Source organism: Cynocephalus volans, chromosome 3 (genome assembly GCF_027409185.1).
Source record: "Cynocephalus volans isolate mCynVol1 chromosome 3, mCynVol1.pri, whole genome shotgun sequence".
Taxonomy (NCBI): domain Eukaryota; kingdom Metazoa; phylum Chordata; class Mammalia; order Dermoptera; family Cynocephalidae; genus Cynocephalus; species Cynocephalus volans.
The window spans coordinates 139256125-139400303 of record NC_084462.1 but is presented as its reverse complement, the minus strand read 5'-3'; the positions used below and the strand labels follow the sequence as shown (position 1 = coordinate 139400303).

The following is a 144179-nucleotide window of genomic DNA, read 5'->3' as shown; positions in this document are numbered from 1 at the left end:
ACATAATCTATATGAGGAAAACTAAAAATCTCTGATTTTTAGAGAGATCAAAGATCTAAATAAATGAAGAGATAATCCATGTTCATGGATAGAAAGACTCAATATCATTAAGATGTCAGTTCTTCCCAACTTGATCCACAGATTTAAAACAATCCTAATTAATATCCCAGCTACTTATTTTGTAAATATCAACAAATTGATTAGAAAGTTTATATGCAAAGGCAAAAGACCAAGAAGAGCCAAGACAATATTGAAGAAGAACAAAGTTTGAGAAATGACACTACCCAACTCAAGACTTACAGTGAAGTTGCAGTAATTGAGACAGTATGGTATTGATGAAAGAAAAGACAAATTAATGAAACAGAATAGACCCACAGAAATAGACTCATACAAGTATGTATGACTCATACAAATAATATAGTAGACTCATACAAGTAAACTGATCTTTGACAAGGGAGCAAAGACAATTCAATGAAGAAAGAATAGTCTTTTTAACAAAAGATGCTGGAACAACTGGACACCCACATGCAAAAAAAGAAAAAAAATCTATACACAAACCTTACACCTTTAACAAAAACTAACTCAAAATGGATCATAGACCTAAATGTAAGATGCAAAACTATAAAACTTCTAGAAGATAACATAGGAGAAAATCTAGGTGGCCTTGTGTTGGGTGATGACTTTTTAGATACAACACCAAAAGCATAATCCATGAAAGAAAAAAATCAATAATTGGACTTTATTAAAATTAAAAATTTTGCTCTGCAAAAGACAGTTAAGGTAATGAGGAAACAAGCCACGAAATAGACAGGGAGAAAATATTTGCAAAATACATGCCTGATAAAGCACTTGTATTCAAAATACACAAAAAACTCTTGAAACTCAACAGTAAGAAAAGAAAAAAATCCCAATTTAAAAATGGGCAAAAGATCTGAACAGATACCTCACCAAAGACACACAGATGGCAAATAAGCCTATGAAAAGATGCTGAACAATATGTCATCAGGGAATTGCAAACTAAAACAACAATGAGATTCCATCACACACCTATTAGAATGCCCAAAATCCAAAATACTGATAACAAGAAATTGTGGTGAGAATGTGGAGCAGCAACAGGAAGTCTCATTCATTGCTGGTGGGAGAGCAAAATGGAACAGCCACTTTGGAAGATAGTTTGGCAGTTTCTTACAAAGGAAAACACAGTCTTATCATATGATTCAGCAGTCACACTCCTTGGTATTTTACTCAAATGAGTTGAAGATGTATATCCACACTTAAACCTGACATTCATAATTTCCAAAAGCTTGGAAACAACCAGGTTGTCCTTCAATAGGTAAATGGATAAACAAACTAAGGTACATCCACACAACAAAATACTATTCTGCAATAAAATGAGCTCTCAAACCACAAAAAGACTTGGAGGAAACTTAAATGCATATTGCTAAATAAGTAAAAGAAGCAAGTCTGAAAAGGCTACATATGATTCCAACTACATGACATTCTGGAAAAGGCAAAAATATAGAGACAGTAAAAAGGTGAGTGATTGCCAGAGATTCCAGGGGAGGTGGGGAAGGATGAGGAAGTGGAGCATAGGGGAGTTTTAGGGCAGTGAAGCTCTTTTGTACAATCTATAATTGAGGTTACGTACATGTATTTGTCAAAACCCAAAAAACTGCACAACACAAGGAGTGAGCCTAATGTAAACTATGGGCTTTCATTAATAACAGTGTTATCAGTATTGTTTCATCAGCTGTAACAAACGTACCACACTAATGCATTATGTTAACAGGGGAAAGTGTTGGGAGGGGCAGAAAAGGTAAGGGAGGGTGTATGTAGGAACTCTCCGTACTTTCTGCCCAGTTTTTCTGTAAACCTGAAATTGCTCTAAAAAATAAAGTCTATTAATTTAAAAAAGAAATCTTTACCACGACATTAAAGACCCTTCACCGTCAGGGTGGTACCATCCCCCTAGCCTCAGCTCCTCAAATCCTCACCAAACAGCCTTCGCATTTTTGAACTTTTCAACGTTCCAGAACATGCTGTGCAATATTTTTTGCCATTGCACTCTGCTTAGAATATTACTTTCTTTATGCATTGACTGGCAAACTCCTACTCATTGAAGTTAGCATTGCTGGCATCAAAGTCCATAACTTAGAGAAGCCCACAGTCTATTGCAGTGACTACTACTCAAACAATCATTATAAATATTTTACTAAAGTATTCAGGTTCATCCAGTCTTACTATTTATAGCCCACAGTATCAGAATTACCCTCATAGTTTTAAGATGGCTTCTGGAAGCTTTCCTGTTTCTTCAGATGATAACATTGCCACTACACAATGGTGAAGGGATGAACTGGATGTTGGAATATCAACTACCAGGAATCTTACCAATGTGTGTGCAGGTAATGTGCCCATTCTACAGGGTAGCAAATAAGGCTCAGGGAAGTTCAGGAATGTGGGTAAGGTTGCTCAGCTAGAAAGCGGCACAGCTGGGATTCAAACTCAGGGCTTTGAAGAAACAGAATTCCTACTACCTGCTGGTGGCTTCACCCCAGGCAGCTCAGAGAGTAGCCCTGGCAAGGAGCTCATTCCAGATCGGAGTCTGGTCTGCCTGAAAAGCCAAGCCGAAATCTAGCTGGGCCTGTCCATGAAGAGAAAGTTTGAAAAGATCCTCCAACCCCATAAATAAATTGGGGCACTGGCCTCAGCGTCCTCAAAGCTTCAACGTGGCAGAGGAGGGGTTGTCGTCAGTTTTTACACTACTGCATCCTCTCTGCCTACCACAGTGCCTGACCCACAGCAAATACACTTTAAATATCTACTGATTAAGTGAAACAAATAAAGGTCTCTGTGTTTATCAGGTACTTACCCCTATTTAAGGCTTTCCACCTGCACTGTCTCTTTGATGTGCACATTAGCCCCAAGTACCATGGAGAAAGGAATTCACAGCCCTTGTGCTATGAAAGAGAGTCAGGACCAGAATCCAAGTTTCTTCATGCCTAGCCCAGAAGATTTTCCATGTGTCTCAGAGTCGCCCTGAAGCAAGTGAAGGCTCAGTGAGCAGGGACGGTCAAGGGAAGAAGTCTCGTGCTTATTGCACACGCTCTATTGGACTATCTAATTTAATGTTTGCAATAATCTTGTGGGCTAGATAGCAATATTTCCATTTTACAGAAGAGAAAACAGGCTCATGAAATTGTCACTCACCTAAGGTCACAAGTTAATAGGGGCAGGAGCCTGGATTCAAATCCAATTTCACTGGACTCCAAAACTCATGGATTTTCTTTCTATGATGCCAAGGTACCTTCCAGTTTTCTACTAGGAAACGTTAAAAGGGTTCTGTGAAAAAATTGGCTTCCTGCTGCTTTTTAAATAAGAATGAGTTCTGCTCCTTTGCATGAAGGAAGAAAAATAAGTAAGTAGGAAAAATGTGATGGTGATGCTTCAGAATCAGTGGGGTCAGTTGATCTGATGCTGTGGTCGGCAAAGGGAGGGACCAAACCACAGCACACTCAGCCTGTGTCCTGGTCAGCTCGCTCTGCAATGCTGGACCCCTTTCTGGAAGCTATCTTTCAAGAGGAACATTGATCTTTGACACTAGGGCCCAGGAAGGTAACAACAGTGAGAGGTGTTGAGCCTGGAAACCACTTTTTTTTTTTTTTTTAAATGAAAAGGTTGTGTCTAATTTGGAGAAGACTGAGGAAGGCCGTGGTTTTGGATAAAATACAAAAAGTACTATTAGTAGAAGAGTCGTGGACTCACCCCACACATTCCAGGGAGCAAAAGTATGACCAAGGGACAAGAAAGCAAACCAGTTCGCAGAGAAGAATGCTCAAACCCAAACTGCAAACCCACGGTGGAAAGGCCGGCTATGTTGCATGGGCTCTTTATGCTCTGTTTGTCATTGCCCTCCTGCGTCCCTGTCTCATGTTCATGCCCACCTGCCAGGTGTGCTAGGGAAAGAACGTCTGCATGTCTTGGCACAAGTTCTCTAAAAGGCAGTGCCAGAGGCAACAACGTCCATGCTAACCCTTTACTGGCACGGAGGGTGCAATCCCAGGGAAGCAGAAGCGAGGGGAAAGTGGAGTGAGACAGAGAAGCAGTGAGATGAACAGAGCATCGTGTTACCGAGCTGGTCACAGCTTTGAAACAGGTGCCGCCGATCGTGCAGCCTTGTGGGATACCTTCAGCGCTTACAGTCGTGTGAACTTTGGGTCTTAGAAGAGTCTATCTAGGTGGAGAAGGGAGAAGAATAAACCCGAGTTCCTCCCATCCCCGTCTCCCACTGGCCCAAGTCTGCCCCATGGCTGGCTGGTTACCAGTCTCTATGCTGCCACGGTGGAAGCCAGAGCCCCTGAGAGAGTAACGTGGCCTGTCGTGGTGGCCTTAGCAGCAGTGACCTGACTCCATAACCTTGAGAATGGTCAAGCTGTCACTAGAGCCACTCTGGCTAGAAAGTGAGGCCGGCACATGAGTGGCACACAAACTGAGTCCACTCTATGCTCTGAATCAGAGTTCGAGCCAGAAGGAAAACAAATCATCTAAGAATAAGGGAAGGAAGGTGCTATAGACTGAATGTTCATGTCCCCCACAAATTTATATGTTGAACTCTTAATTTCCAAGGTGATAGTATTTGGAGATTGGGCTTTTGGGAGGTAATTAGGTCATGAGGGGAGGAGCCTTATAAAAATGACCTAGAGAGCTCTCTTGTGCCTTCAGTCATATGAAGACACAGCACGAAGATGGCCATCTATAAACCAGAAAGTGAGCCCTCGCTGGACACGGAATCTGCTGGTGCCTTCATCCTGGACCAGCCCCCAGTCTATGGTATTCTGTTCTAGCAGCCTGAACAGACTCAGACAGAAGGAGTAAGAGTTAGAGGAGCACTACTGCCTAGTCCTGGGATGCGGCCTAATCACAGCAACAGGTTCTGCAGGAGCACTTAGTAAGGGCCAGCTTGCATCTATCATATATCATTTCATCCTCTCAAGCCCCTATGGAATAAATATTATTGACCACATTTTACAGATGAAGAAACAAAGGCTCAGAGAGATTAGGTGACTGGTCAAAGACCCCCCAGGGGGCAAATGCAAAGGAAGGATGAGATCACAAGTCCCCAGGTCTCAGAGCTCACTCCTAACCACACGCCACACCCAGCTCCGCGCCCAGGGCTAGTGCTCCTGGAAGAAGGTGCCTTAACATGCAAAAAGCAGGTGTTCTGCAAATCCATAAGGCTGGAGTGGACAGGCCAAGCTCCACCTTAATAACGAGGGAAATGTGCAGTCATCTCAAGAAAGCACACAGGTTATGTCAGTGAAATGCAAAGGCATGCTGGACGACAGACTTGGTGAGGAATGTCTGGAGGCTCAGTGTGGCTCACTGACCTCCCCTAGAAACATCTAAATTCACAATAAAAATTACACATTTCATCTTGAATGTGTAGGTAGAGACTATGTGGGGAGCTTTCTGCCAATCTCTGAAGGCAAAGAAATAGGACCATAGCCCAAGAGCACTACTAGTACTGAATAAAATGTTCCTAATGGGGACCTATGGAACTTTGGGATGACAGGCAGATGAGAGGGAGAAAGGCTATGTCCAATCTAGCAAACAGTGCCAGGGCACGAAGCATCCAGGAACAGTGGGGCAATGCTGTGAAGCACAGGCACCCCTGCACTGGCTCTGGGCTGCAGAGGGAAGGCAACAGCATGTGACCATTTTAGCAAAGAGATAGCATCATGGTGCTGAGGTCTCCTCCTCTTTTCCCATGTTTATCAAATGGCATCCAGAACACAGAGTGATGTGGCGAAGTGATCCTGTGATGGGGACGGCCATTACTGCCAGTCTCTGAGGGCACCATGCATCCCAAAAGAATCGTGTGGATTTCTCTGACAAGCTAACTCAGGCTCCTATGGATGGTGTATGAAGACACTCTGGAAGGATGGGGAATGATTACCCACCCACTCCCAAATTCAGGAATAAATTGAAGACCAAGTTGAAGATCAAGCCTGAGTTAGCAGGACCTAAAAGGACACTCCGTTCCTTGGCTGCCACAGGCAAGCGTGAAGAGGGCCTTGCAGGTGTTAATGCAGCCCGGTCCTGAGAGGTGGTTAGGAGAGGATCCGGGGACTGTCTGGGCAGGGGAACTGCTAAGTCATCTCAAAGGTCACCTGTTCAGGTTTGGGATGAGATATCCTAATGGAAGAGCAGGCTGTAGGACGCAGCAGGGCTCTCATTATTTGTTCAGCATTTGGCTGCCACTCAGAGGGCTAAATACCACCATGGGTAACCCTGAATACAAACATAAAGGAGAGGCCTCCCACCCCCATGTGTTTCTCCGGCCTCATCTCATCCGCACTCTCTTGTAAAGCTCCAACTCCTGGGTGTGGCGCACAAGGCCCTTCATAGACAGCCTCAACCAACCGCTCCACGCGCTTCCCTGTCACTGAGGCCTGCAGTCCTCCGCATGAGGAACACACACCGACTTGCTACTCCCCAAACACACTGCATTCCCTCAAGCCTCCGAGCCCACGTTGTTCTCTCTGCCTGGAACACCTTACCCCCTTTTTCTGGCTTAGTTAACCCCTGATCCTGCTGCAGATCTCACATTCCTTGGGAAGCCTTCCATTCATATACATTTGGGATAGTGCCCTCCGACGACTCTCACGGCATCCCGTGCCCAGCCCCAGGGCAGCATTTACCCGTCGGTATTGTGGTTGCCCTGTGATCCACTACTCACCTGGAAACTCCTCAAGTGCAGGAGTCTGCGAGGTTTCCACCCAGCATCCAGCTCCTGCTATCAGGCCAACCAAATATGTCTGTCGACAACAAAAAGTGAATGCGTTTGCTCAGTAAATACATAAACAAAATGTATTCATAATTCAAGTCACTATATTTAAGGTATGATATAATTAAATTTAAAAAGTAGTACGAACTCTACTACATGGAACTCTGCTGACCTTTAGTTATCGGAGGGTAGGACAGGGGCTGGAGGAGTTTGGATGAATTCAGGGAAGCATGAGGAAACTTCAGGTAAGTGATGAAGTGGTTAAGGAAGGAACAATGGCGGGGCCAGCAAAGAGTTCTGGCGAGGGGTGAGCAGAATTCGACTGGCCCGAGTAGACTAGCTCTTGGAGAGCAATAGGAACACACTGGACAGGTTGGGTTTGGAGGCCTTTGATACCTGGCCAAGGACTTTGGGCTTTATCTTACAGGCAGAGTTTGGAAAGAGGAGTGACATCATGATAATGGCATGTGAGGAACATGAGTTTTGTGTCATGCTGAATCAGCTGGAAGTGGGGAGGCTGGTCGCGTGTTACCTTAGAAATGGTACCATATACAGCCTAGATGATAGTAATAAAAATGATAACAGTAGTGTCCTATGGTAGGTTACATTATTGCCTCAGTTCTTCACCTACCCCTCACCCTCATAACAGAATTACACATCCACCGCCTTGCCATGGCCCCACGTGGGCAGAGAGTAATTTCCCTATCTCTTGAGTTTGAGCTTGGCCCAGTGACTTTATTTCACCAGCAAGATATTAGTATGTAAAATTTCAGCACAGGCTAGAGATGTGCTTGCATGATTGGGCTTTCTCTTTTGGCTTCTGCCATTGTGATGAGAAGACCATGCTCTGCTGGTCCCAGAAAACGAGAGACACCTTGAACAGCTTGAAGCCCAGCCCAGCTGAGCCCTGCCTAGATCAGCTACACTCCCGTCTAATCAGAGATGTGCAATGAGGAATAAATGCTTGTTGCTGTAAGCTGATGCCCCATCTTCCTTCGACCTCTCCTCCACAGAAGGGCCCCCCCGTCATTACCTATTTTACAGCCCATTCTCTCCACTATGTCAGACACCCCTGTCTCTCACCTATGTCTGTGAACTGTTTACTTGTTCCTTCTCATCAGCATTGAAGCTGGCTCCACTCCCTCCATGGTTAAATCAAAACCTCCATATTGACCCCTCATCCTCCTTCAGTAATCAATTTCTCTTTCTGGTCTTCAGTCTGATATCTTGGAGAGCTGTCCATACCCGCCGCTAACCTTCCTGTCTGCACTCTCACCTCTATCACCTCATGGACCTGCCCTCACATCCATGTTCTTAGACTGCTTCCTCACGGTCATTTTTGACGATGGATCACTCCTTCTCTGAAATGCTCTTTCCCCTTGGTCTTTTGATACCATGTAGGCTGCTTCCTAGGCTCTTTGGGACCATGCCACATTCTCTGCCCTTCTCATAAAGGTTGCTGTGTCTCAGGGCTCTCCCGGGCCCTCATTTACTCCTCCTCTAGGTCCCTCCCATAAGAGATCACACACACTCCAGAGGCATCATGTGCCACCCATCTGTCAATGGCCTCCAATCTGGACCTTCAGTCCAGAACTCACTCCTGAGCACCACACCCATTTTATTAGACCGTTTCTGTTGCTGATAACAGAATATCTGAAACTGGGTAATGAATAAAGAGATAAAATTTATTTCTTATAGTTTGGAGGATGGAAGTCCAAAGTCCAAGGAACACATCTAGTGAGGGCCCTGGTGGTGGCTTTATACAGTGATTCAGGGTATCACATGGTAAAATGGCTGAGTGAGAGAGAGCTAACTTCCTCACTGGCTCTCCTTTTAGAGCCATCAGAACCACACCCATTACTCCAGGAATGCATCAGTCCTTTCACAAGGGCACAGTCCTCACACTCTAATCACCTCTTAAAGGCCCCACTTTTCAATTACCATAACAGGATTTTCCACACCCTTAACTCTGTTACAGTAGGGATTAAGTTTCAATGAGTTTGGGGGGGACATTCAATCCACAGTATCCATGTACCCAGATTCCTAAAGGAATCTCATCCATCTATTCAGCATACATTTTACTGAGCACCTCCTATCTGCCAGACATTGTTGTAGATGCTGGGTATACAGGAGTGAACAAAACAGACAAAAATCTCATGGAGCTTGTATCTCACTAGAGTGGAGGATGCCAGACATAAACAAACAATAATAAAATGTTAGTGCCATCAGATGGTGGTGAGCAGAGGAGGGATGTCATCGGCTTATGTTTTTAAAGGCTCGTTCTAGCTGTTGCGTTGCAAATAGACTGGGGGGCAGGAGGAAGAAGGAGAGAGGGCAGGGAAAGGGAGAAACAGGGATTCCAGTTAGTTGACATTTACTTTTGAATGCCCGACAGGCACCTCTGACTCAGAACTCCAGAGGGAACTCATTACTTTTCCTCCAAACCTGCTCTTCCTCTCGTGCTCTGTAGCTCAGTGAAGGGCACCAAGATCCACCAAGGACTGGAGCCAGAACCTGGAATCCCTGACCACTCCAGGCCCTCCCCTCACATCTAACCAGTCACAAATCCTGTTCACTCCAGCTTCTGAACGCCTCAGTCATTCATTCATGCTTCCACTCATTCATCAAATATTTACTAAATACCATGTCTCAGGCCAGTATTAGGTTAACAAACAGACATGATCCCTACCCTTTTGGAGCTTAGAATTTAGTGTGTGAAATAGATAATAAAAACAAAAGTGAACCAATACATATATTATTTCCTCTGATGATAAGGGCTATAAAGGAAATGAACTGGTTTAAATGAAGGAGAAAAATATGAGAGAAATTCTTAGATAAGGTGGCCAGGGAAGGATCTCCTAAGGAAGATACAAGGCTGAGAAAGGATGGGTCATGGGAAGAATGGTGTATCAATTTCCTATGGCTGCCATAACAGATTCCTTCAAACTGGGTGGCTTAAAACAACAGAAGTTTATCTCTCATGGTTCTGGAGGCTGGAAGTCAGAAATCAAGGTACCCACAAGGCTACGCTTCTTCCAGAGGCTCTAGAGAAGAACCCTCCCTTGACTCTTCCCAGCTGCTGCTGGCTGCCAGCAATCCTTGGCATTCTTGGCTTACAGAGGAACCACTCCAATTTCTGCCTCCATCTTCACATGGCCTTATTCCCTCTTTGTCTATATATCTGTGTGTTCTCTTCTCTTAAAAGGATACTAGTCACTGGTTTGAGGGCCCATCCTAATCCAGCATGACCTCATCTTAGCTAATTGCATCTACAAAGACCCTATTTCCAAATAAGATCAGAAGTTTTTCGAGACAATATTCAACCCAGTCGAAATGGTAAGTTCTTTTTCAGGAAGATGGAGCAGTTTTTGCAGAGGCTCTGAGGTAGGAAAGGGCTTGGAGTGTTTGGGGCCAGTGTGGCTAAATGGGGGTGCAAGGACTAGCAGAAGACCCAGGTGGGCTGGGAGACAGAGGCAGAGGCAGATAAGGGAGGGTTGTAACAGGAAAGAAGTGGAGTGCTAGGGAAATTTCCTTTTCAGATGGAAGACACTAGAGCATATGATATGCAGAGAGAAAGAGAGATGATGTAGAAGAGCAGAGATCGGAAGGGATAGAGTGCTTGAGAAGGTGGCCTGCAGAGGACTTTGGAATTGGGACAGGGTGGCCTGTGATGGGAGGAGGGTTCAGGAGTGGAGAAGGGGAAGGTAGACACAGAAGCAGATGGGTCTGATGGAGGGGAAAGGGAAATCCTTCCTAGTGGCTTCCATTTTCTCACTAACTTGGAGATAGCTAAGAGGTGGAGGAAAGAGAGCTTAGAGTTGGGAGGAGAGAAGAAAGCTTGTGATGGTTGTCTTGGGGACTGAGAAACAGGCTTGCCAGATTGCCAGGCAGTGTGAAGAGCCTGTTCCAGGTTTGAAGGTCTCTAGACTATGTCTGTTTTTCCTCATCCCCTGCCATTCACCTAGCTCCAGCCACAGCTCACCTCTGAGTGACTGCAACCACCTCCAATGGGTTTCTCTTCTTCCTGTCTTGCTGCCACCCCAGTCTGTTCTCCTCATTGCTGTCAGCATGATTGCTCTAGGTGTACATGGCGTCACTCTGAAGCTGCAAACCCTTACACTAGTTTCCACTGCCCTCAAGATAAAATCCAAACTCTTTAATATGGCTCTTGAGATCCGTTATCAGCTTGCCTGTGCTTGCTTCCCCAGCCTCATTTCTTCCCACTCCCACTCAAATTCTGCATGTCAACCACCCAGAATTAATTTACATTCCTTGAATGTTGGATTAGTCCATTTGTGTTGCTATAACAGAATGCCTGAAACTGGGTGATTTATTAAAAAAACTAAATTTATTGTTTACAGTTTCTGAGGCTAAGTCCAAAGTCCATCTGGTGGTGGTGTCAGAGACTCAGGGGTCTCACATTGCAAGATGGTGGAAGCAGAGAGCAGAGAGAGAGAGACAGACCCTCCTCTTTTAAAGCTCTCAGAACCACACCCCTGACCACCATTTTTAATCCATTCACTACTGCAGGGTCCTACAATCCAATCACCTCTTCAAGGCTCCACCTTTCAATTACCATAATAGGATTTCCCACCCTGTGAACAGTCACAGTGGGGGCTAAGTTTCTAATACATAAAACTTGGGGGACACAATTCAAGCTTTAGTGACTTTTGGGGAGACATAATCCAATCCACTACAAACGTGCTATGCTCTCTCTCTCCTGCAAGGCTTCACGCTTGCTGTTCCCTGTTCCTGCCATGCCCTTCGCCTCCTGCTGTAGTGCCTCCCTCATCTGTGGGCTTATGTGCCTCCTCCTTCCTGGTCTCAGACATCTCCTCCCCTGGCTGCTTTCCCTGACATCCCCCACTTTGAGTCTGGGTGGGTTTCTCTTATTATAGCAGTTACCACCTTATAATGGAATTGCTTCTTTACTTATTTTAGGTCTTCATAAAACTATAAGCCCCCTTAAAGTACCATATCTTTGTTTTTTATATTACCTGACACATTGCAGATACTGGAAAAAAAAGAAAAGAAAAGAAAAAACCCTGTTAAATAAGTAAATAAATGAAAAGATTAAAACAGCGCATGTCTGTTTCAGCATAGGCTGAAAGGCATAAGTAACTCAAAGCCTTAGAACAGCTGGCTGTGTTTCCCATCAAGGCACAATGAGATGGAACTTCATACAGGTGATGTCAGGGAACTGGAGTCTGTACAGCCATTGTCAGGACGCAGCTCCCTTCTTCATGCTCTGGTTCTCAGTTGGTCTTCTGACTTTCCATCCTAAATTGAATGAGGTTTTGTGAGGGTTCCTTGCAGGACAATCTCTGCTGTTTGTTTCTGCTCCTATGCAACTCCTGTCTCTTCTGCAATCTGTGGTCTCTGTTATTCAGCTATAGAGCATGCTTTTCTTTACAAGTGTCATCTAGCTTCTGAAAGCCTTAGTATCTGAAGCCACTGTATGTGTTGGGTCATTTGATTTTGAGTCTCTTGGGTCATTTATTTTTTTTTCCCTAGAAATTCTTTCATTAAGCTGATCTCTTCCTGTAGCATAAGTAACTTTGTCCTAGTTCCAACACTTCCTACTCTGCCTCCCAGCAGTGTCCCAAGAGTGCTTACACTCACACCCAAGTTGTCCTAGGATGACTTCTCAAGTGACAATGGGGAAGCAGAAGATGCTCTCATTTCTGTTTTGTCTTTCTTTCCTACATGAAAGCCCTCTGATCTTTTTAGAAACATGATGTTTCCATCTGCTCATGCATGCAGACTCTATTCCTGCAGACTAGCATGATCTCTCTACATTTTTAACATCCCCTTGATGATGTAATAGTTTTCCTTCTCACTTGTAGTCTTCAGAGCAGGGAAGTCCCCACCAGCTTTTGTGTCATTAGTGGGTAAAACTGGCTGTCTTTTGCTCTTCTCCATGTTCAAATCAATATACTGATTAATGCACTCTGGATGTCACATAAACAGATACAATTGCATTGACCTTTGCTAATTCCTCTACTGCTGGGATAGAGGAAATATAGAATTCCCATCCCCTTTATTTTGTGTTGACCTCAGTACCCATAAAACCTTGTTGGAACAATTCTGCAGTACTAATTTATCCATTTCTGAATGCACATCTGTTTTTGGTTCAAAAAAAGCCATTTGCTCTTGGATTCAGTTTGCAAATATGCTTTTTCAAATAAAGCATGTTTTCATTTCTGTAATTGTTTGAAGAATAGCAGATATAGCATAGTGATGTTCAACATTTAATCCAACCACCTCCTAGAATGCCTTCTGTTCTACAGAGGCTGGGAAACTAAAACTGTATTTTGCAGATGCCTATACAGCGAGGGTTCTGGATGTGAGCATGGTTTAGCCATTCAGAAGCACTCAAGTGGGATTTGGAAGTCAGCAGTGAGATATAGCCCACGTTTCAGTTCTTTTTGCTAGCAAGCCTAGTCACAGGTAGTTTCCCTGAGTCTGATCACAAGCTTTGTGTGTGTTGAAAGGCAGCAGTGGGGCAGCCATCTTGTTGGTGCGGATTCTAGTGGGAACTGGGCTGGTTCTGGCTGCAGCAGTTGCAGTGACTTTCTGAGTGTGGTGGCTTGCCATGGATGGGTGGGTGGGTGGCAACAGTGTCATGGCTATGGAGCTGGGTGCAGGAGCAGTAGCTGCCCACTTTGTCAGAAAGCTTCCTGGTTGCAGAAGGCTGCAGCTCCATTGGTGGTCATGCTCTGAATGGCAGTGTTGATAGTCATGCTGGAAAGGGTAAACTAGAGACTATCTTTGCAGCCCTCCCAGTAATTCTGTCAGCTACTAATGCCTTATAATAAGTCTCTTTCTGCTTAAGGTAGCCAGAATGGATTCTATTCTTTGCAATGAAACCATGACCTATATACCACAGGAGTAGTTACTTGCAATATTAAATGTAGCTTCTGATTAGAAAGATTTTAAGACACTAGAAGCAGCCATCTAAGAAGAGTGGGAAGATTCAGACTTTTTCTTGGCAGCTGCAGCTGTGTAGGAGCCAAATCATGGCTCTTGCCATTTGGGTGCATATGCAACTTTCTGCGATGATAACGCCCAATAGGATTTCGAGGGGTGAATGAGAGGCAGAGGTCCAGAGGCCCTCACTTTCACACTAAACTTGAACTCATCCTAAGACCTAAACCTTCAATCCTGCAGGTTGAATTCTCCTTCCACGACCTTTCTAAGGATGAACGGCCTCTCGCCATTCCCATCCTGTTCTCCCCTCCCCTGCCATAGGAGTCCTTTAGTACCACCCTCTATTAACCCGCCCCCGCTGCTGCCATGCACGTGCACACGGGGGGGAAGTCCACTTGTAAAGAAACAATGTAATGTAAACAACAAAATCAAGCTTCAAAGGAGAAATGATAACAAGATCTGCAGTACAGCATATCCCTGGAAGAAAGGATAATTATTCCTTTATGAAAAGCAGAAGTGGGAGAAAGTAATTCAAATGGCAGGGAGAGAGGCTGACAATAAGAACAGGTCTAGGAACCGGCAAGTCACTCCTTATCCAGGTTCCATTTCTCTACAATTTTCTTTCTTAAAATAAAAAGCAAAACAACTATCTCTCTGCCTGTCTATTTATCTATTTAAGATTGAGTAATACTTGCACATGGTACAAAATTCAAAGCTAAAAAGGGCACAGAGTGAAAAGCAAGGGTCCTGTCACCCTCGGATGGGTGCTCCTGGTTCTCCGCCCAGAAGCGGGCTCTGGGGTGAGCTTCTTCCGCGGGGGTTCCTCTGATCTGGGGATCCTGTGGCAGCATCCAAAATTGTGGTCAGGGCTCCAGAGGAGGCAGAAGATCTCCAGAGGGAGGGACAGCTTAACAAAACTGGGGTGGGGGTCGTGACAACCAGGATTCCAGACCCCCCAGGCTGGTGCCTGCTGAGGGTTTGATCCCACTGCATGGACAGGACAGCCTGTGGTTGCCCACTTCTAGCTACATGATACCCTAGAAATAGCTGACCCCGGGCAGAAGGTAGGCCTAGCATTTTCTTTAGCATTACTGCCTGTTAGGTTTTATTATGTTGTGTTCCCCCCAGCTTTCCCTTCAGCTGCAAATTAGAGTGCTTATGGACGGATGTTTGTTTATACATGTCGTGTCGCTGTCCCTGTGGAACAAGTATGTGCACCTGAGGCAGGAGACTGTGTTTTTTTTTTAAACTAAGTGAAACTGCCAAACACGCTGTTGGGAAAATAGAGTAATCAGGCCCCCTCGCCTTAGGTACAGTTGGGGGTGGTGCAGTGCATTCTTTGTAAGCAAGTTGTGTGTGGGTGTAGTTAGTGTGCATGGGCGGCACCACCACTTGGCTGGTGACTGCCTTGGGCATCCACCCCACGCACGGCCATGCTCTCTAACCTATGGCTCTAAGGACCTTTTTGCCGGTTACCTCGCTCATAGACCTGCATGTGAAGGGTTTGTGACCCAGTCTGGACAACAGGCTTGAGGGGTCTGTGAGCTCTAGGCCCAGCCAGAGCTTGACAATTGGCCCAGTCGGCAGGATTACGGGCAGGTAAAAGAGCTTGACCTACACTCTGCCCAGATCATGGAAGTTTGCCCTATTAGGAGTTAGCACAAAAGAAAAATCTTTGCTAATTTTAAGAGGTAAAGAGAGAGAGAGTGGGAGGGGGTGAGACCCAGAAAGAGAGAAAGACAGAGAGAGAGAGAACCTAAATAATCCTTTGGCAATTCCGAGTGTGACACAAGATTCACTTCCTTCTTAGCAATTCTGTGCCTCGTTTCTGATAATTTTAGGGTCTGCTATGTCTATTGCTATGAGAATTAGCATCAGCAGCTTTCAAAATGACTTACCAGTTAGCCCTTCCAGAAATCTTAAGACATTATTCTTTTCTTCTCTAAATTTCCCATCTCTAAGCCTTCTAATTCTCCTTCAAATTTCCATCTGTAAAGTTAATACAATCCAATAAGAAAATAATGTGCTCTTGAGACGTTGACATGCTCAGAGCCATTTTATCCTGCCCTAAAGCCTGGAAAGTTTAAATTTTCCTTGGGATAAAAAAGTAAGAAATAATAGAATAATTCACTGTACTGTAACAATTAAATCCAGCAATTTAACATCGCGCATTGGTAAATATAGAGCTCGCAACAACCAAAAGTCTCCCATGTATTGACAGACAAAACCAAAATTATAAATCTAAGCCTCCTATTCCAAGCCACATTCCTAAATGTAAATAAGTATCCAAGCATGCTGCCACATATCTTTACAGAAGCAATTACAAACAAGCCTTATCAGTTGCTGCTAAGTCACCCATGCACACAATGCTTATCTGCTATGCCCTCTACTGGACACAGTACACAAGACAAGTCACATTATTTCCTATTAATTTTTGGCATCATCACTCTGCATCTGCTTTAGAAATGCACAGCGTGAAATTTATAGTAGCAGGTTTAATATTCCATCCAGCCAAAATCATTTTGCTATAAGGACTTACCTTTAGTGGAATATTTTCAGTTGGCTTTTTCTTTTTTAATACACAGATTGCTTCTCCCCTTCTTGCATCCCATGGTCCAAACTCTTCAAGCTGTCACCAAACTCAGTACGTGGCAGGAATAATTTCATGCCGAGTAAAATGTGTTTAATTTCACATCCTATAAGAATAATTACTTAGCATAATGCCACTTAAAATGTATTTTTATCTGCAAATGCTAATGAAGCTACAAAAACCTGAATCATCTTTTGAAAGAATTAGGGTTTTAAGGGGGCTTTGCCTCCATTCCCTCTTCTCCCATAGTGGCTGCCTGAAGAGAGAAACCCAAACCAGGGGAATAATCCAAACTAGATCCTGCTGTCTTCAAGCTGGGTGGGAACCCAGTGGCTTTGAGGGGAATTTAACCCCACAGGCCTCTCCTGAGCCTCCCAAGGTGCTAAAAACAGAGCCCTAAGTTCCCCGGGGGTGTCCAGTCCTCACACAGGTCCCACTGGACAGCCACTAGGAGGGGGATCAGGGCCAGGGCCAATGATGGCCACTTATGCTAAGGGCTGGGCTAATGGCAGGCCTGTGGCCTTTGGCCGTAAGGATCTTGTGTCTTCGATCACTGGTATATCCAAGTAATAAAGACCACTGTCCTATCTATTGTTCATCTTGACACCTAAAGCAGTCAACAAGGAATAACAATGAGTAAGGGGGAAAAGAAGTGCTTTGCCTTTAAAATTTTTTTAAAAACCTTTTACTTTGAAATAATTGTGGAATTTTGGAAAGGTTGTAGAAATCGTTCAGAAAGTTTCTATCTGCCCTACACCCAACTTCAGCTAATTTAATATCCTACATAACCATAGTATAATTATCAAAACCAAGCAACTCACATTAGTACAATACTGTTAACTACACTACAGACTTTAATTTGGCTTTCACCAGTGTTTCTTCTAACACTTTTTCTTTTCTATGATCTAACCCAGGATCCAACAACGCACTTAGCTGTCATGTCTCTTTATTCTCCTTAAATATGTGACACTCTCTGTCTTTCCTTGTCTTTCATGATCTTGACACATTGGAAGAGTACTGGTCGAGTATTTTTTAGACTGTCTCTCAATTTTGCATGAGTAAATAGAGATTATACATTTTGGGCAAGAAAACTACTGCAGAAGCAATGACTCCTTCTCATTGCTTTGTGGAAGCAGGGGCTACTTTCCGAGCTGGAAGCTAAGCACGGGCATGTGCTGAAGGCCTGAATGAAATCTGCGCCCCTCTAGGAACTTGAGTTGGTGGCTCTAAAGAGAGTTAGGCACCAACCTTAAGGGCAGGTGACATGTTTCTCTTACCTGCCCCCTCCTTTCTCTGTTACCTTGGGTGGCAGTGGGAGAAGTGGGAATATTTCTTTGCTATAGGTAGAAATCACTAGTGTGTTTTTAAAAATCCTGTGCTATTGAGATCAGCAGAAAGATAGGGTTAGCAAGGGAATGCAGAATATTATGGATGTTGGTGTGGGGAAGGGTTGGGGAGCAGATGCACCAAAACAAAAGTGTGGCAAAGTGACCATTTCGTGGTCCGGTGCCGCCGTTTGTGGATTCAGCAGGGCTCCAGATAACCCAAGAATGAGATGCAGACATCTTAGGTGGGAAACTTGTGAATTTGTCTTGAGGGTGTGGTGGTAAACACTCCTCAGGCAGCATTATTAACTATGAGGAAGTAGGTTTAATTTCCTGGGTTGGGTAAAACGCAGTGGCGGTGAAAAAAGGATCCTTGGGCAGATTTTAAGACTTGTTTTGGCTTTCTCCCTTTAGAATGGAAGCTCCAAAAGGGACAGGACCCTTGTCTGTCTCCTTGCCTTCTGAAAACCTAGTACTCAGGCTTGTCACACTGTAGAAGCTTAAAAAATATTTATTGATCAAATGAATGAAAAAATAAGTGAATGAATGGAGTATTCGCTAACAAAACATACTCACAGGCACTCATCCCCACCCCACTCAGAAATCCATGACCCCATCTCTCAGGATGGTTTTGAAAGTCTAGCACTGGCCCTATGCTCAGGACTCCAAACTTTCTACCCCATGTCAATTCTTTAAGTGCCTGGACAAGCCGCACTGGGAGGAGACTGGTTTTAGGGAGGTCCCAGGACCAGTGGAATCTACACTGTTTGGGGGAAGGTAAAATAAGAAGAAATGTATGGATGGCAAAATCTAAGCTTGGAAAGAGGAGGCAAAGAGTAATCCTCCTTCCAGATGGGCCATGGTTTGGGGAAGCCATTAGAAAGAGGTAAGGCCAGTCATGGTAATGGGTCACATGAAATGAACACATGGTTTTTACCCATGTGTGTGTGCAGATTGAGATGTACTTCCCTTACTGATAGGACTGATTTCATTTTTCATCTGCTCAGTGCTTTTTCATTACTGTTAGCATTGACAGTTATCCATATAATTTAAATAACACAATACTTATAATTATCATTGTAATTTAAATTGAATTATTTAAATTTTCCAGATGCATATTTAGTGAGGACTTTTTGAAAAATACGAGAAGCAAAGCACCAGAGGGCTTTTAAGATTTATTTTACTAAGTAGTATAAAGCAGATAAGAACTGTTTTTATTGACTTATTAATGAAAACAGCCTCCACTATGAGCAGGCACCAGGCACTGTTATAAATAGCAACCCATTTCATCCTCACAACCCCACCATGAGGTAAGTCTATTATATCTCCATTCTACAGAAAAGGTAATTAAGGCACATGGAATTTTAAAAACTTACTCCAAGTGACAAATATAGTAAAGTGACCGAGCTGGGAGTCTAGCTCTAACCACTGTACTACGGTTCTTCTAGTGTCATCTGGGAAAGGCCTGTGCTTTCTGGAACAGACTGCATCCTGGGAATGTGAATGAAAGAGTTGGTAAGGATTAGGTTTCTGCTCTTTAACCTTTTAGGGGCAAAATGAACACAGCAAGCACACATCCTTGCATGTGCTTCTTCATGCAGGCAGTATGAACCAGAGTGGTCCCCTTTCCCTGTGAGGTCATAGCAACTTCCTGCAGGAGATAGCACATGGCTGAGGGAGCATTAAATGGTAAGATGAAGGTGTTTGTTAAGGTGTTTATTTAATCCAGGTGCTCTATAATGAAAAAGGAAAAAAGAAGCTCTGTATTACCAAAACTTCAAGCAGATCTCATCTTTCATATGACAATGTTAATACAATTATGAGATCTCATGGGATTGGTTTAAAACAAAGTTCTAGTTTTTGTTTGACTTTGGTATAGGCTCACACACTTACTTGCTACAAATTAGCTCACAGTACTCAACAGGTTTAGATTCTAAATGGACAATTTGTTCACAGGGAACAAGAGGAAAAGTATTTTCCTATTAAGTGCTAACCCTGTAAAACATGTCATCTTTATCAAATGCAGAAAGTGCATGCAGGACGGCTTGCGTGCTTACGTCAGAAAGTGGCTTTGTTTCATGAGCGGCACCAAAGATGAAGGGCCAAATTACTTTCAATTCTGAGAGTAAATGAAGGGAATTTAGGTAATTTCAAATCACTGAAGCAATTCAATGGATAACAAATGTCACCAAGATTAGTTGTCATAATAGTTGTTATTATTAGTATATATTTTTACAAATCTTACATATGACTTGAGCCAAATTTGGAAGAAATAATTATCACATACACAGAGAATCGGTAAGGTTCATAATTTGGAACTAGACACTTAGGTCTTCAAAGAGGTCTCTGCCTTCTGGGCACTTAACTTTAAATAAAAGTGGTTGAACCAAACAGAACAATCATGAGCACTAGCTCTAGGTGGTATCAGTTTCTGGGAGCCAAAGTCTAATTCCCAACTCAATGAACGTTCCAGTGGAGTTGGGACATATTTCCTTCTGCAAAACATAGAAATATGGTTGAGTTTGAACTCTGCTTAGGAGGGGGAAGAAACAGTGCAACATTTTTCAAATGAAGCTTCTAGCAGCTGATTCAGCTAGAATGTAATTTATGCTAATAAGTTCCTGGATTTCAAAATAACTTTTTTCTTATGACACTAAAACCCTTTCATTTGAGTATATATTCCTAAGTCCAGAATGGGTAGGGAAATTCTCAGTCAAAAGCCAGGGATACAACTGGCCTTGTCTAAAAGGAAAAAAGAAAAACAAAAAAATACATTCCAGAGGATTGGAGGAAAGGGAGAAAGTTTAGAGTATGTCTTTTATTTTTTTTTAATTTTTTAATTTTTTTGTCTTTTTCGTGACTGGCACTCAGCCAGTGAGTGCACCGGCCATTCCTATATAGGATCCGAACCCGCGGCGGGAGCGTCGCCGCGCTCCCAGTGCCGCACTCTCCCGAGTGCGTCACGGGCTCGGCCCTAGAGTATGTCTTTTAAACAATTTCCTCCAAAACAGTACTTGATTTCACACACTATTTAGTTCTGGAAAAGTTTGTTATAATTTTAATACGGTTGCATTATTTTACAACTTTAATGTGCCAGAGAGTTGATGGTGGAATGTAGCTGTTTTCATTTAACTGTGATAAAAGTGGGGAAAATATACCAGATTGAGCCAAGAAGCTCAGTCTGGTCCCAGTTCTGCCACTACCTAGCCGTGACATTAATCAAGTCACTTAATTAGTACAGGCCTCAGTTTCTTCACTTATTAAACTAGATTAGTTGTGGCAGTTATACTAGATGATCCCTTACTAACCCTCTTGGTATTAAGTTCTCCTAAGCCAGTGCCTTTCAAATTTACTTTTTAATGTGACCCACAATAAGAATTACATTTTATATTGTGACCCAGCACATACATTTATAGATTTATATGTGTGTATAACATACTGTGTATGTGTATATGTTTTAAACACATGGGGGCATGTCTACACACATAAAAAAACAAAACTGAAGGTCTCGTGAAAAATACCCTTGTCACCTCAAATGCATTATATTTTTATTCTATTTCATTAATAAAAAAGCAGGTCAATTCCCACCACATTGAAGTCATGACCCACAGTTTGACAATCACTCTAAACAGGCACAATCCTGCACATTGAGGAACTGCCTTCAGGTGAATACCAGGTGACTGAATAGGTTAACGGTTAAAGTTCTGATCATCAAAAGAAAAACTTAACTGTGTAGAAGGTAGTCCACATATTGAATGGGTATGTTATAATTTTAGTGAAAAATTATGACATGCTAAATAAGAACAACCACTAAGTACAAGTATTCTCCATCAGTGAACTTACTTGTTTTAAGGTCTGCATAATTGAATATTTGGTGTTTCATTCTTCTAAAAGCAAGCTTTTTTTGAAACTTTACTTCATCTGCTAGACTGGATTTTAACTCTTCAATCAAAGGAACCCTCATTTTTTGATAAACAGATCATCTTCTATTCATAAACAACCCCCTTTGAAGTTTCTGTAGCTTTTGCCAAAATAATTTAAAAGAGCCCCTTGGTTTTTTATATTTACTTTTAAAAGCACCATTAATAATATAACAATTGTGTAATGTTGTCTTTTCATTTCCAAAACCTATTTTAAGGGAAGACACTATAAGAAGATTCTAGTCCTTGAATCTTTTACCGTCTCCTCAAAATCCTCCGTGGACCCACTATTGCAGTTCAAATTCAAGTTTTGGCATGCCAGGGTTTCATAGGGAATTCTTGTGTCTTAGATGATACTCAAGAATCTAGGGTACCAGGTGATTCATTTAGGTTCCATAACACCATAATCTAGGGAAGAGAAAACTGTTTTTTCTTTTTTGTTTTTTTTAATCACACACACTTTTGCATGTGAGCAATAACCACAGGTATTAAAGATATTTCCAATGGTTCAAACATTTAGCTCAGAGAAATCTCAAATATCTTGAACAGGTTACATTACAAAATCATCCCCTTTCAGATAACATGTCTAAATAGGAGATGATTATGGTTTGTTTGTTTGTTTTAAAAACACGACATAATCTCCATTTGGGAATTTCAAAAAGTTCACGGAAATATTCATTTTATCTTTCCATTCCATTTCTTCATGAACTATAAAAAATTCTAAATTAATGAAAGGGTTAAATCTTAGATTTGGCTTATTTCTACTTAGCCTTTATTATACCTTAACAGCATTATCCTCCTCTAATGGCAACCATACAAAAAGACTTGAGACTACCTGTTGCTCTGTGAAGCTGGACCACTGGGGTAGGAGTATGGCCCAACTGATTGCTTTTGTGTGCTTGACTTATCAACTTATCAACTTATCAACTCAACTTTTGTAATATCATCACAATATCTGTGTTACTGAAAATTAACCTGCACCCATAACAATTTGGATCTGCAGAAAAGAGCCAAAGAACTCCACTTACAGGTCAATAATTGTTGGCTTCACATTTACAGTTTTGAAACTTCTACCTGTCCTTCCCACCGTCACTGCCTTTTCCTCATTTTTCCAATCTGACCTGAGCTAATCTTTCCAATACATACAATTTCCATCAAATATGTTACACTGTTGAAGAGCAATCAGAATTTTTTCTTTCCTGAAAAAACCATTTTCAATGTATATTCCTGTAAGTTTACTTTCCTATATCTAGGTAAGCACCCTGTACTATTCCTGGGGCTTTTTATAAATACCATCCATGCTGATCCAAATCAAACAGACCTTTAGAGGATACTGACAATGACATCTTCATTGAATATGATCACTTCTAAAGCTTTAGCTCCTTGTTTGCTGTATAATGCTGTGCCAAGATCTTGGCCTTTAGATGTTCCCAGAATCCCTGGAAACATGACTTATTTGTTGGTGGGTATAAGCTTTAGAATGGTTTTACATCCACAACAAAATCTGAGGATGCACAAAGCAGTGTGAGTCTCTTACTGGGCTGGAATTATTTTTTTTAGTTAGAAGAACCGAATTTTAAGTAATAACCTATGTTGGTGCATTTATGAAATACACCAGAAGTAAAACACAGTAAAATAATTTGCTATAGCAGGATTCCTTTTCTTTCAACCTTAGGTATTAAAATTTTTCTTCTGAATATTAAAGTCATTAGCATTTTTAAATTCTGAGGAATACTGATGGAAAACTATGATTAAGAACTCACAATGTTTGACTTTTAAAATATAAATTTAAAAAGCTATTTTTCTTTTTTCATATCCTAGCCCAATGACTTAAAGATATCAGCAGGGTATCATAAAAATAACCCTAACACTCAAAATGAGCTTTATTTAATATCACAAAGGCTAAATAAACATCATGGTTCTATCATCAGAAAATACTAAGAGTATGAGAAGAAATAACTTTTCACAATTTACCTTCAAAGCTTTTAAAATAGTGCACTAGTAATTGATTCCCTTCTATTTTGGCTACATTTTCAGTAACAGAACAAAAGTATTTAACAATAAATATGGGTCCTTTTAAAAAACAAAGGAAAAAGAAAAGTCAAAACCAAGAACCAAGCATTCCCGCATCAGTGGGAACAGGGAGGGAGAGGGGCCGAGCAGACTTTTTTGTTAGATAGCATGGAAGCCACAATCCCTTCCCCACTTGCCCTCCAGCATATGCCAGCCTTGGTGCCAGGGTGGCAGGGCAGTGCAGCATGTGGAGAGGCAGACAGTTTTGCTGGCTCCCACTTGTTCCTCAGGCCGAAGTCCAAGCAGAAGTTGGACTTGCAGGGTTCCTGTCACCCTGCCAATCCATGGCACTCTTGGGACACTGCTAGGAGAGCCAAATCCTGCATGAGAAGTCACCTCCTCCACATTCTCTTCAATGTTAGGGGGTTAGACTAAAGGAAACCCCTTTCATCAGATTTTTTGGTGTTTGTGCACTAGCCAAAGTAAGTAAGAGAAAAAAAGAAGGCAATTTAACCTCATGTGATAGAAAGGAAAGGTTTCTTCAAAGTAGTTGACCAGGGAATAAAGCCCAGCATCCCTAAATCTCAGCTCAGTGTACTATTTATTCATTTATCAATGGGTTTTAGAAATTTAAATAATTATGATCCTATCTACTTTGGGCCATCAGATCATTACTTTCTCAGAGAGAATGGCCCAATGCCATTGGTGCACAAATCCATAATAATCTATGTGCCACTTGATGATAATCAATACACAAAGGATATACAGAGCTCCATAGTATAGACACAAATTTAAAAAGCAGATATTCTCAAAAGAGGCCTTCATTTGCCATTCTAAGGCTATTAATGAGAAATCTTACTTTTAATAGGTATCCTCAATCAGCACCTGTGTATGTAGATACTCAGATGGATACTCACATATATATGTATAGATGTTCAGGAAAAAAACATGATCATCTCATATATGCATGCAATCTCTTTTAGGAACCAGTAAAGACAATGAATTTGTAAGGAACATTTAAATTGTAGTGTACTTTTTAAAAGAAAAGTGAAAATCATAATCTTACATAATTTCCTTCAAATGGATAAACTTAGACAACTTATCAATGCTTCCTTAAATTTTTACACCACACTGAACTCCAACAGGTTTTTGTTTTAAGGTAAACCAGGTTTTTGGTTCTTCCCTGTGGAGAAGTTACTTTCAAGTCAGTAAAAGTTCTTGGCCCATGATTAAAAGTCTTTGCCAATTAGTACTCAACAACTTCAATTCATTTTTTTCTGGTTCAAGATGAGTAGGAGCCTAATAAGGCTGTGATAAAAGGGCAAAAGGCACTGAGAGCCAAAAGCGGATTAATGAGCTCCTCCATTTATTTGTCTTCCTAACAGCTGAACTGTTACAACTATTGACACTCTTCAAAAGGTTCCGCTCTGAACCCTGTCCAGGCACTGCAGGCTCCAATGGACATCTTCAAATCCAGAGAATGGAGGGGCAAGAGCTTCCCCTGTGTGATGCCAAAACCAACAAAGCCCCATGGATCAGGTAATGAAACTTCAGCTTTTCCCCCTTTGAGATTTATTTACTGGCAGCTGACAAGGGGCAAATTCAGCTCGAATTGTGCAGTCAAGGCCCTGTCAAGCTTTTAGAGGCACCCTTGTCTTGAAGCACCTTCATGACTGGCATTTCGCTCAAAAGCCCTCGGCACTGGTCCTTAACAGCTTATGACATCACAAAGGACACTCCAGACAGATGCCTACATGGCATCCTGCAGCATTTTAAAAGAGAATTAGTGGTTTTAATTATGGTCGTAGTATGAAAGGGAACCATGCAAGCTCCACAGGAGACCTTTGATCAGACCCTTTTGCTAGTACAATGCCACGGAACTGTGACTATTCCTGGTAAGGGGCCTTTTCTTGCTGAATGACTCACCAGTGATCTTTGAATGCAGACAAGCTTCTAGCCCTCCCTCTTCATTAGTGAGCATTTCTATACAGGGGCCTATACAGTGCTTGGAGTCTAGGAGCTATACAATCAGGGGGAAAAGAATCCCTACAGATTCTAGCCTCTACTTAGGAAGTGCTGAAGGACTCTGAGTGACTTTATTCATTAAAACAGGTTGCTATTAATTAGCTGTCATAATAAAATAAAGAACTATTATTTGCATTTCTTACTATGTTCTCTTTAGTAATATGTATAAAAGATGCTTGTAACAGAAATGAATTTATTGAACCACTTCCCCATCTACCCAATCCCCGCCTTTTTCTTTCCTTTTTTCTGCATTTTGGCAGCAGGAGCCTACTAATTATTGGGCCTAGATCTATGAATCCAAATAGAAGTAAAACAAATATAAAATTAAGTAAGCAAATACAAAATCCTTTTTACTTGCCAATCAGTTTCTGCAACTGAAATAAGCAATGTCAAATTAACTTTTCTTTTTAGTGATTTTGGAGAAATATACAAGACAATAAAACCCAAACTTTTTTAAAGTATCACTCGGTGTTTAGCTTGAGTGTGAGATTATGTAACAACTATAGTTACTTTTTAAAAAATGTATTCTAACTTGGAGCATAACAAGATTTATTCTTTTTAAAAACTATTTCACTTTTGGAAAAAAGAAAATGCCTTTATTATTAACATTTTAAGAATTTAACCTTTAAAATTCTGTCGGCCAGTTAGTTCAATTGGTTAGAATGTGGTGTTATAACACCAAAGCCAAGAGTTTGAATCCCCATATCACCAAGCAGCCACCAGAAAAAAAACCAAAAAAACAAAAAAAAACCTTTAAAATTTATCTCAGTAAGGATGGTCCTTAAAAGATTCATGGTTGATACATTAGGTATATGAAAATAAAGTCCGTTCTCTTCTAGAATCTAATAAACACAGTCCAGTCCATTTGGTGAAAGACTGTGGAAGTAGGAGGATTTTATGAAAACTTCTCACTGAAATGCTAATTTGTTAAAATGGGATAAACAGAATTTTGCATAAATAGCACATCTCAGTCACTAAACACCCCATTAAACAGTACTGCTGTACCATGTTACTTATGGCTGGAATGTGACTTAGTTGACAGTTTTTTATACAGTTTCTTAGAGGAAAAACTTTTGGACTTCAGAATTTTGGAAGCTGAATGACAAGCAAGTTTTTCACATTTTGCTGTCTCAGACATTTTTCATATTTCTCAGACTTTGCAGTTCTTTTCTTAGGTGCTTTAGAGCAACTAAAATATCAGCCAGCTGTGGATCATTCTGTGCTTTCTGAGTGTAGAGACGAAAATGTCTGATGGTTTCAGATAACAGGACTTCAGGGTTTGCATCTCTTTCCCGAAGACGCAGCATTCGCTCACAGGCGATGGCATAGTTCTTGTGCCAATTCACTGGGTGTTCCTTTTGTAAATAGACTATCTCCTTATAGAGCTGGAAAACAGCAAAAACATTGGTTTCAGTGTTGTCCCTTGACTTTTTTTCAAAAAGAGAAAACACAGAGGAATTAATAACACGAGAAAAAAAATCCAAGCAGCCTACAGCAAAAATCTAATCGTTGTTAGGCCATGCAGAAAATGCAAGGATGTTCCTGTAATTATTACAGTGGCAGGAGGCAAATATGCTTCATCTAAAACTGCTTCTGAGGTTTTTGGATGTAGCAGAGGTAACCTAAGACACACTGTGTCAGGACAAAATGCTCTTCCTCCAGAAAGATGCTCTGGGAAAGGGATTTAGTTCTAATTCATGGAAAGCCATTTACTCAAAAGGCAGAAAGGCTGAAACTCTAAATTTAGCTATTGGAGAAAAAAAATTGTTTTCTTTAGAAGACTGCATGGAAAAAGAACTTGAAGGAATTTAAATTTTGTTTCACATTATTTACACAAATTTCTCTCTACAAACAGTAATAACAACAAAACAATCCAAAAAAATCTATCATCTAGTAGGCTGGGTATAATAGACTTTAAGAGATCCTTAAAGTGATATATTTAAAAATCTTTACAATATCCTATAATTTACAATTTTGATAGTTAAAACTTTGCCCACAGGAATTCAGAATTTTGTTTTTCAACATTAGAGATAGGATTAATTGGATAGAGTTAAAATGTTTGATATTGAGTTTTCCAGAGGAAACATGTCAAAATTTAGCAAATAAACAAAAAAGCGGACACAAATCTGCAAATTGGAATATTATATTTGCTTATGTGGGAATTTTACAGCCTTCCTGGGGACTGTAAATTTTGAGTGGATTCCTAAGAGTTTGCCAGTAGACTCTCTGAGAGCACAGAACAAGCAGTAATGCCTTCTCCAGGGACAAGTGCTTTTTGAATTAGAACTGTATTCATGACATAGTTTCTTTGAAAGGGACCCAATTATATTATCTGTTCCCCTTCTCCTTACTCCAGAGCAGACAAATGCCCATCTATTTTAAAAAGTATACTCTTGAACAATCCATGTTTGATACATCTTTCGATACTTAGCAAAACTCAGTCTTCAAGCTGCCTTTTAAAGTGACCTTCCCCTTAGTTCTCTTCATTTTACAAAATAGGAAAGTGTCATCATGCACTTTCATATACATCAAAGCTATCAAGTCGGCCTCCTCCCCTTTTATTCTCATGGTAAAATATTCTAAGTTTCTCTACCTTTCCTTACCATCTTTTTTCCTCTCCTGGCTGCTTCTCTTCCTGGGCTCCCTCTGATGAGGGGTGCGTGTAAAGTGAGCAGCAAGCTGCCCAACACAAAATGCGTGCTCAGGATGCTGACTGTTCAAAATCCTACTAAGGTTTTCAAGTTTAAATCAGATGCCAGCACTACAAGGCGCATTTCCCCAACTGCTCGAGAGAGTGAGAGGCTCGCTCGTGACCTGCCTGCTGTCGTCCTCAGCAGGACTCTGAACAACCACACCACCCTCTTCCAGAACCCTCTGTTACTGATGTATCATCAACTTATTTTGGATGATCTATTAAGCCGTATCCTAAGAAGCCCATTATTTCTCATTATGTCGAATTACATTTCCTCTTCTACGGGTGTGTTACAGTGACATTAGTCTTGGCAGACTATTCTATTAATTTGGGACATCTTCAATGTATACAATTTATTCCTAAGGAGTTGGATATTTCCTGTCCCCCCACTACACCTGAACTTACTATTCTGTATAAGCTATTGAGTGGGATAATATAAATAATAACAAAAACATCCTTTACACCTAACAAGAATATTCTTGAAAAACCAGTACTGGCGGTGGATTTGTGTTGATCCATCAAGTAATTGGCCTCATTTGTCTTGCACACACTGTCACACATCTGAAGACATATGTGAAAGAAATACTGATAGTCTGCATTCACTGAAAGGAATAAAGCTTGCTGGTCTAAAGAGATAATAAATTCACAAATCAGCTTCAGTAGTGGCCTAACAACTGACCACAGAAGAGGTCACTGATAAGAATATGGAATACTAGTAAGTCTGATTTCTCCCAAATAAATACTGCTTGTTTTCACAGAATACAGAATATTACAGATGAACAGGATATATGACCAGTATATGAGAGAGAATCTTTAAAAGTTTAAAGCCCATATTCCTTTTTTTTTTTTTTCTTTTAAGAAAAAAAATCAACACCCAGAAAAGTTAACTGACTCACAGTCGACAATTTTGGCAGAGTGGGCCTAAACTCGACTGCCAGACATGTTTTAGACCGCCCTTGCTTTAGTGGGGCGTGTAGGAGGGCTCTCTGCTTTTGCCCCTGCGGTTTCCTCCTTATGGACTGCCTTCCCCTCCCTCTCTTGCGTCCTGCCCCACCATCTGTCTGCCTAGCTTCTTCTGATCTTTCAAGGTGACACTCCAGTGATACCTCCTCCCTCACCACTTACCCCCGGCTCACTCATGTCCAGCTCTCTGTGTTCCTGTATCACCTCTGCATGACTCTCATAGCATTTACAAGAACAAACTGTGAGTGAGGACTGGATCTTCTGTCTCCCTCTCTAGCCTGAACCCTGTTGATAACAGGGAAAAGGCTTGGTTGTTTCCAACACAATAATTTAGCAGTGCTCAATAAATGCTCTGTGAGTGAATAAATAAACAACAAACCAATGACTAAAATTTAGGAGTGGAATTAGTCATACTGATTGGACACCATGCTATTTTGACTTAGCACCATGCCCTGGCTGAGTAGAGCAGAATACCTCAGTTGCACATATAATAGGTCCTAGGCTCTGTTTTTGTTGGTCCTTGCCAGGATATTTGTTTCCTATAGCGCAGGCTACAAGACCTTCTCTGCAGGTGTCTGAAGAGTCCAATGCTATCATTCACTGAAGAGCAGAGACTTGTTAAAATAGTGCTAGAGCAAACCTCTCATCTATGTTCCCATTTCCCATCAGAGAGGACCCATTTGTGCATATGTCTTAGTGTAGCTATGTTTTCGGAAGGCTCATTTGGCCCCTGGGGCCAACAGCTGGAAGACAGAGCTTCTCTCCATGACCCTTTATCTTCACTCGTGAAATCTCAACCAGCCATGGCCCTAACATGTCAACTGTAACCAGGGACATGACTTTTGCATAGAGAGTAATCTATGAGAAATTTTTTATTAAGCCATTATATTAGTTTTTTAGCTGCTGCAACAAACTACCCCAAACATAGTGGCTTAAAACAAGATAAATTTATTATCTTTCACTTCTGGAGATGAGAATAATCAGCAGGATTGTGTTGTATAATCAGCAGGACTGTGTTCCTTCCGGAGGCTCTACAGGAGAATCTGCTTCCTTACCCTTTCCAAATTCCAGAGGCTGCCTGCACTCCTTAACTTGTGGCCCCTTCCTCCATCTTCGAGGACTGCAGTGTAGCATGTTCTAGTTTCTCTCTCCCCCGACCTCTGCTTCTGCATCACATCTCTTTCTCTGATTCTGAGCCTCCTGCCTCCCTCTTATAAAGACCCTTGTGATTACATTGGGCCCACTTGGATAATCCAGGATAATTTCCCATCGCAAGACCCTTAATCAGACCTGCAAAGTCCCCTTTCTCATAAAAGGTAACATATTCATAGGTTCTGGAAATTAGGACATAGACATCTTAGGGTAGAGGGGAGGCAGAGCCTATTCTGTTTACCACATCCATTTACTTTAGGTATTGTGACACAATTAAGTATTTTTCCATATATGCTGCCTTATAATGCTCAAATGAAGCTGGAAACAGAAGAATAAAAACTAATGTGAAACACCCTCTCTCCATCCCAAACAAACACCACCACCCTCCCACCAAATCTATCTCTCTGTTTTATAAAAAGTATAACATACGTTATATGCATGAGTGTAGAGTTGAGCTTTCACATTTGAAGGCATATTAGCAGTTTCTGCCAAGTTAAAGATGAAGAACGGAGTTTTCATCCTGGGGGTGGGGGTGGAAACCTTCATTAAAATCTCATTGTTAATTTCACATTTGGTGCTAATTCTTCTGGACTTTTCCATTGATAAGGAATGTACAAAACTCTTTATTATATTGTTTTAAATTCTCTCATATTCATGGAAGTTTACTCTGAACCAACACCAACTTCTCCTTCCCGCTACCGCCCTCCAAGACATTGCATTCACATTGATTATCAAATCTCTTAGAAAAAAAGCTTATGTTCATTATCACGATTATACATTGTTCATCCTCCAGATGTACATTACTGTTATGCAACAGCAGCCAGGAAGGGGAGACTTGCTGGTCTTGCTAGCACTTTCCTGAAAGTACCCATCGTGGTGGCTCAGGACAAGTGTGACCAGTTCTTCCAAGGTGGCTGCACTATTTGACCACGTGAACTCATCCAGTTTGTATTCAGCATACCAGTTAAATCAATACCTGCCTGAATAATGACCTGCTTTCTTCTTTCATGTGATTTCTTCCCAGCTTTCCCACATTCAATCACAGTGAAGAATGGTGTAAACATACGATATATCTTTGATCAGTTCTTCAAAGCAAGTTATTTGCCCCTATAACTAGACTGGTAAGTTGAAATATGACATTTTCTGAGTTTTTCAAAAGCACTATTGCATAAACTATAGTACATCTATTTTTGTAATCATTATTTTGGAGCTGTGTTCTTGACAATTCTTTAAAAACCTCTTTAAACTTACATAACGCCTTTTTACCATAACTCAGTTTTTAGTGCCCAGACCCTGGCACAGACTGGACATCAATACATTTTTGCTGAAGGAAGCACTCCATCTGTGTAAGGTACTCCTGTGTGTATTGCTTAGGACTTCTACATTAATATTTAGGCCAAGGTTTGCCAGCATCAGCTATTTTGATTATTTTAAAATAATGACAGGAACCAAGAGAAGCAGTAGTATCACTCTGAAACGTTTCATACAGGACAGTATGACCTCTCTTTCAGCACAGGGAAGTACAGCATCTATCACATTAATATTCAAATCTCTTTTAACATGTCTGTTCCATTAGACTGTGGGCTCCGTGAGTAGCTTCACATGTGTAGCTTCACATGTGTAGCTTCACATGTGTAGCTTCAGTGCCTAGTACAGTGCCTGGCCTCTGGTAAGCATTAAACAAGTGCTTAAATAATTAACTGGCACTTTAAAAATGGAGGCAGGGTTGTAATCATCAACTTCTACTCAATTGATTACATTCATTTTCGTTTAGTTGAGCCAGGAAAGCATAGGAGTTAAGTGTTCCATTGTCAGACAGATGTGAACTTTATACTCCATCACTAGTATCTATGTGGCTGTGGACAAGTAACCTCTCTATATCCAATTTGTTCTTTTATAAAATGGGGACAATAATAACTCCTTCATAGGTTATTGTGGGGATAAAATGAGATTATTCATGTATAATGATTAGTATAATGCCTCAAACTAATTTCTCATTGTGTTATTTTTATTATCACCATTCACCCTATTCCCAAAATGTGAACAGTGCCATAGGCTACTTCTCTGCCATAGTAAAAACACAAAATGTAGATTACTCACCTTGCTTGCCACATTTCTTCATTGGCCACAGATTCCCAAGAAGATGGATCAAACCTGTAGTTACAAGAAAACAGTAATATCTTTCCGTCAGCTACATTTATTGCTATGGACATTCAATGCCTGTTTTATAATCTTACAAAGCCATTAAAATAGGCTGGATCTTAAAATACTGACGGTGACCAAACTAATAAACTTATTCTCCTAAAAAAGTTCAATTTTAAGGAATTTTGGGTTCTGGTGAATGTGTTCTTAATCTGCATAATGAGCCCCAGTGCCTCCTAGGAGCAAACATAAGGATTAATAGGAGGAGGCTGGAGGCATTTGGGGAGTCAGCTGTTCCTACGAACTGCTGGATGGCAGTGGGGCAGAAGTGAGGCGCAGGCCACTCCATGGTCACAGCTCAAAGAGCCATGAAGCAAGGAGATACACCCAAAGAGAGGGGACTCCTGGCTTTGGTAAATCGTTGCGGAAGCTATGATGCTGCTCAAAGAACGATGGACAAACCCTTTGCTGATTTTTCTTTCTCTTAATTCAAATTTCTCTTATTATATATCTATTTTGACAGAATAGAGATAATGAGTGATGTTACGTACATGTACTGGTCATGAGCTGTCTAAACAATGTTATTTTCTAACTTTTCCTTACAATGATCACAGAGTGCTTTGATTTTGGCCTAATTATCCATCTATGGCTATTATATAACAATGTGGTCTCTTCATTCATATTGACTCAAAAAACCTGTACAGCATTTTTTCATATGATCTTGCCTGTATTTCTTGAATTATAAGCAATAGGGGGCTGGCTGGTTAGCTCGCTTGGTTAGAGCATGGTACTGATAACACCAAGGTCAAGGGTTGGGATCCCTGTACTGGCCAGCTGCCAAAAAAAAAAAAGCAGTAGGTTTTACATTCTTCAGATGGTGACTCATTTTCCATATGGGAGACAGTATATTCTGTGTAGAAATGCTTAAAAGAGGACTAATAATGCTCTCCACCCCCAAATAACCAGGTTGATGCCAGACAATATGAAAAAAACAGTAACTCAAATACCAGTTTTCCCTACAGAGAAGTTATATGTCATTCTTGAAGAAAGAAAAATATCACTAGTTCATGCATGTGGAAACTATCATGGACAACAGAGTGCCTTCTAAAGCTCTGCTGCAATTAATGACCTTCTTCCACTTTTAGGGTAATGAGATATGGGATGGTGGACAACATAACATTAGAAGACCTGGAAGCAGAAGATGCCATGCATCTGACTATTGTGGTACCCACTTGATAGTTTCCCCAAAGCTCATGTTGAAGTCTGATTCCCAGTGTGGCAGTGTTGGGAACTATTTGAATCATGGAGGGCAAATCCCTCATGAATAGTAATGCCCTCCCTGGGCGGGGGGGGGGGGGGGGGTAGTGAGTTTTTGCTCTGTTAGTTCCCATGAGAGCTGGTTGTTAAAAGGAGCCTGGCACCTCCCCCTGACCTCTCTGGTTTCCCTTACCATGTGATCTTGTACCTGCCAGATGCCTGACACTTTCCACCATGAGTAGGAGAAGCCTGAGGCCCACACCAGATGCAGCTGTCCCAGAATCATGAGCCTAATAAACCCTTTTTTATATAAATTACCCAGTCTCAGGTATTCTGTTATTAGCAACACAAAAACGGACTAACATGCCATTCAACCACAGCCTCCATTTCCCCTGTAACCCCACTGTTCTGTAAACAGGAGCACAAGAAAGACATTTTCTCTTTCTGTATGTTTTATGATACTTTGCGGGGAGCAAATAACAATATTAACAAAAAAAATCAAGCATCTCAAAATGTACTACTCTTTTTAGGCACATAAAACTGCTATCTTCTGCTGAAAAATACAACTGCTATTCATACCTTCCATATTCTTCAGTCCAGTTATAGATATTTCTTGTAAGTTTAATCCATTCCTCAGGATTAAATACAATCTCTGAAGGAACTAATTTGTCACAAGACCCCCATGGCCAAAGTGAATAGTTCTTCTTCCAGGTTGAGTCACCTTCATGAATTCCTATGCAAACAAATGTTTCTTTTCTATTGAAAACAGAAAAATATATGATCTATTTTTAACTTAAAGTTCTAAATATTAAATAAGTACAACTCATGAGAGATCATTTTTGGCTCCTTAAACCTTGGTTATCAATAAACCATTTTCGAACATTTTGGTTTATTTAAATCTTTCCCAAATAGACTGTTTAAAATTTATCTTAGTGTAAAAAAGCTGTTTTTAGAACTTGGGGGAAAGCAAACAGACAGATGAAAAAATCTGCCCATCCATAATTATGAGAAATCATTCGGAGACAAGCACTGTTATAAGGAAAACTGTTGTGGTATTGCCTCACATGTAAACATGTGTTTTCTTTGATACTTCTTTTTATTTTACAGGTAGACATATAAATCTTGTGTCCCTACTTGGAAGTAGTCTTTCCGTCCACAAATTCCCATTACACTTTATTTTTTATTTCTTGTCATTACTGTATTGCACTTATTATTTGCATTTTTAAATTTCCCTGAGTAGCCCAGAAGCCTCCTGAGGATAGGCTTTCTATCCCTGAATTAACTCTGAATCTCACACAGCACGATGAATAATTCACATATAACACATATTTGCTGCATAAAATTTTTAGATTAGAATAACTATTAGGAGCTTCAAATTCTGTAAAAAATTAGTAACAGAAATAGCTTAAACAAGCTTGATTCAGAAAAAATGATAATTGAATAATTGTTTGTTCTATTCCAATTTGTGGTTTATGCCTTAATATGCCTAAGTAGGAAAAATAAGGAGCAAATTGGTGGAAGTTACTTGAAAGTAAAAAACTTCATGAACTTTGAAACAACTTCTGGCTTAGGTTTTAGATTTTTTCCCACCACTTACTACTTCGATGATTTTGGGAAAAGTTCTTAACTACCTTTGTCTAGTCTCCTTATTTGTGAAACAGGCATAAGCTATTTAAAATTAAATGAGATATCTGATATAAAGTACAGTCTTAAAACATAACAGGGCTCTGGCTCTGGGGAAGACGGAGTGAGCACGTCTACCCTGTCTCTCCCACTGCCCACAACTATTAACTCCTGGATGGGATGACAGAGCAGCTACCTGAGGACTCCGAAAAGTAAGTGTTAGAAAGAAGTTGGGGAAGAGGCAAGATTTCAAAGTTCCACCAAATCAGCGGTGAGTTTACCATTCTTCCCCTTCCAGTATTGCCTGGCCTGGACTCAAAGGAAGCTCAGAACTCAGAAGTATGTACCAAATAAGGGCAAAAAGAGCTCTAAGAGAAGCCCTTTTTCTCCAACCCAAGGAGTGGAAAAGGAAACTCCTAAGGTTTGGAGAGAGCGGAGGAAATCCCCTGGATTTCTCTCCCTTCACTCCTTCCCCAGGCGCCAGGCAATACTGTCACAGCAGCACAGTGATGGCAGTAGCAGCTGCGCAGGTGCCCAGAACTCTGAGGAAGAGGAATCCTCCTAACCAGACGGGATGTGGTTCTAAGAGCATGGGGCAAGTCCCCATTGCTTTCTGTCTCTCTCTGTCCTCCTGAAGGTTGGCTCCAGATGCAGACACATTCAAATGAAGTACATGGCAGAAAAGAGAAATTAAAATCCCAGATTTCTGGCCAGAGAACCATGAAGGACAGTCCCAGGGATCTGAAAAGCACTGGGGTGACCACAGAAAGGAAACAGATCAAGAGAGTAATCCCATAAAGTTGTGTATGAACTCCAGGCTTATCCCTGAGCTTAAAGCATACACAAATCTGACCCTAAACAGGGTTTGTGAAATTAACCACAGGGCAGACCACCCACAGGTCCCAGACTGGGTACTACATAGGACACATGGGACTTGATCCACACAGCACTGCAAATCCTTTGAAAACAGAACTGGCAATGGAACTACAGTTCCCAGAACGCAGGCCAGAACTTGTAGCCTGAGATTAACCTGGCCAATGGTCTGCTAAACAAACAAAAATCAACATTCTCCTTAGAATTTAAATAAGACCCAAATATTCAAAATGTCCAGGATACAATCTAAAATTAATCAGCATATGAAGATTGAGAAAAATCTCAACTCACAAGGGAAAAGACAATCAATAGATGTCAATTCCAAGATGACACAGATGCTAGAATTGTCAAAGACTTTTAAACAGTTATTACACATAACCATGCACCAAGAATTAAGGGCAAATACTCTTGAATGATAATTGCAACAAAGAAATAAAAGATGTAAAGAGAAACCAAATGGAAATTACAGACCTAAAAAATACAATGATTGAAATTAAAAACTCACTAGATGGGCTTAATATAAATTTGGAGAGAGAGTATGTCAGGGAACTTGAAGATAGGCCAAGAAAAATTATACAATTTAAATAAAAAGAGAAAAAGATCGAAAAAAATATACAATGTCTCAGGCATCTGTGGGACAGTACAAAAAGGTCTAAATTTGTGTCACTGGAGTCTCAGAAGGAGGAGAGAAAGAATGTAAAACATGAAAAAATATTTTTTTAAAAAAGTCTGGAAAGCTCACAAATTTTGTGAAAGACATAATTTTACATATTCAGGAAATTCAGTGAACCCCAAACAGGTTAAACTCAAATAAATCCATGCCCAGAAACATCATAGCCATACTGCTGAAAACTAAAGACAAATAAAATGTTTGAAATCAGCCAGAGAAAAACAAAACATTTCACCTAGGGGAACAATGACTTGAATGACTGTGGGTTTCTCATCAGAAACGATGCAGTTCAAAAGGATATAAAATAACATTTTTAAAGGGCCAAGGGGGGAAAAAATTATCAAGCCAGAATCCTATATCCACAAATATCCTTCAAAAATGAAGGTGAAATATAGACATTTTCAGACAAAGAAAACTAAGAAAATTCACTGCTAACAGTCCTACTCTAAAAAAAATGCTTACGGAATATCCTCAGAAGCAAAAGAAATAATACAAAAGGGAAACTTGGAATAGCAGAATTGAAGGAAGAACAACAGATCTGGTAAATATCTGGATAAATATTGCAGACTATTTCTTTTCTCTTAAACTCTTTAATGTATGTATGACAACTGAATACAAAAATTATCACATATCTGATATATATGACAACAATCAGAAGTGTGGATATTAAAGGAACTTATATCGCAGTAAGGTTTCTATATTCCACTTAAAGTAGTAAAATATTAATCCTAAACAGACTGTGAAAATTTATGTATGTATACTTTAATCTGAAGAGCAACCACTTAAAAAACAAACTTCACCAAGAGATACAGTAAAAATCTCAATAAAAAATTTTAAATAGAATACTAAAAAAAAAAAAAAAAAAATCAAATAATCCAAAAGAAGGCAAGAAAGGGGAAACAAAATGAAAAACAGCAAACAAATAGGAAGCAAATAATAAAATGGTATACATACATCTAAGCATATCAATATTTACATTAAATGCAAATGGTCTAAATACACCAATTAAAAGACAGGTATTTGGGATAATAAAACAAGACCCAAATACATGCTGTCTATGAGACACCCATTTTAAATATAATATAGATTGTTTAAAGGCACAAGGATGAAAAAAAGATATACCAGGAAAATACTAATCAAATTAAAACCAATCAAAAACCCCAGAAGGATTTATTTTATTTATTTATTTATTTATTAGGTTTCAGGAGTGGTCTGGGCATTGGATTTTCTTTTTTCTTTTTCTTTTTTTTCAATCCCAGGAAGATTTTTTTGTAGATATAGAAATAGGTACAAATTCAATTCAGTGAAAAGAGGATAATCTTTTCAACAAATGGTATGGGACAATTTGACATCTATATGCAAAAATAAGACAAAACCAAAACCAAAACCATAACCATACAATTCTTAGAAGAAACCATGAGAGAATCTTTGTGACCTGGCATTAGGCAGAGTTGTAGATATGACTCCAAAAATATGATCCATAAAAGAAAAAACTGGATTTCATTGAGATAAAAACTTTTGCTCTGCAAAAGATACATGTTAGAGAATAAAAAGGCAAGCTACAAACAGAGAGAAAATATTTACAAATCACATATTTGACAAAGGATTTGTATCTAGATTATATAAAAAAATCTTTCAAAACTCAACAGTAAGAAAACAAGCAACCCAATTCCAACCCTAGGTATAAAAATATATTCACACACAATCCTATACATGAATTTTTATAGCAGCTCTATTTATAAGTGCCCCAAACTGGATACAACCCAAGTGTCCTTCAACAGGTGAATGAAAAATCCATGCAATGGAATACCACTCAACAACAAAAAGAATCAACTATTGATGCATACAACTTGGCTAGATCTTGAAGGCATTATGCTGAATGAAATATGACAATATCAAAAGGCTACATACTTTATGATTCCATTTCTATGATATTCTGGAAAAGGTAAAACTACAGCAATGAAGAATAGATCCGTGGTTGCCAGGGTCAGGGCTGAGGGGACAGTGTGACTACATAGGAGCAGCACAAATGAGTTTTGGGGGTCATGAACTGTTCTGTGTCCTGATTGTTGTGGTGGTTACACAAATGTACACATGTGTTAAAATTCATAGAATTGTATACCAGTTTTAAAAAAAGGTAAATTTTACTGCATATTAAAAATAAAATAATAGGTGCTCAATAAATATTAGCTTCCTTCCTTTCAAAAGTACCCATTTAGAGAGCTTTCATGTGATGATGGTCCAATACTTTGAGCAGGAAAAAATCTCTATTAGTGCCTTTAAATCACTCATGACCTTTGACTTAGAAATTTCACTTCTGATAATCTGTATTAATAATTTTTTTTTCTTTTTACGGCTCATCAGTACAGGGATCTGAACCCTTGATCTTGGTGTTATAACACCAACTCTAACCAGCTGAGTTAACTGGCCAGCCCCATATCCTAATAATTTAAAATTCTACGCTTTCCATAAAAAAAACTACATATACAAAGGCATTTATTGTCGCTCATAATTTTATCATAGTTAAAAATTAGGTATCATATTAGCACATACTACTAGTTCTATTTACCTACTATTATTAAATTATAGTACACATATCTACTAAAACTATTTACAAAGAGTTTGTAAAAACATAAGAAAGTGGTTTTATAATATTGAACAAAAAAACCCCAGGATTCTATTTTACATTATGCTTTCATTTGTGAAGTATGCATTTCTGATATATGAGGGTACTTAAAAAAGTTTGTGGTTAAAATACAATTGAAAGATAATATGAATCTCCCCAAGAACTTTTTGAAGTACTCTCCTACTGGTTTCTGACTGATAAGACCCTATTTTTTCCAGTTTTTAAAGAATAATTTCTTATTCTGTAATAAACATGTATTACTTTTTAAATTAAAAACTTTAATTTAAAAACTGACACTAATAATCAATATTTACCCTGAGACCCTCATTAGTCAAAAATACTAGCAAAACTTTATAAGCCAGAGTATTCATCACCATGTTATATTACAACAGCAAAAGTCTAGAAATGACAAAAATTTCCCAAAAATAGAATATCTGTTGAATTATTGTACATCTTATGAGAATACTATATAGCCAAAAAATGATGGCAGTAAAGACATTTTATTGGTTACATGGAGAAATGCTCATGATGTGATGTTAGGTGAAAAAAATTGGACAGAAAATGAGATATTATCCCAGCTACGTAAAATACAGTATGTGTATGTGTATGTATAAATAAATAACTTAAAAATTAATGCAATCTAAAAGTTTATCAAAATGTTAACAGAGGTTGTCCTCGAAGGACAGATGAAACTGATTATACTTTTCTGTATTGTTCAGAGTTTCCCCAAGGAGCATATGGTATTTCCATAATATTGTTTTCTGAACATTTTAGACACCCAATATTTCTTAAAGAAACGCTGAATGAATGACCCCAGGCAGAATTAATGGCTTCTTCATCCCAGAACACTTGGCTTATATTGCCTGTGAAATCATCCATTCAGTAAACACATACAGAGCATTTACTGTCTGACACTTTACAAGCATTGCTATATAGAACCTATCGTATCACGGCTAGTTGTATTCACATTTATGTATATATAAAACTAGACTGTGTAGTCTACTAGAATTTGGAAGTGAGTTTCATCCATCTTTTCATTGCTAGGGCCTAATACAAGCAATATAACACAGTAGACATTCAGTAAATGTTTGTGGGGTTAAATTTTAAAAAAAAATCACAAAAATGCCAATTTAGAGATGTTAATGGTTCTTATTTTATTCCAGAATTGAATAATTAAATGTTACTCTCACAGCAAATTTATACCCATTACCTTTATATTACTCTATGAACCACAGTAAACTTTAGGCTCTGAACACCAAAAATACATTATTATGATTTTAGCAAGGGATAATTTAACTTTGAAATTTACATAGACTTTCTGAAGTTCTCTTTATAAGAAAAAAGAAACCATGAAATGAGTTTTTCTTCTTCAAGCGCTGGACAATCCCAAGCATTTCATGGACAGGAGAAATGCTCAACACTATACCACTGAAGGAGTTATTTATTCTTGACCTTAACTACAAATGATTTTATGTTCTCAAGTACAGAAGTCACAATTCTCATATTTTGTCTTAGCATAAACTGTAGGTGTTTTTCTTATTTATAAAAATGTCTCGTCCTTTACAAAAAAATCCTTAAGTTATTTTTATATAGTGATTATTCCTGAAAATATCTTCTTTACACTTAAAAGGAGGCCGTGGTGTTGATCAGGGAGAAACTATAATTGCTTGCAATCCACCTGCAATGATTTCAAGTAGGCAGGCACATCTCCATTTTCTCTGAATTGTGCTAAGATCTTATTTGCTATTCTTGCTAATCTGTCTTTATTTTTCCTTTATCCAGAACAATAACATTTATTTCTGCCTGGCCTCATTTATGCACAGATATTCAATTTAATTACAAAGATAATCTCACTGGTAGCAGGGAAAGAGGTATAGAAAATTAGTCTTTCGGATGAGGCACTGCTGCTACAATAACAATTTTAGAAAAGCTTAAGATTTTAGAAAAGCTATTAAATGAAAAGAATGCTTACTGTTTATTTATTTCAAGAAAATGATAAAGATTAAATGTGACCACTCCACTAGGTAATATTACTTCCACAGGATTCCACCGGTTCCCAGGAAAGTTGACACCTGGCAAATGCTTTGCCATCTTGGGTAAATACCACTCATAAGTCATCATCTGCCAGAAAAATCATATATGATGTCATACTTCTAATATATTTCTTTAAAAGAATCAAGTTTATCAAGTACAATGAAAAGGTTCTAAAATGTGAATGTACTCATTAAATACATACATAATTGAAGACTACATATGAACACAACTGAGGTATGTGGCACTTGATTACACTTTTAATGACTTAAACCTTGGATTTTATGTCTTAAGACATGACTATCAATAGCAGCATCAATACCCAGTTTCATTTTACCTCCATGCATTTGACTGATCGAGCCCCATTCTTACAGTTAGAGGATGTATAATCAACTTTCAGAACCAAAGTATCTCTTCCCTACGAGGCCCTCCCCAGTCTCCACAGCCAGAATGACATGCTCCTATAGCACTTCATACCTACCTCTATTATAGCTCGAGGCCTATTCCTCACTAGACTGTGAGCTCCTAGAGGGAAGGGACTGTATCTTTTCATCTTTGTGCCTCTGCACCTAGCACATGCCTGGCATAGAACAGTTCTCAAATTACATTTGCTGAAGCTGAATTTTTTTTGATGGTCAAAGTAGACAACCGTGACAAAATATAGAAATATATCATTACTCTATTTTTTCATTCATTTTTTAAAAAACAAGTATTGCTCTCCTATAATGAATAAGATATAATCCCTGTCTTTGAGAAGCTCAATCATAATATAGGCCTCAAAGCTAAAAACTCTGGCTAAAGTTATCTGAATTTACTAGTAGCCCCTAATTAATTACATATCCTTACATGTTCTTTTGATTTAAATAATTATTAGAAAAAAACATTTTTCTTAATTCTATACGCAATGTATATTTAATTCTATATTTTCATATGTACAGATTCCCTCTTTTTAAAGAAAAGACTCCTATTTACCCTTTCAAAGTTTGTTACAGTTTGCATGTCATCATTTGAGCAACAGTGTTTATGTTTTACTTACCTTATATAAGTCATTTAACTAGCAAATGACAAATGAATTTTAATCTAAGTGTATGTACATTTGTAAATACTTAAAAAATACTTATTGAATTAGATTTTATTGCCCAGTAGTTTTAGTTCTTGGGGGACATTGGTTAAATACTCACTGTGTGCTATAATCTTAATGTTCCTCATTTAATTTTCATAACAACCTTACTATTACAGAATAATTGTATCAGATACTGTTCATTGCCCACTCAACAGCTAATCCATTCTTCTTTTTCACTAATCCTAATTTTGATCAGGTAGCTCGGGGCAGCAATGTGCTCAGGTCAAATCACTTGCCTTTGCTAGTGAGCAGTTTAAGAGTGAGCATGTGAGCCAGTATTGGTCAGTGGGGCCTGAGTAGAGGTCTGCTGGGGGATTCTAGGGCACGTATTACTCCTAAGAAATAGAGAAAGAGAGGGTGGGATGCCCTAGAAGAAGCACCTTACTTTGTTTTAGGACATGATGTTTGGAACCGGGCATTCATCTTGTGACTATAAAGAAAAAGTCAAGAGAACTGCACAAAAACTGCCCCAGAACATTGACATCATTGAAGTGCTTGTATTATCAATCCTAAAATTTCCCATTTCCAAACTATTTGTCATGTGGGATAAAAACTCAACAGTTCAAGCTACTCTTAGTCAGAAATTCTGTTTCTTGCATTCAAAAGCATCCTAACTTATATGACGATGATTTCCATTTTATAAATGAGAAAACAGAGTTGTGAGAGGAAAAATCATTAGCATCATGTCACACATACAGGAAGTGACAGAACAAGGACTTGAATTTAGGTCAAATTCACTTTGAAATCCATGCTTTTCAACATGGATTTCAAGCTGACATCCTAAACAGTATTTAAAATCATAGTGTGGAAACATGTTATTAACAAACAACCTAGCTTTTGTCAAAAACTAGACTGAAGATCAAATTAATCAATCTGTGTCCATGATATAAATGCAAGCTGCTTATAAAAATATGTGTAATTTGCAAATTTCTCTATATTTGCAAATTTGTTTATTCAGTTTTCTCCCAAAATTTATTATTCATTAATTCAACAAAATTTAAGTATTGTGCCTAATAATTTGCTTAGTGGAATTAATCAAACTATTCTTTCAAGAATAAGAATTTTTGTTTTCCTGATGATTGCTCTAAAAACACGAGAGATGATTTCTTCATTTTTAAGTATTTACAGTTTCAATAACAAATCGCAATTTAAACATAATTCTTTAATTCCAGAAAATTGCTTCAATAGCCCTCAAAATTTTCACAAGTCCTCTCCTAACATATTTTTGTCAGAGGATCAACAAAGTGTATACAATAATTCTGGCAGAATCGTGGTTAATAACTTGTTTTGAGTGACATGTTTACTTACTCATGGTATGATTTATTTTATATTCAACTTAATTTATTTTAATCCCTGGACTAGTGGGCAGTATTAATTTGAATGGTTAAGGTGGGTGAATGTAAGAAAACAATTTAAAAATAAATTTACAATACAATAAGCATTTTCATGGTTTGTCATGTGAACTAGAGACCTAGAATATTATGTGAATCTGACATGAAACACATTAACTCTTAAAACATTCAGTTTAAATGAGAAAGAAGCAATTTAATAAACAAAATAATGTGATATCTATTAATAAACAAAAGAATGTGATATATATTCTACCAAAGAGTGATCATAAAAACTGTACCTGTTCATTGTTTAAAAAAAAAAAGTAGTTTTTTTCAAAAACATATGTTTAAATGATTGCTATATTCTAAGTATATTTTTCAGATACTTACTTCCTGATCCACTAATGAAATATCTGGCCTCAACCCCTCACAGTAATGCATGTAACGGAGAGAATTTCCTGGCAAATCTCCTCTGAGTAAGATAATTGCATCATGAGGCATAGAGGCTAGAAGGTTCTTTGCAAACTTATCAATCACATAGTTGGTCCTTTGGTCACAAATGCTAAATAAAAGGATCAAAAAAATTAAAATAGCAACACTTTGTTACAGTTTTAATAAGACTGGGCTTATATTCTATGCCATTCCTTTCCCACCATACAATCAATATTTAGTGCTTCAAAGTATTCTAATTTATACGCTCTAAGGGAAATCATATATTTGAAAATTTTTTTTATCATCCAATAAAGGAGAAGGAGCTAATTACGTAATTAAAAAAATCAGTCTACTGCTTTACTTCTGGAATTTCTAATCATTTCCATAAAGAGGGAATCAAGAATAAGTCTTTCTATTCCCTCAAAGCAATTCGACTTTATTTTTAAAAAGTAAGGTTTCTGATTCCACTTGGAATTTAAGGTAATTTCATGTTAATTCCATTTACTCAAAGGAACTTTCAGAAATGCAAAAGGAAATCTGCCAAAAGTGTGACATAAATTTGTATGTCATTTGTATGACTCTCTTGCATACAGAAGTTGATCCTTTCTACTACTACCCTGAACCACTGGCTTCCTGTATTCCTCACTCCCTTGGAGGCTGAGAAATCAGTAGGGAATGAAACCAATGAGAAGGAAGGAAAGGAATAGTTTAAGTTGTTTACTTCTCTCCAGGCATTATTTTCTATTGCCAACAACAGCAGTGCAGCTCTTTTCAAGAATGAAGTGGACTTTCTAACTTCGAAGAAAAACTGGCATGAATTCTGAGAGCTTTCCATGAAGAAGGAAAAAGACAAGAGAATAAAAGCATCAAAAACTGGAACAAGGAATGTCCCTCCTGTTATTTTCAGGTCCATTACATTTGATGGATCTGAGAAACACACCTAAAGTTGAATTACTGGGTCAGTATTACAGAACAAATAAACACTTCTAGGAACAGAATATTATCCCTGCCTTCTTAATCAATGCAACATTACTGTTTCCTACTTTTATTCCCTACTTTGCAGGGTGACGACTCACATTTTGACATCCAGCAAAATTGCTATCAAATAGCATTTCCCTGGGGTAAACAAAAAAAAATCAAAACAAGATAAAACCACCTGGCCTGTGCAAGCATCCCTGGTGTTGAACCTGAACTGCCCTAATGACCCAAGCCAAAAGACTGGGATAAAAAGAGGTTGGGAAATACACTGTGCACTTGGCGAACCCTTCTAAAGCTGGCACTGGGGTTGTATTTGGGATGTGCAACCCCATCCCTCAAGGACTCCTGGTGATACAGCCTTCCTAACAGGCTCTACTCCAATATTACACAGAACACTGGCTTTTAAAATTAAGTTGAAAGAGGAAATTTAATCTTTTAAAATAATACCAATCAAATTTCACTTTAACAAAACTCCAGGGGACTCCCTCCTCCATTTCTATAACGTATACTTGATACTGCTAAGAATAAATGATCTATCATCTAAGACTTGGTATTATAACACCAAGACCAAGGGTTCGGATCCCCTTACAGGCCAGCCACCAAAAAAAAAAAAACAAAAAACCCCCCCAAATTTCTTTACACTCTAAGTGCTGTTTTAGATCACGGAATTTCACATGTACTCCAGATTTTACAAAGTATCTCTAGGGTTCTTTAGAGGAAAATATACAAATAGTCTACCTGCACCATCTGAACCCTTGTTTGCAAAGGCCTGAAACCCCACATTACCCATGCTGAGATTCTGGTTCAGGAGTTGCAACAACCCCAAACGTTTAAGAATTATTGCATTCAACCAAAGCTGTCTCACTCTGAGTCTTCAAAACTAGTGGAAATTAAAAATGAAATAAAATCCTACAATCTAAATATCTGAATGTCTCTGGCTTGAGTGCTACTTTTCATAAAAATAATCATGGTTACCTGTAATTAGAATATATCTGGTAAACTACAAAAAGGCTTGCTGAAAGCCATTCCAGACACCGAAGCCCATTGCTGTTTAGCACTCGGTTACTCTCAGACACAAGTGCAGCCAAACCGATACCAGCGAGGACGGCCACCACTGCATTGCTCTGCATCCAGAATCGTTCCACCTGTGAAAGAGATATGCAAACAATACATCCAACTGACAAGTTTATGCAATCAATCAGGTACTTACATATTTTAAAAATATCTTGCATACACCTAGTTGCTTATTCCTGCCATCATTCAGGTCTTATTAACTGACTTCTCCAGTCCAACCCCAGGTCACTTTATGTTTCAATTTTCAAACATTCCTCCGTTCCAGTTTGACATGTGCATCTCCCTTTTTGTATCCACATAGTCATTTAAATACTCCGACCTTCATCTTGAACTTCAGCAATATGTAGGGTGGAGGAGGTAGATAAATGCTTTTGCTTTACTCCTGATATTTCCTTCCATGTGGAGAAGATCCATCAGTATAACACTCCTAGCCTTTCTCTACCTCTCACTTCTTTCTTTCTTCCTGTAGGATTGTAGGGACTGATCTGATTGGGGAGTTGGGAGCTGGGACTGGGCCCACATAGTCCTCCCTTTTGCTCGGGCTTTCTCTTGGAAATGAGCTACCCACAGGAAGCACTTGTTCCAGCTGCAGAGTATGTTGCTGTGGAACTAGTGGGATGGGGAGGCCTGCTCTGTGCAGCACTGCCTGTGAGTAGTGAGTGCATCTGTCCATTCTGGGATGCACTATGAGGAAGCCCCCTTGCCCACATACATAAGTCACATTCTCCAAACTCAGCATTATCAGTAATAAAGGTGATATCCCCTCACTGCTCCTCCCCCCACCCCTGCCTTACCGGTTTATCTTGTTTCTCAGTTGACTCAGAACTCTGGTGATCAGGTAGGGTATTATTTATTATGCTTCTTGAATAAACACACAAAGACCAGTTGGTTTCAGCTATCAAAAAAGAGCTATCTACATTTACAGAGTTTCTATTATAAGAAGAAATACCCTAATCTCAGAGATGGCTACTAGAGAAAACAGAAACATGGTTGCTCTTTTGCACAGGCCTGGGAACGGTGAGGTGAGAAGGAAGAGAATGTGTTGGTAAGAGCCCCCATTTACAGCCCATATTTCCTTTGCAATTTTTTAAAAAATTCCAGGAGAAATGCAGTTTTACCCATATTTGCAAACAAATACACACACACACAAACACACACACACAATGACTAACTTAACTCTACCTTACATTTATTTTTCTATTTAACTACTCTGTTAACTACTCATTGCATTTTTTTTTCTAAAAAGAGGACTTATCCTTAATGGCTCAATAATTTAACTGTTGATTTATAAAAATGTATATACAATTTTAACTATTCCTGAAATAATTTGCTCTTCTACAAGATTCATGAAAGAAAAATTTGTACAATTTTATGAACTTTCTGGTCAAAGGATATATCTGAGTAAAACTTACCACACCCATGAAAAGTGGTTTGGAAATATCTAAATTTGCCCTCCAAGCAAAGAACAATGAATAAATGCAAAACATTCCAGTGAAAAGCCATACTAATGATGGATTCTGTTTGTCTCTACAAAAAAATAATAAAAATATGTCCAAAATTATTTATATGCATGAATATCAATAATAATATTATATAGCTTTAAACTATAGAAAAAATATTTGGAAATATAAAAATTTACTGTTTTAACTACAAACAAAGAAAGGTCTCAGTTTTAAAAATCTGAGTTGGAACAGATAACCAAAATGTAATAATAAACTTGAATGACATATTACAGACAACTTAACTTGGAACTATGTAGCAAAAGATATAAAGTTAAAATTAAAAGAATAAATACAAACTATTAATCTTGTTAAATTTAAAAAGTAATCAAACATGCAAAATAAAAGAACATTTTCATATTCTGAATAATAAAGATTTTAAAATGACAGATCTCAATGTTGGTGAGAATGCAGTAGTATGAGAATGCATGCTAGTACAATCTTTGAAGAAAGTTAATTTGATAATATTTCTATAAAGAGCCTTAAAAATATTCACAGTCATTGACTCAGGTATTTGACATGAAGGCATAAATCTTTAAGCAATAATCAGAAATGTGGATAAAGATTAATCCATAAAAATGCTTCGGTATTACTTATAATAGTGGAAACCAATCTAAAGATCCTCAAATAGGAGAACATTCAAATTAATTCTCGTATGGTCATAGAATGGAATATTATATAGACATTTAAATGAATTTAGGTATTTTTTATGGTATGGGAAAAAGCTAACAATATTATGTTAGGTGTTAAGCAAACAAAACTATAGAAATATGTACATATATACATTTACCTACAAATACATACAACAAACTAGAAAGTAAATTAATAAAAAATTAATGGAGGTTAATAGTGCTGTAGTTTTTAGGGATTCTTTTACCATCAGAGGAATTTAAATAGTTGTTTGCTTCTTTTGCAAATCAATAATAATTGGCTATGGGCAGAGTTAGGGATCAAACCAGAAGTTTAAAACATGTCAAGTCAAATGGCTTGCCTAGATTGTAATATACTGCTTAATTTTTTGAAATTATTGATTTATAATCAGAAGAAAAAAATGCACTAGCAAGAAAGCAATACACATTTGCCTTCATAGAAGTGGTTAGGGGAGTCACTTATTTGGAATAAAAAATAATACTGACGACGTTCTACAATGACATATCAAACACATTAATTCAATTCATGAACATGGGAAAAATAACAGGAAAAGAAATTATATTACTTACCTTCTTGCTAAACATATATTTGCCCAAACTGCAAGGGCCTGAATGTTGAATGAGAGTTCAGTCCTCATATTTGTTACTTGAGAACTGTAAAAAACAACCTAACTTATTGTTGGCGGAAAAATATTTAGTTAATTCCAAATAAAACATTCTTTGTAGAATACATTTGATTATGCACTGACCAATTTTAAGAGTGGGTGTCAGGTTCTAAAATTATTTTGTCGTCTTTTAAATTCAGGAGAAAAAGTACTGCAGAAAGAGTTAACAATTCTAAGATGTTTTCCAGTTGTAACTTTTGGTCACCAATTTATATAATTTGGGATAGGATGGGATTAATTCTTCTGCATTTTTTGATATAGGTATACTGTATAGGATGTGCCTGATTGGTTTGATAAGAAGTTATTTGAAATGGGTTTCTCAGCTTTCTTCTGTTGGCAATGTAGACATGGCCTCCAGTGATTTAGCAATTGAAAACAAAATTAACTCAAATAGTTTTCTGGAGATCCAATCATGAAGAGAATAAGGCCAAGAGAAGTGATTTCCAACCATTCCTTTCTAGATTACCTTCTTCCTTAAAAGGCTTCCTTGTTTTCTATATTATTTAATTAGAAAAGTGTTTAAGCTATCTCAGAGAAATGTATTCTTTTTTCCCTATAATCAAATTATTCCATTAACTAATATGCATTTATCAGGTGTTCTCTGAATTCTAAAATAATTTCAGGTCAATCAGTCCTAATCTGAAAATCCAAAACCCAAAATGCTCTGAAATCTGAAATTTTTGGAGGCCTGACCTGATGCCAAAAGTGAAAAATTCCACACCTGACACATTATTTTTCCACAGTATTAACAGTATGTCATATTTTTTTACTGTTAAGGACTTATGTGTGAATAAGTGTAAGAAAATGACTGCTTATCAGTAGCATATAAATTCAGTCAGGAAAGATGGTGATGCCAAACAACCACAGATTGTCCACATGGGTGGCTGCGATAGTGACACCTTTGCTTTATGATAGTTCGATGTACACAAACTTTATTTCATGCATAAAAATATTAAAAATATTGTATAAAATTACCTGCAGGCTATGTGTATAAGGTATATATGAAACATAAATAAATTACATGTTTAGACTTGGGTCCCACTCCCAAGATATCTCATTGTGTATATGCAAATATTCTAAAATCCAAAAAATCCAAAACCTGAAATACTTCTGATCCCAAGCATTTCAGATAAGGGATATTCAACCTGTACTGTTCCAGCAATCTTTGACTTTTAAAAAAGCAACTATTCTATACACCATCTCAAAGAACGTTCTTCTCCCTAGTGGCAATTTTACTGGAGAAAATGTGATGCCATAATTATGGAAACCACACAATGTGTATTTTACTAATGGAGATTCATCTATTATGAGAAGATATCCTTACTCATTTGCCAATACACTTGAAAAATTGATTCCAGCATGGGGCCCATTTCAAACCATTCTTCAAAAGGAATGAAGTCAGTCGCAAAATTAATTCTTGGAGATGTGTTGCTTAAATGTAAGCTCTAAAAGATGGTCACTGCCTAAGGTTAGATTCAATAATTTCCTTGTACAGGATTGCAATTTAGAGATATGCACGGGGAAAGAATTTAATTTGCTTGACTGGAAAAGGGTAGATGATTAGGTTCCATCATTTTGATGGATTTTCTCATAAGTTAATTATGAGTTGCCTTTCTCAACACTTCTGTCCACCCGAAACAATTAAAGACTGGAAATTCTCTCACTCAGAGAGTGCCAGGATTATGCCTCTGTTCCATGTGATGACTTGGTTCAAATCAATAGTTTAAGTGTGAGTGGTCACTGTCAAGTCTTTTTTCTGGGTTATTTTCATGTAAAAAGGCCTTTAAGTTCCCTAATAGATGACTTTTATGTGCAACTAATAAAAGTTAGATGTATGGTCTAAGATTACTCTTGAGACTTCTGTGGAGTTCATGTGGGATTTGTTAAGGCAAAATATACCAGTAATCCTGAATGCTATAACAACTTCTGCAGGTAGGTAGAAAAGAGCAGGCAGTGAGTCTTTCTGCATGTAGTAAAGCAGAATAAAGTGAAAACTCAGAGATCTTGATAAGGTTGTCTTTATCTTTAAAAGGAAACTGAGCTTCTTGCTACCTTCTCCCCAACAGAAAAGAAAAAGGAGCAACAAAAGTTTGTTGGACAATATTTAAAATCAATTGTGAGAACTATTAAAATGTTATATAAGAATAACTGATGGCAGGAAAATATTTTCAAGATAGAGTATAAAGTGAAAGATAGCAGGCCAATAAAATAGTATGTATATTATAATCTCATTTTTTAAAACAAACAAAAATAAAAAAATATCAGAAGAATATAGACAAAAACATTAACAGATTAATAATAGCAGTTATCTCTGCATGTTGGAATTATAGGTAATTTTAATTTTCTTATTTTTGCTTACCTTTACTTTCTAAATTTTCTACAATGATTATATATCTTTTGTGGAGTAGGACAAAACATAGTTTAAAAAGAAAGGAAAGGTTCCGGTCAAGATGGCAGAATAGATGGTCCCCAGCATCACTCTCTCCCACAAATCAATTGATTTACAAGTATGAAAAAGCAACAGCAGCCATGCTGGGGCCGCTAGAGCTCAGGAGAAGAGGAAGAGAGACCTATGGAGTGCATGAAGGTGGAAGAAGCCATGGTGAGAGAAAGAAAAAACTGCTCAGAGCATTTCGGGCCACTGCCGCTTTAAGGCTGGAGCTGCTGAGCACATGAAACAGGAGCTGGCAGAAGCTGCAGCTGTGCCCTTCGGATGGAGTTGCTTGGAGGCAGCAGGGGAGAAGGGGGCCTTGGTGGCCCCCAGGCCAGCAAGACCACTAAGTGTTTCTGTGGACCCACACAGGAGCAAGGAGCCAAAACAACTGAAAAAAAAGGAGCTATTTAGAGGCCAGTGAGTCATCACAAGGGACCAGCCCATGGCCTGTCCCATGGAAAGTGTTTGGATCATGGGCCTTGGGGGAGGTGGGCTCACCAGGGGAACACTGGGACACAGCGAGGACAGCTGATCTGCCCCCAATCAGTGAAGGACCACTCAGAGGAGACTGGTCAGGAATATAGAATTGCATGGGGTGCAGTTTGATGAAAAGATTCAGGCCCAGATCAGTTTCTACACAACCCAGCTGCATGGGGTCTCTGGAGAGACGGAAGTACCTATAAGGTCAACCATTAAACCCTTAGCTACACAAAAAGACTTCCATAGAGAGACAGCAACAAAGCAGTAATTTAGCTCAACCACACAGCTCAAGTACTGGTTCCCACAGGAAGTTCCCCCATTTTAGAAGTAAGCAAAGAACAAAAAATTAGTTCCAGCCCAGGCACACCACCAGTACCTCAAGGCCCACCAGAGGATTCAAGGCATGGAACCAGGGACTGGACACCCCCCAACCAGGCACACCACCAGCACCAAGCAGCATGACAAAAACATCACCTCCATGTGGCTGGCCCACCACAGGCACCAGGGTAACCACAGCTGCTTAGAAAGTGGCTAGATGTCACAACCACCACGCTGATGGTCCACCAGCCACTGGAGTGCACTGACACAAGGAGAGTCACCAGCAGAGACCAAAGAAAAGAAGAGGATGTCTCTCTCCACAAGCCCATTCCAGAGTGACAGAAGAAGCATCTGTTCTATGATAATATCGGGGGACCTGATCACACCTCTCAGCATTGGACAGATCATCTAGGCAACAAATCAACAGAGTAACCAATACTCTTTAGAGAGAAGAAATCTAGGGTTATCAGTGGTGGGAGGGGGTAGGGAGAGGGGGATAGAGAGAGATTGGATAAGGGGCATAAAGAATAAGTACAATTTGTAATACTATACATACTAGTAATATTGATTTGATCAACATAGGTCAACAGTGAACCTGCAAAATATGCATAATCAATTATGATTCAATAAAAATTTTTTAAAAATAAAAGGAAGAAAAAATAGATGAAAGGAAATAAGCTAGTAAGTAAACAAGACAGAAACTGTGAGGACCTATGAACTGAACTGCCTCAAATATAAGGTTAAAATATTCTCCCCATAGTTTTCTCAAATAGCCCCAAGAGCTCCAAATTAGTAATTAGTTAGGAAGTCAGTTTAGTGGTTTAGTGAAAGCTGTATTTTTTAAAACTTAATATTGAAAATATTATAATTGGTATGGATATTTTCAAGTTGGTATAAATCTTTTTTCAAGTTGTCTTAATCTCGTATAGGTTTTAAAGCAAATATTAACCAATTTTTCAAAGAACACTATTGGATGATAAAGATGAAAATATATTTACTAAACTTGCTCTAATAAGGTTGGATGCTAAAAATATATAAGTCAAAAAAAGAGCTTATGACAAGGTCAGCCTAAAGGAAGTCATAAAAGATAATATATTAAGCTCTGAAGAATTAAAAGAGCATAGCTCCAACCAAAATAACAATAATTGTCCAAATTGTCCTAAATATAATGTCACAAAATGTCTCTAAAAGAAAGACATTATAAAAACCAGAACAAAGAATAAACTATTTATAAAGCAACACAATATATGTTTAATTTTGGATCCAATTAAAGGTTAAAACCTTTTAGTTTTATCTCCTAATATTCTCATTTAGTGTTATATTTATTGATCACTTTAAGCTGTATCTTACTGAAGGAAATACTAGAATATTTGATAGTATATACAAATACTTGTTAACTGCAGAGGTGGACACTACTTCTCAGACACAGTTCTTCACAACAAGATGAACTCAGAAATCCCTAAAATCATTTAAAGGAACTAATAAAGAATTTATTTAAAAATAGTTTCATACTCACAGCAATATTTTAGACATACTGGATCCAATTTCAGATTTGGCCTAAACAGAAAAGAGAAAAGTTTATTTGCACAAGCATTAAACTGAAGTCTTGTTAAGCTATTATATTTTAATGTTCTTGATTTAAAAAATACACGTTTAGGGCCGGCCCGTGGCTCACTCGGGAGAGTGCGGTGCTGATAACACCAAGGCCATGGGTTTGGATCCCATATAGGGATGGCCGGTTTGCTCACTGGCTGAGTGTGGTGCTGACAACACCAAGCCAAGGGTTGAGATCCCCTTACAGGTCATCTTTAAAAAAAAAAAAAAATACACGTTTAAAATATACAATGAAACATCTCTCTTCAAAGTCTTTATTTCAGAGCCTTACTGAATTTTTAAAGAGAAGTCAGTCAAAACTAAACTTGGATATCCTTGAGGAAGAATTTTACAAATAATAATTGTCTGAAAATCAGTTAACTATTCCAGCAGGAATAATTAACATATTAATGAATTAATAGACCTTTTTACATTTCTATTACAGATTCTCTTTAAGCTCTTTTGGGCACTTTGACTAGAGTTCATTATAATCTGTTAATCTATAATTTCATAATTACTTATGAATTATACAAATTTCAGATCTAGATTGGCCCTCAAACAATATTTTTATGAAATAAACAGTATAAATAAACCAGAGTATAAATTTAAAGTATCAAACTCTCTAAATCAAAATAACAATTAATAATTATCCTTTTATTAATCTACTTTATTATGAAGAACATATAATGTATATTTAAGAGAGAGAGTTTTTTAAAAATCTACAAACCCACCACTCATTTAAGAAACACAACCTCATCAATATCACAAGGTATCTCACAAAGCCCTCGCTGGTCTCTTCTTCCTTATCCCCCAGTGCTAACTACTATCTTGAATTTGATGTGAGTTATTCTCCCACTTTTTACAGATATGTAGTTTTACTACTTTTGTCTGTATCCTTGAACAACAGATTGTTTAGTTTTTGCATGCTTTAGGATTTTTTTATAAATGGCATCACATACTATGTATTCTTCTGAGACTTTTCTTAGTAAGACACAAAAAGTACAAAACATGAAAGAAAAAACCTGATAACAACTGTCTATACTAAAATAAAAGGCTTCTGTTTATCCTTTCATTTTTCAGATAACCTTCACTATATAACTAATATTTTCCCCTAATATGTCTTAAGAGAAAGCACAGTCTTTTTAATTTCTTTAGAGCACACTGTTTCCATTTAGTGAATTCATATTTTATGAAGCATTTACACATACGCCTTCAGTTTGAAAAACTAGATACTAACATGCTCACTGTTCATTAAATATTAAAAAAAAAAAAAAAGAAAGAAGAAGAGAAAAAATGCTTTAGTCAAGGTAAATTAAAATGTTAAGGTTTTTTTCCTTCAGTCTTTTCCAAATATTTTTATTCACAGACAAAGTGTTCATAGTGGTACCCAATGCTCACAAGACTAAAACACTTCAACTGGAAGCAGCAGACTCCTTTTAATGCTTGTCATCCTGAAAAGTATATTCAGGACATACAACAATATGATGACGAGTCAAGTGATTATAAATTTTTTCAAACGTAGATTAAAGACCACATTTCAAAAGACAAGTTTGCTATATAAATAACTGAATATACACAATTATCATGGGTCAGTTAAGAAAAAATAAATTAAAAAGAAAAAAATATCAAAGACAGAAGTAGATTAGAGGTTACCAGAAACAGGTGTGAAGGAATAATGAGAAGTTATTGTTTAATGGGTACAGAGTTTATGTTTGAGATGATGAAAAAGTTTTGGAAATAGAGGTAGTGGTTACACAGCACTGTGAATGTAATGAATTCCACGCAATTCTATGTTTGAAAATGCTTGAAATTGCAATCTTTATGTCGCATATATTTTACTAAATTAAAAAACGAAGGAAAAAAAAAAGAAAATTCTATTTACTGTCATTGATAAACATTAACTATTTCTTTTCAGTCAAGGTCCAGGCAGAACACTGAAGTTTTGCCACTTATTTCCTTGGAAGGGCTTTGAATATAAATTTACCAGACTGAATGTTCCATATTCTTCCCTAAGAAAATGAGTCAAAAATCCTAGCAATGTTGTCTGGTCTCCCCAGGTCCACCGGGCTTGATTGAGGTAGGATGAGATAGGCAGGTAGACATAGGGCAGCAAACCAGCAGAGAAGTACAGACTCAACTTCAACAAAGAGCCAAGGGAGAGTTCCTGCATAAGAGCACATTGCATTGTACAACGTTTATTTTAGTCCATTCATCCTGGAACTTTGAGAACACATCAAGGAAAACATCAAATATATTTACTCAGAGCTGATCTCTAAATTTATATTGTCACTACAGAATACTATGTTAAACCTTTTGATTACTGTGGATTACTAGAAAATTGCATCAGCCTGAACTCCTTTTTATGGCAGGTGAAATCTGAGTGAAGCAAATAATATTAGCAAAAACTCATGAGTATCATGTTTATTGCATCTTTTACATTTAAAACCATGTCATGACATGCAGCAGCGCACAGCTGAGATAACCCACTTGGAAGTGAGTGTTGTTTGGCTGATTTTGAATATGCCCAAAATATTATTTTAATACCAATTCACCTCATTACCATCATTAGGTATACACTAGGTATATATATTAACGATTACACATTGACAATATAATTCTTTCAAGCGTTTTGGACACTTCATGGAAATGTTTGACACAAATAAAGCTAGCTTTTATACAACCTCCAAGCTCATCCAAACGTTTTCCCTCAATTTACACACAGAATGAAGTACTAAGGGAAATTTGTTGTTATATGTAACAATGTTGCCTCATATACCTTATTTGGGGGAATACATTTCTCATCTGTACATTTCTAAAACAAAGGGCAACATCTACAGAGTTTTATAAAGATTAAGTCCAAAAGAATATGAATTCTGGAATACCAAAAAGATTCAAATATTGGCTGCTTTAGTAACTGGGAAAAAGGATCTCTTACAAACATCAAAATTGAAAATCGCCAAGTTTTCCTACACAGAAAAGAGAAATTCATATGTGAGAATGAATATAAGAACCAAGGTTCACATTCACCAGAAGTAGAATAAGCAGTTAATTTATATTAGCATTTTCAAATAAACATTCTTAATTGAAAATGAAGTGTTTTATTATAGTACTGATTTCATTTGAGATTCCTATGGTAGTAATGAGATGCATAAAAAATGATGGCATGCAAAGAATATAAGAAATAATAATCTAACAACATGCCTTTGCTATTCTTAAAGGTGGTTTTAAAGAAAATAAATGTTTATATTCTGGCAATTTCTGAATATTATAAAGTTGAATTTAGAATGGTAAGATGCACTTGCAGCAGAATTTTCCTTTTGTGTGAGAAATTAAAAAGGATATAGTTATATGAGAGCTATTACAGAGTTGGGGAGTGGTTCTTAGGCCTACCTGCACATTAGAATCACCTGGGAAGCTTTTAAAAACTACTGATTCTGGACCTCACCTCAGATCAATTATATCAGTATTATATGGGGGTGGGATCAGGTTACAGCATAAATATACACATATACCTAATGTATGTACATACCTACATTACTATATATGTGTACATGTGTGTACATGTGTACACATGCACATACGCACATATGCACTTTTTTGAAGCTTCCCAGATAATTTAAGTGAGCAGCCAGGGTTGAAACCCACTGACTCAGAACTTCTTACTCGCCCTCAAATCACTCCACAGCGAGATCCAACAACCCTGTCACTTCATCAGTAAGGCTTATTTTCTAGCCTTTGTTATTTAAATAACGGAAATGGAAGGTCCGTTGAAGAGTCACCATTCCCAAAATTTCCTCATTCATCAGTAGCTTACCTTGGTAAAGGGCAAACAGACGCTTAGTCAAGTCACCTAAATCGTCAACTCTGAGTCCTGCATGTTTTATACAAGTAAATGGCTCTCCTTTCAGTCAACTAATGCAATATAATTTGCTTTTTGGGTTCTTTCCAGAGAATGCTCCTCTCTGATGTCTGCTAATGTCAGAAGCCTGGCTATGACAACTGGAATTAGAGTGGGACATCTACCTCCATCTGTGTATCCATTAATTCACAAGAAAAATATTTGGGCCTCCTCAGTTTTGTACTCCATAGAAAAATCTTCACTGAGTTATATTTTTTTATGTTATATCTCCATTTTTTAAAATCAAGGGTTTATATGATAAAAAACCATATAAAGAACCTTCCTTATACTCTACAGAACAACTATTAAAGACACTGCCTGTTATGCTGTTTAATATCCGTTAATAAGGACTTACATGATTGACTTCACACAACTCAATTCCAAGAAAAAGTTGCTCTTTCCCATCAACTGTTATGTTTCCCATTTTAATCACATATTAAGATTTTTATAACCTCCATGTTACCCTTCCTGTTTTGTTGCCAAGAAGCTAAGGAGCAAAATGTGCTCGAGTACAGTAAATACAGTTATCTAAAGCTTTTGTGTAAGTATTTCCCTGTTTCTATATTTTTATGTAGTAATTTTATTAAATGTATATTTTCTTTCATAATTCTGATTATAGCTGGGTATAATTAAGAAACAATAAAATGACAAATGTAGCAGAGTTTTTTCACAAATAATAAACAAAACAAAATGACTTTGGCACTGGCTTTTTATACAGATTATTTTAACCTCTGGGAGGAAATTTGACAGAATAAAGGGCATTTTTCTTTCCAAGGACTCATGTCTAACTCAACTCCCCACCTTTTCCTTACCTACATCTCCCAATGAATAACAAAGTAATTTTTCTACGTTGCTTTATATCACCATTTTAATTAACATTTTTTCTCTCAGAGAGAAAAGTGATGAAAATAAATCATTCTTAATCCTAGGGAATATGTTCTGAGAAAACAGGACTGTTATTTATCAGAGATTTTATTCTTTAGTTCACAATAACAGTGATGTCTGTTTTGTTGAAAGCTGAGTCTCCAGCATCTGGAGCAGACACATGGCACAGAGCAGACACGCCACAGTAAAATGAATTAATGAAGTATTACTGGTACACCACTTGTGTCTTGGAATATGTAATAAAACAATTAGGGAAATTTGATATTGTTGCTTTACTTTTAACCTCTTTTCATCAAGGTGCTGTTCAGAATCAAGAAAATTATAAAGCAGGCCAGATGCCACTGCAATCAATACTGCATAATTTTTGTAAATCCTGTTTTTTTCAGTCAATATTGTTAGGGCCTCAGGTTATTTATGCTTTACATAAAATGCGAGAAATATTAAAGCCTCAATTTTTCTGAAGACATAAATGATATTTTAGACTTAAATAAAATATATGAATTATTATTTTCACAAAATTCAAAAACCTACCTTCTCTTTTAAAAGTTGAAAGAGAATCCAAGGTATTATGCACAAAACATAGAGTACTATTGTGTGCTGATTACATAAGCTAAGGCCACAGCAGAAAGCACCAATTTTAGCTATCTGAAAATAAATAAAAGAAAAAAAAATCTAAGTTAAAAATTCATCTAATACTATAAGTGAGCACACTGGTAGAAAGCCATTTTCTATATTCAAACCCAGCACTTTTATCATAGGTCAGGTTAAAATCAAACTCTTAGATGCAAGCTGTTGTATTTAAACAAATTCACTAATATTTATCACGATTTTTTATTAACATTTTCCATTCTCATCAAATAACTGCAGTTTGACCTTCATTGAGTATTTTCAAACTGATTTAAAAAGTCCTGTATGATGACTAGACAAGTCCTCACAGAAATAGTGTATAGTGCAATTCTTATTCAAGTAAAATCTATAATTGAAGTTCAGCAATTGTTTGATGGTTTCTCCTATTAAGTAAATAAACTACAATACCTTTTATTGAGAAACCTGGTTATGTCTGAGTGGTGCTTTTGCTTTTGTTGAATATCTGTTAGTTTCATAGCTGATAAAGATTCTCTCTTTGACCAAACTCTAGTCAGGCTCCTTTGAACTCTCCTCTCAACCAGTCCCTGACCTATTGGGCTTCCCTGTTCATCTCTACATTGTCCAGTTTTAGCAAGAACTCTGCTAAGTCAGTTTACCCAGAACCTCCCCAATCTCGATATCTGTTCACCCTCAATATCTGATCAGGTAACTCCTCCTCCACCATCCCCCAGGTGATGTCTGATCACCCTGGCCTTGCCTTCAGAAGAATCCTGCTAAGATGTGAGCCAGAATCCTCCTCACCCCTTAGGTTTCCTTCTCAGTAATTTTCCATCCACTGACATTTACCCTGCTTCTTGGCTACAAATTCTCTCTTCTCCTTGTTGTATTTGCATTTGAGTCTGCTCTCTCTCCCCTACTAAGAAACTCCAATGCGGTGGCCCCTACACTTGAGCCTGAATTAAACCTTACCATTCTTTAACAAGTGTACTGAATAATTTTTTAACATAATCAGAAAAAAGATTATTTTAAACAACAATTTAAAAATTCTAATAGCATCGCAGATCTATTTATGAGAACCACAAATAAACCATCATGGTTTTTTTGTTTCTATATTCTTTAACAACATAAGGCTGCTAAGATGATTTGGCATTTTCCAAAACGTAGACTGTAAGCTCTTAGCAGACAGGGTTCTTTCACATTTCAAATAATTTTGGTCATAGTGTTTGCCTTAGAATTCATGCAATCTCTTTGGAACTACTTTGTTTACATTTGACCCTCTACTTTTAGTTAAAAAAATTTACAAATCTTATCATTTTTACAATTGGGGAATAAGTCCATGTACCATAATGGTATACAGTTTAAGGTACTCAGTCTACAGCTTGGCACCTTATGATAACACAGAGAAACAAATGATGGTGCATTAGCCAACAAGCCTATTTTCCCATAGGACTCATAGGCAATTTCATAATCCACTCATTCTCCAAAAGACTTCTGAACTCAGAGGGAAAAAAAAGTCCCGTGTTTTATAAGAACTATCGTGGTTCCATTCACAATAAAAGAACTGAGAATGTTTTCTCTCTTAACACGCCTAGATTACCTTGACAGTAATCAGAATAGATAAACAGTAACTAAACCAAAGTGGAAAAGAAATACAGCACCTGTCTAAAAATTAAAACAAAAAATGATTTCACTTTGATCAAAATAGGTTACCTTTGATCTCTCCTTTGCAGTTGCTGCCTCCTCAAAATGTACGGTAAGAGCCATAAGCAGCCCCACAAACAGATTGTTTAAGCTAAAAACCTCTGCTGCAATGGACCACTGCCATGTTAGACGAGAAAATGAAAACACCCCCGCAGCAAGGATTCCTCCAGCATATGAGCCAGAAAGCCTGCAAATACAGATAACATGAAATCTTCTTTCCCAATAAAAAGAACTAACTTTATTTTCCTCTTTATAAACTGTACCAGCTGAAATTATGATAGTCACCCAGCAATATCCCAACACATTATATGGTTAATATATTACTTCATGTAATAATTTCTTTCAACAGATTTTAATTAGGAAGTCCATACGCTAACATATTAACAAACAAATAAACCTATCCTCAGATGTAACATCTAGGATTCAAGCCAGTTCAGAAAACCTGAAGAGGTAGTAGCTCGAGAGATAACAAACCTGTGTCATTTTCTTGCTATACCTACAATGAAAAGGATGGTCAGCTAAGATCTAAATATGACTAATTGTAAAAATTAATGAAATGGCAAAATATTTATTCAGGAACACTCATTTTCATTTCTTTTGGACTGTCTGAATCTAGGTACCTTTCACCTTTATCTCTCAACATATGACAAAGAATGTCTTGGTCACAATATTTGCTTATTTTAAGATCTTGTACAGCTAAGTTCTTAGGTTCCAATGGTTTTTTTCTTTAGATGAAGTTAAAAACGGTATTTTTTTTAAAGAGGGGGATGGAAATATGAATTTCAATAACACCAAAAGAATCGAATGATACACTTGGAAATATATTTCCCAGCCCCAAATGCCAAAAAGAGCCTACATTTCAAATTAATCAGGAATCTGGATCTCAGTTTAGAGATCTGACTTGATACTGGTAGTATGGTTGAATACACTAGAGCTATCAAACCAAAACAACTTTCTATTTTGCTATAAACTAAAGCTATGAAAATTAAAGCTATTACCTAATACCCATTTCTAACAGTGTTAGGAAACGCAGCAAGCATTACTGCATCTATTATGACATTATATGGCCCCAAGTCATTAATTTTCAACTATATTATTTTCTATAAAAAGCTACAAAGTAATTCTACGGCTTTTAATCAACCATTATAGAAAAAAATAGTCAAAAATGTCAGTATTATCAAACCTGTTTTTTCTTTGAGTTTCCATTTGCAACATATTTCTGTTTTCTTTCCTTTATAAAAAGCAGCAGTTTCCTATTTCAGAGTCATTCTCACAATGATCCTGATTCAATACTCGAGTCATTTCTTCCTTCCAAATTACTTTTTTTTTTTTTTTTTTTTTTTTATTTTTTGTCTTTTTCGTGACCGGCTCTCAGCCAGTGAGTGCACCGGCCACTCCTATATAGGATCCGAACCTGCGGCGGGAGCGTCACCGCGCTCCCAGCGCTGCACTCTCGGGAGTGCGCCACGGGCTCGGCCCCCAAATTACTTTCTCATCTATCCATTCCTTCCAATTTATATTCCTACTGCCTTAGACTCAATTATTTTAATAGTTTCCTAACTTGTCTTCTGTTTTCCAATCTCTTCTGCAATATAGCATCATATCAAGTTTCCTAAAATATACATTTTATGACCACCCAGTCAAAAACTTCAGGTCTCTTCACTGCCTCTAGAATAAATTCTAAATGAGTAGGCCTAGAATCCAGGCTTCCAATAAACTGGACTCCCAGCCCCGACAATCCACTAATTACCAATATATCTCTACCAACTAGTCAAGCTCCTCAAAATTCCCTAATGAGACCTACCTATTCCTAGTGCCATACTGCGTTCATGCTGTACCCCTGAAACAAATGTCCTCACTGCTCCTTTCTATTTATTCCAATCCTCCTCATTTCTCAAATTTCTCTTCAATTCCAGGTTTCTAGCCCATCTCTGAACATCTATAGCATTTAATTGTCTATATCAACTTCATTCACACTGGAAATACCTAGCCCCAAGCATACAAAGCAAACCTAGTGAATGAGAACTAATTAATCTTAAAATACTTCTAACAGTTCTAAAGAAACTTCTAAGTTTCACCTGTCAATATTATCTTGGAAAATCAGCATAAGACACAAGAGTCCTTCCTCTACTTAAAACATAAATTAGCCTCACTGGAGAAATGGCTGATTCCAGGCTGGGGAAGCTCAAGCACAAATTAGTCTGAAACATCTTGTGTCAAAAAGTAAAGAAGTGCTCAAAGAATGATGGGGACATGACAAAAGGACACAGGAACCAGTTTAAACATGTTTCCATTGGCCAAACTGTGGATAATTTGAACATGAAAATAATTATAGTAATAGCTTATAACTCATTGAATAAATAAGAACCCATGAATCTATAGTGATGTAAATAAATAAATAGGGGAGAAGGAAAGGATTTGCCTTTCCATAGAAAGTCAACTAATAATTGTAGAGGAAATAATGGAATTAGAAATCACCATTTGACAACCATTTTAACAATAATCAATGACTACCAAAACTTGTGGGTAAAAGTTTTGGAGTAGCAAAATACATTCAGAAGTCTCAAGGTATCTCCCTATAAACAGATTACAAAGGGAAAAATAAGTTTACAGTGGCAAAACCTGGCAGACACAATCTTAACCATGTGAGTAAAGTTAACAGCACCAATAATGAGACAGACATCGTGTGCTGCCCGATCTATTCCAGTGAAAAGAATACAGTATCACTTCCATGGTATTCTGGTCAGAAATGTGTTACCTGAATCTAAGCATAAGAAAACATTAGACAAGCTTAAATTGAAGGACGTTTCTACAAAATAACTGGCCTGTATATATAAAAATGTAAAAAACCATTACCCTCCCCCCCAAAACCAAAAAAAATCCTGAGGAACTGTTGCAGATTAAGGAGACTGAAGGGATATGGCAATAGAATGAAAGGCATGATCTGGGATTTTCCTCTGCTGTAAAGGGCATTATTGGATCAACTGGCAAAATCTGAATCAAGTCTGGGTTAGAGAACAGTGTTGTATCAATGATAATTTCCTAATTCTGAGAACTATTCTGTGGGTACGTAAGAATATGTTCTTGTTTTTTAAGAAATATAACCTGAAGCACTTATGGGTAAAAAGGCAACATGTCTGTAGCTCACTCACAAATGGTTAAAAACTACACAAAACAATAACATATACAAAGAATCAAAGATAAAGCAAATGCGGTAAAATATTAATATATGGGGAACCTGGCTGGTATATAAAGAGTGGACTATTCTTGCAACTTTTTTCTAAATCTGAAATTATGTCAAAATAAAAAGTTTTTTAAAAAATCAACACATTCCTAGATAACTTGCTAACACTTATCGAGCTTTTAGCTTGCCATGTGCCAGGTATTGTTCTAAGTGCTTTCCTTATATTAATTCATTTAATTTTCACAACAACCCTATGAGTAGATGCTATTTATCGCCTTTTTTCAAATGAAGAAATTGAGGCCAGGTAATTTTTCCAAGGTCCTATGACAATTAAGTAGCAGAACCAGGATTCAAACTGTTAGTATAGCTACCTAGTGTCACTAAATTATGGGGTAAAATACAGTTATTTTAGTTCCACATCAAATATTTATTCCAGATTAAAGATAAATTGCACTTTTATTTGGTTAAATATGTACCTCCTGGAGTGAAAAGTAAAATAGAATAAAGTTTTCTGAGTTATTAGAATTGTGTTTATATCTATATTTTATCTATATTTTAACAAAACTTCACACTTTAAGCTTGAATTACATTCAAAACCTGTCAGGTCTGGTTTTAATGTGTTTTCTGTTTTTGTTTTTTTGAAAGAACAATTAGTCAAAGTTTAAAACCATCAAACAGTTAAAGAGAAGTGAGAAAAAAGTCCTGATATAAATGAATCCTCAGGAAGGGAACTCAAGACTCACTCATTTATAATGATTTTTAACACGTTATTATGCTTAGGAAGACATCCTAAAGTGTTTGATCTGTTGATATTAATTACTGGAATTATGAACTATGTTAACTTCTTTTTAAAATATTTCCTAAGGTTTTAAAAATTGAAGAAAGTAAGGTAAAATTATTGACTTCAGGGATAAAATTTATCCAGTCACCTTAGACTATTACACAGTTAGATACATTAGTATTTTATTGAAGACTAATCCCACATCAGCAAGATCTATAATCTGAATTTTCTCTCTCCATCTCTCCCCCTAAGGTCAGGATGGTTTTGCAATGAATGATCCATATACTCTTTCACCTGATTTTCTTTGGTATTAGAGAAATAATTTGTGAGGCTGCTAAGTAAGGTTACAGAAGAGAAGGTATCTAACTGATTATAAAACCTACATGAAATGTAATTAATGAAAATCAAACCTATAATACCAATCTTTTACACCAAATGAACTTCCTCAAAAATAAACTAAATCTGTAGGAATTTGGGCTGTAGTCCTAATGTAAACTGAAGACAAAACAATAGTGGATCTTCTATTTGTTTGACGGTTGGTTTCCCAACAGCAGTATATGAGAAACTGATTTCTCCACATCCTGGTGAGCACTTGTTATCCGGCTTTTTAACACTAGCTGCCCTAGTGGGTGTGAAGTGGTATCATGTTGAAATTTTGACTTGCATCTTCCTACTGGCTAATAATGCTGAGCATCTTTTTATGTGTTTATTGGCCATTTGTAGACATTCCTTCGAGAAATGCCCATTGAGATCCTTTGCCCATTTCTTAAATTGGATTATTTCTCTTATTATTAAATTATAGAGTTCTTCCCACCTTCCTTTTAATATGTTTTTCTTCTGCTAAACACAGCCAGAGTCAATGGCTTGCAACCAAAAATCCTGACTGAAACACACTGCCTTCCCTCTTTATTATAATTTCTATTATGCTTTCAAGGGAAACTGTGAGGAAATTCTGAAAATAGATGTCAAAGTTCTCTTATCCTTGTGGAAAAGAGAAGAGAGGGAGTATGCCTCTAAGAGCAGAGTTATATGTGCATCCATATATAGACTATTTAGAACATGAAAGAGTTTAGAGGCCTGTTGGGAAAATAGATTAATCAGGCCCCCTCACCTCAGGTTGTGTTGGGTGTGGCACAGTACATTCTTTGTAAACAAATTGTGTGTGGGTGGGTGGAGTTAGTGCACATGCCATGTATCTTTTTAGTTTTGTTGCTATTCTGGTGTGTTCTCCAGTTGTGTGGAGCAGCAGCCCTGAACTGCTAGCCAGCAGAGAGCTCGCATCTAAAAATAGAGCATGTTTACTTTGCTGGCAGCTGCTCAGTTTTCTTTGGACTTTGCCGGTAGCAGTTGAGTTTCTGAGTTTCTCTTTGGACTGCCTAGCTCCTAGACATGTGTGTGCAGAAAGAAAGCCTACTCTTTCTTCAACTAAGGCTCCAAGGTCCTTTCTTCCAGTTACCTAGCTCGTAGACCTGCATGTGAAGGTTTTGTGACCTAGTCCAGACAACAAGCTTGAGGGGTCTGTGAGCTCCAGACCCAGCCCTAGCTCTACAAGGCCCCATCATTTTACTATTTATGTTTTTCATAAAATAATCTATATGGGTTAAGCCTGTATGTATTTCTTCAGCTTCAACAGCATTTTATAAGACAAACTCTGAATTCCCCTTAAAATGCACATATTTTAACATACTGCCTTTAAAACTTTGCTTAATGCTAAGATTCAGAATCAATTAACAATTACTGACCATGTAACACATACAAACTAGTGGATTAAGAAAAGTAGAGATAAAAAGAAAAACTCCACAAGCTCAGGAGGGATACATACAAAGCCTTGCAGGTAGCAATAAATGCTCACCTGAGGCTGGAGACTACAGAGACTGTGGAGATGGAGTGGCAGCATTAGTCCGCATGGCTTTGGAAAGGTCTGCAGCAGCCTGAGCTAGGCCTGGAGAGACTAGATGGATCCAGCCTTAGGGGTTTACTATGTAGGAGGGACAGACAGACAAGAGGGAAAGTGAGTTCAAGTAATGAACCACAGAGCCCATATTGGATAGAGAAGGAAATAAAGTCAGTGGGGGGCTGATGGAGGAGATAGAAAGGATGAGCAAAGGGTTGAAAGTCTCAATTACACCAAAGAAAATTGGTGGCACCAAGGAAATGAATGAAATGAAAGCTAAAGTCATGCCAGGGAGTGGAAAGTGGGTTAGGAAAGGGGCTATCAATTATTAGAGGATGAACAGGCCAGTTAAGCAAGATTAGACTCTATTGTTGAAAGTAGCCTGTGATGGAAGAGTTTAATAAAGATGTTTTCAAAATCATAAGAGTTTCATTAAAACTAAATATTTGTACTGAAAGCCAAACTGCAGTTGGTACACCACGCATCAATAAGTCTGTAGGCTCAGGGCAATGTAGGAATACAAGTGTAGGGCCCAGTGTCATGACTTCACAAGCATGCTAGCAAGGAGATGTGATCCCCCATGTCGGTAATGGTAAGGATGATATTTTCTGGAGACTTTGGAGGTCTTTCAGTTCATTCAGTGATTCTCATTATATCGCTAGGAAGGCAGTCTCATTATATTGCTCAAGTCATACTTCCTGGGCATTATCTGAGCATGCTTTATTAAACCTTAAGGAGACAGAGACAAGTGACTAAAAAGCAAGTTGACAACAAGGATGATTTCCTGAAGACAAGTTACAGGGTCATGGCTAGGCTCGGTATCAGCCTCACATTGACCCCATCTGCAGCCTCCACCCTCTCTTCCTCTAGCATTCTGCTGAAATTGCTCTCACTGAAGTCCCCAATGACAATAGTCTTTGGGACTTCTCTGCTGTGTTGATCACTTTTCCATATACACTCTACATAGCTGATGTCTGGGACCCTACATCTCACTGGCTTTCCTTACATGGCTCTAGATTTTTCGTCTGAGTTTTCTCTGAATGTCTCTTTTTCCATTAACTCCTTTAGAGCTGATATTTCCCATGGTTTCATTCTCTTCATCCTCAGGCGATTGCTCTTCTCACTCTACATACTCTGCCAACATGTGCAAAATTAACTTCTTATCCTGTTCCCTAAAAATAATTCCTGCTCTTGTTTTCTCTATTTTAGTGATTCTCGTTATCTACCTAGTTATCTAAGTCAAGAGACCTGGGAGTCATCATCAAAGCTTCCTTTCCTTCTCTCTCCCTGTCAAACGTAGCACATCCTGCCAATTTTACTTCATAAATATTTTTTAAACTCATCCTCTTCTCTCCATCCATACCACCACTGCCCTATTTCGGCTATCATCATCATCTCAGGCTCAAACCAATCCAATAGCATCATAAGCTGTCTGCCTTCAGTCACATGCCCACCATGGCCACCAGAGTGAGGGATCCAAAACACATCTGATCTCACACTTTTCTGCATCCAACCTTTAATGACTCCCCTTTAATCATAAACATAATATAAGCTCTTCATCACGATGGACAAGACCTTTCATGATCTGGTCACAGCCCACCTTTATAAGTAACCCCCACAAAATAAGAAAATAAAACAATTGTCAACTACTCACAGACATTGTATTTTTACTTGGCACAAATGGAGCCCTACTTTCAATTTTCATTTTGTTCTTTTGAATAAATATGCTTGATTATTATGTTTTGAAAACACAACTAAGAAGTTAATAACATGCTAAAGTGGAATCTTAAAATCAGCTCATTAAAATTAAAGGACATACATTTTTCTACTGAAACAGATTAAATCACTTCAACCAAACTAATAGCAAACTAGAGAAAAAAAGAGAAATTCAAATGAGGTTGTAAATAAAATGAGAACTCTACACCAGAACTCACTAACAGACTGCAAATAGTCTAGACTATTTTCCATTTTAACTTAAAAACACTTTATGACTAATTAGATATAATATGAGAAAAAATGTTTTCTATTCTCAATCTAATTCTTACAGAGACTCATAGAGCAAGGTCAAAAGAGGTATCGCTCCAAATGAAATACGTATTTTTAGAATCTAACCTAACTTACAGAAAGATAAAATTGTATGAGGCCATATGAAGAAAAGATCATTCATTTCAACCACCATTACTATGATAATTTTAATAACATAATCATTGTATTGTAAAATACAGTCACATGCCAATATCTGTAATCAAAATCAAGTTTTTATACTGCTAAAGAGGTATACTTAATTCTAAGTCTTATACTAACAAAGGAAAGCAAAGAAGATTCAAAATATCAAATCCAAGTCATAAAAGTATGTTTTATTTTATATAAATAAATTTATATTTTAAATATAAAATATATTTTGTAAAATATTTGCAGTAAATAAATCTTCCTAATTGTTTTTTACTTGGGTTAACACTAAAATCAGAGTTCAAATTCCAGTAGAGCACAGTATTTAGTCAATGAGAAAAGACACACAAGAGCATGACAGACAGTATGGCTGTTTAAAATTTCACCCAGAAAATGTGAATGACAGAAATTCTCCACTACGGTAAGGAAGATATGATGCTATTAAGAGCATGCTAACAAATGTGAGCATCAGAATTCTTTGGTTGAAACATAACTGCCTTCTTTTTTTTTGTCCACAAAATCCATGAGACCTAGATAAGATTCATAAGAAAGTCACTGATTGTGTAGTAGTTTTCTCACTGATGAAATACTATTCATTTGTTGACACAATGGATAAATCAGGAGGTTACAATTTACACCATCGACATAGGTTTGCTATTGATGATAAGGTATATTTTTCTTTCCACTACACGGTATTTGATTTTCATGTGTAGTCACATGTTTGTCTAACCCTCAATCAAAAGGCAAATAACAGAAACCTGAAATTCTTTCCAAACACACATTTGATGTGCCTCATAAAATTCATGAATGTATTTGTCTTCAGTGTTACTTGCATGCAAAAAATCCAACATGGAGAGTACACTAGTCTCCATCTATACTGATTACTCCTATTTGGAATAAGTGGAATTCGAGTACACAGGCCACAATGCAGCATCTGAGCATAACTGTTTCATAAATTACTATTAGTGTCAATTCATACTTAAAACTAAAAAAGTACAATGGATTACAGTGAAGAAGTATAGTAAAACAGGATACAATCAACAGCAAATCTACCACACACATCCTTCCATGTTCTGATCTTTCTCAGTCTTGCTCATGAAAATGATATAAATGTTCCCTTCTGGCTCATTCACATAAACACCATGTATGTAACTCTCCTGTCTACCTGGAAAATAGTTAAACTGGAGAGCTAAGCTACTGAAAACCTAAGCGTTGCTAAACAACCTTCTTTTGGGGGCAGTTCATTTAACATTCTTTCAATAAATATGTACTGGGAATCTAGCATGTGTCAGGCGTTCTGTGGGAAAATTATAGCCAGTGATCATTTAGAGAGCAGTAGGGTCTAAATCTTTTCATTTTCAAGTATAGATTTAATGAATATTAATCAATAATTTAGGACATGGCATATTAAAGTTATATCTCTGAGACCACCACCATTAGATGTAAAAAAATTATAAATATTTCCATCCTTAAAATTTTGTACAAATTTTCCACATTTTATAAAAATTTACTGTCATTTCATATAAAATCCTTCCAAGGTTAGCTCTGTTTTATAAGATTCAATCAAAAGGACAACTGTTTCTACCCTGAACTTTTAGCTACATAAATATTAACCACCAGTACTTTAATAGGAAAAGTATAAAGTATTATTTCTGATTTAAAACCACTAAATAAAATTGGGAAAAAATTTTCAAAGCCTCTAAAAAGGAAAAAAAACACAACTGAAATGGAGGGAATAAGATTATGAATAGCTTCCATAAATAAAATGTAATCACACAACTTCCATTAGAATTAAGATTTATGTGTTACCTAATAAATGACAAAGGTATTCAAGGTTTAGGACAATTCATTTTATTATACCCCACAACTTATACCTGAATATCTAAAAGAAAACACTGAATTGGGCTTTATAGGAATCACCATCATTTACTTTACATTTACTAAGTTTTCATGGTGTGTCAAATAACCTGCATGATGGGAGGCAACACCTTCTTGAGGTACAGCCTAGTTTAAAGCAACTCCCAAGTTACAGATTTTAGTCAATTTTGTTTGAAATATGTAAAAACACACAAGACCTCAAGACTAGCTTGTTACTCAATCTTGATAGTGTTCTTAGCATTCAGTAGCAAAACTAAAATTGGTTAAAAGCATATTTCAACATATTATTCTCAAGGGCACTGGCCAAGACATGTCATCACACTAAGTCCTTTTTAACTGAAAACTTAGAAGATGCTACATAATTTTTACAATGTTATGATACTAGAAGTATATGAAGTAAACTTGAAACACCCAAATAACTAAAATCAACAGAATGAGAATATTAAACTACTTTCATTGGCAACATTAACCAACTTAATAAACAACCGAGATTGAACATTAAGTATTCTTATGCAAAGTTATAAAGTATATCTTAATATTTTAATTCATGAAGATTGTTTTCTATTTTTATGGCTTTGAAAATCAGCAAATCTGTACAAGTTATGATCTATAATTTTATTTGTAATTTTAAGAAATATATGCATTTATTATTACAGCTGTAATAACTGATGGCTAGTTCCAGTGGCAAAATCTCGGCAGGAAACAGATTTAGCAATTTAAATGTTTTATAAGTTTTTGTAATTGAGGAAACTTTTCATAATCTGACATTTGTTAAAACCACTTATTAGAAATTATGCAGCACAGTAGCTGTGGAAATATGAGCTAGCTTCACAATTATAAAGTCAGCCTATGTAGCCCTTTCCTATTGTATATAGTGGCATAAACCCCACGGCGGCCTATCAGCTAACTGGCAGGCAGGGGGCTGCTCTATTCAAAGTGAGAGATACAAGCTGCAGGGCAAAAACCTGGCAGCTCCCATCTGACCCCACAATCCCCTACTGGTGACAGCTCCAAGCTCCATGGCAAATTAGGCCTTCTCATATTACAATTGGAGAAGACAGATTCCATTAGCAGTATCTGAAATTGAGTGGAGAGCTGCACTGTTATCAGACTTGACTCATAAGCACTGCTATTAATCAGAGCTATGATAGCATTTATATATTTCAAGCTATCTGCTGCCGCTGTGATATTCTGCTACAAAGGGTTGATGGGACTTAGGAAAGTGAACAATAGAGCTTTCTGGGAAAAGCAGAGTAAATCAAGAAAGTCTATGACTTCCGCACATTCTGAAGGGATTGCGGTTTACATAAATTTTCTCCCAATTGGAGATTGAGCTCTTCCTCATCTTACACATGGGATTTAGTTGTCACTCAATGGTAACAGCTGTGAAAAGGTGAAGCGGCCCACCGCTCAGAATATTGCCTTCGCTTTTAAAGCAATTAACCCATGAACAGGAGGATACCTGGTGATATCAAAGGGATTAGACCAGGCAGTGCATTATTAACATTTCCTTGAACTAATTCTAACTCTGACTAGCTGTCAGAAAAGACTCTACAGTCTTAAAAAAGAGTTTTTGCCCTGCTTTTTTCCCTTCAAAATGAAGCGCTGCTATTTGAGCCTAATATGTCCCTCTACTTATAAGAAAATGCAAATGAACCAAGCTCTTAATATGCTTAAGCAGTCTGAGTCAATGCAATTTTAATACAAGTACGAGAGAAATATATGATCAATTAACCAGGGATCAAGACAGATATTCTCCTGAAAGGAAATTAATGCTCCAGTACTTTCCATTCTTCTTCAACTACAAAAACTTGGTGACTATTTGTTACTTATGCATAGTTACTTCTGAAATTAGGAAGAGCTTCACATTATTCTCTATAGCAATAATCTAAAATACTCTTTGAGCTGGAAAATCCAAATGTCTCTTAAGCAGAAGATTCTGCATTCTCTAAGGTACGGCATTTTAATTTTCTATTCTTTATTGAATGGAATCCTAACTGAAGCTATAAGAACAGCAGACACAGTGCTCAGAATCAAGTATTCCCTTTCCTAAAGTTTAATCAAATTAATTTTTACCACAAACATAATGTTTAGAAATACATAACTTACAAAAATTACAAACTCCATGAATAAAACCCTGACACAAAACAATCTGCCAGAAGATATTTAAATATTACTGAAATCGATCATAAGTTATTTGTAGTAAGCACAGTTTCAATATCTTTAATTATTATTAATATTCATATATTCTAGGTAATCTGCTTAACATTAAGAGATCTGATTACTGTACAATGTTAATGGTGTTAGAAATTGTTTTTATGCAAGTTTCCTGAAATTATGCCACTTGGATAAAACACTTGAAAAACAGCTTATTTAGTGGTTAGTGATTTTGTCCTACTTTCTTTAAAATAAGCACTGAGTCTTGACTTTAAAAGCTAAAAGAGTTTTACTTTCAATTCACATGATTGCTCAACATATATTGTTGAACGAATTCTTCAATTGTTGCATTTGGCCCATAATAGTTTGAAAAGGATATGCTGACTCTCAAAGCCTGTTGAGAATCTATTCCCTGCCCTGTAACTACCAAAATACATGATACAAGATATGCCCTCATCTGAGACCATAGCAATTTAAATTTTCCCTGAGGTAAAGAATTTTTATACCATGCTATCGACATATTCCCTTCTTTAGTGATACCAGAATATATGAAAAGTAAGCATGTAGATGGTTAATAATAGTGACTTAAGTACTCCTTCCTCATTTGGTATATATGACCTAGTTTGATATTTTCTAGAAAATAATTTGAAACTCAAGTATTAAGCAATGTTAAATGGTGTTTATATTAGTGATTTACATTATCTGTAACTTTTTAACTTTATATTAATAGGATTTGTGAATTTCAAATAGAATACTTTAAATATCATACTATCAAATTTAAAAGTCACTTACTTCAATGGCTTTAAATGAGAAAATCCCAGTTCCTATAAGTCACTAACCGTATTACATAACCTTAAAAACACAGATGTACACATTAATAAAATGAATACCATTTCATATAAATGAAATTTATTAGATTAAATTCCCCCAACATAATACATGCTTAAAAATACCCCAGAAGGGGACAATATGTAAATAAATACATACAGAAACAACTGCCACAATCTTACTATTTTTAATTCAATAAACTACAGTGACAAACACAGCTTTTGATGTGCTGTTTTACTCATATACTTTCTACATTAAGCACAGCAAATATAAATGAGTTCTTGCCAACCATAAGGAAAGATTGACAAAAAATGCAGTGTTAATGACATCTTACGGCTTTTAAAAGCAAGAGAAAGATGGAAGAAAAGCAAAAATTACATAGTAATTGGAAACGACAAATAAATTGTTCTTTCAATCTAAGTCATGTTTACTGAAAAAAAAATGGAGCCTTTTATATCAACACATTTAAACAGAAATTTGCTTTTGAAATACCATCTTTGTTTAAAAGGTACAGAAGGCCTTTATGTCCCCCCCAAGAGCTAAATATAGTGAATGCCATGTGAACAATTACCTGAAAAAAACCTAAACCTGTTAAAAGAATTAATTTACTGCACACCAGTCAGCACTAATCCTACATGTACAGAAATGTTCTCTTAAGTGATGGGGGAAAGAAAGAATAAAACTGTTTTGTGGATCAAAACCTTTCAATATTCAACAACAAAAATGGAATGATGATTTGGTCTGTAAATGAATAAAGTAGTGAAATGTCTCCTAAACAAATTCTGATAAAGGAGTCAACCTGTAAAGGAATAGATTTACTGTATGCTGGGACTAGAAAAAAGCTGTCACTGTAATGGTTGTACAAAAACTGTGTCCTGCTGTTGGGTTTATATTCACAGAAAAAAGGTTTTAAAGGTTAAGTTCAGGTCATACAACAAATGAAATTGTAACAAGCCAGCTGACATTGTATAATGTCTTCTTCCACTCAATCAATAGGCTACTGTTAGTCCTATTACCATAGAGATGGCTTCTCCTTTCTGAAGGTGTCTATTGTTAGACAAAACAGATTTGCCACTTGAACTAGGTTGTTCCCAAAGGACATGTACCTTGTCAATTATTTGTATTCAAAATAATGAAGTATTTTCTTATTGAAATGTATGTAAGAGATAATATTGTTAGATCTCTTTTCTGAAAGACAGCAACTTTTCCAAAGTACTATATTACTAACACCACTCAAATACCCAGCTTAATCATATTAAGAGTTTTGATTTAAAGCACATGTCAGCAAACATAAAAACATATCATTAATACTGTATATTAAAAGAAAAGGGTTACAGGCTAGTGTGCTAATCTGAAATTTATTATAATCAAGCATAATAATTAATAAAAGTTATTTTTAAATGGAGACAATTTAAAAGAAAATTACTGTCCAAAGCTATTTGGATTCTGTGAGATTTTATAATTTTTACAGTGGTTCTCATGTGTAATGGCATCAAAAATTAATGTTAAAAAATATGAAAATGTTTTAGAAAAAATCAAAATTTATTTATCATCTGCATATATAAATGATCTAAAATAAAGATTAACTACCAAAATAAATATAAATATTGGTTTTCTTTAAATGTTTTTATCTCAAAATGTCTTGTAAAAATTAATAACTCAATAATAGTTCTTGTAAAATTAACAATGCAGAACAGGTAATTTCCTGTTCAACCTAGATATTTGAAAAAAAAAAGATCAGTTTTTTCTCTCAATAGATACACTGACAAATTCTTAATTATAAAAGACTCAGAAGGAACAATTCTAATAAAATTTATTATAGCCATTTGGAATAAGAAAGTATTCACAACACTAATGAATCCAAGCAGAGATATTATTTTAAATATCTCATACTTAAAGATTTAGCTATCACTGAAAATCTGTAAGACTGAAATAGAAACAAATTAAATAATACTGATAAAAATTTAGTAAATGATCAACAGTTATAACATTTGAATCTGAAAGCTTTCTACAAATAGTTTTAAAAGTAAACTGTAGAGTTATAATCATGTTAAATTTTACCTTTCTGTAAATAATTAAAAGAGAATTTGGAGGGAATTAAGCTAAAGGGCATTATTATGACTTTAATGCAAATAAAAAATATTAGTCTCCAAAAACGACATTTGAAATTATGTCTATTTAAATTATGCTGTATTTATATACAACAATGATTTGTTTTTATAGTAAGACCTGCAATAGTTTTTGGAAAAAGTGTTTTAATTTAGCTTTTCCCTTTGTGGTTAGTATAATTCGTATTTTTCACTATAATCCTTTTAGGCATAGGATAGACCGAGCTAAGAATGAAGGAGAGAAACATCAAGGACAAATGAGTTTACCAATATCCTAAACTAATGACCAATTTTTTAAAAGCAGGGGAGACTTCTAAGTTAAGAAAGCCTTACGTCAATGAAGTGAGATCTAATTTGCTTACTTTCCCTACAGTTATAAAGAAACAGAGTGAAACCTTACTATGTTACTCAAACCACATCCAAAATTGATTTCCTTAGTTAACAACCTCATTTCAAAAAGTATACAACATGTTTATATTTAGAATATAAAATAATTAGATATTAGCCCTGGACCTGATAGGCAGCTGCCCATCAGCTATACTGTGAGTAATTAAATAATATTTACCATTTACCAAAAGATGAACTTCATATTGTTGAATTAAACTGGCCCATCTGCATCTTCATAAAATGACAAACCTTATTAGTTCTGCCTAACCAGAAAACCGTGCTAATGAACTGGTGACACCTTCACTCTATTGTATGAGGCAGAACCAACTGTGTAATCATCTGAGGGGTCAAATGCATATGAAATTACTGTAAATTAAGGAAATGAAATCATATGAGTTAGGGAAACCACGCAACAAAAGGTTTTTTTAATATGTACTTGGGCCGTAAGAAATCTACATCTTTAATTACTAAAAATTAATTTTAACTAATCATCTACTTTACCTGAAAACGGTGAAAAAAAGTAACGATGCAGCTACTGCTCCAAATAAACCACAGAGAAGATTGACTCGGTAGGCAACTGAACCAAAAGGAAATAGTATAATTGCCAGTTTAGCCACCAGCGTGAACAAAGGATAGCCAGGAGGATGGGCAACCTACAGAAAAATCAGCAACAGTTACAAGGTTTTCATGTAGGAAATGAAGAGTCACACTGGCTTTAATTGAAAAGTAACCCTTTTTCAGGCAAGTATAAAGATTATGTGCCAATGACTAAATGTTTCAATCGTGGTTTTCTATTGTAATCCTCTTGTGCCAATACAAATAAATATTTTCTTTAGTGGATTTGGCAGCATATATCAAATGGTGCATCACCTAGAGAAAGGGTGACATATTTCATTGTCAGTTCTTAAGCAGTTTGTTCTCTGGGTTCACAGTACATTAGGGTCATTTAAAAGGCTATTGAAAAAAGCTGGTTTTGAAATACCGCATTGGTTAGAAAGTTGAAAGACCACACTGCTATCGGATTACCACCATGCTGACAGTCGTAAGGTCTTGCCTAAAGGGATCATGCACCATAATAAAGTTTATTAAATAATAAACTTATTAAAACTGTTAACCCGATTTGCTTTATTCTCCACAGCTTATACAAAATTTGGGGTGATAATAAGCCAGCTACTGTATATATAGTAAAGACTTTGCTTTATAATTTAATTTAATTGGATTTAAAACTTAAAGTAAATTGTCATGTACTGTACTTATAAGTTACTAAAAACTGGGGTTTGAAAATAAATTAATCTACTTTACTCCATGCTTAATTAAACTTTCTTAATTCCTAAAACTGTTAATGAGAGCATTGATTAAACAATAAAACTAATACTTACTCCAAGCTCATGTGCGGCTGTGATCAGTTCCCCTGTGAAAAAATAATGTAAAACCAATAATTACTATTAGAAAATGACACTCCTCCAAAGTTTTCAAAATCCAAATGCTTGCATTGGGGTTTTGCATTAATTTGACTGGATAAAACTATAAATCTGTAGAGATTTAACAGCTTGAAATAGTCTAAGAATATTTTCTCCCTTAGGTTTTATTGAACAAACTATCTTTGATAGTTTTTAATAACTGGTCAGTAGAAGTATAGGTGAATTCTGATTTTTAAAAATGGTAGTTTTCCCTCCTGAAAGTTGTATTCACTTGTAAATATACAAATACTGTTACGGAGCATTAGTGTAATACACTGGATTATCCCTGAAGAATTTAGCACAAAACAGTCTATAAGATGCAACCATACGATATGTAAAATGTGCAGACTTCTCAGGTTTGAACACTCCATAAAATGTGCCATACTAACATAACACTGTCATTTGGATACCTTCTCTACATTAATTACATTGGGAGTCTTTAAATAATTTCCAATTGTTTACTAACTCTCGGTTATTTTGGTAAACTATCATAATACATTTTTTTCAAGCCATTAAATAGTTATATTCTTTATATAGTCCTCTATAGTTCCTCACCACTGATTATTTCTAAAATTATAATGCAGTAATTCAATGCCTACTCATTAATATCTTATGCATCCAGAGCACAGGGACTATTTCTGACTCAACCCTGTACATCATAGTATAGTGCAATGTAAGAAATCAATCAATATTGATAAATAATTTGTGAAAGTTACTATTACCGTTTAGGAAATGTACTAATGTCTATTTTTTATCCTGCAATAGATATCAATATTCTGCTTTTAATTTCTACTGCCCCAGTCACAATTTAGAACTTTATCCTCTCTGGCCTGGACTATAGCTATAGACTTCACCCATCTTCTACTTCAATTTATCTATCTTCATACTGACATCACTTAAATCACCACCTATTCTCCATCACACACACACAAACAAAAAGGCTGGATCATATCCCTACTCTAAGATTTCTCAGTGGCTGCTCTCTGCTTACTGAATGAAGTTCAGATTCTTCAGCATGACATTCAAGCCCTCTATAGCTTAAAGGTCCCTTTGCTAGGTTTATACCATGAAACCTATGCTCATCCCAGTCAAATCTGATTTACCCACCACTCCTCTGGAGTGGTCCTCTTTTGCACCTCTTCTCACTCATTTTCTCACCCTGGAATATTTTCCCCAGCATTCTCTCTTAAATCCTTCAAGGCCTAGTTCAATTGCCACATTCTCAGTGACACCCTTCCTTACACACCTCCCTTCCCAGCCTCCCCCAGCAGCATTAATCACTTCTTTCTCCTCCATCGAACCTGCTTGAGTCTATTTAGCACTTATTTAGATTGCCTGATATTCTGGTCAGTTGTTTTCATTACTCTCTCCCACTAAGTTCAAAAACATTATCCTACCCATTTCAGGATCCTGCCAAGACACCACCACCTCTCTCTCCTCTGGCCACACAGAAAGAATCTAATTCAAGCCCTGCACACAAGAGATTGACAAAAAGACATATCACATTGTCATCCCTGTTACTCAGACACCCCTATCTTAGGTGAATGACTGTTCACCTCATGGAAACCCCATAAGGGCACACAATGACAGGTACTGTTCACTTAAGTCAATTACTTAAGGATTTTCTGGAGACATCTTAGAAATCAAAGGCATTTTTTATATCCTAAACACTCCTTTTTAAGGAAATTATCTATTATCTAAGAATGTTTGGAAGAATTATTCCCTTTGTAAAACTGTCAAGGATATTATTTTTAGTTTCACTCCATAATGAGTTCGTGCTTGTCTTCAGTCCCAAACTGTTTTTCATCAGTGTTTTGTTCTTATATCTCTGTGTGATGAAGCACACCATAAGTTCAAAATTTCAAGGTCAATATTCATTCTCCTCCACTTAAAATGCATGTAGAATTAATTATAGTTAATATCAAGAAAAATAGCCTATTTTCTCTAACTTCTTCTTACCACTGATTAAAAAGTCAATATGCTGTTATTCTTTGCTGGAGTTTTGCTGCCATAAAGATAAATCTGGAATGTGACAAACTTCCATCAATTCTTATCAAATGTTAAACTAAAATCTAAATAGAAAAGATGCCACTATTCAAAGTTTATAAATGTATCGTTGATAAAAAGCTACAAGGAAACAGTTCTCTTAAATTGAATGTGATAAAGAGAAAAGAGGAAGAAGTTAAAAACAAAAAACAAACAAAAAAACCAAAAAACTCAAAGCCTCCTGAGTCCTTGCTTTCTCCCAACCCTTTCCACTAGTGTTTCCTCTAAATCACGTCCTACAACTACCTGCATCAGAACTATCTGGGTGCTTTTTAAAACTTAGGATTCCTTGACCATATCCCAAAACTCCCTAATCTAGTAACACCTTCTGGCCTTGGGGCCCAAGTTTCCCAAGCCAATTCTGAAGTCCATTCAAGTTTGAGAACCTCAGCTTTGCTGTCTGGGACATGAATTGGCACACTCAGAGTTGTCAGCAGACACTTAACCTTTACAAAAACCAGCTCCTTTTATATTACACTTTTTTATATTAATTATACTATTATATTGTCATATCAAGTCTGTTAAAGACAGTATCTTTAAAATACATATATAAGCTAATTTAGAAAAGGCTAGATTCCCAACCCCTTCCTCCAAGGACCATGAACACTCCTACCCATAAATGAACCAGATGTGTCAAGTACAAGTAGTGCAAAAAATAATTTTGGCAATCCACAATGTGATGGATTTATGGAGTACAATCTAAGACTTATCAGGAAGAAGAATACATGCTTTTTAATGGTTTTGAGGTGTATTCTGTTTATTGACAGAAAATACATTTTATAAACATTTAAGGAGAACAGTACATTCAACATGTAAACAAAATTATCAAAGACATGATTAAACAAATTTTCCATACTGGCATATACTTGGAAAACAGTTTATCATTCCCAAAAATGAACATAAAGATATTAGAAGGAACCACTATTTAGTATCGAACTAAACAAATAAGAATATCTTTAAGGTAAGGCAAGATGAAAACATAACTTTATTCTCTCTTTTTTCTTTTAAAGCCTACAGCACTGGGTATTCCCAGGTGGTCTCTCATCCAAGTAACCAGGCCCGACCCTGCTTAGCTTGAGATCAGATGAGATCCGGCACATTCAGGATGGTATGACCATAGACTGTAACTTTATTCTTTTGGGGAAAAATACAGTATTAATAAGGACAAGGCAACAATCATAGATTTTAAATAGAATTTAAATATCACCACATATGTGATGGCAGATTTAACAAAGAATTTCATGAAATTCTTTGACAAAGAGCAGAGGTTACAAAAGAACATTATCTAAAGTTAATCTTAGATTCTTTCCCTGACTGCCCTTACTTCACGGTTCAACTTTGGCCATAGCTTAGCCCTAGTTTTCTGAACTATAAAAATAAATGTAATAATAGTACCTACATCATAAGGTAAGCTGGGAGGGTTAAAACAACAACCCATATAATGCTCAATAAATGTTAGTATTATTATTCATCCCACCCCCATAATTCAGGCTCAAATGACCATGATAAGTAGCTGACAATCTTTTTTTTCAACAACAGAACTAGCTAACTTCTGAATAATGCTCTGCAATGTCAAAACTCTTACAACTATGAAGATATTTCTATTATTTAATATAAATCTTGGAAATATGGTAACTCCATTCTTACTCCATTAATGAAACACTATCTCTACTTGTTAAATAGGAACTGAAGGAAAAAAGGTAATGACTTGGAAATGGAACATCAAGGATCCTCAACGTAGTGGGCAGCCTTGAAGTGGCTCCCAATAGTCCCCAATTCCTGGTATTCTCACTTGTGAAATCCTCTCTGCCTTGAATGTGGGCTGGATTTATTGACTAACCTCCATGAATAAAATAGGGCAGTGTCATGTCACTTCCAAGACTAGGATAAAATACAACAGAGATGTCAGAGAGAGGTGACCTATCTCTCTTTTGACAGACGTCAGCTATCTTATGGAGAGACGCATATGCCATAGAACTGGATTGAGTTTAGAAGCAGATTCTCCCTAAATTGAGCCTTGAGAGGACTGCAGCCCCAACCCAGACCATGACAGCAACCTTGTCCTGAGCAACGACACCTAGCTAAACTGCACCCAGAAAACAGAAACTTGTAGAAACTGTGCGATGATAAACGTTTGCTGTTTAAGCCACTAAATTTGGGAGTAACTTGTTATGCAGCAAAAGATAACTAGTAGTTTCTTCAGTGCACATATTCACTACCTGAATTTACAGCTCCATTCTGACAAAATTACTGGCCGTTATAAGGCATTATTTGATGGCCACTTAATTTGGTACCAAACGAAACCAAAAGCAACCAAACTATGGTTGGCCGGTTAGCACAGTTGGTTAGAGCTCGGTGATAACACCACTGAGGTCAAGGGTTCGAATCCCCAAACCGGCCAGCCGTCAAAAAAAAAAAAAAAATCAAAACAACAAAAAAACCAAAACCTAGATCATGTTTCTCGGCTCAAATACAAAATAACTGAAATGGCCCACCAGTCATGCTTTTCTCTTTAATTAAAAGCAGCTTGAGTTAAGTCGCATCTGGCCTCTGCTTTTTAAAGGGCTCTCCACCAAATATTCTGCATGCTGGTTCTTTCTCAACATTCAGGTTTCAACTAAAATATCACCTCCTCAGAGGCCTCTCCTGACTATCCATTCTGAAGGACCCCCACTCTCAATCACGTTTCTCCCATTGTCTCTATAATTTTATCGCCACTTAACACGTAGTTGTTCATTCAGTAACTTGTGTACTGTCTTTAACCGCACTAGAATACTCTCCAAGAAATTTGTTCACCACTATTATTATTCATTTTTCTGAAACAAGGACTCGGTAAGTAATATTTTGTGAACTAAAAAAGAATGGAAGGTAAAAACTCAGAACCAGAAAAATGATCTGGGGAAGTGGAGAGCTTGTTAAGCCCCATCAGGCGAAACCAATAATGAACCTGATTTCGAAAGCCTTAGGATTAAAGAAACCAGTTACAGGAATGGCCAGTGGTTCTGGGACACCAAACCCTGCGACGGGCACAGGCGGGTGCATGGAGGGCCGGAGCTGACCAGACATAATGCCAAGACTGCGGGCCAGCCGCGGCCCCTCGCCGCTCCAGGACCAGGAGAAAGGGGCATGAGAGACGACTCTGCGAGTACTTTACCCGAGTCTCCCCCCGGCACCGAGGGGGGCAGCGTGAGGGTGAACACGGCGGCCACGGCCGCGAACACCGCGACGCCGCCGCGGAGGCCCCCGGAGCGCCGCGGCCCCGCTCGGGCCACCCGCCCTCGGGCCTGGCCCCTGCCGTCGCCATGGAGGCCCATGGGCCCGTGGCCACCGAGGAAGGATGACACGGCGAGCCCAAGGACTCGGTGCGGCACGGAAGAGGCGAGCACAGCCCTCGGGGCGGCTTTGGCGGCTTCCGGGTTGAGCCTCCGCAGGCCGGAGCGCACCTTTCTCTGCCTGAGGGCGGGAAGGAGAAAATGCCAGGACTCTTGAGAGCCTGGCCCTGGGAGGTTTACAGCAGCGCACCACGCGTGGGCGTTTACGCACTTATAATGTGCTTTAAAGTAACTAATTTCAGGGGACAGCATTCCTTTAAAGAAGCAAGCCTGGCCACAGGCCTATCGTCTCTATGGCTCTCACACCCTCTCCACACTGACTTGGTTGGTTCTGACAGAGACAGAATCACGGTCGAAAACTGCGAGTGAGGGAGGGGTGCTTCTGCCACCTGTGGTCGGAGGTGGAACTGCACAAAAGGGCCAAGATCACTTTCCAGGATCCCAACATAGGTTAGAACAGAAGGTAGTGTATTTGCGGTCCGTGCAGTTATGCTAATTAATTAAATCGCTGAGTAATTTCAGAGAGATTAAAATATGTTAGTGTCTTTTTTTTTCTCATTGCATGATGAAAACTCTCTAGATGAGTTGGGAAACGAGTTTCTGTATTAATACAGATAACATACTGTGATAAAGGTGTCTACTACTATAATGAAGAGGAGTATTTTGGAGTTTTGACCACAAAATGGGAAATGAAACAGTCACCATACTTTGCAACTAGCTGCCATGCAAAAAAGAATGGAGGCCATTGGACAACCACATAGCAGGGCAGTTAGTAAGCTTTTTAAACTTACATTTTACATTATTATAGCAATTTTTCTGAAGTGGCAGAGGAGGAGGGCAACCTCCATGAAATGTATCTCAAAATACAGCCTGAAAATCAGTGACAATCTCAAACATGTTACTTGCAAACTGACAGGAGCACAGTGTCTCAACTGTAGGGTAACACCACCTACATTGCCTGGCAGTAATTGTGTCAGCATCCCATAGTCTTTTCCAGGTACTTATCTAATGCTTTCTCAGCTATACTGTGAATTCCTGGAGGGCAGGAGCTATATGGTAGGCTGCTTCTAAAGTAGCTCCCAGCCATCCCTGCCTCCTGATATTCACTCCCTGTATAATCCTCTCTCCTTGTGTATGGGCTGGACCTAATGACTGGAGTCTATCAATAGAATAAGGCAAAGTGATGGATGTCACTTTTGAGATTAGGTAATAAAAGAAAGACTTTCATCTTGCTTGCACTCTCTCTTGCCCTCTCACTTTTGCTCTCTGATGAAGCCACCTACCATGTTATGAGCTGCCCTATGGAAAGGTCCACATGGCAAGGAACTGGGGGCCACCTCAGCAACAGCTAGCAAGAAACTGAGATTCTCTGTCCAACAACCTTCAAAGAACTAAATCCAGCCAACACCATGTAGTAGATCTAGGAAGTGGGTCCTTTCCCCCTTTTAGATGACTATAACTCCTGTCAAGACCTCAAATGCAGCCTGTGAAAGACCCTGAAGCAGAGGACTCAACCAAGCCTCATCCAGAATGCTGTCTTACAGAAACTGTGAGATAATAAATGTTGTTGTTTTAAGCCAATAAACGTGGGTTAATTTGTTACTTGGCAATAGATAACTAAGAAAGGCTATCTTCTATTTCTTTTCTCAAAGAGCATGCCAATGGATAACACTAAGTCAAGCATATACTTTTTTCTCTTTTTATCCATTTCATCTTTTACTCATGAATTTTATAAAAAGATAAATTTTTATTTCAAAAGGAGCAAAGAATTATTTCTTTGACCATGTTTGGGAGGTAGAGATAATGCTGGAAGTTCCAGTTTGGGAGTTATTCACATAAGGATAATCTGCATGACTACATTAATAAAGGCATAGTGTAGAGAGAACAAAATTGACGTCTAATGTTAGCGCATATCTTCATTTAGGGAATGGCAAGAGAAGAGGAGAGAATAGTAAAAGAGAGTGAGATATCACAAGAAGCTAAGGAAGAAATAATGTCAATGAAGTCTATGTAGTCAAAGTGTCACAGAGAGGTAAAGGACTATGAAGAGGGGCACATCTAGATTTTATGAAGCTTGAATTTATGTAATTTGGAGAACTGTCTTTAAGCAAACGAATACAAAACTGCAGATACAGAATAGGTACGAGGCACTGGAAGAAGCCTGTCGTGAGGATCTGTGAAACCTAAGCTTCGTTAATTTCACAGTTAATCTCCTTTAAAGATGAAGAACCACTGTTCTCTGTTTGTGCCTGACGCTACCTCACAGTAAGCATCTGACTATTCTCTCCTCGCTGAAGCGTTTTCTTTTCTGGGCCTCAATGACAGCATGCTCCTTTGGTTGTCCTTTTACCACTGGTCTCTCCACCCTGCTCTGCTTCTGTCAGACCTTCAAATGTTGGAGTATACCAGGGCTATTCTAGACTTCTCTTTTTTTCACCCTTCATTCTTGATATGATCTTATTGAAGCTTTAAATAGTAACTACAGGAGGATACAACTCGAAACTACACCTTCCCAACCTCTCCTTTAAGCTACAGAATTTTTTTTATAACCCAACTGCCCCCTGATTTCTTCATCTCTATGTCCAAACAGCCTTTTGAACCTGACAGACTTTGTCTTATTTGCACAGTGTTTAAAATGGTGCCTGGCACAAAGTGGGTACTTAGCGTACATTTATAGAATGAATGAATGAATGAACAATGAGAGACCATTGGTATATTCATTAGGTATTGCCTTTAGGTACAGAGACCCTGCTACAGTGGTTTGGCTTAAACATTCAAGCATTTATTCTCTCACGTAAAAGAAGTCAGAAATCTGGAGAGAGGAAGTCTGACACTGGTTTGGCAACTTCTTGATGTCACTAAGGACAACACTGAGGTCTGCACTATCCCACTCAGCTTATGACCTCAAGGTCATCTCCTGATCCAAGATGACTACTAATGCTCCAGACATTACATCTATACTTGAAGAATAAAAAGGAAGGATGAGAAGAGAAGGACATGCTCCATCTTTTTTAAAAGAGTGTTCTGGAAATGTCATTCCACAATTCTGCTACCCTTCATTGGCCACAATAGAGTAACAGGCCATCCCTAGAGGCAAAGGATGCTGGTAAATGTACCTTTTCAGCTGCACGGTTTGTCCAGGATTCTATTGCAAAGGAAGAAGAGGGGAATGGGTAGTGGGAGGCAACAAGCAGGCCCTGCACAGTTGCATTTGGTGAACTGAAGGTATTTAAACCTTGAAACTTCAAGAGGTCAGTTTTAGTAGAATAGTAGATATGGAAACCAGGTACTAGTGGGTTAAGAAGTGAGGAGATGGAAGAAGTGAAAATAGAAAACATTTGCAAGAAGTTTGGAAGTGAAGGGAGAGATAAGTAGTATGAAAATTTACAGGGATTGAAGTGTTAAAGGGAGTTTTGGGGTTGTTGTTTTGTTTGTTTGTCTGAGGGCATATTTGGAAAGAGATAGTGATGAAGTAAAAATGTATAGGAGACTGGAGGGGCTGGGACCGAGGAGCACGGAAGAGAAATGTTGAAGATAGAAAATATTAGAGATAGAGAGAACTTTAGGTAACACGTGATGGTTGAACTTGCTTCTGGGACAGACCGATAAGATGTACAAGGAGTATTTGCTTATTGTTTATGCTCTACTTCATTCCACAGTGGCTTGGAGATAGCTACTATAATACAAACCATAAAGTAAAAAGATATGTGACTCACTTAGAATCCTAAGAATAACCAGAATCCTTAGAATAACCAGAGAAACAGAACTAGTAGAAGACATTTATTATGAGATTTATTGCAAGAAATTGTCTTATGTGATTGGGGGGCTGGCTAAGCAAGTCTAAATTCTATAGGACATGCCATCAGGAAGGGCAGGCTGGAACTCTCATGGCCAGCATCTAGCCTCTATTGAAATCCAAGGAAGTGGCCCCTCCTCACTGCTGGTTAGAAGTGGACATTCCACCTCCATCAAGAGCGCGCTAGCTGGGAGGGTGGGAGTGTTTCATAGCAGTTCCCCTTGTGCTTTCCACTGGCACCACACTGGGGATTGGAGAGGTGGCCTCCTCTATGTTGTATGGTGGTGAAAGTCCTGATGCTCCACTAGGCCCCCTTTGATACCACCCCAGTGGAAGAAAGAGGGACACCTCATTATTGCTGGATGGGGGTGGAATTCCAGGCTTAGAAAAGTAATTTTAAACATTCAAATCTATTACCAAGCAAGGGAATTTGAAATAAAAAACAAAGAAAGGCTATTTTTCACCTCTCCAACTGTCAAAGGTATTTAACATCTATAGAGTATTGGTAATAAGGGGATGTGGCATAACCATTAACTCAATGTGCCATTTGGAAAAGAAATATTGTCTGGCTACAACACGTAAGAGTCTTATAACAAATATTAAGGTATTACTGTTTCAGAATCTCACAAGCTTATACCTGAATAATTAGAGTTTTTATTTATTTTATTTTATTTTTATTTTTTATTTATTTTACTTCTCAATATAGATTATAGTTGATTTTTCATGTCCCTTTACCGGTTCCTCTCCACTCTCCACCCCACCCCCCACCATCATATCTGTTTACTTGACTTAAATGGTTCAAGGAATTTTTATAGTTATTCTGTCTTCTTCCCCCTTCCCCCTTGATTTGTTTGTGTGTTTATTTATTTATTTTTAGCTACCACAAATAAGTAAGAACATGTGGTATTTCTCTTTCTGTGCCTGACTTGTTTCACTTAGTATAGTTTTCTCTAAGTCCATCCATGTTGTTGCGAATGGTAGTATTTCATTCTTTTTTATAGCAGAGTAGTATTCCATTGTGTAGATATACCACAGTTTCCTTATCCACTCATCAGATGATGGACATTGGGCTGGTTCCAGCTCTTGGCTATTGTAAACAGAGCTGCAATAAACATTGGAGTACAGATATCCCTTCAGCATGATGATTTCCAGTCCTCTGGGTATATTCCCAACAGTGGAATAGCTGGGTCATATGATAGATCTATATGTAATTGTTTGAGGAACCTCCATACCATTTTCCACAAAGGCTGCACCATTTTGCAGTCCTACCAACAGTGTATGAGAGTTCCTTTTTCTCTGCAGCCTCTCCAGCATTTATCATTCTCAGTCTTTTGGATGTCAGCCAACGTAACTGGAGTGAGATGGTATCTCAAAGTGGTCTTGATTTGCGTTTCCCAGATAATGAGTGAGGTTGAGCATTTTTTCATGTGTCTGTTGGCCATTCGTATATCTTCCTCTGAGAAATGCCTATTCAGCTCCTTTGCCCATTTTTAAATTGGGTCATTTGTTTTTTTCCTGTAAAGTTTTTTGAGTTCCTTATATATTCTGGATATTAATCCTTTGTCAGATGTTTATTTTGCATATATTTTCTCCCACTCTGTTGGTTGTCATTTTACTCTGTTGATTATTTGTTTTGCTGGGCAGAAGCTTTTTAGTTTGATATAATCCCATTTGTTTATTTTTCCTATAGTTACCTGTGCTTTTGGGGTCCTATTCATGATGTCTGTACCCACTCTTACTTCCTGGAGTGTTTCCCCTATGTTTTCTTTAAGGAGTTTTATTGTTTCAGGATGTGTATTTAATTCTTTAATCCATTTTGAGTTTATTTTGGTATATGGTGAGAGGTATGGGTCTAGTTTCATTCTCCTACATATGAGTATCCAATTTTCCCAGTACCACTTGTTGAAAAGGCAGTCTCTTCCCCAGTATGTAGATTTGCTGCCTTTGTCAAAGATCAGATGGCTGTAGGCATATGGATTGATTTCTGGGTTTTCTATTCTATTCCATTGATCTGTGTGTCTATTTTTATGCCAGTACCATGCTGTTTTGGTTATTATAGCTTTGTAATATAGTTTAAAGTCAGGTAGTGTTATGCCTCCAGCTTTATTTTTTTTGCTCAGGATGGCTTTGGCTATGCATGGTCTTTTGTTGTTCCATATAAATGCCTGGATAGCTTTTTCCATCTCAGAGAAAAATATCATTGAAATTTTGATGGGGATGGCATTGAATCTGTAGATTGCTTTGGGTAATATAGACATTTTCACAATGTTAATTCTTCCAATCCAAGAGCATGGGATATCTTTCCTCTTTAATTTCTCTCAACAGTGGTTTGTAGTTCTCTTCACAGAGATTTTTCACATTCTTGGTCAGCTTTATTCCTAAGTATTTTATTTTTTTGATGGCTATTGTAAATGGGCTAGCTTTCTTGATTTCTTTTTCTGCATGTTCACTATTGGAGTATAGAAATGCTATTGATTTTTGTGTGTTGATTTTGTATCCTGCAACTTTGCTGAAATCATTTATCAACTCTAGGAGTTTTTTTATAGAGGCTTTAGGCTGTTCGATATTAGGATCATGTCATCTGCAAACAGGAACAGTTTGACTTTATCCTTTCCAATCTGTATGCCCTTTATTTCCTTCTCTTCTCTGACTGCTCTGGCTAGTACTTCCAACACTATGTTGACAAGCAGTGGTGAGAGTGGGCATCCTTGTCTAGTTCCTGGTTTTAGGGAAAAAGCTGCTTTTCCCCATTCTGGATGATATTGGCAATGGGCTTATCATATATGGCTTTAATCATGTGGAGATACTTTCTGTCTATGCCTAACTTGTAGAGAGTCTTTATCATGAAAGAATGTTGAATTTGGTCAAATGCTTTTTCAGCATCTATAGAGATGATCGACAAACCTTTAGCAAGATTAACTGAGAAAAGATGAGAGAAGACCCAAATAACAAAAACTATAAATGAAAAAGATGATATTCCAACTGACACCTCAGAAATACAAGGTTTTTGTCTTTGCTTTTATTGATGTGGTGTATCACATTTATTGACTTGTGTATGTTAGGCGAGCGCCATAACCACTGCACTGCGGAAACCGCTTGGCCTCCTTTGACTTGTGTATGTTGAACCAACCATGCATCCCTGGGATGAATCCCACTTGATCATGGTGTATAATTTTGTGTATGTGTTGTTGTATTCTGTTAGCTCGTATTTTATTGAGGATTTTTGCATCTATATTCATCAAGGATATTGGCCTGTAGTTTTCTATTTTTGATGCATCTTTGTCTGGTTTTGGTATCAGGGTGATGTTTGCCTCTTAGAATGAGTTTGGGAAAATGGCCTCTGTTTCAATCTTTTGGAACAGTATGTAGAGAATTGGTATCAGTTCCTCTTTGAAGGTTTGGTAGAACTCTTCAATGAACCCATCTGGTCCTAGGCTTTTCTTTGTTGGGAGCCTTCTGATAACAGCTTCAATCTCTTTGATTGTTATTGTTCTGTTCAGATATTCTATATCTTCTTGGCTCAGTTTTGGCAATTTGTATGCATCCAGAAATTTATCTTTTTCCTCCAGATTTTCAAATTTGTTGGCATATAGTTGTTTATAGTAGTCTCTAATGATTCCTTGTATTTCTGAGGTGTCAGTTGTAATATCGTCTTTTTCATTTCTAATTTTTGTTATTTGGGTCTTCTCTCTTCTTTTCTCAGTTAATCTTGCTAAAGGTCTGTCGATTTTATTTATCTTTTCAAAAAACCAACTTTTTGTTTCATTGGTCTTTTGAATTGTTTTTCAGGTTTCTATTTCATTTAATTCTGCTCTGATCTTAATTACTTATTTCCATCTACTAACTTTAGGTTTGGATTGTTCTTGTTTTTCCTAGATCTTTAAGGTGAACTGTTAGGTTGTTTATTTGCCATCTTTCCATTCTTCTGCAGTAAGCATGTAATGTGATAAATTTCCCCCTTAATACTGATTTGTCAGTATCCTACAGGTTTTGGTATGATGTGTCATTATTTTCATTAGTTTCAAGAAATTTTTTGATTTCTTTTTTGATTTCTTCTTGGACCCATATGTCACTAAGTTGAATGTTGTTTGATTTCCATGTGTTTGGATAGTTTCCAGAGTTTCATTTATTATTGATTTCTAATTTTAATCCATTGTGATCAGAAAAAATACATGGAATAATTCCAATATTTTTGAATTTGTTAAGACTTGATTTGTGACTTAACATGTTGTCTATTCTGGAGAATGTTCCATCTGTGATGAGAAGAATTAATTATTCTGAGGTTGTTGGATGGAATGTTCTGTAGATATCTGCCAAGTCCAATAGGTCTAAAGTGTTATTTAGATCTTGTGTTTCTCTATTTATTGTTTGCCTAGATGATCTGTCCAATGAAGAGAGTGGGGTGTTCAGGTCCCCCACTATTATGGTGTTAGTGTCTATCTCTTTCTTTAGATCTAATAGTGTTTACTGTGTAAATCTGGCTGCTCCAAAATTGGGTGCATATATATTTATGATTGTTATGTCTTCTTGATGGCTAGATCCTTTTATCAGTATATAGTGGACTCCTTTATCTCTTTTTATGGTTTTTGCTTTAAAGTCTATTTTATCTGATATAAGAATAGCTACTCCAGCTCATTTTTCATTTCCATTTACATGATATATATTTTTCTGTCCTTTCACTCTTAGTCTATGTGTGTCTTTACAGGTCAGGTGAGTCCTTTTAAGACAGCATATTTTGGGGTCCATCTTTTTAATCCAGTCAGTCAGTCAGTGTCTTTTGAATGGGGAATTTATTCCCTTTACATTTAGAGTTATTATTGAAAGGTGTTGATTTACTCCTAGCATTTTACTGATTTTTGCTGTATGTCTTAAGTACCTTTTGTTCTTTTCTTTCTAATTTTATATTTGTCTTCTGTGATGGATAAACTATTTTTTTTTCTCTTTTGTTAGCATTTTTGTTTTGCTGGTAGGTATTGTTCTTTCTTGAGTTTTCATGGCAGTGATACTTGTTTTTGTGGTATCAAACCAGTACTTCCTTGAGAATTTCTTGTAGGGCTGGTCATATGGTAGTGAACTCCCACAGTTTTTGTTTGTCTGAGAAATATATTATTTGTCCTTCATTTTGGAAGGATAGCCTTGCAGGGTAAAGTATTCTTGGCTGGCAATTTTTGTCCTTTAGTGTTTTGAATATATCATCCCATTCTTTTCTGGCTTTTAGGGTTTCTGATGAAAAGTCTGATGTATTCTGATTGGGGCTCCCTTATAGGTGACTTGCTGCTTTTCTCTTGCAGCTTTTAAGATTCTCTCTCTGTCTTTGACTTTTGCCAGTTTGGTTATTGCATGTCTTGGCGAGGATCTTTTTGGGTTGAATGTGTTTGGGGATCTTTGGGCTTCCTGAATCTGGAGATATGTGACTTTCCCTATACCTGAGAAGTTTTCTGCTATTATTTCATCGAACATGTTTTCAATGCCATTTCCTTTTTCCTCCCCTTCTGAAATACCCATGATTCGGATATTTAAGCCCTTAAGGTTGTCTGTAGCCTCTCTTAGATTTTCTTCAATTTTTTTGATTCTTTTTTCTTTTTCTGGTCTGCCTGTGTTAATTCAAACAGCCTGTCTTCAAGGTCAGAAATTCTCTCTTCTGCTTGTTCAAGTCTGCTGGTTAAACTCTCTGTTGTGTTTTTTATTTTGTTGAATGAATCCTTCAGCTCCAGCAGCTCAGCTATATTCTTTTTCATGGCATTGATTTCTTTGTACATTTCTTCTTCCAGACCCATTATATTCTTTTTTTTTTTCCTATGGTTATTCATTGTATATAATTTGTTTTTTTGTTTGTTTGTTTGTTTGTTTATTTATTTATTTAAATTTTATTTTGTCGATATACATTGTGGTTGATTATTGTTGCCCCTTACCAAAACCTCCCTCCCTCCTCCCTCTCCTCCCTTCCCCCCAACAATGTCCTTTCTGTTTGCTTGTCGTATCAACTTCAAGTAATTGTAATTGTTATATCTTCTTCACCCAGACCCATTATATTCTTTCTCATTTCATTGTGTTGTCTAACTGAGTTTTCTTGTATCTCATTTAGTTTCCTTAGAACTGTTACTCTAAATTCCTTGTCTGTCATTTCAAAGACTTCCTGTTCTATAGGATCTAGCACTTGAGAGTTATTATTTTCCTTTGGTGGCAATGTATTTTCTTGATTTTTCATATTTCTGGTATCTTTCCTTTGGTGTTTTGTCATTGTTGCCGGGGGTATCACAATCCACTCGTTTCACCCTGATATCTGGCTTGGATCCTGAAGGGACTGCTGCTTCTGATCAGCAGGAACTAGCCTGAGCTGGGGTTCCCACTGTGCCTGCCTGTTCTGAGACAGCTGGCTTGGGGTGTGGAGGTCCCCTAGCCTCTTAAGTCTCTCCTGGTGCCAGGGACTGGCCTTGGCTGGAAGTCTTGCCCCGCCTGCCTTCTCCGGCCTGGCAGGCTTGGGGTGTGTGGGCCCAGAAGCTCTAAAGTCTCTCTACGCAGTGGGGAGCAACCTGAACTGGGGTCCCATGGCAAGCAGTTCCTTCCTGTTCAGCGCAGATCTCAGGTCTTCTGTCATCACTCCTTAATAGTTGCAAATTGGTCGTTCTGTGGGAGAGAGTAACACCAGGAACGAACTACTCCGCCATCTTGACTGCACAATTCATAATTAGAGTTTTTAAATGTTTGTGTTATTTTCACAATCTTTCTGTACTCATTTAGGTTTGGTGAAGGAAGTTTTTTACATTCAGTAAGAATATAATAGTAAAAATTATGTATCAGATGGAAAATGAATATTGAATACTAGGACTATGAATTTATCCAAGTGCCTAGCACAGTAACTAAAAGAGAATAAGTACTCAAAAATTATTTGATGATTGACTGTAGAAAGGATGTACAGGAGATGTCTAACCTTGCAAACTGTTTTCAGAAAAGATTATATCTAAATCACCCACCCTAAGGAAGTTTTCTCCTAATCCAAACCCAAGATATAAACCAAGTGACAAAGGAAATTTAAGAGGTATATAATTATACAAGGTACTTTGGAAGGTAATTATGAAACTTATATGATATGAAGCATTTCATAGCAGTTCAGGGAGCAGCTTGTGTTCAAATCCTGGCTCTACTAAATATCTTTGTGATCTTTTTTTTTTTTTTTAATTTATTTTTTTTATTTTATTTTTAATTTTATTTTGTCGATATACATTGTGGCTGATTATTGCTCCCCATCACCAAAACCTCCCTCCCTTCTCCCTTCCCCCCTCCCCCCCAACAATGTCCTTTCTGTTTGCTTGTCGTATCAACTTCAAGTAATTGTGGTTGTTATATCTTCTTCCCCCCCCCCGGTTTTGTGTGTGTGTGTGTATGTGTGTGTGAATTTATATATTGATTTTTAGCTCCCACCAATAAGTGAGGACATATGGTATTTCTCTTTCTGTGCCTGACTTGTTTCACTTAATATAATTCTCTCGAGGTCCATCCATGTTGTTGCAAATGGCAGTATTTCATTCGTTTTTATAGCTGAGTAGTATTCCATTGTGTAGATGTACCACATTTTCCGTATCCACTCATCTGATGATGGACATTTGGGCTGGTTCCAACTCTTGACTATTGTAAAGAGTGCTGCGATGAACATTGGGGAACAGGTATACCTTCAACTTGATGATTTCCATTCCTCTGGGTATATTCCCAACAGTGGGATAGCTGGGTCGTATGGTAGATCTATCTGCAGTTGTTTGAGGAACCTCCATACCATTTTCCATAGAGGCTGCACCATTTTGCAGTCCCACCAACAATGTATGAGAGTTCCTTTTTCTCCACAACCTCGCCAGCATTTATCGTTCAGAGTCTTTTGGATTTTAGCCATCCTAACTGGGGTTAGGTGGTATCTCAGTGTGGTTTTGATTTGCATTTCCCGGATGCTGAGTGATGTTGAGCATGTTTTCATATGTCTGTTGGCCATTTGTATATCTTCCTTAGAGAAATGCCTGCTTAGCTCTTTTGCCCATTTTTTAATTGGGTTGCTTGTTTTCTTCTTGTAAAGTTGTTTGAGTTCCTTGTATATTCTGGATATTAATCCTTTGTCAGATGTATATTTTGCAAATATTTTCTCCCACTCTGTTGGTTGTCTTTTAACTCTGTTAATTGTTTCTTTTGCTGTGTAGAAGCTTTTTAGTTTGATATAATCCCATTTGTTTATTTTTCCTTTGGTTGCCCGTGCTTTTCGGGTCGTGTTCATGAAGTCTGTGTCCAGTCCTATTTCCTGAAGTGTTTCTCCTATGTTTTCTTTAAGAAGTTTTATTGTTTCAGGGTGTATATTTAAATCCTTAATCCATTTTGAGTTGATTTTAGTATACGGTGAGAGGTATGGATCTAGTTTCATTCTCCTGCATATGGATATCCAGTTATCCCAGCACCATTTGCTGAAGAGGCAGTCCCTTCCCCAGTGAATAGACTTGGTGCCTTTGTCAAAGATCAGATGGCAGTAAGTGTGTGGGTTGATTTCTGGATTCTCTATTCTATTCCATTGGTCAGTGTGTCTGTTTTTATGCCAGTACCATACTGTTTTGGTTATTATAGCTTTGTAGTATAGCTTAAAGTCAGGTAGTGTTATGCCTCCAGCTTTATTTTTTTGCTCAGTATTGCTTTGGCTATGCGTGGTCTTTTATTGTTCCATATAAATGACTGGATAGTTTTTTCCATTTCTGCTTCTCAAATTCTCTGGTCCTCATATTGCTCATCTGAAAAATGAAAATAACAATAGTTTCATTCTCATAAGTCTGGTCTGAAAATTAAGTAAAATAATAAAAATTAAAAATAAAATAAAAAGAACAGAGCCTGGATCATTGGGAGCCACAATAAATATTAGCTATCATCGTTACTGTCTGACATTTAGAAGAAATACTATAGAATATGATTTTAAAATAGGGCAAGAATAAAATGCTTTTTTACTTCCATTTCAGAGGTAATTAGCTAGAACTGAAAATATTTGAGAGAAACAAACCATCCATTTGCAACCCAGATGTGATCTGGGAAACTCCTGGCTCCCTAGAGACTGAGTCAGACTTGGATGGAAACTTCAATTCGATGGTCTGTGGAAATCCAAAGCCCACTCAATATTTCCAGGATAGGGAATCTTGCTGCTGTGTTCCACTCTGCCTCTAGCTCTTCAATCATGCTGCATCAGCCCAGACTAACCCCTTTCTTCAATTTCTGTAGAAACCTACCCATGCCAAATAAGCTGAGTCCTACTAGAATGGAAAGAAGAGTGTCCAACCAACAACCATCTCCCCAGGTTCCTGCTCACTGTCCTCCTCATCCTCCTGCCTCCCAAACTCTCTCTGCAGACTCTAAGGTTTCCTCTGCTCTTATGCACATTATGTTAGCTTGCCTTAGCACCTACCTCTAAGCTAGCATACCCAGAGTCATCAAGGTATTTAGCTACTAGAATAAAGGACCGTCCATGTAACAGGATTTACATGCTTGGGATCGCAGACATAGTTAATGATCTAGTACCTGACTCCCAGTCTAGTACATCTCCTTCTATCTCAGGTTTCCTGCATTGATGTTATCAAGATCTGAAGAAAAATTACTAAGGGATAGGTATATAATATCTTAATGAGATTGAAATAGTTGATAAAATGAATTTAATAGTTTCATACATATGCATACCAGTAGCAATTCCACATGTAGTTAAAGTTTACCTACTGTGAGCTATGCAGTGGTCTCTCTGGGTAGGTAATGGAGTCCCTGGACAGTGCTTTCTGAGGATCTATAACCCAAGACCCCAGCGGCCAGTCAATGTTGTTTTATACCACTGCTCTTTTTCTCACTGACCTGAAATTCTTATGATTAGAGTCATTCGGACACACTAAACACCAAAGTTGGGGATGTTGTCTCCAAAAGTGTGTTTGCTTATGATTATCTAATCTCAGAAGTTGGAAAGACAAAGAGTAACACAGGTGTCAGACTGTATTTTAAGGATTTTCAGAGATTGATACTTTCCCACTCCTTTAGAAAATAGCCAAACTAACAGTTGGGGGTTAGAAGCAGGTAATTGGCTCAAAAATGTTTTGGGAGTCAAAAGGCAACTTAGTGTTTTCACTAAGTCCATCAGAAGAATGTCATAGTTAAATTTGTCTTCCTAAGATAAGATAGGTCATCTTTCTTCTGGCTGCATCTTAGGAGTAAATAGGTTGAGTGAGGGAGAAGCCCTTTATTTCTCATCCAGCAGAGTCCAGTGGGAAAATGGCTTTTCACTGAAGGATGGGACCTCGGATAGAGCAGAGAGAGGGGGGTGCTTCAGGAGGTCTGAAGCCCAGCACACACCAAGGCTTCTGGGACTGGCATTACATCCTCTCAGATAATGTCCTAGATGTGTCCCTACTGCTCAGCTCTCCCCATATGGGAAAGGTGAGGATGCTGAAAGTTGAGTGCTCGTCTTGGAAGGATATTAAGAGCAAGGGGACGTTAAGCTGAAGGCATGGCGGGATGAAGAACGCCCGAATGCACAGACTTGTATCAGGTGTCAGGAGAAGGAGTATGGCAAGATGTCGTGCCATTTCTAGTGTTCTCTTTTTCCACAAACCCAATAAAGGGCTTAGTTTGCCTGTGCAAGCGCCCCATGTCAGGGGTAGCATTTGGTTGAACCACGAGGTTAGGCTCAAAACATTTGGCATAAGCTGACTGTAAAGCAGTGGAGTTAGTCCAGGAGCCATTTTGCAGGTGCTGTTAAGATTCAAATACACTACCTGAGGGACAGACGAGAACTTCTCTCCTGTGCAAACGGACGAAGACATACTTAATATGTTTTAGAGTCTTTACCTTGGAAAGCAATGCCTTAGATATGAGAGCAGCCCATAAAGCATTCATGTTTATAGAAATAGAGGAAGGTTGCAAGAGTAGCAGGAGTGGGAGTGTGGAGTGGACAGACAGCAAGCATGGCTTACAGGAAGAGTCATGAGGCTGCTAGGCCTTTCAGCAGAACCGTAGTCCTGCTAGAACCCAGTGACATGCGGTGGCCTACCAGGAACCATTTTCCTTTCAGGACTACCAGGCAATGGCTAAGTTCATGGGCTTTGGAATTAGGCTTCCTGAGTTCAGATCTCAGCCCCATCACTTACTAGTTGGGCAAGTGCTTAACTTCTCTTACCTTGTTTTTCCTATCTATTAAATGGAGATATTGTGACAATTAAATAAAGTAATCTAGATTCAGTGCTTAGCATCCAGTCTCTCATAGAGTAAGCACTCAACAAAGGTTGGTTATTCTTCTTTATTTCAAAAATACCAATTGAGCATCTACTATATGCCAGGCTCCATGCACTGGTAAACAGTTAAAAGTATGACAGGCATTATTTCTGTCCTCCTAGACCAGGGGGAATACAATAAGTAATCTGGCAATGATGACACTGTGTATTAAGGGCTATGATTGGGGAAATGCAGGGTGTTATGGGATCACATAGGTGGCTTCAACAAAACTGAGACTTCAAGTGGAGTGGAAGTTCATGGGAAGAGGGCTGCAGGCGGAAGCAGCAAATGGGTGGTGTGTGTGAAGATGTGCCGTTAAAGACGGATGGTGCACTCAGCCAGACAGGTCTGCAGGCCTCGGGTGAGAGCACAGGGTAGCTATCAAGGGTGAGGCTGAGAGGCAGGTCCAGGGGGTGCATGATGCAGAGATGGTAACCCAAGAGGAGCAGATAGGAATTTTAACTCACCCCACACGGGTATATTGACTTTATTTCAATAAGTCAGATTTATCTGTTTTGAGTCGCAATACCGCTTGGTTATCAGAAAATTCACTCAGTCATTCCTAGGGCTTCTTTCTGCCCCCCGCCCCCCCCCCCCAGGGTCACATGAGAGTCTTCTGGGCCTAGTGTGCTTGGTGGCCTCTGCTGATGTGCTTATTGTCCAGGCCCACCCAGTCCTTGAAGGCAGGTGCTATCAACACCACTGCTACATTTGGGCCTGCAGGGATTTTTCCTCCTGGATGCCCAAGAGATGGCTCTGTCTGAATAGCACTGTCCTTGTTCCCTTTAACCCCTTCCAGCATCCTCCATCAGTCCCTAATCTAGAGTGTTGCTGACATGTGACTCTGGGTCTCCACTTGCTTGAAAGGCGTTAAGAACCTGGTCTCCTATCTCTGGAAATCTCTAGTTTGTTTACTTCTCTCTCTTAAGCCCTCAGCACTCGCACCCTTCCTGTCTCTCTCTGGGACAAACCAACATCTATGAGCCCAAATGTCACAAACAAAAGCCAGGACTAGAGGTGTCTTCTTCCGGGTAAACTCCCCTTTCAGTTCCCTACCACAGACCCAAGAGAACACGAAGATCTGACTACTGTACTTTTTTGGGATGAGGGAAGGAAAAATACCTACAGCAGCAAAAGCAAAACGCAAAACAAAACTTATTTTGTCACATGTTAATCTAGAACCTTTATCCTAAAAACGTTAGAAAACTTTCAAAGGGATATATGATTTTTGTTTACAGAGTTCACTGTGGCTGGAGAGTGGAGAAGAGGAGGTGGGTAAGAATAGACGAGGAAAATGGTTAGAACTACACACAGTGGTAATCTACAGCTGACTTCAGTCCTAACTGGAGTAATGGTGGTGGAGATGAAGAAAAATTGAATTAAATGAAGTATAATATTCATTTTTAAATACAGGTGCTTTTTCAGGCAATACTTAAATTTACTAATTTTTCTTTCTCTTTTTTCTTTCATTATTACTTTTTGCATCCTGCCACTTCCTTCTAGGTTCATTATTTTCTTTTTTGTCCGAAATATATCCTTTGGTAGTTTCTGAATCTCTGTATGTTTGAACTTGTTATTCTTTCACCCTAATTCTGACTGATGAGTTAGCTGGGTATAGAATTTCAGATTCATTATTCCCCCCTTAGCACTTTTATTACTCTATTTTTTCCCTAGCATCTATTGTGAAGTCTGTTATCAATCAAATTGTCATTCCTTTGGCCATTTTGTCTTCTCTCTCTGGCAGCTTTTAGGATTTATTTATTTATTTATTTGGTCATTTTTTGTAATGTATCTGGGCACAGATCATAATACCATTATGATACTTAAAATTTAATAATAATTACCTTAATATTATTATCCTGTTAGGTTAAATTTCCCTGATTATTTTATAAATATTTTTATAGCAGATTTGTATGAATTAAGGTTCATGTAAGGGGCAGACATTGCCTTTGGCTCCTACAAGTATGACTCTTAAGTCTCCTTTAATCTATAACATTTATTCCTCCAGAATATAGGGAATTCTACATGTCAAGAGAAGAAGCTATATTATTTATCCCAGAGGATTTGCCACATTCTGGCTTCTTTGATTGCATTCATGTGATATCACTTAACATTTATGTACTAGTCATCTTGTTTCAATAATGCTGTGTAACAAAACACTACAAAACCTAAGTGGCATACAACAATAAGGGTTTATTATTACTCATGCATCTGGGGAAACTGGCAAAGTGACTCTGCTGATCTTGGCTGAACTTGCTTACCTGTCTGAGCTGGTCTAAGATGGCCTTGGCTGAAAGGACTGGAGTGACTTAATTCTCTTCTGTGTGTCTCTCATATTCCATCAGGCTAGCACAACCACATCTTTCTCATGGTGAGGACAGAAGCCAGGGAAAAAAAGACTGCTGGAATAAAAGACACAGGGGTTGGAAAGAAAGGCCTCACATGAGCAAGCTGAAACAGAAGGAAGGAAGACACTATGTCCTGGGGGAACTGGAATTGGTTAACTAGACAGAGCAGTAAGACGGAGTCTCAGATAGAGAACTGTGAAGATCCTACCTACAATTGGACTATAAGATAAAGGAATAGTCACAATGTACAAAGCAAGAGTCCAGATTCTGAATCCTAAATAAAATTGGATCAGAATCAGCACAAACACATGGACAGATCTTCTTTAAATTAATATTTACTGAATTCCTACTGTATGCCAGACACTTCATCAAGCATGCTACATAAATTACAGAGTAGTGGCTGAAGCCATGGATTCCTAGCCTGCCTACCAGGGCTTAAAACCCACTTCCACCAGTAAAATGAGTTAATACATGTACAATGCTTGGAACACTGCCTGCCACATAATAAGCACTCAAAAAATCTTAGCTGTTACACATGATTTCATTTTACATTCCCAGCAACCCTGTGAAATGGAAACAATTTTTATTCCCATTTGACAGATGAGGAAAGGGAGCCATAGAGAGAGGTTAGGTAACTTGCCCAAGTCACATTGCCAGTGAATGGCAGAGCAGGAGTTCAAACCTACCAGTTCCATTGCAGGGCCCACATGCTAACCATGATAGGATATGACCTCATCTGCACCCCTGATTTGACAGAGTCCTTACATTAGTTTTTTTAAGTTCCCTTGTCTTGGGGAACAAGTCAGGCTTCAGAGCCTGAGTATGTGCATGTGTGGGGTGGTGGCGATGGGGTGAAGGGACTGGGTTCATCCTGATGAGTGACTTCAGCTGTGGGGATGAGCCAGCTGTGGGGACAGAACCCAAACAGTCAGAACAACATGGGACAGACGGTGGGGCAGGGACCCAATGACACAGGAGGAGCAGAGGTATATGGCCAAGGCTGCAGATGCACGGGAGCACGTCCTGACAACAATCAGCAAGGAGCAAGGAAGGGAATGAAAGACCAGAGATAAATTTGAGAGATGCTCTTCTGGATATTCCTTTAAATAGTGTGAGAAAAGAGGCGTGTTAAAGAAAGATCAAGTGTGCCCAGTTTTCTAACATAGTATTTCTTAAACCTGACTGGACATCAGAAACATTTGGTGGAGCTTTTTAAAAATATAGATTCCTGGGTTCACCCCTGGAGATGCTAATTAGTGATTCCAGATAGAGCCTGGATATCTGAGTGTTTTCAAAGCTTCCCAGGTGATCCTGTTGATTATCTTGGTCTGGGGCCCACTGGTCTAAAGTGACAACTCTTCTTTTACATTAAGGAAGCCCACACCATGGAGGTTAAGTGTGTCACCTGAGCCACACAGCTAAGTGATGGGATAACCAAGCTACCTCTTTGTGTCCCCAATGTGCAAGAGAAAGCTTCAACTGAAGAGCATTCACCACCACCTACCCACCCCACCTGGAAAGGGGGCTGGAATGCTATCTACTCTAAATGTAACTTGAAGTTCATAGGAATAGGGGAGCATCAAGGACCACACAGGTACATGGGGGTCCCTCCAGGCCCATCCAGGAGCAAAGAAAGCCTGGCACTCTGGACCACACCATATGGTCTCTGAGCTGTGGTCCCTCCAGGACCAATCTGCTTCAAGATGGCCCACAGAGTTGACCCCTGAGCTGGGCTTCCCTCTGTCCAGGCAAACCCAGCTACCTGCTTTCATTAAACCAGTCTTGGACTACCTTCTGGTCAGAAGGAGAGTGTGAGCCCCAGAAGTGGTCATCACTAAACCCTGAGCAGAGAGTCTTAGACATTTAGAGAGACAAGCAGTCCTAGCTATAAGCACCTTGTTTCAGACTTTGTTGGAGCAACTATGACTGACACACCGGGGGAAGAAGTTATTTTGAGTCTGAAGTTGTTTAAAGGCCCAAGAGCAAAACGACTTTAAATCACTGGAGACTTTAAGTCACTGAAGGGCTGCAGTGCCTGGAGAGAGCCTCAGTGACCCGCTTTCTTCTGGGGAGGAATGAAGACGGAGGATGGTGCTCTAACAGAGGGAGGAGGAAGAGGAGGCGCTGCTACAATGTGCTAGAATCACACTGATATGCATAATGCTGTCCTCTAGCCACCAGCGGAGATGCTGACACTGGGCTCTTCCCACTGCTCGTGGCACCCAAGATTGAGTGAGAAGTCTTCTGCCAGGGCTTTAAGACAAGGGCAATAGAGATGCACAAGCTAAACCTTCTCATTCTGGAGAACGCATTGGCAGTGATGAAGGACAGCCACTCAGGTGGTGGTTGAGATTTTTTTTAAAAGATGGTGGAGATAAACAAAAATGGGAGACATATCCTTGCTTGCAGATTCCTTTCTCTCTTCAAAGGAGTTCATTCTGCCTAAGTAATTGCACCGTTCGTCCATGTGCTGGACCCGCAGTGATGCTTATTTTATAAATACAGTGAAAGAGTTATTGCCTGTAACTACAGCTTGTGGATGGAGGGGAAGTAGTATTTCTCACCACCCCAATGGAGCTAATTCAAAAACAAAAAATGAATTCACTCAAAATATTGTCATGTACGGATACTGAAGCTGAAGTCTTCAGTTCCACCTTAATTGAATTGGTGAACATAATCCAGTCTTATTGAGACAATTAAAGGGACACTTCTGTAATTAGATGGAAAGATTGGTTTTCTAGGCATTTCATCCATCTACCTTGCCAATTATCTAAAGAAAAACATTCTGGATCTTATGGTTTTCTTTGGTTTTTGGTTTGGTTTTGTAGGCATTTGGTTTTCTAGGCATTTCATCCATCTACCTTGCCAATTATCTAAAGAAAAACATTCTGGATCTTATGGCACTAGAGCATACTCTAGTGGTGGTGAAGAAAAGCAAACACTTCCAAACTGCTAAATTTACAGTCCCACTGCTGGGGACTTCTAGATAAACACTCCTTGTTTGGGCAAAAGGGTAGGTAGGCTTGCCACATAAAACAGAAAAGGAAATTAATAGAACATTATGTGATAACTTTAAGCCTTATGATTCTCCTCTAACAATAAGGCCAGTTCTCTTTTATCTAATACTCAATGCCAAGGGCAAACAAGCAAGAATTATTAAAAATTTTGAAACAATCTAAAATAATATCCTACGCAGTGAGGTTTTAGTAAAGCTTTGGTTTTTTCTTTTCTTCTTAAATCCAAGCCACATTTAGACTTTCTCCTTGGAGATTCTGTTTAAAGAAGGGAGAGGGAGCAGATAATAGATATAATACCTAAAGCAAACTCCCTTCAGCCATGACGGTGTTATTACAAACTTGAGTGAGTACCATTATTTCAGATAAATAAAAACAATGGACCAGAACCAATTTTACATAAGGAAATATTGTTCAATTTGTTGCAAGCTTTGGTGAAGACTCCTCTGGTCTATCAAGTGATGGTTAATATAAATAAGAACATCTGTCCTTGCTTAAAGATAGTACTCTTAGAAAAAGCACACTTGCACATTTAACCAAGTAATAACATTGCCATTTTTGTGTGTATGTCTCTGAACTGAAGGAAATATATTCCCTTAATTTTAAATGTAAATTATTTTTTAAAATCAAACTAACACAAATTGGAAGGAAAAATACTCAACACCACTGTACACATAAAAAATTTTTTTAAAAAAACAACAAACTTTTCTTTTAAAGCCAGAAGCTTTGTATTCTATTGTGTTTAGACTTAAAATATGGAACTACGTAGAAAGAATTAAAGAGATTATGTTTATTTGATTTCAAGTTATCTCAGCAAGAAACACATTTTTCATACCTCTTTGGAAGAACAGCAGGTCAAATGACACATTTGTGAGTAACTGTTTGAAATATTTCAGCCACACTGCAGGGTCCACCTGACCTGAGCACCATAGATGGAGGGAACAAAGGCTTGTGTTTTAAATGTTCCTTTAAGAGCCTTTCTGGGGGAACCGGAGGGGGGACTCGGGAAGCTGTCATAGGACTTGCTTTTTATTACTATCCTATGACACTAATCAGTTTAATTATATTTCTAACCCATATCTTAGGATCATAATTAATTTTCCCAAATACAAACATTACATCGTATAATTCTGCAACTTTGTGGAATAAATACACTTTGTTTCAAAGTCACTCACATCCTCTAAACTCCAAAGAGTTTCCCAATATGTGCATATTCATTCCTCTCTTTGAGCAGGTTTTGTTTTTGACTATGTTCGATAGCAAAGTGGGTCTTTATTCTTAATGCTAAGACAAGTTGCAGAACAGTTTTGTTAAAGAGGAGAGATCTAGGATCTGAGGAAGTGACCCACTTTATTACCTGACTAAATGAAAATTACACATTTATGTGAGGTTAAATGGGGCTGTGCTTCCCTTATTAAATGCAACAATTAATATTACGAGTATTTGAAGATCATGGTCGAGAGGACATCAATGAACATTTCTGAGAGTAATTATTCTGAACAGAGAGAAGAACACAACCCCTGTTTAGAGTGTAACTCAATATAAGGACTTGTAAGTCAAATGTTGAGCCCTTTAAAACTACAAACCTTTGTTTGTGGCCTTATTAAAGAAATTCTCCTATCTCCATTTAAAGGGATAGGTTGCCAAGACCTCAGTAAAACACCAGAACCTAAAATGAAAATGATTCTGACCTCGCTGCTACACCTGATACTTCCAGTACTGATTTCGTCTGAGCATCGCTTTCTTCACCTCCTTTGCCCCAGGCCCTCGTAATCCAGAGAGAGAAAAATGAATTTCACTTCCCAAATGCTAGAATTGCTGGTGCAGAACGTAACTAAATATCAGCAGCTGTGCCAGGGCACCTGCGGCCATATAAGAAATCCTTACAAAAGACTTTGTTATGAACAAGGTCCCAGTTCTCTGTTCATCCTGGTTTCCTGTACTTTAAGAAGGGCAGGGAGAATTGCAACTAACTATGCTCTTTAAAAATGTGTGTGTATGGGAAGGAATTCTCATGGGGGGGGATAAAACAAATATTCCTAAAGCAACAAAATGGGACCAACATAATGTTGCTGTTGCTGGTGATCACTGCTTCTCAAACTTTAACAGACAAATGCACCACCAGGGATTGTTTAAGATGCATATTCGGAAGCAGTGGGTCAAGGGTGGGGCCTGAGTTTCTGTATTTCTAACACATTCCCACATGATGATGCTGCAGCTGGTCTGAGGACCACATTTAAACAAGGGGCTAGAGCAATTTGTTGCTTTTCAAATAATTTGCCCCCTGCCTTATATTACTATTCCAAAGTAGTTTCATTTAATACTTGCTACTCAAGTCAATAAGAGATTTTCCTAAAGGCAAGCACTATGTATTCTATCTCTTTGAAATAGCCCTTAGCACCTAGCATAGCACCATTATAATAATGAGAAAGATGAAGCAAATATGAACAGTAACAGAGGCAAATACTTTTTTAGAGGTTTTGGCAGCATAACTGTGAGGAAGGAGACTAGGTTCAAGGGCAATTATGCAATATGCAGAAAAGGTGCAACAGAGCCTCTCTCTTTAACAAAGAGTCTTTGAAGAGATGACCTCTGGTCTCTTTGTACCACTCTTCTGGTGTTTGACATGATGGTGCTGTCTTCAGGAGAGACAGCAGGTTCAGGGAAAGGATTGGGTTCGGGGGCAGGCAGATGGGATGGACTCTCGGTGACCTTGACTCAGCAGTAATAGCATACACACCTGCAAAATGATTTTAAGGATTAGAAAGGACCACGTAAGGCACCTGGCACAGTGCCTGGGGATAGTTAGTTGCTCAATAAATGTAAGCTTAATCAACTCTCCTTCATCAGGGCTTGCTCTAACCCATGGGTTTTCAACCTTGGTTAAATGCACATTGGAATCACCTGGGGGACCTTCAAAAAATCCTGATGCCCAGAGGCCACACCCTACACCAATTAAATTATAAATCTCTGAGGGGGTGAGCGGGGCCATTTTCAAAGCCCCTAGGTGGTTCCAATGCTCAGCAGCGGAGGCTAAGAACCTCTGGTCTAAGTGTAGCTAAGGAGCTGTCACTTCTCTGGGGCCTAGTAATAGGCACCAACTAATTAGCCTCCCTCAGGGGTGTCAGGGAGGGCGGGGGAGGGTGAGAAGCTTCCCACCCGCTATGCACACCCCCAAAGCTTGTCTTCCCTCTTCTCACCCTGCAGGGGACAGCAATCTGCCAGCAATCAGCGCTAATCAGTGCCTGGCTAGTTATAGAAGTGCCCTGGGAACACCAGGACAGTGTTATCCCTCCAGAATTTGAGTATGGATTACTTTGTTTTATTTGTGATTTGTGTTTATCTACCTTCTGCTTAACCCAGTATAGTATGATTATTTTATTTTCACCCACATTTTCCAGGGTTTCACCAACCTGTGTAATTAAATGGGGTCACATGAATAAAATAACCAATGGAAAAACTGACCCATATTCAGCTCCTGGAGAGTTCCACCCACAAGCACGTCTGATGTTTACTGGGGTGTTTCTCACTTGTGTTCTTAAACAGATCCAGTCAACTGCCACCCTGGTTTTGTCACATTGTATCCATGAGACCATCCTGCCTCATAGGATGGTGAATAGTAAATCAAATAACTTACATAAAGTACATTAGTTTAGTGCTTGGAACAAGATACATTTTCAATAAATGTTAGGGTTTTACAATTAATAGGTGGCACCAGCTGGGTTCGGCCACCCAGCCAGGCATTACCTTTTCTAGGCACGACTGCCCCTCCTGACACTGCTATTTTTCCCCATCGAATTGCTTTTGCACAGTACTACTATCTTTGTCTGGAGACAATGCTGCAGAAGCTGTACAGGGATTTGTGGCAAAGGTGGGCAGATTTGCAACTTTTGGGGAGACACAATCTATTACAAGGTCCCAGGCAGTGCTACTGGGGCCCCAAAGTTTCACTAAGGTTTTGCTTTCTTTCTTTTCTCCTTCTGACCCAGACATACATCACTGCCTTATACTCAGAGTCATTCTGCTCTTTATTCCTGAAATGTTGCTACCAGATCATGCTCGCTAGCCTGACTCCCCACTCCTTCTTAGGAGACACTTGGGGCTGGCTGCATTGGGACATTCATTAGGTGTTGCTGGACATAGCTGACTTTCTGCAGGGAGCACAACTTGGGCCCAAGCCAGGACATTGCTGCTCTTACCCACCATGACAGGAGCAGGGCCTCTGAGGAGTACTGGTTTGCACATGCTGTCCACATCCTCTTCCAATACCAACTGGTGAGTAATCACTGTCATGTGGTAGGTGATGAGTGCTCCATCCAGTCCTGCCTTCCTTATATTCTTGCCTAGGAGATACTTGATTTGCAGGAAGGAGTAATGAACACATTTAACATTGTATTTAAATAAGAGTTAAATAAGAAGTACAGAAAATAATGGCTATAGAAGATCATAGAAGAGACATATACTGTGCTATGGATTGTATTGTGCCTCCCCAAGTTCCAGGTATTAGAAATTTAACCTCCACTGTGCCAGTGCTTAAGAGGGTGGGAAATCCTATTATGGCAACTGAAAGATGGGACCTTGAAGAGGTGATTAGGTTGAGGACCATGCCAGGTGACTGGATTGATCCATGCACTGAGTAGTAAGTTGATGGTTTAATGGTGGTCATGGGTGTGGTTCTGATGGCTTTGAAAGTAGAGCAAGTGAGCAGCTCTCAATCTCTCTCTCTCTCTCTCTCTCTCTCTCTCTCTCTCTCATCTCTCTTTTCTCCCTTTCAAACAATATGATACTCTCCATCGCTGAAGTCACCACTCAAAGAAGGCCCTAACTAGATGTGTTCCCTGGATTTCGGACCTCCCAGCTGCTGAAAATGTAAGAAATAGATTTCATTTTCCTATAAATTACCTAGTTTTAGGAATTTCAATTGTAACAGAAATGGACTAAGACATACTGGGATCCAGCTTGACACGAGCTGGTCAGAAAAGACTTTATAGAGGAGATGAATCTAAGAAAATATTTGAAAGAAGTGCCACTCCCATCCTCCCCCAGGTCCGCCTGGGGTACGAGCAAAATAGAGATGCGTTATATGGGCAGGATTGAAAAACAAGAAAACCAACTAAAAGTCAGTCCTCTTTTTATTATCACCATTCACCAGCAATTGTGCATAATAAAGGCTATTCTGGTAGTAGTCCTTTATTGCCTTAGTAATTTTTACAAAACGCTATGAGTTGGATGCTTTATTTTTACATTCACAGAAATCAGTAGTCTTTTTGTCTCAAGTATTTGATCTCACCAGTCCTTCTGTCAAATAAATACCATTCCTAAGAGTTCTGGTACTTTGGAAGTCCTTTCTAGAAAGTGCAGTGTTTGGTAAAAGTCAGGTCATTATCCCAATTTAGAATGAAAATGGGAAGTCATAGAGAGGATTATGGACATAAACAATATTTGGAGGATGGGCAGTGAGTGTAGAATCCTAGAATTCTGCCTTCAGCCTTTACTTTTAGGGCTCCATGTATTAGTCCATTTTTGTTGCTTACAACAAAATACTTGAAACTGGGTAATTTATAAAGAAAATGAAACTTATGGCTTACAGTTTCTGAGCCTGTGAAGTCCAAAGTCCATCTGGTGGTGTCAACAGTGACCCAGGGGTCTCACATTGCAAGAGGGTGGAAGCAGAGAGAGCAGAGACAGATTCTCCTTTCTCTTCTTTTAAAGCCCTCAGAACCATCTCTTCAAGGCCCCACCTTTCAATTCCCATAATAAGATTTCCCATCCTCTTAACAGTCACAATGGGGGCTAAGTTTCTAATACCTAAAACTTGGGGACACAATTTAAGCTTCAGTGAGTTTTGGGTAGACATAATTCAATCCACTACAGTCCCCTATATAAACCTGCTGTCCCAACCAAAACTAGTCAACTTACGGTTTCGAGGATGGCTGGAGTGTAGACACCATGAGGCAGGAGTCTTTTCTTTGTTGTGTTCACTGATGAACTTGTAGCACCTAGAGTTCTTGGCCAGAGGAGAGGGTCAATTAATACTTGTTGTGTAAGGGAAAAATAAACGGTTCAAGTGATTCAAATGGAGGATAAAGGCTGTATTCAACTGATGCGAATCTGGAGCAGAAGACCTGGAAACTCCCCAAGGAAAAGTAGTATTGGGGTCTTAAAGATTGAGAAGAGAGGGTTGTGTGTCTTTGTGGTCTGGTCCAGGTTGGAATTTTATCTCTAACTGCTGTAAAATTTGCCTTTGAAACAGTTGACGATTGCTCTGGGTTTTTATGCTTCCTGCAGTCTCATCCCAGTAACTGTCAGAACAGTTCTTTCAAGAGCTGTTTCTGCAAGCTTGTGGGTTATCTATTAATTGAGGTTCATTAGAGGGGGAGATAGCAAAAAATAGAGGGGGCAGGGAGAGAAAAAGGGCAGGGAGGAAAAAGGAGGCAAGAGTTGAAGCAAGGAAAATGAGGTCTATTTTAATCTTTTTAAAGCTGAATGAATAAATGAATGAATAAATGAATGAATGAATGGACAACTTTCCTTTCTCCCCCCTCAGGCATGAGTTTGCACCTGGAAAATTGCCAGAGATATTAAAGTCACGTTGATTTTTTGGATACACACATAAAACCAAAGCTGCTGCTGAATGTCCCCCTAAGAGCTCTGCCCTCACACAGGAGACTTGCTACAGCATTAGTTCCCAGTGCCTCTGTTTTAGCAGTCCTGGTGAATTAAAGTCAAATTCATCAGAGGCACTTTCCCATTTCTTGAGTGATGAGATCAGGACTTGGGGTCCCTACTGCCTACTTCAAAAATATGGTCGAGAGAGAACAAATCAGCCAAGTTCCACCAACTTTTAAATCCAGCCTAAATCTGTGCTTGTATGTAAATTTGATCTGCTCTGGGGCACAGCCTGCACTTCTAATCTAGGCCCACCATCTTGGACACGTGTGTCCTGTTCATAAGAGAGGGTGAGAAGAGGTAAACAGATCAGGGTGAAGCAATCACTACCCCAGGGAAAAAGTACCTCAAAGGCATTGCTGGTGCTGGGTCAGCAGTGTCCCCTTTAATAGGAAAGGTCCTTAACATCGTTTTCAAAGGTATTTGGTTTATAATTAGGACTGTGTGTGAAGTTGGGATTGGGGAGGGGAAAGATATGACAGAATGCTATTTTACTTCTTGGGAGGACTTAAAACCACATCATCTTTTCTTTCTTCAAAACACTTGTGGAACTGAATGAATCTTTACAACTCGCCAATCTCCTAATCAGTGTGTTGGAGTCGGGTTGCACCGGCTCATGAGAGCCATTTGTGACAGCCTCTTTCCACTTCATGTGCAATGATGTTAGGCTGGTCATTTTAAATCAGCCATCCTGGGAGTGTTTGTGGAAATCGACAAATGCTACAAATCAGGCTCCCCTTCCCAGGAGCTGGTTTCTACCAGCACACCACTGCCTCTATTCTCTTTCATAAACAGCTTAATAACCATCTCCAACCGACAATGAATCTCTGCCTGCCACAAGCTGAGAGCACTTGTAACATTTGTTTTACTTCTTTGACACTTAAGCAATATACCATGACATAGATTGTTGACTTATTTTCTTAACATGCCATCATTTAGCCTTTAATGGCTTTTCAAGTAGATTGTAAGCTCCATGAGGTCAGGGGCCATCTATGAGTGGTCTTCAAAAAGTTCATGGGCAGATTCATATTATCTTTTAATTCCATTTTTCCAAAAATTTTTTGAAGTACCCTCTTATAGACTTCATGGGGTTTGTCAGAATGAAAACAAAAAGCAGGTGCTCAAAATGAAATGTGTGAGAAAGATGAGTTACTGAGGAACAGATTAGGTGCTAGAAAAACCCAGGCAATTTAGTTCTAGAAAAACCCAGGCAATTTAGTTCTAGAAAAACCCAGGCAATTGGACGGAAAATGAGGCACATTTTGAGATAAGTAAAATTGTATTTTCAGAAAAGAATTAAAATAAAATTAACCATATAACTGTATGTAATGCCACTTCCAATTTGTTGATAATTGAACTGGCTTATGATTTGGAGGGGGCTTTGTCATGCTTTTTGTGCTAGTTACAGCATTGCTTAGTTGTGAAATCTGAACACTGACATGCAGTTTGCTCATGGGAGATGCCCTTTAACACTGCAGTCGGTCATAAGCAAAAGCAGTGAAGAAAAGTATGCCACAAGGTACCCTCTTTTTAATCTGCTGTCTCACTAATCAGTTCTCAAATGGCTGTCAAATCTTTCCTCTGCTACTAATTGAAAAAGTGATCTAAGTCATAATCTGTATTTCCTACCTAACTTCACATATAGTGATCATTTCTACTAAACGTTTTTGGGGTCAAGATAGGTTTTATACCAAGAAATAAAGCTCCATACATAATGTACCAGTAATGGATACACATGTTTTTAAATATTTGTTTTAATACTAATGTCAGATTATTTAGGATCTAATCCATCCTGTTGATTGAACCTAGTATAAGTGGAAGGATAAAGATTTCTATCCCTACATTAACACATTTTATGGGTTGCAAAGCCACTTTTTCTCCACTAAAACATAAGGTCATGAACTAATAGAATCCTCACTTTCTGAGGGTTTCATTTGGCTTTAAAAAAAAAAAAACAGTTTTAGAAATGATTAATCTGCTGAATAGGCTTGTAGAAGTACTGGGAAAATAAGTCATCTGAATTTTATGAAATGTCGCTCTCAAACCAATATCTGCTCCTCAAAACATTTATGTTAAATGGAATAGAAGTAAATGTTAAGAAGCACTCTGCTCAAAGCTATTTACATAAATGTGCTGTCACAGATTAAAACTAAGTCACTTGAGGCAATCCCCTCCCCGTCAGAAAAAGACTAAAAGGAAAGACTTTTGGATTTCTTCATATCTTACTTCCCCCCAAATGACTAAAATTCCTACTTACAATCATTAATAGTTATAAAACCATATGATTTACTATTATTGATTTAACTGTTCAGTTTCTTTTCCCTCACTATGCATCTGTTCTTGCATCAGTAAATGACAATTTTGTGGATAAAAAAAAGGAGCAGGGTAACAATATAATTAGTACTGTGTTTCTAGAAAGTTAGATGGTTTCCTCTCCTTTATGCTCAGCTACTGCCAACCTCCTGCCTGACACCGAAGAAAGTTTTCTCCCTTTTTTCTCCTAATTTCCAGGATTCTATTGCATTCTACAAAGATTTCTTGTTTCTCCACAATGGCCCATTTAGTCTTCCTTTGGGGCAGATTGGGATGAAGAGAGCGCTAAAGAACTAGGCCTGAGCAGGGTGCTTCCACCTATTTCCCCATTCCCTTGCTATCTGCTGTTCAGGATCCTGGCAGTTGATTCAGGATTCACAGCCTTGGACAACAGAGTCCATCTCCCAAGAAAACCTGGGACCAGCTGTCTCATTGCTTTGGTATATTTGCTCTGAATTGTACCAGGATGAACATACTGCAAACTCTTTCCATCCTTAGTGAGGAAAGACTACTGTTGGGGCATTACCAGAGTTGAAACAAAAAGGTTACAAGTTTTAGGTGCTTAAGAAATTATATTTGTCCTGGCAGGAACTCAGTCAACACTGAGTTTTACTTCTCAAGGAAAAGGAAACTTTTTAAAATGTAAAAGTGTTTCTTTCAGTTTCTATTGAACCACCTGTATCTAGTCTTGCCATATTCAAAATTTTCCTCCACATAGGCACCTGAAGGGCCTTTTCCAAAACAGTTTTATTATTTTATTCTACTCCTTAAAACTCTTCAACATTTAAGTCCTTGCTCCTTAAAATGGCAATCAAGGGCTTGGGCACTTGAGAAAGTGAGAAGCATCACAAGGCAGCTAAGCCGTGAGGTTCCCTACTGAACATGAACTATGCTCACAGAACAAGGATCAGACAACTTCCCTCCATGCCATGTCTGAAACAAACAGAAACAAGGAGACTCTACTTCTGCAAACATAACCAAAATACTCCTCTTTCCCAGCTAACATGAAGACTTTACTACTGACAATGCTAGCTCCTCTTCAATCATTCCATCTCCTAGATAAAATTATTAAGTATCCAATCACTGAATTGCCCCTGTTCTTGATGACACTCAATCCAGAATGTATCCACACGTTCTTAAACCTTCCTAGAAGAACCCATCAAAAGCCCAAATCCTGTAATGAGCCCCTCCCAACTTCCTATTATTGAGCTACTCCATTCATCTTCTGTTCATTCTCTCTTGCTACAACAAGCTAAATAAATTTACCTTTTTAGCCTTGGAGTGGGTTATCAATGGTTTTGGTCCATTGGCTTTAATATATTTCTCTCTTCCACAATGTATGCTCTAGTCATAGTGAGACCATGTGCAGTTTCCCAAACCCATGTTTTTTGGCCATACATACCATTCCTCCTCTTTTTTCCGTATAGAAAGATATAGAAAACTCTATCTTATTTTTCAAAACCCAACTCACATGTCAAGTCACATGTGAATACTTTCAAGAATCTGCATGTTGTCTTGGGTCAAGTCCTCATTGTCTTGTGTTGACTCTGAGCTAGATCCTGTAGAGTGGAGGCTCAGTGTCTACAGACATGGAAATCAGAGAAGGCCAAATTCATGTTCTGGCTTTGGCAATGCATGACCTTGAAAAGCTTACATATTACTCACGTCTGTCTGAAGTAGCAAATGCCATTTCCCCTGCCCCTTTTCATTCATCGTTAGTACCCATTAATATTTAAGGAATGACCCTGAAACCAACTGCACACGTATTACTAGTCCTGGGGCTTAGAAAAACACCTCTTTTTCCTGTTTGGAGCTTAATAAAACAATGCCTAAGACTGCTAAATAAATCATGTTCATTTCCTTTGCTTCTTTGCATCTCTACTTTGTAAACTGGGACTTATCAACTTGATTTACTCTAGAACATGGTTATGAAATATTTATGAAGAATTGGCTCTAAAGAGAGAGAGGCAGCAGAGGGTCTGAGGACTAGGTCCAGGTCTCAGTCCTCAATCTCTGTCCTGACCACTCAAACCTGCCAGAGGGTCTCCATCTGGAGTTTTATAATACCATCTTCTTCTGAGGGTTAATGGGATGAGACAGAGGAATCTCTATATCAGTGGTTCTCAACCCGTGGTGTATACTAGAATCACCTAAGGAGTTTTTAAAACATACCTATGACTGAGTCTCATCCCTCTAAATTCTGGAGTGGGGCCTGGGCACCAGCAGTTTTTGAAAGTTCTGCAGGTGAGTCCAATGCCTAATCAAGGGTAGGCACTACTGATCTAGATCAAGGCAGGAAAGTTGCTCTAAAAACATAAGGCATTTCCCAGCACTGGGGAATAGATAATAGTTCCAACAAGTGATAGTTGATAAATAATTAAATCTTATGAAGACCCCAAGCATGCTTTCACAAGGGCTGGACTCTCTCAAATGAGAAAAAAGTAAATGATGGATAGATTCACAATGAAATTTAGGCTGTAAACATTTAAAACATTAACAAGTTTGGAAATGTGTACAATTTGGAAATGTGTACTGTTGCACAGATCAGGGAATATTGAAATGAAATGGTGCCAGAAGCTAATAATATGGAAATATTTCTATTTGCACATTTCTCCAGAAGGCAAAGTAGAGATTGCAACTAATATATCTATACAAGTGACAAGAATATTAAGTTTTCTATCATTCCCTTAGTATGCTACCTTTCTCAGCATGTATTCTGTCCTAGTTCTTGTGAAGGTGAGAATAATATCAAACTCATTAATTGTCTACGTTTTAGATATGATATGACTTTAGTGGATGGTGCTAATTAAACTACAAAACAACTCTTGCTGTGGTGTGCATTCCAAGTTAGAGCAATTAATTCACTCACTTAAACTGATCAAGATTTAATTACCATCACTCTGTGCAATTACTCCATAATTAAAGTAATTTGGTTCATTCCACTTGCTGACAGTGTCATTGAACAGCCATTCACAGAAGCAAAAGAAGTGATAATTAACTTAAAGAATAGCTCAGGGCAGTTTTACCCAGACAAGTTCACTGTTAGTTATTCCTAAAATACCCAGAATGAAGTAAAGTGTGGAGAGAAAATCCTGGGAGAATTCTAAGGCAAAAATAGTGTGAAAATAAACAACACTTAAGGGTTTTCTTCCCTCCCCAAAAAGGGTCCCTAAAAGCTTATGAATTTCTTAGCAATTTAAATGATCGTAGTTGCCATCATTATAACCTAACCATAAATTAGTGTCATGGGCAAAATAAACAGAACTTGAAAAAAATTAAGCACTTAAATATTGGTTAGGGCTAATTACTATGGGGAATCAAAGCCTACTTGGGGGTTGGTAGGTGTGGTACAAAATATACTGGTACAAAAAGAACACTCAGAATCTTCAGAGAACTGAAAAAATGTTTAAGAATTACAAAACCGAAGTGAAAGAAGCTTTGAGACACACGCACACACACACACACACACACATATACACACACACACAGAGGAAGACCATGGAGATAAACAGTTGCCTGTATTTATTAACCTGTGGAATCATTGTTTTATACAGTAGTTAACTGACTAGATTCTGGAATTCTGATAAAACATTAATGAGAAGTGCTAGAACAGATCATAGGCTCTGGATGGGGGTAGGTGAGCAGATCTCCCAAGACCACTCTGGAGAGTGGGAGGGCTTTGCCCTTTCCTGAACATTTTTAGATGCAACTCTGAAATATCCACCTTAACAGTGCATTGCATGGAGTCAAGAGTGAGGCCTCCTTTCAGGTACAATGCCTTGGGCATCCACGCTGGGAAACAGAGTCCTGGGAACAGAGCCCTCCCTGGCAAACCCTACTCTCATTTTCATCATTATACTGGTAAGGAAACTAGATAACAGCTTCCTTCAAAGACTGAGAAAAGGGAGGTGAGGGGATTTGCCTGAGATCACAGGTTGAGCTGGTGGCAGAGCTGAGTCTGGTATTCCTGTCTCAAGTCTGCCTAGACCATGCAGTTTTCACCAGACAATAACTAATACAAACCATGGCATGAGTGGCTCTCTACTAGTTAGGTATTTTTCCGTTTATGACATTTCCATGTATACTTAGAAAATCTAGCTTAATGTATTACTTAGCCTTATCTCTTAGAAAAATTCATTCTGAAATTTTTCTTTCTTGATCCCATTTGAAAATATTAGAAGGGGCATGTTAAAATGTCATTCAAGGGATAATACATATACCCTCAGAAGATTCTTACTCACAAATTAGTAAGTCATCTAAATATTATTACAGCTATTTTCTGAATATAATAAAAAGAATACAATAATAATATATGTAATGATAAAAGTGATTAGTAAATACCATAATATCACAGTGATTAGGATCATAGAATTTCATAGCTAGTTGTGATTGTAGAAATCAGCCTAACAAAATAATGTATATATATGGAAATGGATGCTTAGAGAGGTTATTTGGCAGGTGGCTTATTATTGGCAGAGCCAGACCCAAGTCCTCTCACTCTCATTCAGGAAGCTGTATAGAAGGTCTGAATTTTTCTCAACATAGATATTTGAATAGAACACAAGACTTTCTGAGTTTTTTGAGGAACTCTGCCCGGGCTTCTGAATGTGAGGGATGCTATGGTGTTGAGGGTAGAAGCTCTGGAGCCAGATCATCTGAGTTCGATCCCATACCCACCACTTACCGATCTCTTTGTACCTCAGTTTCACCATATATAAAAAGGGGATTGTGATAGCACCTCATCATAGAGTTATTGTTGAGTTAAATGAGTCAATTCAAGGAGAGGACTTAGAAGAGCACCTGCCCCATCCAACTCAGTAAATGTTGGCTGTTGCTGTTCTCACCCCACCCTGGCAATGAGAGGCTGTCTTGGTATTTATGTTCCTCCTCTGTTCTGCTCAGCCTGCTGCTGGACCTCCAGCTCCCTCCAATGTTGCTCTCTTCTAACACAGACCCCTGAGCTTTTCAAAGTTCTAATATTTCTGTGTTGAAATGTACTATAGTGGGAAAACAGGCCAAACAGAATTCTTAAATACCAGATTGGCTTAGTCATGAAATTATTAACCCAGATCTGCAGGCACAGCCAAAACCTCAGGTAGTTTTTCCCATTCTTACTGAGAAACTATGGCTGCTGTCGCTCTAGATTTTTCACCACCAACCTTAATTGCACCCTCTAGCTAATGAATTGTCTTCATGGAATCCTGATGGACTTTCCACCATGGTTTGCTTGAGTTCCAAATATTCTTTCCTGTTAAGTACAAAGGCGAAATTCTTATTTAAGTAAGCTGTTTTCATTTCTTAAAAGTAAGTGTGTGTGTGTCTGTGTGTGTACACACACATGCTGATGTGGTACAATGTACAAGTGGTACAATCTGCAAGAGCACTGAAGTAGGAATTCAAGAACTGTTTCTAGTCCTGTTCCATGCCCAACTGGCTGGGGGACTTTGAGCAAGTCACTAACTTCTCTGGTCCTTAGTTGATTTAACTCTAAAATGCGGTGGCTGAATGAAAAGCCCTCTGTATTAGAGAAACAGAACCCTTTTCTATATCTAAAACCTATTCAGAACCCTACTCATACATATGAATATGGAACCCTGTTATACATATATAAGTAAAATATTATATTATGTTGTATATGAAATTAACCCATGTGATTATGGAGGCTGGCAAGTCCCAGCATCTGTAAAGTGAGTCCATAAGTTGGAGACTCAGGAGAGCCAGTGATGTAGTTCCAGTTTAAAGGCTAGTGGGCTCAAAACCTAGGAAGAGTTGATGTTTCTGTTTGAGTCTGAAGGCAAAGAAAAGCCAATGTCTCAGTTCAAAGGCATTCAGGCAGTAAGAATTCCCTCTTAACCATGGAGGGGGGGTCAGCCTTTTTGTTCTATTGAGCCCTTCAATTTATTGAATGAGCCCTACCAACATTGGGAAGACACTCTGTATTACTCAGTCTACTGACCTAAATGTTAATCTCATCCAAAAATTCCCTCTTAGAAACACCTAGAATAATGTTTGCCCAAATATCTGGGTAACCTGTGGCCCAGTCAAGTTGGCACACAAAATTAACCATCACACTGTCTGAGGTCCTTTTCAATTTAAACCCGTATGATATAAAATACTATTTCTCACTAGTACATTGACAAAATCTCTTCTGTAAGTGGAAGCAGTGCTGTCTCTCTAGCCATTCTCTAAGTGCAGGAAGCCTAACAATTGCCGTAAGAGAGGTGAATATAAAGTGTAGTGGAACAGAAAAGAAGCTCATAGCTCTGATTGGGGCTTTTTTCAGCAAATGTGTGCACAGCTCACATGCAGAACATAATTTTTTCATTTTATAATAGGCACTAAATAATAACTGCTTGTTAAATTGAAAGATATCAAATGAGTGGGGATTTGGTAGGCTGGGGAAGACAAACATTCCAAAACATTAAGCATGATATGAAATTAACTAGATCAGAAGGAGAAGTTATACTGGGAAAAAGTTAGAAAGGCTGTTATAATGGGCAGTCCAAATTGAGATATTCTGTAAATACAAAATACATACTGAAATTAAGACAATATGAAAAAAAACGAAGGTAAAATACCTCAATAATTTTTAAATGCTGAATATGTTGAAATAAAATTATATTGGATATATTGGATTAAACATAACATTAAAATTAATTTCATCTGTTTCTTCTTACTTTGTAAATGTGACTACTAGTAAATTTAGTAAAAAAGCTATGTCTGTGGCTTACATTGCATTTCTATTGGACAGCACTATTATAGAATGGTGACAAAAGGCTCCAGTGAAGTGGAAGATAATGGAAATTTTGAATAAGAAGATGTAGGAATTCAGGAGGGAATGTTGTGGTCATTTGAGTACAGATATGTACATTTTAGGAAAAAAATCAGTAAGAGTTATTAAAAGTACAGGTGTGCAGAACATCTCTCTGGTAAATACCCATTAAGAACATAGAAATGGAATATATATCAATAATGCAATAGTCATTGAGTTCCAAGCATTGTGCTTGACACAGGGGTTCAAAACCTTCATCATTCTTCTTACATGTCATTGTCCAGAATTTAGGTCACTAATCACAGCAAATGATAATGGCATTATCTCACAGACCTGGTGAAAGTGTCCACCTTTCTTGAAATCAAGGCATCTTAGCCTATACCTGAACAAAATCTGAGTTTTTAAAGCAGGCAATAAAGGTGACAACTGCTGTATGCAACAGTGTGTGCCACAGTGTCCAGGCTAAAAGATAAGTGTACCTCACAGTATTCAACATTATAGATCCCTTAAATTAGCAATTAAAAATATTGTTAAGAAAAAAATCATTTGGGTTCATTCATATTTGATCATCATTTCCCCCAAAACTTTGCTGGCACAGGACTCTAACAATATGCATTTCATTTAGACTTAGATTAGGAAAAAAATGGTTGCACATTGAAAAATATACTCATAAGCATCTGGCCCTTTTTTCTTATTTTTTTTTAATGCCAAGATTTGGGTACACCTTACCACATTTTTTTTTTATTGTAAAGGGGAAAGGAGAGTGGGGAGGCTTAAGGCTTTTCTAAAAGATAGGATTTTCTTGGATGGAGTATATTATTATTACGTTTGTAAGAACATACAATAAGCCACCACAAAGTTATACCTTTCTCTGGTAACTGACTCAATTATGTAGTTCCTTTCAGCAAGGACCAAAGTATAGATTTGTATCATTAAACATTTGTCCACAGGTATATCAGCCCATCTTTGTAAGTCTTCCAAGGCATTTTAGAGGCATTTTAGAAAATAGAGAAGAGAGAGGATTCCACTGAATTGATTCAATAAGCTTTCTTGCACAAGAAAGAGGAACATTTATTAATAGGTGGATGTGGACATAATTCATACTAACCTTGCACATTTAATACCATTAATTCGTCAAAACTAATAATATTAATTCATTCAAAAATGAGATTAAACCCGGCACCCCTTGTGGCCGTAATCCGTGACTGATGGCTCTGTGACATCGGCAGCACAGCGCCGCCAGCAGAGCGAGCCACACACGTGTGACAAATTGCAATAGGAAACCTTCCAGTGTCTCCTGTCTTCACTTAAAGCATCTTGAAAAAATTAAAAAAGATTGCTTGTCTCTCTGCACACCTTGAATTTTATATTTTAGCAGCCAAACTGATGATTTATATTTAATGCCAACAGGGCAGAGTCACACAATTATTTCTCTAAACAGCATTTAATGGAAACCAGCAGGTATGAAGAGCCCAACCAGGCTCACAAAATGATGGTCGTTGCAGTTGACTTTACTTCTGATCATGTAAATTAGGTACGAGCATCATTAAATGCAGCCAGCCAAAAGTGGTGCAGCATGCTGCATGGTGTCACTCTGAATTCTGAAGGACACTCACATGTCCCTTCTCCATTTCTTTCGCTTGCTCAGTTTGCAATATGTTAACACTCCATACCTACCTTTCTGCAAATTTTTTCTCTACTTTTATGCATTCTATAAACATTTACTGACCACCTACTTTGAGTGAGGGACTCTACTAGAGCTGGGCATATGAAGATTAATAGGAAATGGTGGTGTTTCCCATGGAAGTCTTTTCCTCTAAAGAGGTACCATGGTGCACAGAAAAGAGCGTACAGACAACCTGGAGTCAGGCAGCTCCAGCTGGAATTAGAAAACTAGCTGTGTGACCTTGAGCAAATTATTTAGCCTCTCTGAGCCTCACCTTCTCCTCTGTAAGATGGAGATAACTACCTAAGTGCTTCTAATATTGTTGTGAGAATGAACTGAAAAAAATATATACATACAATTAGTTCATTGCCTGGCAAATGATTATTTAATAAATAATAACTGATTTTATTACTATTGTTATTATATAAAGTACCAGCAAAGCACCTGTGTATGCTATCCACTCAATAAACACTCCTTTCTTCCTTGTCATTTACGATGATCGTTTTCCCGGCACTGGCCTTGGGGAGTGGGGAAGTGTGAGAAACGTGTTTTGGTCCACTCCTTCTCCCTGGTGTGGCTTCTTTCCCTACACTTCTGTTTAAAGCACCTGTTTTCAGGGAAAATTCCAAAATTTCTCCAGGCTGAAAAATGTGGGTAAATAATTGACGAGGGAAATGAAAGTCTAACAGTAGATGTTTAGTCACCATCCTGTGGCTAGGGAAGCCTTCCGCTTCCATGAGGGTACTTAGAACATTCACGGAAAGATAGAATTGAAAGAGAATAGGACTCTTTCCATGAACTTCCTAAAGTACCGTTGTGTTAGGTGCCAGGCACTGGAGATACCAAGATACCTCTACCCTCTCACTCTGATCACTGGCAGGATTGTTGCACACGGTGTATTCCCGTGATGTAGAAAATCAAGCAAAAAACCAAAAAGAGACTCTTGAGGTCTCGTATTCTGTAGCAGGTGTTGATTAAAGTATTTTTACAATCAGAGACAGTTTTCTCTCTGAGACCAATTTCTGTGACAGAAATAAAAATAAGCATGTTACATTTACGTAATAACAAATAAACAGTACATTTACATACACTGTGTAAGTACATAATTGTGGATTTTTTCATTACTTCTTTTACATACAAATTCTAGGAGCTAATTAATTTATTATCTGCATTTTAAAGATGAGAAAACTGAGGCCTCAAATAATTGGTAAAGCCAGGATGTATGGCCCTTCTCAATGAATGCTGGGATCTGTTGTCCGCGCTGTACTGCAACTAAGTCCTTTCCCACAAAGCTGAGCCTCAACAAACTATGGGAAGTTACCTACAATTATAATTTCACCACGTGTTTATAGATGAACTTTTTCTTACAGTTACTTTTACTGATAAAGCAAATCACACAAATAAACCTGTTGGGAGCCGCTGACTCAGGGCTACCTCTGGCTTGCAGACTTTCCACCACTGGCACAGCTGGCTGAATGCACGTGTGCACAGCCAGTGTGAGGGAACGCTGATGGCGTCCTTTGGTGCCCTGCCATTTGTCCTGCCCGTGGGCCTCTGCCAAAGGCCTCATATCTGAAATGCAGGCAGAGAACAGCCCCATAAAAGCAGACTTTTGCTTTAATATTTTAATCAACTAATTAATTAATTGACTAATCACTTAATTAACCAGTTACTAAATCAACTAAAATTAAGTTCTCTATGGTGTCATATCTTTTTCTCAACTTACTGTTTATTATTGATTAGGGCCTAGACACTATGAAGTTACATGTAACTTGTCTTTTGGAAGGCTGGTTTCTTTTTAACTATATTATCTATTTTGGTATTTTGAATGAGTGAAATCGAAACTCTACCTTGTTTGGGTTGCTCATATCTCGAGGGATTGTGGCTGGCAATGTCTCCTGAACTGAAGGCGTAATTCTATAACAGCTTTTGGTGTCCTTTGTAGGACTTAGTGAGGAACACAGGGGTCTACTAGCCTCAAATAGTCTCCCTCAGGAACAATATCTCACATTATAATGTGTGATTTTCCTTTAATAAGGTCAATAAATCTCCCTATCTTTTCTTTTAGGTGGGAATTAGGACCAAGCCAAGTAGAGAGCAGCTTCCATAAAGATACCATGGGATGAAGATGCTAGGGTTGTCTGGAATATGGGAAATAGTTTGGAATGGGGATAAATGAGAAGAGGTAGCTGAAGATTAAAATGAAAAGACAGATTAGGGCTTAATTGTTAAGGGTCTTAGTTTTCAGGCTAAGGGGTTTGGATATTAGCAGGTAGCAGTGGGGAGCAGTTGGAGGTGTTTAAGACAAAAAGTCATAAGTGAGATCAGAGTTTTGGATCATGTAGGCAGCAGTCTGGCGGATGGAGGAACCTAGAGAGCCTAGAGGCAGAGACACCCATTGGAACATGAGCCTGATAGACCACCATGGACATGAGGAAGACCTGGATTAGAGATTGCACAATGTTTGTGAACAAGAAAGGATATACAGTTAGCCTTCTGCATCTGTCCATTGGTTTTGCATACCTAGATTCAAACAAACCAAGCATAGATAATATTCAGAAAAAAATTACACAAAGCCACTAAAAGCAAAACTTAAAATTGCTGTGCAGCAAGTACTACGTTGAACCCATGCAAGTGAAGTGATGTGTTAGCATTGTATTAGATATTACAAGTCATCTAGAGATGATTTTAAAGTATACAGGAGGATGTACATAGATTATGTGCAAATAATATGTCATTCTATATATGGGACTTGAGCATCTGAGGATTTTGGTACCACAAGGTGTCCTGGAACAAATGCCCCACAGATACCGAGGGACAACTGTGTATTCAAGAGATGTTTTGCAGGTAGAATGGTTGGGGTGGGGGTGAAAAGGCAACCCCTGATCACTGGATATAGATTAGAGATCAAGAAGGTGGCTCAAGGATAGCTCAGAGTCTCTACACAGGAGATGACAATTAGGTTTTATCTCGAATGCTGAGAGGATTCTGAGGTGGAGAGCTGGCTTGGCGATCCTGCCACAGGCACAGGGAGAGCCGTGACAGCACACTTACCAAGTATCTGTCATCCTATACAGACTAAACTAGTGATTTGTCATGGAGTCGACCTTTGTCTTTGAATTAATGTTATTGTCTAAAAATGATAATTTTAATGGTCACCATCAGCTGGAAGGCTAAAGACCAAATGATGTAACAAGATAATACAGAACCAACACATGCCCAAACCACAAAGGTGATCCAAAATATACACACCATGAGATACTGAAAGTATTAACAAAATAAGAAAACAAATTACAGACAGAGCTACAATTAAACTTCTTTAGACAATGTAAATGTAGGAAGCTAAGAGATAAGCCCAAATTCTTCCAGGTTTTTTAAAAATCAACTATAAAGCTATTAAAAAGTATGGACCCATGCCGTTGTTTTGTTTGCCTCCTCTTCACCTTGTGGGTGAGGGAGGGAGTCCTGCCCTAGAGTTCTGGGGAGGTCTGAATACATGACACTAGACACTGGATAGATGAGATTGACAGCAGTTTTATTAGTCCCATACACACCTATGGGAGGTAGGAGGACACCACATACAATGCAGGGCCACACAGGGGCTGTACTCATGAGCAAAGTGAACAGCAGAGGCTGTGGAAGGCTGGCTTTGTAGTAACAAGAGGGCAAGATGACTCCTGGTTCTCACAGGGGGATGTGATTGGCCTGTTGGAATAATTCCACATGCTGGCAGAGAAGTGACTCATTAGGTTAAGGACTGGGTGAGCAGCAGCTGGTCTGGCAGCCAGGGGAACTAGCAAGGTAGGGAGCCTTTCCTGCTGGGTTGGGAGGGGGTTCAGGAGAACTCACAATGAAGCTATGGGGGCCCCATGAAACTCAAAGATGTCAAGGCAGCACATAAAATTTTAAGCCTTGCGGTACAGCTGTTTAAAATGTTAGCCACGGGCCACGTGTGGCTATTGAACACGTGAAATGTGGCTAGCCTGAACTGAGATATGCTGTAAGTATAAAATACACACCAGATTTTAAAAACTTAGTATGGAAAAAAGAATGTAAAAATATTTAATTAATTAATATTATTATTATTATTTTTGGTGACTGGCCAGTATGGGGATCTGAATCATTAATTTTTATATTGACTACCTGTTGGAATGATAATATTTTGGTTATATTTTTGGGTTAAGTAAAATATATTACTGAAATTAATTTTACCTTTGTCTTTTTACTTTTTAAAAAAAATTTGACTATTAAGAAAATTTTTTTTTTTTTTTTTTTTTTTTTTTTTATTTTATTTTTTTAAATTTTATTTTGTCGATATACATTGTAGCTGATTAATGCTCCCCATCACCAAAACCTCCCTCCCTTCTCCCTCCCCCCATCCCCCCCAACCATGTCCTTTCTGTTTGTTTGTTGTATCAACTTCAAATAATTGTGGTTGTTATATCTTCTTCCCCCCCCCCCCCGGTTTGTGTGTGTATGTGTGTATGTGTGTGTGTGTGTGTGTGTATGTGTGTGTGTGAATTTATATATTAATTTTTAGCTCCCACCAATCAGTGAGAACATGTGGTATTTCTCTTTCTGTGCCTGACTTGTTTCACTTAATATAATTCTCTCAAGGTCCATCCATGTTGTTGCAAATGGCAGTATTTCATTCGTTTTTATAGCTGAGTAGTATTCCATTGTGTAGATGTACCACATTTTCCGTATCCACTCATCTGATGATGGGCATTTGGGCTGGTTCCAACTCTTGGCTATTGTAAAGAGTGCTGCGATGAACATTGGGGAACAGGTATACCTTCGACTTGATGATTTCCATTCCTCTGGGTATATTCCCAACAGTGGGATGGCTGGGTCGTATGGTAGATCTATTTGCAATTGTTTAAGGAACCTCCATACCATTTTCCATAGAGGCTGCACCATTTTGCAGTCCCACCAACAATGTATGAGAGTTCCTTTTTCTCCGCAGCCTCGCCAGCATTTATCGTTCATAGTCTTTTGGATTTTAGCCATCCTAACTGGGGTTAGATGGTATCTCAATGTGGTTTTGATTTGCATTTCCCGGATGCTGAGTGATGTGGAGCATTTTTTCATATGTCTGTTGGCCATTTGGATATCTTCCTTAGAGAAATGCCTACTTAGCTCTTTTGCCCATTTTTTAATTGGGTTGCTTGTTTTCTTCTTGTAAAGTTGTTTGAGTTCCTTATATATTCTGGATATTAATCCTTTGTCAGATGTATATTTTGCAAATATTTTCTCCCACTCTGTTGGTTGTCTTTTAACTCTTTTAATTGTTTCTTTTGCTGTGCAGAAGCTTTTTAGTTTGATATAATCCCATTTGTTTATTTTTCCTTTGGTTGCCCGTGCTTTTGGGGTCGTATTCATGAAGTCTGTGCCCAGTCCTATTTCCTGAAGTGTTTCCCCTATGTTTTCTTTAAGAAGTTTTATTGTCTCAGGGTGTATATTTAAATCCTTAATCCATTTTGAGTTGATTTTAGTATACGGTGAGAGGTATGGATCTAGTTTCATTCTCCTGCATATCGATATCCAGTTATCCCAGCACCATTTGCTGAAGAGGCAGTCCCTTCCCCAGTGAATAGGCTTGGTGCCTTTGTCAAAGATCAGATGGCAGTAAGTGTGAGGGTTGATTTCTGGATTCTCTATTCTATTCCATTGGTCAGTGTGTCTGTTTTTATGCCAGTACCATACTGTTTTGGTTATTATAGCTTTGTAGTATAGCTTAAAGTCAGGTAGTGTTATGCCTCCAGCTTTATTTTTTTTGCTGAGCATTGCTTTGGCTATTCGTGGTCTTTTATTGTTCCATATAAATGTCTGAATAGTTTTTTCCATTTCTGAGAAAAATGTCTTTGGAATTTTGATGGGGATTGCATTGAATTTGTATATCACTTTGGGTAGTATGGACATTTTCACTATGTTGATTCTTCCAATCCAAGAGCATGGAATATCTTTCCATCTTCTTGTATCCTCTCTAATTTCTCTCAGCAGTGGTTTGTAGTTCTCATTATAGAGATTTTTCACCTCCTTGGTTAACTCAATTCCTAAGTATTTTATTTTTTTGGTGGCTATTGTAAATGGGCAGGCTTTCTTGATTTCTCCTTCTGCATGTTCACTATTGGAGAAAATAAATGCTACTGATTTTTGTGTGTTGATTTTGTATCCTGCTACTGTGCTGAAATCATTGATCAATTCCAAGAGTTTTTTTGTAGAGGTTTTAGGCTGTTCGATATATAGGATCATGTCATCTGCAAACAGGGACAGTTTGACTTCATCTTTTCCAATCTGGATGCCCTTTATTTCCTTCTCTTCTCTGATTGCTCTGGCTAGTACTTCCAACACTATGTTGAATAGGAGTGGTGAGAGTGGGCATCCTTGTCTAGTGCCTGTTCTTAAAGGAAAAGCTTTCAGCTTTTCTCCATTCAGGATGATATTGGCAGTGGGTTTGGCATATATGGCTTTAATTATGTTGAGATACTTTCCCTCTATACCTAACTTATAGAGGGTCTTTGTCATGAATGAGTGCTGAACTTTATCAAATGCTTTTTCAGCATCTATAGAGACGATCATATGGTCCTTGTGTTTGAGTTTATTAATATGGTGTATCACATTTATTGATTTGCGTATGTTGAACCAACCTTGCATCCCTGGGATGAATCCCACTTGATCGTGATGAATAATTTTTCGTATGTGTTGCTGTATTCTGTTTGCTAGTATTTTAGTGAGGATTTTTGCATCTATATTCATCAAGGATATCGGCCTGTAGTTTTCTTTTTTGGTTATATCTTTACCTGGTTTTGGTATCAGGATGATGTTTGCTTCATAGAATGAGTTTGGGAGATTTGCGTCCGTTTCAATCTTTTGGAATAGTTTGTAAAGAATCGGTGTCAATTCCTCTTTGAATGTTTGGTAAAATTCTGCTGTGAATCCATCTGGTCCTGGGCTTTTCTTTGTTGGGAGCCTTCTGATAACAGCTTCAATCTCCTTTATTGTTATTGGTCTGTTCAAATTTTCTACGTCTTCACGGTTCAGTTTTGGGAGCTTGTGTGTGTCCAGAAATTTATCCATTTCCTCCAGATTTTCAAATTTGTTGGTGTATAGTTGTTTATAGTAGTCTCGAATGATTCCTTGTATTTCAGATGAATCAGTTGTAATATCGCCTTTTTCATTTCTAATTTTTGTTATTTGAGTCTTCTCTCTTCTTTTTTTTGTTAGCCATGCTAATGGTTTGTCAATTTTATTTATCTTTTCAAAAAACCAACTTTTTGATTCGTTGATCTTTTGAATTGTTTTTTGGTTTTCAATTTCATTCAGTTCTGCTCTGATCTTAATGATTTCTTTCCGTCTGCTAACTTTAGGATTGGATTGTTCTTGTTTTTCTAGTTCTTTAAGGTGAAGTGTTAGGTTGTTCACTTGCCATCTTTCCATTCTTCTGAAGTGAGCATTTAATGCAATAAATTTTCCCCTCAATACTGCTTTTGCAGTATCCCACAGGTTTTGGTATGATGTATCATTGTTTTCATTAGTTTCAATAAACTTTTTGATTTCCTGCTTGATTTCTTCTTGGACCCATATGTCATTAAGTAGAATGCTGTTTAATTTCCATGTGTTTGTATAGTTTCCAGAGTTTTGTTTGTTATTAATTTCTAGTTTTAATCCATTGTGGTCTGAGAAGATACATGGGATAATTCCAATTTTTTTGAATTTATTGAGACTTGATTTGTGACCTAATATGTGATCTATCTTGGAGAATGATCCATGTGCTGATGAGAAGAATGAATATTCTGAGGTTGTTGGGTGGAATGTTCTGTAGATATCTGCCAATTCCAATTGGTCTAGAGTCTTGTTTAGATCTTGTGTTTCTCTACTGATTCTTTGCCTAGATGATCTGTCTAATATTGACAGTGGAGTGTTCAGGTCCCCTGCTATTATGGTATTAGTGTCTATTTCCTTCTTTAGGTCTAATAGAGTTTGTTTTATAAATCTGGCTGCTCCAACATTGGGTGCGTACATATTTATGATTGTTATGTCTTCTTGATGGATCAGTCCTTTTATCATTAAGTAGTGTCCCTCATTGTCTCTTTTTATGGTTTTTAGTTTAAAGTCTATTGTGTCAGATATAAGAATAGCCACTCCAGCTCGTTTTTCTTTTCTGTTTGCATGGTAAATCTTTTTCCATCCTTTCACTCTTAGTCTGTGTGAATCTTTATGGGTGAGGTGGGTCTCTTGTAGGCAGCATATAGTTGGGTCCTGCTTTTTGATCCAGTCAGCCAGTCTGTGTCTTTTAATTGGGGAATTTAAGCCTTTAACATTAAGAGTTGTTATTGAAAGGTGTTGATTTATTCTTAGCATTTTATTGGTTGTTTGGTTGTCTTAGGTGTCTTTTGTTCCTTGCTTTCTGATTTACTGTTTGGTTTCTTTGTTTGTTGGTTCCTTAGGTTGTAGATAGTGTTTTTGTTAGCTTGTTTTCTCTTCATGAATGCCATTTTTATTGTACTAGCGGGTTTAGATTTTTCTTAGGTTTTTATGGCAGTGGTAGTTATTTTTCAGGAACCAAACCCAGTACTCCCTTGAGGATTTCTTGTAAGGGTGGTCTTGTGGTAGTGAACTCCCGCAGTTTTTGTTTGTCTGAGAAATATACTATTTGCCCCTCATTTCGGAAGGATAGCCTTGCAGGGTAGAGTATTCTTGGCTGGCAATCTTTGTCTTTTAGTATTTTGAAAATATCATCCCATTCCTTTCTAGCTTTTAGGGTTTGTGATGAAAAGTCTGATGTTAACCTGATTGGGGCTCCCTTATAGGTGATTTGACGCTTCTCTCTTGCAGCTTTTAAGATTCTCTCTTTGTCTCTGAGTTTTGCCAATTTGACTATGACATGTCTTGGAGAAGGCCTTTTTGGGTTGAATACGTTTGGAGATCGTTGAGCTTCCTGGATCTGAAGATCTGTGATTTTTCCTATACCTGGGAAGTTTTCTGCCACTATTTTGTTGAATATGTTTTCAATGGAATCTCCATTTTCCTCCCCTTCTGGAATACCCATGACTCGGATATTTGAGCGCTTGAGGTTGTCTGATATCTCTCTCAGATTTTCTTCCATGTCCTTGATTCTTTTTTCTTTCTTTTTGTCTGCTTGTGTTATTTCAAACAGCCCATCTTCAAGTTCAGAGGTTCTCTCTTCAACTTCGACAAGCCTGCTGGTTAAACTCTCCGTTGTGTTTTTTATTTCGCTGAATAACTTCTTCAGTTCAGCAAGTTCTGCTACATTTTTTTTCAGGACATTGATTTCCTTGTATATTTCCTCTTTCAGATCCTGTATACTTTTCCTCATTTCATCATGATGTCTAGCTGAGTTTTCTTGTATCTCATTCAGTTTCCTTAGAATTATCACTCGAAATTCCTTGTCAGTTATTTCAAGGGCTTCTTGTTCTATAGGATCTAGAGTATGAGATTTATTAACTTTTGGTGGTGTACTTTCTTGATTTTTTGTATTTCTGGTGTCTTTTTTTTGGTGTTTATTCATTGTGGCAGGGGGTTTCACAGTCCACCGGTTTAAGACTAATGACTAACTAGGATGTTGCTGTGGTTGCCAATTTGGTATGGCTCCCACCGTGACTGCTCAGTTGGCCTCTAGTGTCTTGTGTGTGGTTGCCTCGGGTCTTGGGCTTCTCCGGGGATCCACCTTTCTGGTCAGCTTGTACTTTGCTGGGCTGGTGGATCACGTACCACAGGGTGTGTGATCTCTGTTGAGCTTTCACTTTCTGTACAGGACTTCTCCCCGTTCCGTGTGCTCTGGCCCAGGCTGTTAGATCGTGCAGTGGCGACCCCACCGGATGTGTGGTTTCTGTCGAGTCTCCGCCTCCCTGGCCGCACGTCTCCCCCCTCTGTGCACACTGTGCTGGGTTGGGGCGTGTCTTCTGCACCCCTCGCCTATCAGCTGGGCCTTCAAGACCCTGCTCAGCACCGCCTCGCCCAGGAAGTCTACCAGGTTTCTGCTAGGCACAGACGACCGGTCTCTCTGGGTGCCTTTGTAGCACTGTGTAGATCTTTCTCGGGTCTTGTTCACCTTTGTATCCCCCCGGTATAAACCGAGTCTAGTGCCCGCCTGCAGCCTGCTCTCCGGCAGGTTCAAGCGGACCTGGGAACTCTCCTACCACACTATTCCCAACCAGAAATTCGTTAGGCTTTTTTCCAAACTGGTGGTCGCAGAGATGGTATCTGCCTCCCAGTAACAGGAAGTTTACCGGGGCCGGAGTCCAGGGTGTGGTGGAGTGACAGTCGGCCCGCCCGTACTTCCTAGCCCTCCCAAAACTGGTCGGGACGCCCCACACCCCCAGCCCTGCCAGAGAACCGTGGAGGGAGTGGGAGAGGAGGTCGGCCCGCAGGGTCCGGAAAGCCCCGCGCCAGGCCAAGCAAATGGGCTCAGTGATGGCCGAGCAGGGCGGAGCTGCCCGCACCTGGGAAAATGGAGGCAGCACCGGGGTAGTGAGTGGCCTGATGGTGCAGGCGGGAGCCGGGTGGGCAACCACCCCCCGAACAGAGCTGTGCCAGGGATCACTCACAGTGCTGTGCCAGGTCGGGCGCTCGCTCTGTCTCTGGTTTGTTGCCTTCCGTGTTCTTGGCGCTGCCGCCTCGGGCTGTTCAGTCGCGGCGCTGCTCGGGCGCTCCCAGGAGTCTTCTTTAATGCCGGCCTGAAACCTCGAATCCTGGATAGGGCAGCTGGCCGCCTTCAGTGCGGCCCCAGCCTCCGGGATCCTGGCTGCATCCACAGCAGCCCTGGCGCCGTGTTCCCTGTTTCAAGACTCACTTTTGCAGCTAAGAATCAGTTCTTTTCCTGCTCCACACTTCAAAGCTGTTGCCTGCAAATGAGGCAGCCTCTCCTGCCGGGGGCAAAGTGGCGTTGAGCCCCCACGACCGGCCAGCAGCAGCAGTCCTCCCTTAAGAGATGGCCAGAGGAAGGTCCACAAGTTTCCCGGCTGCCTGAGGCCCAGTGGCCACCTTTTCCACCTCAGCTACTCCGCGCCAGCCGCCGCAGCCGCCGCCATCTTGAAACTCCAGCTTAAGAAAATTTTTAATTACATACATAGCTCATATTTATAGCTCACATTATATTTTTATTGGATGATGCTGGCATAGACCTTCCTCTAGAGAACTGGGAAACACAATATTCAGAAATGGTTGAAATCTTTGTAGTATGGAAACCCTCTACTTAACTGACCAAGAGACTCATTGTAGCTATTTATTTTAATTATCACTCCTTACACAGGCCCCTGACCAACAGGTGGGTTTTTTCCTGGCCCTGACTGAATCTCAGCCTTCATTTACTAGCATTATGAATTTGCTTACATGAAGTTCAGAAAAAGTTTTCACTGTTAAGTTATTGAATTGTGTTTTGCAGTAATCCCCAGTATCTTGCTGCTGTGATGAACGTGGGAGAGAATGCTCTAAATTACTATACAGGATATATTTTTAAACCCCTATATATTGACTGTGCTGGGTGAAAATATCAATAGACTTCAACTAATACTAATTTACAGGTTAAAAAAATGAGCAACAACTGAGCATTTTGTCCACAAAATTGAAGGCTAAATGCATGTAACAAACACTAAAAAAATTAGAATTAGGACAATTTTATATACTCAGAAAAAAAAAAGGGCCAAAAAGAAAGAAAAAGAAAAAAAAAATTGAAGCTCAGTGTTTGGAGGCAAAATTCTGTGTATCCAAAGAAAGTTTCCCTGTGTTTTCATGAAATGATCTATTAGATGCTAATTTTGCTGTTTGCTCATGTGACTGCTGCTCAGGAGTGAAGTGCAGCCAAGGGATTTGGTTTTACTGTAAACAAAGCAACAGCTTGCTCTCTAACTGTTTGAAACAGCTAGCATGCATTAGTATTAAGCCAGAGAAATCTCCTAAAGTAAGAATAGAGGGACATAGTTTTTAGATATTGACTATTTATAGACCATCCAATCGAGGTGAGGGTCCTTATAGAGCTGAGCTCAGTCACCCGGTTCCCACTCCAATATGGCCTTAGCACTTTGCCCAGAAAACAGTCCCCAACTCAGGAAAAGATTAGTTCTCCTTTAAGTTTTCCCAGAGAATAAAAAATATTTATTTCAATCTTATTAATAATAATAATAAATAATAATAGTCTCCTAGTATTACTATGAGTCAGGCATTACTTACCAACTGCACATAACTATAGTGTCTATCACTTTGGGATTGGATTCTAGGGTGGCCTGATTCCCAAACCCATACTCATAACTTAAATGCTTTCCAGCCTCCTAAGAACTCTATCCTACTTACCACATTCCCAGTGACTGGCACATAGGAGCATCTGAGGATTGTTGACTTAAGGCACCATGTTGAAATATGACCAAACAGAGTGTGGGTATCTTCCCATGTGCGCACTTTCCTTATAATTCCCTGTGGATGATGGTGAATGCAGCACAATTGGCTGCAGTTCAGTTGTACATTAAAATAGTCTCTGTTTAGTGAAAATGAAAAAAAAAAAAGCAGGACTATTAAGCCTTACCACTTTGCTAAGTGATGTTTTAAAAAGGTTTGGAGACAACTTACACAAAAAGATTTCTCCAACAGCTAGATATAGAAAACAATTCCAAAACTACTCTGTCTCTTCCTCCATCTAAGCTTTTACTAATATGATTTTAGCCCCAAAGATCTGCCTCAAATCCTTTCCCTTTAAGTAGCAAGTTATTGGGACTAAGCTTCATGTCCTTGCTAAAATCACGTTTTCTCCACATGAGACCTGGGATGCTGGTAGATAAAGTCAGGAGTATGTTAGTAACTGAAAAACAAATGGATGATTGTGTGTGAGCCTGTATATACACATGTAGACATGAAAGCTATGGGGAAAAGGATTTTCGGGGATAGCAGCTGATGAGGTAGACCCCCGATTGCAGAACTGAGCAAGGAGCTAGAGAGGCCATCATAAACGTGACTTTCCTCTGAGACAGCAATAGAGTCCATCATAAGGAAACCCTTGCAGATGAGTCAGACTTTCTGGGGCAGTCCCAATTTTAAATATTCTGTCCCATTGTAGACCAAATATTTGACAACGTATCCTGATCTGCCATATGTGAAGGATGGCCCTTTAGCTATGAGCTACTGGCAAGGAGCCCATAGATGCAGGGTCTGGTAAGGGCTCTCACTCTGCTTCCAAGATGGTGCCTTCTTGCTGTGTCCTCACATGGTGGAAGAGACAGAAGGACCAGGCAGCTTTCTGAGGCCTCTTTTATAACGGCATTAATCTCATTCACGAGGGTGGAGCACTCATAACTTAAACACTTCCCCAAAGGCCACACCTCTTAATAATGACGCTTTGGGGATTAAGTTTCAACATGAATTTTGGAGGAACGTAAACATAGTACCCACATTGTCTTCATACAGGGCATAAAAGTGCCATTTTACTTATTTTATAATAAGCTAATAAAATTTTATTTCAGAGTTTAGGTTTTGGTTTTGTGTGTGTATGTTTTTTAAATTTGTTTTTGGTTTTTTTGCTCATCCCTACACCCCCAGAGCTTTGGTATTTGGGAACTTTGACTCAAGTCCATATTTTAAAAGACAAACTCTTTCCAATGGTCTGCTGAAAATTACAATGAACAAGTCTAAAAAGGGCAGTTTATCAGTGCTCTGTCTCATCTTTTGGCTTGTCAGTTCCGAATTTTCAGTCCAACACATATCAGTTCAGGGTGTTTCTTTACGTTGCCACATGGCTGATGGATTCTGGAGACTCTTTCTACAGTCAGAACCACACCATCTCAACACATCCTCATCTATAATCCTAGGGAGGGCGCAAATGCAACTAGGCTGTGTGAAATGTTTTCGCTTCCTATTGACTGGTTGTGTACTTCCCTTGTGTTAATCCCTTGTTAATGGACAGTTTCTTTGAGCCAGCTGAGATCGGAGTTGTGTTGTCTTTGTGATTCTAGCAGATTTTATTACTTGGATATCTTTGTTTTCATTATTTTGAGATTTTGGGATTTTGTCTGTTTCATTGATATTGATTCTCTCAGTTAGAGATGGCCCAGCCTCCCACTGCTTCTGTTTGTGTTTGATCTACAAACAGTAGGAGGGAATCCTGAGGCTGCAAATGTTTTGGTTCTATGTTTCAACTGGGAAAGGCATGGTAAGAGCCATTAGCAGCTTTCTCAACCGAAAACAGATGAATGTGGCTTTAAACTTAGGTGGGGGACTTGTATTTTGACATTTAAACGACCTTGGGCCATTGTTCTGGGACACTCATTTAAGAGGGCAATGTGGAATTTTGAAGAGCCCTCACAATCATTTTCTGAGAAATCCAAAGAAAAACAGAGTTCCTTTCTTTCTAGCTGTGTGACTTTGAGCAAGTCATTTTATCTCTCTGGGTCTCAGTTTCTCATCTCTAAAATGAAGATACTAGACCAGATTATCTTTAATCTCATTGATCAACAGATGGAAAGGATGTAATACTTCTTGAGTTGTTACTACACGCTCAGGTGCTGAAATATTTTATTTCAATAATATATATAGTTATGTCACTTAGCAACAATCCTGTAGATAAGTGTCATTATCTCATTCTGCAGAAGAAAGAACTGAGTTAAAATATAGGTACATGTTCTATGTTGTATCAATCTAGGCTGAGATATAGTTTGCTACTTAACTGCTTCATAGGAGAAAATGTACCTTCTCTCCCCATTAAGATTATCAGCTCCTAGAAGGGAGAGACCACATCTGCCCAACACTTACCCCGGACTTGGTCTTAAATAAGTGCCTGTTGAATCAGGTGACTTGGTACATTATGTGCCCTAAGCAAATGGGTCATGATGTTGCAAATGCACTAGCTGTGTGGTTGCATCCAGGTACCAGGTTGACGTCAGATGGCAGCTATGAGAGCTCTGATGGCTCCCCACTGGGGATTCCAGGTGTTTATTGCCTGGTCACCTGACTAATTGCTATAAAGATTCTCCTTTCCCATCAATATTCCTTTTCAGGTAACCTATCCTTTCACTTACATATAGGAAAGGTTAAGAATCGACTAAAAATAGAAGTAAATTTTTTTAAAAAACACTCATGTTGACAAAAATATAACTGCATAATTAAAAAACTAAATCTAAGTTGCCTAGAGGTTTTATAATAGTTGTAATAAAACTGCTATTTCAGAAGGAAGCATTCTTTTGAGCTTTCCCTTCATTATCAAATAGCAGCCTGGGCTGGACATTCCCGTCTTTGCAGGAGGCAGAACCTGGACTGGTGGCTTTTTTATTCAGAGGCAGAGGAGCTGATGGTCAGGTCTAGGCAGAGACAAGAGAACTTAATAACTTGGATCCCTTTCACATTGAGATTTTTTTACATTTTTGTTCAACATGTAGGAAAGGCTGATGGCTTAAACAGGGAAGGCGGGAGAACACCAACTGCGGGTGATAACAATTACAATTTTGGCCCCAAACTTCTAATTCCCACCCAGCAAAACAAAATTCTCATGGTTCTTGCTCTTCCTAGAAGACAGTTTATCAGCCCTCCATTGTCCTTCACAGCATGCCCTTTGTGGTTCCAAACATTTCACACTTAAAGCTATTTAACAAAGAATTCCTTCCAACCAATTGAATTTCTCTCCCTGGAAAGTGTTCTAGTGAGTATAGTTTCCCCCAACTCCTCATATTTCTAGAGACACTTTAGCAGGGTCTTAAGCAGCTATTTTGCTGAGCCACCTTTTAATCCAGCTCAGGGCATGTGGTTCGATGCCCACCTGCCCCCAGACCATCTTGCGAGGATGCTTGAAGACTCTTCTGAAAGATGTTGGTGTCTTCAGAACAGTCATTCTAAACCCTGACAGCACACCAGAATCCCTGGAGGAGCTTTTAAAAATCCCCAATATCTACACTGTGCCCCACACCAATACATTAGAATCTCTTGGGGGTGGAACCAGGAAGGAGTAGTTTGGAAACCTCCCCAAGTGATTCCAGTGTGTGGCAAAGGCTGAGAGAACCATGGCTTTGGAAGGACTTTGTTAAATTACAGCGCTGTTCCCTGGAATTTGCAATATATTCATCTGTTATCACTTGTTGAAAACTGTAGCTAATTCATCTGCTGGTAGGTAGAGGTCTGAAGAAATATATTTTTCCCTTTCTAGAAAGAAGAGCAGGTGGCATGAGAAACCAGGGTATAGGTAACCACATCAAACCTTGAACTTGTAGTGATGCCTGCTCTCTGCTTCTGGGGCTACAAAGATAAATGTGTGACTGACCCTGCTCTGCAAAAGGCATTAGGGAAAAGCTGCCTCATAAAGAGCAAAGACAGGCAGAGGAGATCAGGACAAGGGCTGAAGAGGGCTCTGAGTCAAGGATGCCACCTATAGCCCGCACTGGAGTGCAGAAGTCTCAGAGGGGCCCGCATCTCCCCAGCCCGCAGCTTTCCACCCCAGGACCTCCACCCTTCTTTGGATAGAAGTAGCTGCTGATTGTCTTCCCACTGTGGGGCCTTTCCATTCCTCTTTCTGCTCTGCCTGCGTCACATTCACCTCCAAGATATTCACTTGGTCTTTCACTTTATATTAGACTTTTCTTGAACATCTTTAATATGCCAGGCTCTCTTCTAGGTGCCACAGCGGTGGTTTCCTTAATTCATTAACTCTACAGTATTCAATTAAATATGTCACCTCCTAGGCAAAGTCTTTCCTGATCCCGCCAAGGCCCAATTGGTGCATTCTGTGGGCTCTCATGTCATTTTGTGCCTGCCTCTATTTGCTTGTCTCACACTGTGTGTCTCACTGTGGCCTCCAGAACAGACAGCGCCTGTTGATCTCAGCAGCACCAGTGCCTCACCGGGGGCTGGCACATGGCAGGTGCTCAATCAGTCCTTGTTGGATGGATTCCTGAGGGTAAGAACAGGCAACTACTGGCCTCCTTACACAGAAAGGAGTACCCTGAGCAGTGGGAGTGATATGAAAAGACAGATCCTTCCCTTCCTCCTGCATAAATGTGCATAATTTCCCCCATGTTCCATGAATGGTGAGGAGCAATGGGGCATGAGCATCCAGCATGCTGATGGGTGCAGTTCCTTCTGAGCTCAGTTCCAAAGACAGCTGGGGCAAAGACAGAGCTACTCAACAAGCAAAGAATGGAGGTGTAACAAACATAAATAGCTCACATACAGTGCTTCCTGTGTGCAAGGCCCTCTTCTGAGCACTTACACTAGTAACTCACACACTGTGCCTATTTTAGGAATGAGGAAACCGAGGCACAGAGTGCCTATTTGACTTACCCAAGGGCATAAAGCTCAAGTGGCAGAACCGTGATTAAAATTTGGGTGGTCATGCTCCAGAGTCCTGTGCTCTAGTGGTTCTCTATAAATGCTGCAAAGTGTTCATTTTATGGCAAAAGAAGTGGGGGGAGAGGTCATCATTTGTGCAAGACTCAATGCTTTTGTTTTATTAAGTGTTTGTATCACTGAATATTGTTTAATCTCATTTGCCAATCCATTTGCAGCAATGACTCATCATCATCTTCAGGTATTTAATGCCACCCCCAAATCTATATTAATTCACTAAGTTGTCACTTTTTAGAATTCAACATTTTTGCTGACCTCTTCAACTTCTACATGAGAAAGCAAATGACCATGCAGAATCCTTTCCAGTACTTCATATGATTTTATAAAATAATTTTAGTTATTTAAGCTTAAATAATTTTCAGTGATAATTGCTTAATGCTCTTCACTGAGCTTGCTTTTTTCTACTCTTTTCATTGCCTCAAGGTACTCATTGGAAAGGATTTAAAATTATTGCTTAGAATGCTCTTTCCTCAACCAAGAATAAAGGGCATTATACATCCAATAGCCTAACTCACCTTTTCCATTTAACTTTTCAGAAAAGTTACCCCATGCTTAACATTTGCAAGCACGTTAACATTTGCAAACATGTGGAATAAAGAAAAAAGCTTAGATATTGATGATTTCTTCAGGAATCAATGCAGGGGAGCTCAGGGGAAATTGTCAGAGGCATAACACAGCAGATAAAATCCTCAGGAAAATCAGAAAGAAGATGTAGCCATTGCTGGCAGTGGAATAGGGGCAAAGGCAATGGAAGAGGCCTGGATGGGAGGCCCAGAGCCAGAGCCTGCAGTAGACAGCTGTCTCCTGCTACCCAAAGCATGGGCATTCTGTTGCATCAGCAACCGAAGAACCAGAGGTTTGAAGCTTTTGCATTTTTCAGGAATCATGCACTAACTCTGACTCTTTTGTGATAATTTAGGGAGAGAGGGAGGGAGGGAGGGAAAGAAGGAAGGAAGGAAGGAAGGAAGGAAGGAAGGGAGGGAGGGAGGGAGGGAGGGAGGGAGGGAGGGAGGGAGGGAGGGAGGGAGGGAGAGAGGGAGGGAGGTAGAGAGAGAGGATAGGGAGGAAAGAAGGGAGGGAAGGAAGGAAGAAAAGGAGAAAAGGAGGGAAGGAAGGAGGAAAGGAAGAGGGAGGAAGGGAGGGGAATACCCCCAAAAGAAAAAACATACACAAACACTCAAAGATGGCAGAAAGAAATGGCAACTCTCCTATATTCTACATATTATTTATAATGACTTCACTTCTAAAATTTTTCAACAAATAGATAGTAATTTGTAATATTCTCTTTTATTTTCCTTTTTAGTGTTGAAAAATAAGAGATCATCAATTCTTTGTCTATAAATTTTCTGGGGATGGAGTGGTAGAACAGGGATGTTCCTAGAGACTTCCCTAGGAAGCATGGTAAAACTTGACAAAGCTCTAAACTTGCCCCCCTTGAAATAGACAAAACATTTCATTTCTGGTGGGAGGCAGTGGTAGTGAGATAATCATTTAGTGTTCTACAAACAAAAGTCTAGTGAAGAAACCACAGACTGTTTCCCTCTAAAGAATCTATTAGCTCCAATACATGTGTTCCCCAAGTACCTACAAGGGAATTTGAAGGTAAGTACAAAAATTGCCTTCTCTAAAATTATCCTCACAGATTATAGAATCTTGGGGCATGAATGCTATTACCTCCAATATTCATTCTTTCCTTCTTTAGTAATAAAAAACCCTAATTTTTAGCTAGACACATGGTCATCTAGTCAAAAGAATACACTCCTTAATCTCCCTTGCAGTTGGGTATAGTCAAATGACAAAAGTTTGGCCAATGACATGTGATAATAAACGTTATGTGCAACTTTCGAGATGTACCCTCAATGTGAGGGGGATAGTCTTCTCTTTTTCTTCCTTCTGCCTGGAAGGAGGATATGATGGCTGGAACTTGAACAGCTGTTTTGGAGCACAACGCAAAGATGGCACAGCAACTGGAGTACCTGATCCTTGATAACCATGGACCTACTGTACCAGCACAGGATTACCTTCCCTTGACTTCTTTTTTTTAAAAATAAATTTTATTGCGTATATTTCATGTTTACAACATGATGTTATGGCCTTGACTTCTTTTATGAAAGAAAGACACCATTTCATTTAAGCCTTTGTTTTAGTCATACAGCCAAAGCTAATATTAACAGATATGTCTTCTTTTTATAGTTCATTATGGTTCTATTATCTATTAATTTACATAAATCTTTTTTTTAAGGTAGGGAAAGTTGGGACAGATTTTCTCAGAGATCTAGAACTTAGAAACTTGTTGATATAACATGCTCCTAAACAATGAATGGGTCAAAGAAGAAATTAAAAAGAAAATATAAAAAGTTTCTGGAGACAAATGAAAATGAAAACTAAACACACCAGAACCTATGGGATACAGCAAAAGCAGTTCTAACAGGGACGTTTATAGCAATAAATGCGTACATCAAAAAGTAGAAAGACTTCAAATAAACATAATGTTACACATCAAAAGAAAAAGGAAAAAAGAATAAACCAAACCCCAAATTAATAGAAGTCTTTGTTATTAATTAGTAACAAAGATCAGACCAGAAATAAATGAATTAGAGATTTAAAAAAATAATACAAAAGATCAAGGAAACAAAGATTTTTGATTTTTCAAAAAAAAACCAAAATTGATAAAGTTTTAGCTAGACTAATGAAGAAGAAAAAAGAGAGAAGACTCAAATAAATTAAATCAGTAATAAAATCTCAAATAAATTGAATCAGAAATGAAAAAGGAGACTGATACCACAGAAATACAAAGGATCATAACAGACTATTATGAACAACTATATACACTAGCAAACTGGAAACCCTAAAAGAAATGGATAAGTTACTGGACACATACAACTTACCAAGGTTGAATCATGAAGAATTAGAAAATCCACATAGACTAATAACGAGTAATGAAATTAAAGCAGAAATAAAAAGTCTCCCAACAAAGAAAAGCCCAGGACCAGATGGCTTCATTGCCAAATTCTACCAAACATTTAAAGAACTAATACCAATTCTTCTCAAACTTCCAAAAAATTGAACAGGAGGGAATACTTCCAAACTCATTCTATGAGGCCAGCATTACCATCATACTAAAACCAGAATAAGAAACAACAACAAAAGAAAACCACAGACCAATATCCCTAATAAACACAGATGAGAAATTTCTCAACAAAATACTAGCAAACTGAATCCAACAACACCTTAAAAAGATCAAAAAAAAGATCATTCCCCATGATCCAGTGGGATTCATCCCAGGGATGCAAGGATGGTTCTACACATGCATTTCAATACATGTGATACATCACATCAACAAAATGGCATTTCAATACATGTGATACATCACATCAACAAAATGAAGGACAAAAACCATATGATCATTTCCATAGATGCAGAAAAAAAGCATTTGATAAACCTCATTGGCTACGATACTGCCACTGCACAAAGCTAAAAAAAAAAAAAAGCATTTGATAATATTCATCACCCCTTCATGATAAAAACTTTCAACAAATTAGGTATAAAAGGAATGTACCTCAAGCAATAAAAGCCATTACAGCAAAATCACAGCTAATATCATACTAAACTGACAAAAGTCAAAGGCTTTTCCTCTAATATCTGGAAAAAGACAAGGATGCCCACTTTCCCCACTCTTATTCAACATAGTACTAGAAATTCTAGCCATCACAACAAGGCAAGAGAAGCACTAAAGGGCACCCAAATTGGAAAGGAGGAGTTCAAACTATTCCTATTTGCAGATGACATAATCGTATATATGAGAACCCTAAAGAGTCCAAAAAAATTGCTAGAATTAATAAATGAATTCAGTAAAGTGGCACCATACAAAATCAACATATAGAAATCAGTAGCGTTCCTATATGCCAAAAATGAAATATTTGAAAAAGTAATCAAAAAGTAATCCCATAGCTATTGTAAAGCTATTAAAAAAATGAAATACCTAACAGTAAATTTAACTGAGGTAAAAGATCTCTGCAATGAAAACTATGAAACATTGGTGAGAGAAATTGAAGACATAAATAAATGAAAAGATATCTCCTATTCATAGACTGGAAGAATTAATATTATCAAAATGTCCATATTGGGCCAGCCCCGTGGTGCACTCAGGAGAGTGCAGCGCTTGGGAGCGCAGTGGCGCTCCCGCCGTGGGTTCGGATCCTATATAGGAATAGCCAGTGCGCTCACTGGCTGAGTGCGGTGCGGGCGACACCAAGCCAAGGGTTGCGATCCCCTTACTGGTCACAAAAAGACAAAAAAAAAAAAAAAAAAAAAGTCCATATTACTGAAAGCAATCTACAGATTCAACATGATTCCTATCAAAATGTCAGTGACATTCTTCACAGAAATAGGAAAAAACAATCTTAAAATTGGTATAGAATCACAAAAGACACCATATTGCCAAAGCAATCTTGAACAAAAAGAACAAAGCTGGAGGCATTATACCACCTAACTTCAAAATATACTATAAAGCTATAGTAACCAAAATAGCATGGTACTGGCATAAAAACAAATAGACCAGTGAAACAGAATAGAAATCCCATAAATAAATCTGTACATTAACAGTCAACCGATTTTTGACAAAGATGCCAAGAATATACATTGGGGAAAGGACAGCCTCTTCAATAAATGGTGTTGGGGAAATTGGATATCCACATACAGAAGACCAAAACAAGACCTCTATCTCTCACTGTACACAAAAATCAACTCAAAATGGATTAAAGACCTAAATGTATGACCCAAAACTATAAAACTACTAGAAGAAGAAATAAAGGAAACTATCAAACTACTATAAGAAGACACTACATGAAATGGGAGTGAGCAGTACTTTTTTGAACAAGACTACAAAGGCACAGACTACTAAAGCAAAAATACACAAATGGAATTACACCAAACTAAAAAGCTTCCACACAGCAAGGGACACTATCAACAAAGAGACAACCTAGAGAATGGAGAAAGTATTTGCATACTATGCATCTGACAAGGGGCTAATATCCAGAATGTATAAGGAAGTTAAACAATTCAACAGCAAAAAACCAAATAACCCAAGTAACAAATGGGCACAGGACCTGAACAGACATTTCTCAAAAGAAGACATATACATGGCTAACAGGCACATGTAAAAATGCTCAGCATGGCTACTGAACAGGAAATGCAAATTAAAGCCACAGTGAGATATCATCTCACTCCAGTTAGGATGTCTATTATCAAAAAGGCAGAAAATAAGAAATACTGGAGAGGATGTGGAGAAAAGGGAACTCTCCCACATTTTTGGTGGGAATGTAAATTAATATAGCCATTATGGAAAACAGTATGGAAGCTTCTCAAAAAACTGAAAGTAGGGCTACCTTATGATTCAGCAATCCCACTTCTAGATATATACCCAAAGGAAATGAAATCAATACATCGAAGAGACACCTGAACTCATGTGTTCATTGCAACACTATTCACAGTAGCCAAGAGATGGTATC

General features: G+C 38.3%; 1 protein-coding gene and 1 pseudogene across 7 annotated transcripts; both read right to left on the bottom strand.

Annotated features, from left to right (window-relative positions):
• Nucleotides 1–26187: 26187 nt before the first annotated feature.
• TMEM260 (transmembrane protein 260) lies at nucleotides 26188–83540 on the bottom strand. 7 transcript variants are annotated; one of them, XM_063090775.1, is made up of 16 exons: nucleotides 83312–83540; nucleotides 78031–78062; nucleotides 77153–77304; nucleotides 61275–61452; nucleotides 59508–59621; nucleotides 56178–56357; nucleotides 54117–54157; nucleotides 49274–49357; nucleotides 47967–48081; nucleotides 46456–46625; nucleotides 44461–44632; nucleotides 41558–41706; nucleotides 34373–34549; nucleotides 32495–32548; nucleotides 30824–30914; nucleotides 26188–26972 (listed from the first exon to the last, which is right to left on the bottom strand). In XM_063090775.1, the coding sequence occupies exons 1-16, from the start codon at nucleotides 83469–83471 to the stop codon at nucleotides 26718–26720; spliced, it is 2124 nt and encodes a 707-aa protein (XP_062946845.1). In that variant the 5' UTR covers nucleotides 83472–83540; the 3' UTR covers nucleotides 26188–26717. The 7 variants fall into 7 exon arrangements, with proteins under 7 accessions (XP_062946845.1, XP_062946847.1, XP_062946848.1 ...); XM_063090777.1 differs by lacking the exon at nucleotides 83312–83540 and adding an exon at nucleotides 79509–79545; XM_063090779.1 differs by lacking the exon at nucleotides 26188–26972 and adding an exon at nucleotides 29758–29842.
• Nucleotides 81166–81279, bottom strand: LOC134374219 (5S ribosomal RNA; annotated as a pseudogene).
• Nucleotides 83541–144179: the final 60639 nt, after the last annotated feature.

Excerpts from the sequence above, each read along its gene's own strand:
- TMEM260 (XM_063090775.1), bottom strand. The coding sequence starts at position 83,471 with ATGGGCCTCCATGGCGACGGCAGGGGCCAGGCCCGAGGGCGGGTGGCC. Across the intron at positions 54,158-56,177 it reads AATATGGAACATTCAGTCTG|GCCAAATCTGAAATTGGATC; the intron begins GTAAATTTATAT and ends TTTTCTGTTTAG. Across the intron at positions 46,626-47,966 it reads AACCACTTTTCATGGGTGTG|GTGGAACGATTCTGGATGCA; the intron begins GTAAGTTTTACT and ends TCTCTTTCACAG.